The 139,124-nt window shown below is 60.5% G+C and overlaps 2 protein-coding genes and 1 long non-coding RNA gene across 5 annotated transcripts; 1 reads left to right on the top strand and 2 right to left on the bottom strand.

Annotated features, from left to right (window-relative positions):
- Nucleotides 1-49,748: 49,748 nt before the first annotated feature.
- LOC117976169 (atherin) lies at nt 49,749-63,746 on the bottom strand. The gene is made up of 4 exons (XR_008621304.2): nt 62,034-63,746; nt 61,060-61,302; nt 60,729-60,849; nt 49,749-52,604 (listed from the first exon to the last, which is right to left on the bottom strand). It is a non-coding gene; the product is annotated as an atherin (long non-coding RNA).
- On the top strand, nt 60,816-129,928 carry CBFA2T3 (CBFA2/RUNX1 partner transcriptional co-repressor 3). 3 transcript variants are annotated; one of them, XM_034940916.3, is made up of 12 exons: nt 60,816-60,834; nt 103,271-103,423; nt 106,781-106,855; nt 112,121-112,362; nt 112,634-112,723; nt 118,618-118,799; nt 119,458-119,681; nt 122,805-122,890; nt 124,110-124,308; nt 124,818-124,886; nt 126,113-126,303; nt 128,416-129,928. In XM_034940916.3, the coding sequence occupies exons 2-12, from the start codon at nt 103,303-103,305 to the stop codon at nt 128,713-128,715; spliced, it is 1,779 nt and encodes a 592-aa protein (XP_034796807.1). In that variant the 5' UTR covers nt 60,816-60,834; nt 103,271-103,302; the 3' UTR covers nt 128,716-129,928. The 3 variants fall into 3 exon arrangements, with proteins under 3 accessions (XP_034796807.1, XP_034796806.1, XP_034796808.1); XM_034940915.3 differs by lacking the exon at nt 60,816-60,834 and adding an exon at nt 61,241-61,585; XM_034940917.3 differs by lacking the exons at nt 60,816-60,834; nt 106,781-106,855 and adding an exon at nt 61,242-61,585.
- LOC134729369 (uncharacterized) lies at nt 72,186-72,809 on the bottom strand. The gene has a single exon (XM_063598047.1). It carries the CDS (start codon nt 72,807-72,809, stop codon nt 72,186-72,188), a length of 624 nt encoding a protein of 207 aa, XP_063454117.1.
- Nucleotides 129,929-139,124: the final 9,196 nt, after the last annotated feature.

The following is a 139,124-nucleotide window of genomic DNA, read 5'->3' as shown; positions in this document are numbered from 1 at the left end:
ACCCCCACTGAGCCTGGCTCCTCTGTCCCCCTGGCTCCTCTGTCCCCCCGGCTCCTCTGTCGCCCCAGCTCCGGCTCCTCTGTCCACCCGGCTCCTCTGTCCCCCCAGCTCCGGCTCCTGCGTCCCCCCGGCTCCTGCGTCCCCCCGGCTCCTCTGTCCCCCCGGCTCCTCTGTCCCCCCGGCTCTTCTGTCCCCCCGGCTCCTCTGTCCCCCCGGATCCTCTGTCCCCCCGGCTCTTCTGTCCCCCTGGTTCCTCTGTCCCCCCAGCTCTTCTGTCCCCCCGGCTCCGGCTCCTCTGTCCCCCCGGCTCCTCTGTCCCCCCGGCTCCTCTGTCCCTCCGGCTCCTGCGTCCCTCCGGTTCCTCTGTCCCCCCGGCTCCTCTGTCCCCCCGGCTCCTCTGTCCCTCTGGCTCCTGTGTCCCCCAGGCTCCTCTGTCCCCCCGGCTCCTCTGTCCCCCCAGTTCCTCTGTCCCCCCAGCTCTTCTGTCCCCCCGGCTCCAGCTCCTCTGTCCCCCCGGCTCCTCTGTCCCTCTGGCTCCTGTGTCCCCCAGGCTCCTCTGTCCCCCCGGCTCCTCTGTCCCCCCGGTTCCTCTGTCCCCCCAGCTCTTCTGTCCCCCCAGCTCCAGCTCCTCTGTCCCCCCGGCTCCTCTGTCCCCCCGGCTCCTCTGTCCCTCCGGCTCCTGCGTCCCTCCGGCTCCTCTGTCCCCCCGGTTCCTCTGTCCCCCCAGCTCTTCTGTCCCCCTGGCTCCAGCTCCTCTGTCCCCCCGGTTCCTCTGTCCCTCCGGCTCCTGGGTCCCCCCGGCTCCTCTGTCCCCCCGGCTCCTCTGTCCCCCCAGCTCCTCTGTCCCCCCAGTTCCTCTGTCTCCCCAGCTCCTCTGTCCCCCCAGCTCCCCAGTTTCATGTTGCCAGTGGACACATCCTAAAACCCAGAGCCTGGAAATGTAACCTTATTCAGAAAAAGGGTCTTTGCAGGAAAACTTAAGTGACGGATCTTGAGATGAGGTCGTCCTGGGTAGGGTGGGCCCTAAATCCAATGGCCAGTACCCTTAGAAGAGAAGGAGGATGGAGTCAGACGCGCAGGGAAGGCAGCTGCGTGCGGACAGAGGCAGAGATGGGAGTGAGGGCCACGAGCCAGGGAGCCAGGGAGCTGGATGAGGCAGGAAGTGCTCCTGGTGCCTTCAGAGGAAGCCAGCGCTGCCCGCACCTTGATGTCAGCTCACTGCTGCAGGCTTTGAGAGCCCCAACTTCCATTGTCACGGCCCCCAGAGTGTTGGTGCTTTGATACTCAGCCAGAGGACACACACGGACCTCCGCCTGGCTGTGGCCCCTCTTGGGCAGATGGCAGGACTCAATCCACTCCGAGTCTGCAGCCGGGAGCGTGGAGCCTCCACCCGCGTGAATTTCCCCCAGCGCAGGAATGAGGTAGAGTGCCAGCAGCTCAGGGGTGCCGGGAGCCGAGCACAGGAGGCTCCCAGGGTGCTGAGCCCAGGAAACTCGTGGCAGCCGGGCAGCATGGTGCTCCCCAAGCACACTTGGCCCCCACATCTCCTGGCCGTGCTGTCAGCACTCCTCCTCCTCCCTGGAGATGCAGAGGCTGTGGCTTCAGATCTCAGCAGCCTGCAGCCTGGATCCCTGAGTCACCATGTGGAGGACTTGCCCAACTCACACGGAAGCCGTGGCTGTGTCGAGTGGAGGGTCTTGCCCCCCAACAGCAATCCCAGCCCGCCTGACCCACGCATCCTCTCCCCAGTGATCCAGGCCAAATAGAGTATGGAGCCCACCCCTGGGGGATGGGCAGGCCCAGTTCTCCGTCTTCTTCATAGACAGTGAGTGCTGACCAGAGGCCACACCAGGGCAGAAGCTGGATGGAGGCGGCTAAGGTGGCTTTAAAAACTGGGACTCTGAGTATCCATGGGGGCTGCATGTTGGTCAGGAATTGTTATTTTCCAGAATTCTCTCTGAAGAACAGGAGGTGCTGGAAGCTGGCCGAGCACCCATGTGGCTCCTGTCGTTAGAAGGAGAAAGGTCAAGACTGGAAAGGGCCCCTCCCCACTCCCTGCAGGTGCGGAGGCTCCATTCCCCACAAGGAAGCAGTGGGCGTGGGGTCACCTCCGACATCGCGATGAGGCTGTGGCACCACTGGGCCACACAGGAGGCACAGCGTGGGTCACTCTAGCGGCCTTGAGCGATTCTGGTCTGGAGGAGGAGGGGGCACAGACAGAGGAGGGGGCAGCGGAGGAAGCCCTGGGCGTGGGAGAGGCCCCAGCCCAGGGACGGAGGTGCGTGTGGGTGCAGGGAACATCTGGGGACTGGTCCATCTGGAGGGATGGCGAACACGTGGCAGCAAGAGAGAAGACAGACGGCGCGGGCTGCCTGGAGTCCGCTTTCGTGGTTGGTGCTGCTCAGATCGCTCCTAGAAGCACAGGACACCCTGTCTGTTCCTTCAGGGTCACCTTTCCCACGGCCCTGTCCTTCCCGGAAAGATGGAGTCTAGTGACCGATGAAGGCTGTGCTGTGCAGGTCTCCCCACAGTGCCAGCTGGACGGGCCCCTTGCGCACCAGAGCTGCCCGCGGGGTCACCTGCCCCGTGGGGCCTGCACCACACATCAGCCCTGCCTGCTTCCCTTCACACGTGCTGGTCCTAAACATCTTCACACCCAAATCCAGTCTCAATTCGGTTTCCAGAGACATCTGAAGATGTGGCGCCGTTTGATGAGAAACCCAAGCCCCTTGCAGCAGTGTGATTCCTTCCCCACCCCCACGCCTCACGCTCCTGTCCTCACACGTTCTATGACTCAGACCCCACGAAGCTCATGATGCTGGACACACACGCATGCAGATTTGCCCTTTAAAAGAGATGACGAGGAGAGGACAGGCGCCTTGTTCACCTGCACGGTCGCATATGGGCTGTCGCCACCCTGCCCGTCAGCGAGTTCCTTATCTTGTGCAGATTACGCAGCTTTAGCATGTTTTTGTCATGCGGCTCTTAGGACGGCAAATGTTCTCAGTTTCATTTACTTCAGAGCGCTTTTATTTCACCTTCACCTTCACTGAGGATTTCCTGCTGTATTCAGAGCGGTGGGGGCGGCTCATTGTTTTCACTCCTCTGCCCTCCGCCCTCCGCCCCCCTCCCCCTCCCTCCACCCCCCCGCCCTCCGCCCCCCGCCCCCTCCCCCCTCCCTCCATCCCCCCGCCCTCCGCCCTCCACCCTCTGGTTTTTGATGAGCAGGCAGCAGCATTTGGCACTTCCGGCCACCCTCTTCTCTGGCTTCTTCCACATTTTCGTCAGTTTTCAGCAGTTTGACTGTGCTGTGCCTACAGGTGTGTTTCTATTTATCCTGTTTGAAGTTAGCTGAACTTCTTGGGTCTATAAATTGATGCTTTTCACTACGTCCAGGGAAGTTTGGGCCATTATTTCTCTAAATAATGTGTCTGAGCTCCAATCTCTCTCTCCTCCCGTTTGGAGACTCCAATTATACGTGGAGTTGGCAATTTCACATTGTTCTGTGACTTGGCTCTGTCTCTCTTTTTTAGTGTTTTTAAAATTTCTGTTCTTTAGATGATTACCACTGCTCTGTCTTCAAGTTCATTGATCTTTTCTTCTATCTTTGCAATATGCTGTTAAGCCTATCCAGTCTAATTAGCTTTGTTTTGTTTTGAGACAGGGTCTCACTGTGTCTCCCAGGCTGGAGTGCAGTGGATTACAGGTGTGATTCCAGGTGTGAGCCACCGCGCCCGGCCTCCCAAAGTGCTGGGATTACAGTTGTGAGCCACCTTGCCCGGCCTCCCAAAGTGCTGGGATTTCAGGTGTGACCCGCCACGCCCAACCTCCCAAAGTGCTGGGATTTCAGGTGTGAGCCACTTTGCCTGGCCTCCCAAAGTGCTGGGATTACAGGTGTGAGCCACCGCGCCTGGCCCAGTGAATTTTTTATTTCAGGTATTATACTTTTTAGTTCTAGGATTTCTATTTGTTTCATTGTTTTCTGTGAAGCCCTGTCTGTTCACCCATTGTGATCACATTTTTTTGTTAAGCAGTTGAGCACATTTCTTTTGGGGTGAGGACTGGGATTTATTTATTTATTTGTTTTGATATAGGATCTTGTTCTGCCACCTAGGTTGGAGTCACATGACCACAGCTCACTGTGGCCTCAACCTTTCAGGCTCAGCTGATCCTCCCACCTTGGTCTCCCAAGTAGCTGGGAACATAGGCACCACCATGCCTGGCAGTTGAGCACATTTCTTTTTGTTTGTTTGTTTGTTTGTTTTTGCAGACAGAGTCTCGCTCTATCACCCAGGCTGGAGTGCAGTGGCACAATCTCGGCTCACTGCAACCTCCACCTCCCAGGTTCAAGCCATTCTCCTGCCTCAGCCCCCCGAGTATCTGGGATTACAGGCACCCATCACCACGCCTGGCTAATTTTTGTATTTTTAGTAGAGACGGTATTTCACCATGTTGGCCAGACTGGTCTCGAACTCCTGCCCTCAAGTGACCCCCCCACCTTGGCCTCCCAAAGTGCCGGGATCACAGGCGTGAGCCACTGCGCCCGGCCAGTTGTGCCCATTTCTAATAGCTGCTTTAAAGTTCTTGTTTGCTAACTTTGGCATCTCCGTGTCTACTACTAGTAACTGTTTTTTCTGTTGACTATGGGCTCTGCATTCCTGTTTTTCTGTATACCCAGCAGTGTTGTATGTTGAGTACTGGGGATGATGCACTGTAGACATTTTGAATTCTGCTTCTTCCCTTGAAGAGTCTTGCTTTTTCCATCTTTTCCTGCCTTCTCTGGTGTTAACTATATAAAATGCTCAGTCCTCCTCCCGCATCAACTTCTTTTCATAATTTTCTCTTTGTCTTTGGTTCTCTGGAGTTTGAACATTATGTGCCTGGGTGTGGGTTTTCGTTGTTTGCCATACTGTTGCTGTGTTATCCTGTGTGGCATTCCCAAGCTTCCCATATCTGTGGTTTGGTGGCTGCCCCAGGCCCAGCCTCCCACCAGCCCCCGCAGCCCTGGCCGGGCTGGGATCCAATGCCCTGGAGGGTGATGTGTGTGGCAGCCCAGATGAGTCACCTGCAGGCACCAGTGCGGGCGGCTGAGAAGGGCTGCATTGACTCAGTCCCAAAACCCATATTATTGGCCCAATCCAGTGTGACTGGCTTCTCATCCAAGCCAGTTGATTGAGGCTCAAGGCCAGGAGTCCAGAAGATGGGTGAAGGGGTGCAGGAGGCTCACCCACCATGGCTGGACTCATTTAGGGGGGCTGCACCTGCCAAGATCTGGAGCCCTCTCTCGAGGGTCAAAACATGAATGGCTCAAGGCCAGGAGCCCAGAAGATGGGCGAAGGGGTGCAGGAGGCTCACCCACCATGGATGGACTCATTTAGGAGGGCTGCACCTGCCAAGATCTGGAACCCTGTCTCGAGGGTCAAACTCCTACTCCACCCTCAGTCCCCACAGGTGCTGGCTCTGGGAAGCCCAAGGGGATATGCCCCCGCCCAAGACTGTGAGGCCTAAGAGGTTTACCTTATGGGTTGGATGGAGCCCCCCACCAATTTATAAGTTGAAGTTCTGACCCCCCAACACCACAGATGATGGCCTTCCTGGGAAATAGGGTCTTTCAAGATGATCCAGGTGAGATCGCTAGGGTGGGCCCTCACCCCACAGAACTAGCTTCCTTCTAGAAAGGGCAGGTGTGGACACTGAGCTGTGCACACAGGGAGAACGCTGGGTGAAGAGGGAGGCGGAGATCGTGGTGATGCGTCTACAAGCCCGGGCGCGCCAGAGACTCCCCCATCCCCCAGAACCTGGAGAGAGGCCTGGAGCAGATGCCCGCCCCCACCCCTCCAGCACCGCAGAAGGAACCGGCCCTGCAGACAGCTTGGTCTCAGAGCCGTGGGAGAACAGATCCTTGCTGTGGAAGCTCCTGGTCTGTGGTGATTTATCACGGCAGCCCCGAAAGACTCCCACACCAGCCACCAGAGCAGACTCCAGCTGTCACCAGGGGATGGCACAGGGTCCCAGAGGCCCCCCACCTCCACGCCAGGGGCTGCCCCTTTCGTTGATGGCTAAAAGGGGTGAGAGGCTGGGTGACCAGGATGGGGCTGGGGTCCCAGGGACCTCCAAGGCTGCAGTGTCACCCTGTGCCCGAGGGCCATCCCTCAGCCCTCCCGGCACCTGTAGGCCAGCCTTTGTCAGGCTGCGGGAGGTGGCCAGTCCCTGCAGGGGACGCGAATCCATTTAGCGGACCGTGACGAGCCTTTTTTAGTGAGACAGAATAAAATGGAAAGTGTGGGCGCTGAGAGGCACAGGCCCCAGGACGAGGTGCCCCTGTACCCCAGAGAGACTGTGTGTGTCTGGATGCCGGGCACTGGGTCTGGGAAGAGGGAAACAAGCTCCCTTCTCAGACAGCCGCTCATTCCGGGGCCCTGGACGTGGGAGCTTTCCACACCGAGCCAGTCTCCAGCTCTCTGTGGATGACCGTGGGGAGCCCTACGATTTAGCCTGATTACAATGAGTCACCGCAGACCTGGGGAGCCCAGGGCTGTCCTGCAGCTGCCCCCACTTCAGCGCCAGTCTCTGGGTCAGGCCACCTGTGCTTCTCACTGACCAGCTATAAACCCAGACTCCTGTGAGCCCTGAGCCCCGGTCTGGTGTGTGCTAGGCCAGCTCACAGAAACACTTACACATGCTGGTTTATTATAGAGGATGTTACAAAGGACTCGCAGGAAGGGGTCCGTAGGGTGGGGTCCGGAAGCTTCCAGAGCGCAGGAGCCCTGTCCCCACTGAGTGGGGGTGGCCGCCCTCATGGCAGTGATGTGTTTCCACCCTGGATGCTCCCAAGTCCTGTCTTTTGTCTTTTAGGGATTTCTTTCGAGGCTTCATCACATAAGCATGACCCCTGATGACCTCAGCGTCCCAGCCCTCTTCTTCCCAGGGGCTAGGGCTGAGAGTTCCAGGCTTCTAATCCTAGGGGGGGCTCTCTGATGTGCAGCCCCCATCCAGGAGCCCCCATGGGTGCCTCAGTAGAACAAAGGATGCTCCTGGCATCCCGGAAAGGCTAAGGGTTAGGAGCTCCATGCCAGGAACTGGGGCAGAGGCCAAAGGTACATTTCCTATGACGCTGCAGTTTGTGACTGTGAACGTCCCACAGCGGCCTGGCGGGACAGACAAATGAAGCGAGGAGACGTCTCCTCCAGCAACGCTGTGCGGCAGGAACGTGGGAGCCTGAGACTCACCCCCCACACGAAACAGAACTCAGAGGCAAGGAGGTGAAAAAGACGTCGGGTCCCGGCCACAGGCAGGCGATGCTGTGCTGAGGAAGGGACACGCACAGAGGCCTAAAACGACGGAGAAAGCAGGGATGTGATCGCAGCTCGAGCCGGGGCTGAAGCCACCTCCTGGGGCAGCCGTGGAGGATGCAGGGGCTCAGGGCGTCCCACCTGCTCTGTTTCCTGCTGCCCCAAGGGTGTGTGCACTTCACAGTGCAAAGGTAAAAGAAATGCTACAGTAAATAAAATGGAAGACACGGCACTTCTCCAAGGGGAAGGGGAAGGGGAAGGGCTGCTGTCCGCCACGTGTGAGCATGAACAGATCCCACATTCACGGACACAGAAATCACATAGACTCGTGCATCTAAGTGGCATAGCTGTGTCATTTGCAGAACACACAAGAGCACGTGAATATTGTGAGGAGATAAAATGCCTTCCTCACTGTAGATTGTGCTCAGAAAGGCTCGCAAGCCACAGACCTGGGCAGATTTCAATGCAAACACTAGGAGAACTGGCTTCTCCTGATCCCCATTTGAGGGATGGGCAAACAGGCTTGTGAGGAGTGGGGGACAGCCAGGGATCCCCAGCCAGGCCCCAAACCTGGGTTGCTGTTGGGGGAGCCCTTGCCCCAAGCCCCTTGTGAAAGCCTGACTGTGGCCTTAGGGCCGCCCAGCTCAGGGCCCCGACTGCCTCCGGGAGGTCTCATCTGGGTCCCACAGCTCAGCCACTTGGGGACTGGGGTCATGGGTGCCTGACACAGAGGGGGCACTGGGTTCCAATTCTGGTGCTGCCTTTTCCTGCCTGGGAGACCCTGGCTCTCAGTGGCTTCATCCGTCCCATGGGAGAAGCAAACCCCCAGGACAGGAGCTGATGGAGGTGGGTGGTAGACAGGCCCCCTGGGCTTCGCCAGCCTGGAAGCAGGTTTCCCACCTGTCCAGCAAGGGCTGAACCTGCCTCAGCATCAGTGCTCTCAGACCCCAGGACTCTGGACAGGCCCAGTTCCTCCTGAGCCATCAAGACTCCTGGTCCTGGGGCTCCCTCGGCCGTCCCTGGAGCTGAACAGGTGCTGACCACAGAGAAGCCTCGTGCACAGGTGCCTAGGGGGCACCTTATGGGGCAGGGGCAGGGCCGACCGACTCCAGATAACCTCAGTTTTCTCATCCGCAGGATGGTCCTGTTGCTTCTTCCCCAGCTACAGTCAGATTCCAGCTCCTCCCAGCCGCCAGCCATACCTCCCCTGTCCAGCCCCAACCTCAGACTCCAAAACCACAGCCTCCTCACTGGTCCCCTGGTTCTGGCTCTCACAGAAGGGAAGGAGGAGAAAGAAAGGGAGGGAGGAGAAAGGGAGGGGAAGAAGGGAGGGGGAAGGAGGAGGGAAGAGAGAGGAGGGAGGAGGGGGAAGGAGGAGGGAAGAGAGAGGAGGGAGGAGGGGGAAGGAGGAGGGAAGAGAGAAGAGGGAGGGAGAGAAGAAGGGGGAGGGAAGAGGGAGGAGGGAGGAGGGGAGAGGGAGGGAGAGAGGAGGCGGGAGGGAGGAGGAAAGAGGAAGGAGGAGGAAAGGAGGGAGGAGGGGAGAGGGAGGAAGAGAAGAAGGGGGAAGGAGGAGGGAAGAGGGAGGGAGGAGGGAGGAGAGAGAGGAGGGGGGAGGAAGGAGGGAGGGAGGAAGGGAGGAGGCGGGAAGGAGGGAGGAGGAGGGAGGGAAGAGGGAGGGAGGAGGGAGGAAGGAGGGAGGAGGGAGGAAGGAGGGAGGGGCATCTGCTTTGTTTCCTCTCCACCCCCTCTGGACATAAGAGCAGTAAGGGCATCCGTTACATGAAGCAGATGGAACCCTCATGTGAACCCCCAAACAAGTTGCAAACATATTGTTTAGTCCAACCACGTGTTGGGATGGAGGGGAAGGAGTCTTGGGGCCCCTGGGGATGGTGCTCCCGGCAGGGGGAAGCAAGTGCTGAGGCTGTGAGGCAGCCGCAGTGCAGCCAGTGTCTCCACCCAGAGCGGACCCACCTCCTGCCCAGCTGCAGCCCAGGGCTGGGCTCTGAGCAGAGGCTCACAGCAAAGGGTCCCAGCTGGTGGGCCTGGCTCTTGTGGGGGCCCAGGACACTCCTCCCACTTGGTGGAGCAGGAGCCAGCCCCTCCAGAGGATCTTGGGGCTGGGAGGGGCTGAGGAACGAGATGGGGACAGGGAAGATGGGCAGCAGGTGCCGCTCCTAACAGCCCTGACCGGCTGCTGGCCTCCTCTGAAATCCGGAGCTCATCTGCGCTCATCAGTTGGCCAACAGATGGGCCCCGTCTTCATATTTTTGGATTCGGTTAGATTCGAGGGCTGATGTGAACCGACTCAGAGACTCAGAGCGCAGGTGTGAGAGCAAAACAGCCCTGGGCGGTGGGGGTGGGGGAAGCCGCAGGCAGCCAAGGGAACAGGGCTCTCGCGCTTGGGGCTGGGAGCCCACCCAGGCAGCTGATGGGAGACACTCCGGGTGCCCCTGGGGAAGGAGCACCTCGGGGTGGCTGGGGATTTGGGTAGAAGCCTCTTGAAGGGGCGCCTGACGCTGTGACCCCTGCCCCCAGTTCACCGTGGCCGTGATAAGGAGGCAGCCTGGCTGGGCTATGGGAGATAAACTCAGAGGAAGGCCAAGCAGGCCGGGTAACTGCCTCTGTCACAGCAGGAACGCTCCCAGCCCCCTGCCCAGTATCTCTCGGGCCACCTTGGGCAGCCTGTGGGAAGTTCCCAGGCACAGAGATGGGCTGCCGGATGTGGAGTTGTCTGCAGACTCAGAGCCCCAGCCCCACCCTGTAGAGGCGATGACCCCGGGGGTGGGATGCGGAGGTGGCCCAGGAAGGCGTCCCCACAGCCGCCCAGCCGTCAGCAGCAGAGTCCCAGCCCGCCCCCAGCACTCCCGGCCCGGGGTGCTTTCTGCAGAGAACAACTGACTTTCTCTCACTATACCCCGTTATCCCTGTAGGATGGTGGGGAAACTGAGGCCCAGGCGGTCAGGGAGCCCCACATCACAGACACAGCAGGCCCAGAGAGAAGCCATGCACCTCACCAGGATGCAGAGGCCTCAGCCTCCAGAATCCACGAGGCCGCCACGTTCCAGGGGACCCAGTTGTTTGGGCAGCCTGGGGGATCCCAGTCACCAGGCAGCTCCGGGCCCGTGGGTCGCCAGCTGTGTGTTTGGCTTTTGTCATGGGCTGGAGTCTGGAGTCTTGGAAAAACAAATTCCCACCTTTGGGCTCCAGTCTGTCTGGAAAGAAAAGACTCACATTTACAAACAAGCAAACACATAACACGCCCCCCAGCGCCCACGTGTGATCAGGCATGTGCTGTGTGGGTCACGTTGGGCTTCCTGGGCCCATCACAGGGGTACTGTTCATTCGTTCCTTCTACAAACACGTACAAAGCACCTACTGTGTGCCTGGTACCAGTCTAGGCACTGGGGACACAAAAACACAGCCCCCAGCCCTGTGTTCAGATAAACAGCGGTATTTGTGGAGGAAGGGGTGGCTAAAGGGACCAGGGCCGCTGCATTTTATTTATTTATTTTTTGAGACAGAGTCTTACTCTGTCGCCCAGGCTGGAGTGCAGTGACACGATCTCAGCTCACCGCAACCTCCGCTTCCCAGGTTCAAGTGATTCTCTTGCCTCAGCCTCCCGAGGAGCTGGGATTACAGACATGTGCCACCACGCCCAGCTAATTTTTGTATCTTTAGTAGCAATAGGGTTTCACCATGTTAGCCAGGCTGGTCTCAAACACCTGACCTCAGATGATCCGTCCACCTCGGCCTCCCAAAGTGCTGGGATTACAAGCGTGAGCCACCTTGCCCAGTCGCTGCTGCATTTTAAAGCAAAAATTGAGATTTTCAGGGCAAATGTAGAAGTGAGCCTCTTCTGGACTCCTCGGAAGAGCCAGGCAAGGGGCACCATGAATCGGCTGCAGCCCTCAGGCGGGTACAGCTGAGGGTCCCCATCATAGTGAGGGGACACAGGGCTCCCAGCCAGCCACCATCCCCATCCCTCGAAGGTAGGCAGGGGAGAGAGGCAGCCCCAGGTGGAGGGAAAGTGGGAAGGATCCACACAGCTCCCCAAGGAGCCTCCTCGAAGAAGAGGTACACGTGGGGTTCCACCCGGAAAGAGGAGGGCTCCTCCGCTCTGCAGGCGTGAATTTGCTCCAGGCCTCCGTTGCAAGAAGCTCTCCTACTTTGCGTGTCTGGGTCTAACGGCGCTGCCTGAGGCCCTCCCCAGGACAAGCCCCCTCATCACCAGTCTAAGCCTGCTGTCTACACCTGGGGGGATGCTGTCCTGTCACCCCATCCTGAGCCCCAGAGCACAGGTACTGTCACTGAGGCACACACTCAGGCGCCCAATCCGCTCCCCAACACAGCACACAGCCTCCCGCCGACTGGAGCTGGGGCAGCAGTGTTCCGGCCCCACTCAGCCTGGAGGAATCTCTGCTCTTCCTTCCATGGCCACGGCTAACTCTGTTCCCTCTGAGCCCTCGCCTTTATCCCCCCGAAAGGCAGGGACCCCACAGAACCTTCCCAGCTCCCTGGCAGCCAGGCACGGCTGTGAGACCCGGCTTAGCCAGTCAGCTGAAAGGGGAGAACTGCATGGGGTTTCTGGAAGAGATTTTCCTCCCTGGCTCTTTCTCTTCCTTCCCTGAACGCAGTGGTCAGAAGCTGTGACTCTTGGAGCTGCAGCACCCATCTGGGAACCATGAGGCAACAGGCCGGACAACAGCAGGCCGGGCAGAGGCCACGACAAGCCGGATGACAGCAGGCCGGGCAGAGGCCACGACAGGGCATGAGAGGGAACGGGCCAGGGTCCCTGATGACGTCACTGACTGACACACCCAGTCCAGAACCTCAGGATAGGCCCCACGCAGGCCTGTGTTTTTCCATTTGAAGCAGGAGAGGGCCCAGCAGCGCCCCCGTGGAGCCCCCCACAGTGCCCCGTCTGCCGCTGCTGCACTGGGCCACCCCCCAGGGCCTCACAGCCCAAATCACCCACTACCATGACTGAGGACGGGTGACTGGAGCTGGGGGTGGTGGGTTGTGAGGGAGGGGCTTCCGTACGGAACCACCGGGAAGCCCCAGCTGTGGAAAGGGCACAGGAGGGCAGCTCGCTCAGGGTTGTGAGGGCTGAACCTGCCTTAGCCTTCAGCTGATGGGACATGGGGAGCCAGTGCTTGTTCTAGAGGGGAGGCATCCCTTGCGTCCAGGACAGATCCCAGCTCTGCTCCCATCTCCCAGGGCCCCAGGGGTCTCTCAGGGTCTCTGGAAGGAGCCGCCGTGGGCTGGGAGAGAAGAGCCAGGAATTCCGAGTCTTCTGTGTGGCCAGAGGGTCCCCTGCCAAGATGACCCTGTGAGCCGCCGTCTGGTTTACCATGCAGGGCCGCAGGTGAGTACCTGGCTCTTCCCCAACCAGGGATAGGGCCAAGAGTGGGAAGAGGGAAGTTACCAGATGCTGCCAAGGCTGCAGATGCACACACCCATCGGGCTGGCGCCAGGCCCAAGCCCCTCAGATGCCCTCAAGGCCTCCTCAGGGCCAGGGCAGCTGGCACGGTCTCGCCCCACCTGACAGATGGCAGGGCGGGCAGCAGCCAGCGAGGGGCCGGCAGGACTCAAGTCCGACCCCCGCAGACACCCCTGGGGGCCCCACCAGGCAGTGCCCCCGCTTGAAGGCAGTACAGGCAGGAGAGGGGCCATATGGCCCCGGCTCCCAGCTCCCACGGAGGCCGCATCTCCCAGCTGCTCTGTGCTGAAAACATTTACATCCAAATACGTCCCAGCGCGCCATGTTTTTGCCTCAAGCCAGCCTGGGAGTCTGTCGTCGCCACCTGGGAGGCCCCGGTGCCCAGATTAGGGAAGGCCTTGCCTTCCAGGGACCCCACGACTGAATCCGCAGTGGCTGCGAGACGCTGGCCGGGGCTGGGGGCCAGGAGGAGCTTTGCACGTGCTGCTGGTCCTGCGGGGAGCATGCCTCCCAGAACTTGACCCACGCTTGGGCCATGCGGGCTGCCCCGAATTGCCTCTCCCCTTGAGGCCCTCCCCGCCTTGCAGTCATGCCGCATGCCTCACCCCTCCCACCGCACAGCTTTGCTCCCCTGTCTCATGTTCTGTTTTGCTGTCTGTCCCTGGTGGTGAGGTCAGATCCCCAGCCTCGTACAGGGACCAGCAGCCAGCTCCCAGCGGGCCCGCAGGACACGCGTGTGCCATGCACGAGACACTGAGTGGGTGGGAAGGGGATTGCTGGGAGCCAGGAGCTCCCTTTGCCCTGCGTGGAGCCAAGTGGGTGGGAAGGGGACTGCTGGGAGCTCCCATCGTGGAGTGGGACCATCACCCAGTGCTGACCCCTGGCTTCCCATCTGCAATATGGGACCGGAGGATAAGAGCGGGTTTGCGCCCCTGTGGCCCTGCACGCAAAGGCCCAGGGCTTGAAACCACAGAAACACGTTCTCGCATCTCTGGGGTCCACAGTCTGAATCAAGGTGTCGGCAGGGCCACCCCCTCTGAAGGCTCCAGGAGGAACTTTGTGATGGGGTCAATTCTGCCCCACAGATTCCCATGTGGAAGTCCCGATGGGACCTCAGAACGGGACTGTATTTGGAATTAGGGCCTTTAAATAGATAATTAACTTAAACAGAGGCCATCAGAGTGGGGCCCTAGCCCAGTCCAACAGGTGTCCTTATAAGAGGAGGAAGCTTGGACTTACAGCCGGGTGCGGTGGTTCAAGCCTGTGATCCCAGCACTGTGGGAGGCAGAGGCGGGCGGATCACCTGAGGTCAGGAGTTTGAGACCAGCCTGGCCAACATAGTGAAACCCCATCTCTACTTAAAATACAAAAATTAGCCAGGCGTGGTGGTGTGTGCCTATAATTCCAGCTACTCGGGAGGCTAAGGCACAAGAATCACTTGAACCCGGGAGGCAGAGGTTGCAGTGAGCCGAGATCGCGCCATCACACTCCACCCTGAGTGACAGAGCAAGACTCCATCAAAGAAAAAGAAAGAAAGAAAGAAAGAGAGAGAGAGAGGAAGGAAGGAAGGAAGAAAGAAAGAGACAGAGAAAAAGAAGGAAGGAAGGAAGGAAAGAAAGAAAGAGAGAAAGAAAGAAAGGAAGGGAAGGAAGGAAAAGAAAAGAGGAAACAAAAGTTGGACTTACAGAGCTGCCAAGGGTGCGTGCACGTGGACAAGGCCACGCACGGAGGCGGCTGTCAGCAAAGACAAGGACACAGGCCTGGAAGAAGCCAAGCTCATCAACACCTTGGTCTCGACCTCCAGCCTCCAGAACTGTGCGAAAGCTGGTTTCTGCCACCGAAGCCCCTGTGCGTGGTGTGTTGTTCTGGCCGCCCTGCCTCTTTCTTCATGTATTAATTCAGGATTTGCTGAGTGTCCATTTGCCGTGTGCTGTTTGGACTCTGGGGCTGCAGCCAGAAACGCAGCTGACAGCATCTTACACGATGCACCCCTTGGTATTTACCCACACGAGTTGGAAACTTGTGTTCACACAAAAACCTGCACAACGGTGTTAAAGCAGCTTATTCACAATTGCCGATGCTGAGACATGGAAGCTACCAAGATGCCCTTCAGTGAGTGAAAGGAAATGAGCTCCCAGGCCCTGAAAAGACACGAAGGGGCCGGGCGCTGCGGCTCACGCCTATAATCCCTGCACTTTGGGAGGCTGAGGTGGGTGGATCACTTGAGGTCAGGAGTTCAAGACCAGCCTGGCCAACATGGAGAAACCCCCGTCTCTACTAAAAATACAAAAATTAGCTGGGCGTGGTGGCACGCTCCTGTAATCCCAGCTACTAGGGAAGCTGAGGCAGGAGAATTGCTTGAACCCAGGAGGCAGAGGTTGCACTGAACCGAGATCACGCCATTGCTCCCCAGGCTGGGTGATAGCGCGAGACACCGTCTCAAAAAGAAAAGAAAAGAAAGGAAAAAGACACGGAGGGACCATAAATGCATGCCGCTGAGTGAAAGCAGCCCGTCTGCAAAGACCACACACTGTAGGGTTCCGACTCTGACATCCAGGAAAGGGCAAAACTGTGCAGACAGTACAAAGATCAGCGAATGCCAGGGGCTGGGGAGAGGGAGGGACGGAGGGATGTGCAGCAGGAACACGGGGGACCTGGGGCAGTGAAACTACTCTGTATGATACCACAACGGTGGGTCCACATCAGGATACGTTCGTCCAACCATAGACTGCACAGCACCCGGTGGACCCTGAGGTCGTGTGGCCTGTGGGTGATGACGCTGTGTCCAGGGGGGTCTCAGCTGTAACAAACGGCCACTCTCGTGGGGATGCTGAGCCCGGGGGTGCAGGGGAACCCTCTGTACTTCATGCTCAATTTTGCTGTGAACCTAAAGCTGCTTTAAAAAATAAAATATGTTTAAACAAAAAAAGAAAAAGAAAAAGCTCATCTCCCTGGAGCTGACCTAGCGGGAGAGACAGGCAGTAAACAACATTCAGCACATCAGAGAGTGCCACCTGCTATTCAAGACAAGCAAAGCAGGGAGGGGGTTGCAAAGCAGGATGGGGGCTGCGGGGCTGTAGGGGGGCAGGCGGATCTCCACAAGGGGGTCCCAGAGGCGAGGGTCTGAGAGGCCCGAGGTGAGCCGTGGGCAGAGGTGGGAGTGGAGTGGGCTGTTTCGGGCTGTGGCTGGGACAGGGGGACAAGGAGCAGACAAGGGCCGAGACCCTCACTCAGAGCAGACCCCACATCATACCCCCCCTGCAGCACATGCCTGAGAGACCCCCCGGCTTGTGGGTTTGCTGAGTCACCCACAGCCTTCCTGGGGTTTCTGGGTGTCCCAGGACCCTCAGATGCCCTGCTACAGACCCCAAGGCCCCTTCCCCAGGGTCCAGCATCCAAACCCCCTGGGGGCTAGCGAGAAGGAACTTCCAGGAGGAGCCGAGTGAGCAGAGGGAAGAAAGGAAGCAGGACTGGAGGGCTGAAGCAGGTCCCTGGACATGGTGGGGCAGCCGGAAGGCGGTTGGAGGCCGGACCCCTGCCTGCAGGGCCAGCTTCCCTGGGTGCTGAATGATAAACCTCATGCTGTGACAGCAGGAGGAGGCTCAGGGGCCCAGCATGGAGCCCCCTCCCCTGAGCTGCCTGATGGGGGAACTCAGCTTGGTGGTCTTCCCTGCCCCCACCTCTGTGCTGCCCGATGTGGGGTTTCAGCCTGACGGTCTTCCCTGCCCCCATTTCTCCTCCATGACCTTCAGCTTTCTCCCAAGAAGCCCTACCCTCTTGGGCCGGCCAGGTTGGACCCCCTTAGACAGGTCAGGCCAGGTTGGACCCCCTTAGCCGGGTCAGGCCTGCAGGCGACAGCCAGGAAGGGGCTGGACCCTGGACCCACCCCCACGCCAAGCACCACAGACATGTGCTTCGAGCTCAGGTGGCTGGAACTGCCAGGGAGGTCCCAGAGCCTCAGGGAAGTCCCTCCACCCACCCATGGGGAGAGACAACAGTTGCAATGACAGAGTCACAGTGCCGCCTCACCCTGTCTCCAAGCAGACCCCGGGGCAACCTCGTCCCTCCAGATCCCCTCGGGGACAATCGGAGCAGACCCAGGACAGCCCCAGGTGCCCCACGCACAGATCCTGGGTGGGTGAGGATTTCTGACAAGCTCCCAGGGTCAGGGACCGCGCTCTGAGAACCCCTGGACTCCCCTCCCCGACCCCTCTCACTTTCCTCAGTGTCTGGAGTCGGGACTGAACACGGGCCCAGGGTCAGGGACCGTGCTCTGAGAACCCCTGGACTCCCCTGCCCGACCCCTCTCACTTTCCTCGGTGTCTGGAGTCGGGACTGAACACGGGCAGAGTGGGAAGGGTGTTTTAGGCCAGGGCACCCAAAGGCGCCTTAAAAGAATCTGATGTTTAAAATGTTTCAAGTTCAGTGAAGCAGAGTGCTTGATCCACAAGCCTGTGTTATATCCTCTAAGCTTGTGTGTGTCTGAAAACAAGGTCAATAGAAACCTAACTATTAAAAAGCCATGAGGCCGGGTGCAGTGGCTCATGCCTGTCATCCCAGCACTTTGGGAGGCTGAGACAGGAGAATCGCTTCAGCCATGAGTTTGAGACCAGCCTGGGCAACATAGTGAGGCCCCATCTCTACAAAACATAAAAAATTAACCAGGCATGGTGGCGGGCGCCTCTGGTCCCAGCTATTCAAGAGGCTGATGCAGGAGATTCGCTTGAGCCCAGGGGGTGGAGGCTGCGGTGAGCCAAGATCGCACTGCTGCACTCCAGCCTGGGTGAAAGAGCAAGACCCTGCCTCAGAAAAAATAAATAATGGAAGCAAAACACAAAGTTTTTTTCGTATTGGATACAGGCCAGTTTGTCTTCCAGTTCAGCTCTAAGGTACAATAACAGTGCTGTGATCGTCCATCACACTCACAATCGCCCAGGACGCGAATGGTTAGGGTCCTGCAGCCTCTTCAGGGACGAAGTCCACGTTTGGAGCAGGTCAGGCTGCATGGTTCTTAACCCAAGACTCCCAGATCCTTCCGGGTCCTTCCAGGTGCCTGGAATATCCTTGGGCCTCTTGGCCAGACCTAGCTGGGTCTTCCATGGCCCCAGGCCCCACTGCAGCCCGAAGTAGCCACTGGTGGGAGGCAGGAGCTTGGCACTGCTTGGGGGAGGTGTCTATGACGCAGGAGGTGGCACCCTGGCTCTGGAGGGCGGGAGGCTGCCTCTCCCCACGCACCACGCGCCACACACACAGAACCACACACCAGCCTCTTGGTATTTTCCTCATGTTGGATGCCGCTCGACGGCCCAGGTTTACCCAGTTCCCAGGCTCCGGGCTGAGAACAGAATGTTCCAGAATATTCTAGAACATTGGTGGGTAGGCCAGGGCCACGTTCTTCCCTCTTAAGCTGCTGTGTACACCCAGGCAGGACGGAGGGGAGGAGAGGAAGGGCATAGGGCAGGGGTTCCCTCGTTCATTCCTTCTGCTGCACACACACCACCCCCCGTCGGCAGAGCCGTGGACTCTCGGACTCACAGGAGATGAGATGAGGGCAGGTCACCGGTGTGGGGCCTGCGGACTAGACATGGCACCAGCACAGGGGCAGCCGCCTCAGCCTGAGTCAGAGGGAAACCGGGGCGGCACCGGCACATCGCAGCCCTCACCCCGCCTGGGCTCCTTACAGGGAAAGTGGCCTCCGGACGGGGCTTCCCCCTTTGCAGCTGAGGTGCAGCAGCCCAGGACCCTGGGACCCCCAGGGAGGTTGGGACTTTCCCCTCTGGGAGCCTCGGTTTCCTGTTCTGCAGAACGGGCAGCCTTGCCGGGTCTTGATGCCTCCCGGGCGCTGGGGAGGAGCAGAGACCACGGTGGGCAGAGGGCTCCGTGTCCTGGAAGCTGGGTGGGTGTAGTCACAGCAGGCTGTCTGCCTCAGGGAGAGGACTGGCTTAGACCCAGCCTGAGTCCCAAATCCCACCTCAGGGCACCGCTGGTGACCTGGGAAATTGCTTAACCTCTCCAGTCCTGTCAGACACTGAATAGATGCCACCAGGTCACCAGCGGCCCCCGCAAGTCCAGGGTGCTCAGGAAGCGGGGGCGAGGCTGTCGCTGCCCTGATGCTCAAATTCCTGTCTCTGTTCAGACTCCACCCTGCTGGGCTCAGCCCCATGCGCTTCAGGAGGGGAGGAGGATGCCAGCCAAGGGAACAGCGGGTCCTGTGGGGCTGTGGCCTCTGACTGCCGTCAGCTCTCTGTCCCACACCCACTACCCGCCTGGGGTGGCTGACGAGCTGGGGAAGGCCCTCCTGTCCGGGCAAAGGCCACTGAGCCCCCTAGGCCTTGGGGGCTGCCCCAGGGTCCCAAGGCTGCGCTGGGCGGCCGGGCCTGGAGACTCAGCCCATCCTGCTCTTCGGAAGCAGCTGGGGAGACCGGCCATTTCCTCTGTGTTCCCTGGGATGTGTGTGGGGCAGAGCCCCAGGGGAGTCCTGAGGGCGAGAGAGGTGGAATTCAGCCTAGAGAAGTTCCAGGTGTCGTGTGGGGGACCCAGAGGTGGGTGTGCCAAACTCCGCCAGCCAGTCATCACCCATGGAGCCCTGCGCCTTGTGCCGGGAACACAGCACAAGCAGACAGGCAAGGTTCCCGCCCAGGGCTGCTTTCCTGTGGGTCCAAGGAAACCAGCCCACAGCAACTGCAACCCAAAGTGCTAATGCTGTGATGGAGGCGTGCAGGGGGCATGGAGCCCAGGAAGGTGTACAGGGGGTGTGGAACCCAGGAAGGTGTGCAGGGGGTGTGGAGCCCAGGACAGGACAGGGCACTTCCTATGGGCTCTGAGGGCTGGGTAGGAGCCCGCCAGGTGAGGCAAATTTCGATGGGAGGGCTGGGGGAGGCCCAGAGATGAGGAAACACCCTCAGGAGAAGCGGCTCTGATGTAGGGTTGGGGCAGAGTGTGGAGGGGCCCCCAGCCACCTTCAGGGTCTGGCCTTGATCTTGAGGGAGGTGGGCAGCCACTGAAGGTTTAAGAGGAGGGGCGGGGCAGCCACATCACAATTGAAGCAGGTCTCTTGCCATGGGGGCGGGAGGGCTGTGGGGGAGGAGGCTGTGGCTGACTCCAAGGGGCGGCGGTGGGGCTGGGAGAGCCCTTTCTCCCTTCCAAAGCACTCTTCCGGAGAGGGGCCGCATCTGCAGGGATGCCAACCTGAGCTCAATTTAGGAAGAGCTTTCTAGCAGCAACGCGCCTGCCCCGGAGGCGGGCATGGCCAGAAGGCGGTGTGGGGATTCCACTGTCCCCCTGGGCTGGCCCCTTCACGGCTCAGGGATCTCGCAGGGGTCACAGCTGCCCGTCCGTGCTTGCCCACCTTCACGGGCACCATAGGAGAGTCCAAACGTGGACCGTTTTATTAAATCCTCACCACACCCCCATTCAGCTGACTCTGTTACCTTCTTACTTTACAGTTGGGGAAACGGGTCAAGACATTTGCCCAAGCGTACCCAGCACAGACAGGAAATGCTGAGTGTGAACCAGGGGCCTGTGACTTCGAGACCCTCAGTGGGGTTCCGGCTGTCCCACCGGAGACTCCTGGAAGCTGAGGTGGTGAGCGGGACCGGGGGACACCTTCGAGGGAAGCTGGAACCGCGGTTCTTTCCTTGGAATTCAGGGGATCCGTGGACTTGGATGAGTTTCATCTGGCATTGTGTCGTGTCTCTGACCAAAATTTAGCCTTTCCTTTAACCATGAACGTGGGCACCTCCCCAGGGCGTCAGCCGCGCCTGTGCCGTTGACACCGATAGAGCTGCCCCAGGGCCACTTTGGTGGGCCCCAAGCAGCCACGCCTTGGGAGGGTCCAGGTCTCCACAAAAGACCCCCCTCGCCTTCCACTCACCACCATGTCTCCTAATGCGGTTCCCACGCCTCACCACTTTAAATCATGGCTTAATGAAAAGCACAGTGCTCACTACACCAGAATGTTCTAACGGGGTGGTAGCTGTATTTTGGTAAAATGGGTTTCCTTCGTAATTCTGTGAACTTATTTGCTTACTAGATGCCCAAGGAGTCCACACACCGGGAAGGTGAAGACCCCGATTCCAGTTCCGTGCTCTCGTTGGGGTGTCTCCGGCCTGCGCCTCGGCTCAGACTCCCCAGGTAGACCTGCTCTTTCTGGGGGTGGCAGGTGTGCCCAGTAACTGCAGTCTCAGAGCCCTGGAATCCTACACCACTTTGTACCAGGTTTCCCCAAATCACCCCAGCCCTCCGGCCATGGCACCTTCTCCGTGGTTCTGGGTTTGCTCAGCCACGCCCTGAGCTGGGGAGTGGCTGAGCATCCAGCTATGAGCCGCTTCACCTGCACTGCCTTGAACACCCGGGGCAGGTTTTTTCCTGCCTCCCCACTCCCCCGGCCCCCACTCCCTCTGTGGCTCACCCCAACTGTCCACACCTTATTCAGGACCAGAAAGCCGGGGCAAGGCTCCTCCGTACATGACACTGTTCAGCATCCTCTGGGGCGGCCTTGCGACTTACATTCCTCTCTCCAGGCTTTGTGACTGGGGATGGCACCCTTGTGGGCCTCCTCCCTCCTCTGTAAAGTGGGCTGGCATGAGACTTACAGAAAACCATATTACCACTTATTCATTGATCCACCTATCCACCCACCCACCCATCCACCCATCCACCCACCCACCCATCCACCCATCCACCCACCCACCCCTCCACCCATCCATCCACACATTGACCCACCCACCCATCTATCCACCTACCCACCCATTCACCCATGCACCCATCTATTCACCCATCCATCCATCCATCCATTCACCCATCCACCCATCTATCCACCCATCCATCCACCCATCCACCCATTCACCCATCCACCCACCCATCCACCCATCCATCCACCTATCCACCCATCCACCCATGTATCCATCCATCCACTCATTCACCCGTCTATCCACCCATCCATCCCTACCCACCCATTCACTGATCCACTCATCCATCCACCCATCCACGCACCCATTCATCCACCCATCCATCCACACATTCACCCACCCACCGATCCATTCGCCTACTCACCCATTCACCCATCTCTCCATCCATCCACCCATCCACCCATCTATCCATCCACCTACCCATTCACCCATTTATCCATCCATCCTTCCACCCATTCACCCATCTATCCACCCATTCACCCATCTACCCACCCATCCACCCATCTATCCATCCACCACCCATTCACCCATTTATCCATCCATCCATCCATCCACCCATTTATCCATCCACCACCCATTCACCCATTTATCCATCCATCCATCCATCCACCCATTCACTCATCTATCCACTCATCCACCCATTCACCCGTCTATCCACCCATCCACACATTCACCCATCTATCCACCCACCCACCCACACACCCATCCACCATTCATTCACCCACACACCCATTCATCCACCTACCCACCCATTCACCCATCTCTCCATCCACCCATCCATCCACACATTCACCCACCCACCTATCCATTCGCCTACTCACCCATTCACCCATCTCTCCATCCATCCACCCATCCACCCATCTATCCATCCACCTACCCATTCACCCATTTATCCATCCATCCTTCCACCAATTCACCCATCTATCCACCCATCCACCCATTCACCCATCTACCCACCCATCCACCCATCTATCCATCCACCACCCATTCACCCATTTATCCATCCATCCATCCATCCACCCATTCACTCATCTATCCACTCATCCACCCATTCACCCGTCTATCCACCCATCCACACATTCACCCATCTATCCACCCACCCACCCACACACCCATCCACCATTCATTCACCCACACAACCATCCATCCACCTACCCACCCATTCACCCATCTCTCCATCCACCCACCCATTTACCCATTTATCCATTCATCCATCCACCCATTCACCCATCTATCCGCCCATTCACCCATCTATCCATCCACCCACCCATCCACACATCTATCCATCCACCCACCCATCCACCCACTCACTCACCCATCTATCCACCCACTCACCCATCTATCCACCCATCCATCCACCCATTCACTCATCCACCCACCCATCATCTACCCACCCATCCACTCATCCACCCACCCATTCATTCATCAATCTATTCATTCATCTATTCATCCAGCAGTGAAGGGTGTGTGTGTTGGGGGTGGGGGGGTTCCTACATGCTAGAAGAGAAGGCAAACATAAGACACTCTGCCTGAAGGAAGGCCTCCTCACCCACCCCCACATGGCGTCATCTCCCCCACTGCCCCTCACCCTCCTCCAGTTCTCTGGCCATCCTACAGATTCACCAAAGCCTGCCTTAGGGCCCCTCTGCCCACCCAGGGACAGTTTCCCCAACTGCCCTATGGGCCCCACATGCTGGGCCATGTTGATGGAACGTGTCTCCTATAGATCCCAGACAGCAGGACCAGGGGCTGTCTTGGACACTGAAAGAACCCCAGTAGGCCCTAATAGGTCTTTTAGGAAGGAAGGAAAGGCCCCTCCTGCCCCGCGAGGCTGGGTGCTGGCTGCAGACGGCAGGGGTCTCTGGGAGAAGCCGTGGCCCCTCCTGCCCCACGAGGCTGGGGGCCGGCTGCAGACAGCAGGGGTCCCTGGGAGAAGCCATGGCCCCTCCTGCGCTGCGAGGCTGGGTGCTGGCTGCAGACAGCAGGGGTCTCTGGGAGAAGCCGTGGCCCCTCCTGCTGCCCCCACCTCTGCAGCCACTTCCTCCCCAGCCCCTTATCTCCCGGCCGCCCAGCTCTGAAAGCCACAGCCAACGTCTGCTTCCCCACAAGCACCAACTGCCCGGCCTGGGGAAGAGGAGGCCGGTAGTGGGGAGGTGGGGAGTGGTGCCCACACCCCCAGGTGGCCGCCAAAGTTGGGGGGCAGCTCCTGCCCCCAACTTGTGGGCAACTTTCTTCTCTTCTCTTTCCAACCCCACCTCCGTCAGACCCCCTGATTAGACACCAGGCAAGACGGGGCCAGGCGGGGAGCTCAGAGCCTCATTGCGAAAGTGGAAGTGTCCCATCTGCGGGGGGCACAGGTGCAGGCCTCGAACATCTGCCTCAGGGCTGGGGGCAGGGCTGCCTGTCTCCTACCCCGGGTTGGGGGAGCCACCACCCTCACCCAGGGTGCTGTCCTGCTGCCTCACGGAGTGGGGGCTGTGCCCCCTGAGACCCTCAGTTCCCCGACTCTGAGACTCTCACTGCACACAGCTGGGGAACAGGCACTGACACAGACCAACCCCAGCCACATGCTCACGGTGGCCCCGGCCCATGTGGCGGCTCAGAGCCTCTGCTGTCTCCACTCCCGGAAACGCTCCAGGAGCTGAGGCCGTTAGGATCGTGCACCCTGCACAAATGAGGAAACCAGGAGGGTCAGGGCCCCCAGGACCCTGACTGTGAATCCCACCCTGAGCCAGAGCACAGGGAGCAGCAGGGGACGTGGGGACCAAATGATGGCACCAGGGGATGGGCCCCGGGCTGGCAGGAATGTCTTCTCCAGCCTGAGTCCTGGGGGCAGAACGGCCGACCACCCAGGGCAGGGGAGGCCCCGGGCGGGCCTGGCGTCTGGGAAGTTCCCCAGCAGGAACAAACACATCCCCACTGTAAGCTGGACACACACGCTGGCATGCAGCTTGTTGTCACCAACTCGAGAAGGACACTCGATTATTGGGACACGGAGACCCGGGACACCCGGAGACCCTGCGGGGAAGGAGTCGGCTTTTACTCCTGCACGGCTTGAATTATTAACTGTGTGCAAACGTGACCTAAAACTCAAATCAAATCAAATCAAAATAGCACAGATGCCCGTGAGCCGGCCCTGGGTCTGCGGGCTCCACACCTCTGGCCTGTCTGAGGCCGGGAAACCTCCAGCCATGGCATCAGAAAAGCCACCGAACCAGGGCTGCAGGGCCGAAGGGTCACTGTCCCCTCCCGGGAAGCTCCTGCCCTCTGACAGTTGTCAGGGAGCTTTAGAAAGTGGCTTTTTTTCCCAGCATCTGGGATGTGCCTCACTCTCTCAGCCCAACAGCCGCTAGAAAGGGGTCCTAGGACTCTCCCTAGGGTCTAAGTAGTCCCAAGAGTGCTCTGAGGTGGCTTCTGGAATTTCCCAGACTGGAGAAGCCACCTACCCCCGACCCCCGCAAACTCCAGGCTGCTCACCGGAGGCGGCCGGTGGGGCGTGGGGTGAGGGTCTTTCTGAGGCACCCCCAGAGAGTCGGGGAGCCCTGCTGTCTCCACAGAGGGCCAGGAGCCCTGTGCACGAGGCCAAGCAGAGAGAGAAGGTTTCCTTCCCAGCAGGCAGGAGGTACTTTGAGGACAGGTCAGGAGCCCAAGAACCCCGGAGCAGGGGCTGAGGGGAGGCTGGTCAGAGGCCCCGCCTGGCTCAAGGGCACAGTCAGCACACACAGGAACACGGGCAGGGTGGCCCCTGGAGCGGGGGCAAACTAAAAGGGGTGCTGGGGAAAGTCCGGCTGACTGAGGGCAAGCGGAGAGGGAGGACACCCCCAGATACCCGAGGCTGAAGGAAGGGCCAAGCCCTGGGGGGAAGATGGGTGGGCGGGGCAGGCCAAGGGCTCTGGGCCAGGATGGAGCTGCCCTCAGGCCTGCACACCTGCCCTGGAGCCGAGGAAACACATGGCCAGTGGCCACGCTGTAGGGCTCAGGGTGGGTGGGACGTCACCAGAGCTGCCTGGGAGGGGGAAGTTGTTGGAAGGTCAAACCGGAATGGCCCGAGGGAAGGCCGCGCAGGGCAGGGCCCCAGATGGTTCCTGTCAGGGAAGTGGCGGGCGCAGCTGCAGGCCTCCGGCCCCGGCATTATCACGGGGACACAGCTGGCTGCCTCACCCGCAGGCTGCAGGGAGACCTTCCCCAGCCTGCAGCCCCAGGCCCGCCCCGCATCACATGAGCCCCAGGGCTCCCACCCCCTCCCCAGGGCAGAGGACACCCAGTAGGTGGCCGGGAGGGCCTCGGCTTTCCAGGGACAGAGGCCCAACTCCAGGACGCCCCAGCTGGCCCAGCCCCTCCTCTTTCCCTCAAGGCTGCAGGAGGTCGGGAAAGGCAGTCCCGGAAGAGGCCTGTCCTGGGCCCCAGGTTGGCCCCTGAGGGTGGCCCTCCTCATGCCGGCTTCAAGACTGAGGGACAGGGCAGCTGGTTCAGCCTCGGGATCCACCTGTGGCTCCATGTCCCAGACGCACCCTGTGCTGGAGAGCGGCCTCCTGGCATCTGCCGGCTGCTCCGCACCCCGGGGTCCCAGGAAGGGCGGCCCAGGTAAGAGGCTCGGGGGGAAGGTGGTGGGGTGGGGGCAGAGAGCGGCAGCCGGTGCCGGGGCCGTGACTCCTTCGAGCTTCGCGGGGCCTGCCCAGCTTAGTTGACAGCGCCGGCACGGACAGCCGTGTTGACTCACCTCAGATATCAACAGGGCCACCCCACAGGCAGGTCCTGCACAGCTGGGGCAGGTGGGCTGGTGAGGGCTTGGCAGGTGCCAGCCGGGTGCCCCAGCCCCACCCAGAGGCAGATGCTGGAGGCCGGGCTGCTCAGCCCCGTCTAGGAGGGTGGGCTGTGTTCTCCTGGGGGTGGGAGGGCTGCAGCCGGGAAGTGATGGGGGGGGGTCCTACAAAGAGAGCCCTCCTGCTCCTGGGATGCCCTCCGGGTGTGACGTCTCACAGCAGGTTGGATGAGGAAACTGAGGCCAGAGGGGAGGGCACTGGCCCAAGATCCCCGTGAGGAGGAAATGGACCCGACCCTGGGCCCCTGTCCGAGGAACGATTCCAGCCAGGGCAGTGGGGGTTTACGGGGAAACTGGGCCTGCCCTTCTGGGGGCTTCGGGCTCTGGGGAGGGGTCCAGTCCAGCAGGACGCCAGCTATTGCTGATACCCCCCACCCGAGCCTGCAAAGTCCCAGGACAAGGATCCCCGGACGCTGGGGGCTGCAGCTGCAGGCTGGTGGCCCCGATTCCCAGGGGCACTCGTGGCCACACTCCCAGCAGCCGTCGGAACCTTCCGGAGCTCGCAGTCTCCCGTCTCACGGGTCGCTTACTGCAGCCGTCAGGTCCAAGGTCTGACTGCACCCCTGACACTCACACACAGAACCCGGGACCGAGGGGTGTCCCCATCTCTGGAGACCACATTCCCTGAGCAGGTCCTGGCAGCGGCTGCCTGAGGCTGTTCCCACCTGCAGCTGCCCGTGGGGCCCCAGGGCCATCCCCCACAAGGGCCCCAGACGTGAGCAGGAACTTCCCAACCCCAGATGCCCGGAATGCAAAGGCCGGACCTCACCACAGCCAGTGCTACTGTTGGTTTCTCCCTAATGGGTGACTCAGAGCCACCTTCAAGGCAGCACCAGCTCACTGGCCCTGGCATCTGCCATCCCGTCCTCTCTGGAGCGGCCCTGTCTGTCCCCTGGCGCTGAGTGGCCTTGGGCCAGGTGCTTCCTCCCTGGGCCTCAGTTTCCTCATGGGTCAGACCCTTCCCACCTGCTCCCCGCGTGAGAGCAGGTTCTCACCGGCGCGGAGAGAGACGGGCTCTGAGGTGCATGGAGAGCCACCACTTTGTTAGGATGGGGGCGTCTACTGTGGAAGGACAGGGGCGTCTACCGTGGAAGGAGGTTAGGGCCAAGAGGTGGCCCCGTGCCTGAGTCATGCGAGGGGCTGCTGGCTAGAGGCATGAAACAGAGGGTCAGGGCGGGCCTCTGACATGGCTGCAGGTGAGGAGCAGAGGATCAGGGTGGACCTCTGACATGGCTAAAGATGTGGAGCAGAGAGGGTCAGGGTGGGCCTTTGATATGGCTGGAGGTCAGGAGCAGAGGGCCAGGGTGGCCTCTAACACAGAGTACCCAGCCACTGTGCCCACCCCCAGGGAGCCCCTGCTTAGGGGCTGCAATGTGAGGAGGGAGCAGGGTCTCACTTGGGTGCGGGGTCCTGCCCCTGGCTTCTAGGGGCTTCTGTCCGTGCAACCACCCGGCCCTATTCCAGGGTACCCACGGGACAGCCTTAGCCACCTCAGGCAGCAGAGCTACATGTGAATACCAGCGCTTGGGGCTTCTCTTCCTGCACCCCAGGGGCCCCCCAAGGCCCCCAGGGGACAGATGTGGGGGCCTTGTGATGCCAGAAAGCCTCGGCATCAAGCCTCACCCGGCTGGAGGAGCGGGGGCCATGGGGGGCATGGGAACTGTGGGGGGTCCTGGACACACCTGAGGGCACCTCAGCCCCACTGTGTGGATCTCAGGCACACAGGCCTCCCAAGAGTTCCTAAAACCTTTGAGGCCTGAAAACAGGCCGATTGGCTTTAAACTCTGGGGAGAACAGTAATATTTCTAAAAGCTGAAGTAGAAGAACCTTCCTGTCTTTAGACCAAAGGCGTACCGAGCAGGGCTGTGTTGCTGCGCGTTTGGTGGCGGGCAGGAGAGACGTCTGTGTGCTGTGCAGGTGGTGGGAGGACCTCAGCCCCTCGTCTCCTCTGACAGCGTCCTGGGGGCTGAGGTGTAAGCAATCAGAAGATGGCCACAGAGCACAGGCCGCCGTCTGGGGGCCGGGACCCCTTCCCTGGGCTCCTTCGCCAGCCCCCTCACGCGGAGGGTCTGGATCCTCACTGACCCCTGGGCCCAGTGGTGCAGAAGGAACTCCTGAAGATGGTGCTTGCGGTGCTGGGTTTATGAGGCGCCCGCTGTGTGTGCTCGGAGCTGTGCAGGCTCTCACCGCCTTGTCCCCCCAAGCCCACTTTGCAGAAGAAGAGGCTGAGGTCAGAATGGTGACCTGACTGCCCCAGGAGAGAGGGATGGGAACCAGGTCACCCGAGGAGGGTGCCGGGGACAGAGACTTTGAAATCCACCTGGGAAGTGTAGGCTGAGGCAGAGAAGGTTCAGTGCCATGTGCTGGGACCTCCATAGGGGAGAAACTGAGTCAGGCCTGCCTGGTGTCACCTTAGAGGGACGACGTGGGATCTCGGGGCGGTGGTGAGCACTATCAGTGGAGGAGTGCAGGCAAAGGCGGGCGGGTGTTACGGGGACCAGGCAAGGCGGGCAGATGTTATGGGGACCGGGCAAGGCGGGCAGATGTTATGGGGACCGGGCAAGGCGGGCAGATGTTATGGGGACTGGGCAGATTCTGTGAAGGCACCATCCATGCAGGAAGCTTGAGCCCTGGCTGGAGCCCACCTGGCAAAGGGGTCACGTCCAGAGCCTGCGGTCAGCCTGGGCTCCCTCCACCCGACCTTGCCCTTGGGGCTGGGCTTTGCCGCCACTCACTCTCCATCTTCCATCCCCTCAAGTGGCCATCCAGGCCCAGCTGTCCTCTGGAATGTTGTGGGTCTGGAACGTCCTGGGTCCGGAATGTTCTGGGTCCGGAATGTTCTGGGTTTAGAATGTTCTGGGTCCGGAATATTCTGCATTGGAATGTTCTGGGTCTGGAATGTTCTGGGCCTGGAATGCCCTCCCCGGGTGTTTCTATCTCCTGGGACTGCAGTAAGGATAGGCTGCAAGCTGGCTGGGGGCTCAGAACAACAGAGGCTTCTGCTGTCACAGTGCCGCAGGCTGGAAGTCCGAAACTAAGGCGTCAGATGGCCGTGCTCCTCCAGGTCCTGCTGGTCCCAGGTGTTCCTGGGCTGTGGCCGCCGTGCCGCAGCCACTACCTCTGTCTTTGCAAGGCCTTCTCCTCCCTCCCAAATCTTCCTCTGCCTCCTTCTTCTAAGGCCCAGCCCACCCTAGGCCAGAGCTCCAGCCACTCACTCTGCACTCCAGGCGGTGGGACACAGGGAGGCACTGGAGAGGCTGCAGGCAGCCCCGGTTACGGGAGGTGCCCCATCAAGGGGGCGTGGTGGGAGGGGGAGTGGACATGAGCAGCCGGGCGGTCTCAGCCCGACTCCTCCTTCAGCCGCAGGCCCTGTGTCTGCTGGGCTATGGAGGTGGTGGATCATGCAGAGCTCGGCCAGGGTGTCTGTGGGCTCCAGCCAGAGGCAGGGAGGTCAGTGTGTGCATGACAAGACGTCTGAGGCCACAGACAGACAGACAGGCAGCCCCAAGGGTGCCTGCAAAGGGGCCGGATGGTAGCTGTCAGAGCTGTGTCTGTGAGCAAAGTGCCATCACAGCCGTCATCCCAAGGTCCCCAGCACCCTCAGACCTCACCTCCCGCCTCCTGTCCCCACTTTTGTTGACCACATGGTGTTGGGGGGCTCCATGTCGGGGAGCCAGCCTGGGAATGCTGCTGTTACTGCTATCACAGAAGAAGAGACTGAGGTTCTGAGAGGCACACAGCAGGCTCTGCTGACCCTGTGGGGCAGAGGCAGATGGGCTGGAGATGTGAGGATCTTGCTGCTGTGAAATCAGACTGACCGTGGAGTCCAGCCCCAGGCTCGGAGGGAAGCTTGCCCTGGAATCCCTCCTGGGTCAGTCATGGCAGAAAGCCAGCAGCATTGCAAGGGGACAGGGCTGCCAGTGCATGGACAGCTCCATGAGGGAGGATTTACGAAGGTCAGACAGAGGCGGCAGAGTGCAGAGCTCTGGGGCCAGAGGGTGAAGAGGAATGGATGAGCTAGTAATAGAGAGAGGGGCATCCACAGAGGCAGGAAGTCCTCAGGAGAGTGGACGGTGGGACAAAGCCTGACTCCCCCCACCAACTATCTCCCCACCGGAGGCTCCACTGGCGCAGAGCAGGGAGCAGGGGCTCTGGGCATGTCCTCACTGCCAGGTGCAGCCAGCTTTCCAGGCCCCATAAGTGCACCTCCCTCCCTCCCTCCCTCCCCAGTAAGTGTGGCACTGCTTCCCTGAGGCCTCAGTGGCTGCTGGAACGCTCCGCTCCTTCCCCATACCAGCCCATGGCCACACACAAGGACAGCAACCAGCCATGTCCTCCTGTCCAGCAGAAAGACCTTGAATCAGCACCTAGGAAGACAGGGGCGGTGCCTAGGGTCAGGGTGCAATCCGGGCCAGCTTCCTGGAGGAAGTGGCCCCATGGGGGCGGCTCTAGGAGGCCACTCTTTAGGCGAAGACAACTTTCACTTCTCACCACATGTGGACCGAGAAGCAGCGCGTCCCGTTAACCTGCCTGGGCGCTGGGCAGGGGTTTTCCGGCACTTTCACTTCCGTGACTGCAGTTGACCAGGGAGGCGCAGGCAGGAAGAGCAGCCTCAGGGAGAGGCTGATTGGTCGCAGCTGAGCCAGGACTCGCCGGCCAGTGCTCCTCCGAGGAGACGTCAGCCAGGGGCAGCTGGGGAGAAGCAGGGAAAAGAGAGGCCTGTCTGAGGGCCGCCCACCCACCCTTTGAAGGAACTCCAGCCGGGAGCTGTGGACTGGGTCACTCAGGTCGACTGTTACAAAGCCAGAGGCCGGCCTGCAGCAGGCGCCAATGAAGTTCTCAGCACTAAACCCCCAAGTCCACCCCCAGGATGGCCGCTCCCAGGCCTGTCGGGCAGTTGCCCAGGACACAGGTCCACAGATGGGACCCCACCGAGGGGCTTCCTCTCCCAGCTCTGCCCACCCCAGGCCCCAGGCAGCTCTCTTAGGTGGGCAGAGAGTGGCTGGGTCACCATGTCATTTGAAAAATCAAGGCCAGGTGCCGTGACTCATGCCTGTAATCCCAGCACTTTGGGAGGCCGAGGCAGGTGGATCACTTGAGGCCAGGATTCTGAGACCAGTCTGGCCAACATGGCAAAACCCTGCCTCTAGTAAATATACAAAAATTAGCTGAGTGTGGTGGTGGGTGCTTGTAATCCCAGCTACTCGGGAGGCTGAGGCAGGAGAATCGCGTGAACCCGGGAGGCAGAGGTTGCAGTGAGCCAAGATTGCGCCCCTGCGCTCCAGCCTGGATGACAGAGGGGGACCGTGTCTTTAAAAAAAAAAGGAAAATTGAGTTGATGAAAACACGTCAGCCACATCACACCTGCGCGCGCCCACGGCCCAGCCCTCCCGGCCCGACCCCACCGCGTCCGCCTCCGGCACTCACAGCCTCGGCTGCCTGGCGGCTCCGCAAGCCTCCCGAGCCCGTGCCTGTGCTGTGCCCTCTCCGAGGAGCCCCCTCCCCACCGACCTCCTTCCCTCGGTGTTCGTCTCCTTCAATCTCTCACCCCATGAGAAAAACCAGCTGCCCCCTTACGTACTACTCATCCCCCGGCCCCCAGCGTCGGCTGCACGAGACAGGGGCTCTGGTGCCTGCTTGCAGCAGGGCCCTCAGCAGACGGTGCTGGCCCAGGAGGGTGCTGAGCCCTGGAAGGCGTGAGTCTATTCCATCTCCAGGCGAGGCGAGGCCTCCGCGCTACTGGTCCTTCAGTTGTTACTTGGCTGTGTGCATCCTGCTGGTGCTGAGGCAGGGACTGGCTCCACAGTTTTCCCAGGAACTCAGGCCCTGTGGCCCCGGAGGGAAGGGGCAGACGGCAATCCTTTCCCGGCTTTCACCCGGCAACACTTCAAGAGCATCGCTGACCTCAGATGAGGACACAAATCAGAAAGGTCAGGAAACCAGCCGAGCTCGCACAGCGGGGCTGGGGTGGGCCACGTCCTCCCAGGCTGTGCATCTCTGCCAAGGACCCTCCCAGAGGCAAGGCAGCTGAGGTCGCATCTCAGGAGAGGGACCCCACTGCACGCCCTGCTCTGAGACAAGAGCCGCGCCCTCAGCTGAGCCCCTCCGAACCCACCTCTCTGTCTCCTTGCTTCACTTGAGGAAGCCCCACGCAGGTGCTGCCTGACACCCGCGTCGCTGACCCCTGGATCAAGCACATCCTGACACCCAGCTGATCACACAGCAAGGCTGCCGGCTTGGGGCCGCCGCCACCGCCTCCTGGAGTGAAATCCTCTCTCGGCCCAGGACAGCTGCAGAGCAGCCGTTTCACTGGCAGCTTTTGGAGAGTGGGCCAACCCCTCGCCCAGGCCTGCCCCCCACTGACGTGAATTTCCATCAGCTTTTCCAGGCGCCCCCTTTGTGGAGACGAGGACTCCTGGGGTGAGGGCCCCAAGTGTGGCTTTCTGCCTGGGAGGAGTGGGGCCAGAAGGCATGCCCTCCTGAGAAGACATGGCAGAAGCCGCCAACAGCCGCAGCCTCTGGGGCTCATATCGGGAGGCCCCTGTGGAGGGGGATGGGGTGAACCCACAGCCTTGCAGAAGGTCGGGGGCTCTGCCAAATCGCAACCCCCCAGGCCATGCTCACCCTAACTGGACCGGGTCCACGGTGCCCTCTAGCAGGGCCCACCGGGAGCCCCAGCACCTGCCCCCCGGCACCTGCCCCTCGCACCCTGGCAGCCAAGCCTGGTCTGCTGCCCTGAGCCTGCAAGATGCAGCCCCACGGGCGGTGCTGAGGTCTGTGCGACGTCAGGCCGGCCCCGCCCCCCCCCCTCGGCTCCCTGGTCTGTGAGGGGCAGTGGCTGGACCCGACCATGGCGGGAATGGAAACCGCTGTCCACCGGCCACGCCGACCCCAGCCTGTCTCCTGTTTGTAAAACGGGGTGGCGGCGAGCCCCTCCTGGAGGCTGGGGTGGGATTTGGTGAGGAAAGACCCTCTTCCTGGCACTCCCTCCCAAGGGGCCCCGCTCTTGCGACCCCCGAAGCTGGCCCTGCAGACACCAGGCCTCCCACCCCTGCCAAGGCCAGGAGGCACCGGCCGGGAGGGAGCCCAGTAGAGAAGGAACTGGAGAATTCACCCCACCCTGTGGGCTCCCGGAGCTTCCTCCTGAGCTCCCAAGTCCAGGTGCGTTTTGAGTGTCTAGAAAGTCCCGACTTCACAGACCTGAGGGGGACAGAGTGGGGGAGGGGACCTTGCAACCATCCCTCCAGCCGTGTCCGCTGCAGCCCCTCACTCCAGACAGCGGTGACCCCGGCTGCATCCGGGCCAGGCTGCAGCCGAATCCCAGAGCCGGCGGAGCCAGCCCGACCCAGCCGACTGCTCGCGAGAGGATGGGGGATTCCTCAAAACGGGGGCACCAGGCCGCACACTGGGGCTGGGTCTGCTGAGGGCTTGCTCGGGCTGGGCTCCCAGATTTAGAGAGCAGATCTTAGGCTCCCGGCCCCCAATTTGTGTGAGGCCTGCAGCGCTGCAGACCCTGGAGCTCAGAGGGGTTATGGTCCATGGGGGTCACATGGCACTCAGGTCCAGGGCCTCGCCACCCTGTCACTGCAAGTCACCCAGTCAGCCCCACCCGCTGTCCGCACACCCCTCCGTGCCAGGCGCAGGGTGCAGAAATGAAAGAGGCGTCCCCGCTGGAGGGGCTCGGTGCAAACTGGACCCCGAAACTTCTTGCCGCTTATTTCCAAGGGGGCCTGTAGTGGTGGGTGTTGTCCTGACACCCCCAGCCCCAGACAGACGGACTGACAGGCGGGGGACGGACAGCCGTCTCAGCTGCTTCTGCCCCTCCAACACGGCAGCATATTCTAGACCAAGGGTTGGGACCACGTGTTCTAAAAGGTCACCAGCAGGTGACAGAAGATGCCAGTCAGATCTGCCCTCGTCTGCTCTCGGCCCCCAGGAGCTTCTCCCACCCCAGGTCCTCCTGAGACGCAGCTGAGGCTGGGCCTGGCTCTGTCCCCGCTGCCAGGAGCCGTGAGGCTTGTCCTGCGGCCCCTCAGCTGGGGCTTCCTCGTCTGCAGTGCAAGGGGCCGTCCCCACCTGGGGGGCTCTCCGGGCGGCGGGTGGGAAGGGAGACAGCAGGCGGCCGCTTCCTGGCGAAACTGAAACTGCCAGGTGCTTCCCGCCCCTCCCTGCTGAGCCCCTCCCCAGGGCCAGAGACAGCTGGGACGGGCAGGCCTGCGGCCAGGGCCCCTGGCAGGCCCCTGTGGTCCACCCTGACTTGGCCTCTCACCAGGGCGTGCCTCTCTGGGCCTATTTCCTCCAGGTGGGCCCCAGCATGGGCGGTATGGGGGGTTCCTCATCAAAGCCCTGTGGTCACATGGTCCCAACTCAGCCCCATGACCCGTCGAACCCACAGAATTTCAGTCACTTCAGTCATGGTGCGAAAAGAAGGATGCAGAAAGCTTAAAAGTTTATAAACTGAACATGTGTGAAAATGGTGACATTCCGGAGGCCACAGAGCGACCTCTCCTCTTGCCCTTCCACTTCCTACCTCTGACTGCAAGGGAGGGTGGGCGCCTCCACACAGCTCACGCCGACCCCCGCTGGACGCGCTGCTCCGGGGCAGGGGGCGCCCTGAGTTCCCCGGGACCCTGGACAGGAAGGGGCAGTGTGAGGGCTGAGCCGCGACGAGCCCCCAGGCAGTGTGCGCCTGACCCTCACCCCTGTGCTCTGTGGCTGATCTTTAACCCCTCCGGAGAAGCCAGGTCGCGGGAGCCATGCAGGGCAGCACGCCGTCCCCGTCCCGCTCCTTCCTTCCCTCTTCTTTATAGAAAGGAATTCCTGTAGGTTCAGTGTCCCCAGCCCGGAAGGCCACCCCACCTGGGGGCGGCGAGATGGGATCAAGGGGTTGGGGGGACCTAGCTCAGATGCTTAGCCACCCCACACCCCGCCACGGCTTCCTTATCGGTAAATGGGGCAATAGCAGTCCCCGTCTCCGGCACATCCGTGAAAACTGAACAGGTGGACGCATGGCAGCACTTAGGGTGTGGAAAGCCGTCCCCAGGCATCCTGCCCCGTCCGCGTCCCCGTCGCTCCCAGGCAGTGTGTCTCGCACAGTTACAGAAAAGGCATCGAATTCTCATTTTCCTTTGCAATTTCCTCTCTCGACACCTGCGAGGCTGACTGCATTGAGCATGGTGCTGCCTCGTGCTGGGGCCGAGCGGCGCCTCGGGGGCTGGGGGGGTGGCATGGCGCTGCCTCGTGTTGGGGCCGAGCGGCGCCTCGGGGGTTGGGGGGGTGGCATCGCGCTGCCTCGTGCTGGGGCCGAGCAGCGCCTCGGGGGTTGGGGGGGTGGCATGCGCTGCCTCGTGTTGGGGCCGAGCGGCGCCTCGGGGGTTGGGGGGGTGGCATGGCGCTGCCTCGTGTTGGGGCCGAGTGGCGCCTCGGGGGTTGGGGGGGTGGCATGGCGCTGCCTCGTGTTGGGGCCGAGTGGCGCCTCGGGGGTTGGGGGTGGCGCACACCAGCGCACTGTTCTCGGCTTCCCTATGGAGAGAGGTTGAATGCGTCAATTTCCCGTGCTACAAACAATGCTTCATTCAAGGATGCTTTCCCTGGTCCCCTGGGGCCCACATGGTTTCTCCAAGGCAAACACAAGACACTGGCCACAGGGACGAGAGTGTGATACGAAGTTCTCATCCTGGGCTTCCAGAGTCCAGGGTGGGTGTGGGCCCTATCCCGGCTTCCTGGGGGAAATGAGCACCTGGTCTCTGAGGGGCAGCAGTGGGCGTGCTGCATCCGACTTTCATCTGGGTGGCTCTGCAAGCCAGGCAGGGCCAGGGCACGGGAGTCACTGGAGACGCCCCCCACCCCAACCCACCCAGCTCGTGTTCAGAAAGGCCTCTGTCTGGCGCAGGTGTTGGTGATGGCAGGCAGTGGTTCTGGAGGTCAAGAGTGTCCATTGCTCCTGGAGGAATTCCTTGTTTGTGGAAACCAGGGCCGGCCTCCAAGGGAGGCTGGGAAGCTGGGCGCTGGGTAGGGCCTGGCACCGGGTGCTTCTACTGCTTCCACTACTGAGTTCATGGGAGGCCGGAGGTTGATCGGGCCTGGTCCTCGTCTGGACATGGGTTTGGTGGTCACCCCAGGTGGGATGAGGGTGTGGCAGGGGAGGTAGCCCAGCCATGCTGCTCAGGTGGGAGAGGGGCCGGGAGGTCTGTGGACTCGCGATCCCCTGCTCTGCTCTCCTCTGTGGGCACTCACAGGGGCTGCCACCCCCCACCCTGGCACAGGCCTCACTCCTGCCAAGGACCAGGGTAAAATGGCAGCCCTGTTAGCTGGCTGCTCTGGAGTCTGTCCCTGGAGACGGCCTAATGTGGCCAAGATGTGTTTCAGGGAGCCGTGCTGTGACTCAGGTCGGGGAAGTCCTGGGACTGTGCAGGCCAGTGAGCAGAGTGACCCTCAAAGCAGAGCGACCCACACAAACCGGGAAAGCCCGCTCCGTCCAGAGGGGCCCCACCTTGCAGGTACAAGAGGAGGCGAGGTCTGCTTTCCCTGGCCAAGGAGTGGCCCAGGGGGAACTCTGTATCCACCCATGCTCTGTGGGGTCTCTCTGTTCCTGCTGCCGAATGGGCCCCCGTCCCCTCCCCTGACATCAGCCCACAGAGGAGGGACCGGTCATAGTGGAGAGGACCTGTCGGGTGCCAAGCACCAGGCCCGATTCTCAAAGCCGGTGGTTCTGTGGGCTTTTAACGCTTTTGTTTGCGAGCTCCCTAAAACTTTTTTTTGACAGGCCAAGTTCCCCTATAAGATGAAATTGCTTACAAAGCAGCCTCACCCAGCCTGGCCACACACAGACCTTATGCTGCTTCGTTTTTGGCAGATAATGGTGGCCCAGGAGCCACTAGAGAGGTTTTCAAACATGACAGGTATCTGTGGACAAGACGTTGTTAAAATAAATAAGGTGACAGCTGCACCCCGCAACCTCACCACTGGGTCACAGAAGAACAGCTGCATAAAGTGTGTGAGGCATGTGTTGGCGTGGCACACACCTGTCCTGCAAACTCTCTGCCCCGCAGGGACCTAGCCCCCTGGGTTGTAGAAGCAGGATTCAGGGCCTGTGGCTGGCACTGCGCACCAAGTATCCTTCTAAACCAAAGGCTGGACACAGGACCCTTGGCAATGGTGCCACATGGGCCAATTTGCAGCCTCTAAACGTTGATTAAACAGTCTCAAAAACTGTATTTTCTAGCATACCTAATATGTTACCAGTCTTATGAAAATCTGCAGATTTAGCTCACTTGATTTATAGAAATGCTGCCTTAAAAACAAAGGGCAGAACTGGTCCTCACTGAAAAACAATCTGCCCAGACTGATGTTTGTCAGATATTAATTCAAATAAGCATGTTATTAAATGATCCAAATGCCTCACTTTGAATTCTAATTGTGATATAGATGGATGGATGTGTGGGTGGGTGGGTGGGTGGATGGATGGATGGATGGATGGATGGATGGATGGATGGATGGATAGATGGGTGGGTGGATAGATGGATGGATGGGTGGATGGATGGATGTATGGATAAGTGCATAGGTGGTGGGTGGATGGATGGATGGATGGATAAATAGATGGTGGGTGGGGTAGGTGGATGGATGGATGGATGGATGGAGGGATGGATGGGTGGATAAGTGGATAGATGGTGGATGGTGGATGGATGGATGGATGGACAGTTGGATAGATGGTGGGTGAGTGGATGGATAAATGGATGAATAGATGGGTGAGTAGATGGATAGATGGTGGATGGATGGGTGGATGGATGGATGAGTGGGTGGATGGATAGATGGGTTGGTGGGTGGATAGATGGATGGGAAGATAAAAAGGTAAGGAAGCAGGAAGGAAAGGTCAACGTATATTTTTCAAAACTTAAAAACATAGTTCTTATACACACATACAGTAAGCATGTGTGAAAGGTGTATTACTCCGCAATGAGGGAGCCAGTCGGGCAGCCCAGGTGATTCAGAGGGGACGAGGGACATTAAAGACCCCATGAAGAAGGAAAGCCACACGGAACCTGACGAGTGGGAATTAGTGAAGTGCAATCTTTCTTCAGAACAACAAGTAGCTTGCAACTTGTCAGTTTTCTGCACCCTAACCCTAACTGAAGCCTCACCAGCAGTAAATTAAAAGTCAAAAGAGGCCACTGGGCCCTTGGCAGCCTGGCTGACACCAGGAGGGCCAGAAGTCAACGTGACTTTTTACACCTTTGGGTCTGTGGTTTCCGAACAGGAGGCAGGCAGGGCATGGGGCCTGCCCCAGGTTTTCACTGGTGGGTCGAAGCCCTGTCATCAGACTCATGCTAGAGAGAGGCAACCCATGAATTGGGGGAAGAGCAGGCAGGAGCAGCATACAGCTGACCCCAAGCCGTGTTTGCAGAACAATCTGGAAGGTGAAGACCCACATATGGATTCCTTTAAGACGATCGGCCCAGGTAGGCAGATGGTCTTGTGTGCGTGGCCCTTTAAAGACCCCCATAGAGCTGTGCCACCTGCCTCACAGGTGCAGGGCTGGGAGCTCTGGGCAGCTCTCTGTCCTCTCCTCACTGCAGACAGAGCTCTTCTCTTTCTCAAGATGCACTGCAAGCGAGATGCAGAGTCCCCTAAGTCACCACGAAGAGACAGAGGCTCAGAGGGATGAGGAACCCACGCCCGTGTGGCCAGGCCGGGCCTCCTGCCTCAGACGTGCACGGACCCGAGCCTCCCTGCATTCCAGGATCCCGCAGGACCCTGAGTCACAGAACGCGGCTCTCCTCGGGCCGCTGTGTGCCTGGCTCACGAAGTGTCAGCTGAGCAGGGAAATCCAGGCATGACGCCGCTAAAATCTATTCCTGATGCGCACTGCAGCGTGGTGCTTCAGCTCTGAGACCATCACACTAAGTGAAAGAGCCAAGAGGCCGCATACGGTCTGGTCCCATTTTATGGAATGTCCACGATAACAAATCCACAGAGACAGAGTGGATTTGGGGTCGCTGTGGGGAGGGTGTGGAGAAGACAGTGACAGCTCCTGGGGCCGGGATTCACTGCGAGGTTGATGACGTGTTCTGGAGTTAGGTGGAGGCGCTGGTTGCAGAACGTTGTCAGTATACTAAATACCACTGAATTGTGCACGTTAAAATGGTGAAAATAGTAAATTTTATGTTCTGTTTATCACAAATTTTTAAAAGATCTTAACATTCTTAAAAAAAAAAAAAAAAAGCCTGGCAGAAGATGAGTGCCTGCCCCTGGCAGAAGACGAGCGCCCACCCCTGGCAGAAGACGAGCACCCACCCCTGGCAGAAGACGAGCGCCCACCCCTGGCAGAAGATGAGCGCCCACCCCTGGCCTTCCCCCACTGCCCCTGGACTTTGGTAGAAACTCCTTACAGCCTCTGTCCAAGCCCCCACCTTCTCTCCCTCCAGCCCTGGGCCTGTGTCTGCTTCTTCCAGCTCCCACTCCAGATTTGAAGAAGCACCCCCAGCATCCTGCCGGGCCCAGCTACACATCTGCCCAGGGCCCCTGGCACTGACTGTGTCCCTGCAGCTCAGGTGCTGGGGATGTGGCTCTGGACCCAACCTCCGTTATCTCCCCTCTGCAAACCACAGAGTGGGGTGGCGTGCCCTGTGCCCTCCTGGAGGCCCTGTAGAAATCAAGCAAGTGGAAGTTTTCAGACACGCAGGGTGGGGTTGCCCAGCTCCCTTCCAAGTGGACCTGGGAATTCACGTCGGTGCTCAGAAGCCGTGCAGGGTCAGCGCCCCTCATCTCCAGGGTTCGGGGCACAGACGAGAAAGCAGCAGCAGGCTTTGCTCCTCCTGTTTTCCCACCAGCTGACATCTAAAGACACCCATGTTCGTGGCTGGGCCGAGCACCGTGAGGACCACACGAGGTGCTGGGTGGGAGGGCACTGGCTCCGGCTGCGTGGCTGTCTCCCCCGGAAACGTGGTCCAGGGGACTCGGCATCTGTGTTCAGTCCTCCCAAATGTGCGCTTTGGTGATCCAGCCCCACCATGTGCCCTCAGGGTGCAGAGTGGCCTGGGCCCTGGGCCTCTCCTTCGGGACTCACGACAGGCATGGGTAATGGATCACAATGCTTTTCCTGCTGAGCACAGAGGAAGCCTCAGTGTCCCCCACAGGACAGTGACCCCAGCAGACACAGCAGACACAGTGGACACAGCAGCCTGGGAAGTGCATTCACCTTCGAGGCTGGTTCATGGCGTCTCATGTTATTTGTGGAAAATAAATATCCATTGGCAATTGATGCTTTTGTAAAAGTAAAAAAGTACAAGTATGCAGTGGAAATCTCCAGTGCTGAGTATCAGTTACTATGGAGTGGGAAAGCCGAGTGCTGAGTGTCAGTTACTATGGAGTGGGAATGTCCAGTGCTGAGGGTCAGTTACTATGGAGTGGGAATGCCCAGTGCTGAGGGTCGGTTACTATGGAATGGGAATGCCCAGTGCTGAGTGTCGGTTACTATGCGGTGGGAATGTCCAGTGCTGAGTGTCGGTTACTATGGGGTGGGAATGTCCAGCGCTGAGGGTCGGTTACTATGCAGTGGGAATGTCCAGCGCTGAGTGTCAGTTACTATGGAGTGGGAATGCCCAGCGCTGAGTGTCGGTTACTATGGAGTGGGAATGTCCAGCGCTGAGTGTCAGTTACTACGGAATGGGAATGCGCAGCGCTGAGTGTCAGTTACTATGCAGTGGGAATGTCCAGCGCTGAGTGTCGGTTACTATGCAGTGGGAATGCCCAGCGCTGAGCGTCGGTTACTATGGAGTGGGAATGTCCAGCGCTGAGCGTTGGTTACTATGGAGTGGGAATGTCCAGCGATGAGCGTCGGTTACTATGGAGTGGGAATATCCAGCGCTGAGGGTCGGTTACTATGGAGTGGGAAAGCCCAGTGCTGAGGGTCGGTTACTATGGAGTGGGAATGCCCAGCGCTGAGGGTCGGTTACTATGGAGTGGGAATGCCCAGCGCTGAGGGTCGGTTACTATGGAGTGGGAATGTCCAGCGCTGAGGGTCGGTTACTATGGAGTGGGAATGCCCAGCGCTGGGGGTCGGTTACTATGGAGTGGGAATGCCCAGCGCTGAGTGTCGGTTACTATGGAGTGGGAATGCCCAGCGCTGAGGGTCGGTTACTATGGAGTGGGAATGTCCAGCGCTGAGTGTCGGTTACTATGGAGTGGGAATGCCCAGCGATGAGGGTCGGTTACTATGGAGTGGGAATGCCCAGCGCTCAGTGTCGGTTACTATGGAGTGGGAATGTCCAGTGCTGACTGTCGGTTACTATGGAGTGGGAATGCGCAGCGCTGACTGTCGGTTACTATGGAGTGGGAATGCGCAGCGCTGAGTGTCGGTTACTATGCAGTGGGAATGCCCAGTGCTGAGTGTCGGTTACTACGGAATGCGAATGCCCAGCGCTGAGTGTCGGTTACTATGGAGTGGGAATGCCCAGCGCTGAGGGTCAGTTACTATGCAGTGGGAATGTCCAGCGCTGAGTGTCGGTTACTATGGAATGGGAATGCCCAGCGCTGAGTGTCGGTTACTATGGAGTGGGAATGCCCAGCGCTGAGTGTCGGTTACTATGGAGTGGGAATGTCCAGTGCTGAGTGTCGGTTACTACGGAATGGGAATGCGCAGCGCTGAGTGTTGGTTACTATGCAGTGGGAATGTCCAGCGCTGAGCGTCGGTTACTATGCAGTGGGAATGCCCAGCGCTGAGCGTCGGTTACTATGGAGTGGGAATGTCCAGCGCTGAGCGTCGGTTACTATGGAGTGGGAATGTCCAGCGATGAGCGTCGGTTACTATGGAGTGGGAATGTCCAGCGCTGAGGGTCGGTTACTATGGAGTGGGAATGCCCAGCGCTGAGGGTCGGTTACTATGGAGTGGGAATGCCCAGCGCTGAGGGTCGGTTACTATGGAGTGGGAATGCCCAGCGCTGAGGGTCGGTTACTACGGAGTGGGAATGTCCAGTGCTGAGTGTCGGTTACTATGGAGTGGGAATGTCTAGCGCTGAATGTCGGTTACTATGGAGTGGGAATGCCCAGCGCTGAGTGTCGGTTACTATGGAGTGGGAATGCCCAGCGCTGAGGGTCGGTTACTATGGAGTGGGAATGTCCAGCGATGAGGGTCGGTTACTATGGAGTGGGAATGCCCAGCGCTGAGTGTCGGTTACTATGGAGTGGGAATGTCCAGCGCTGAGGGTCGGTTACTATGGAGTGGAAATGCCCAGCGCTGAATGTCGGTTACTATGGAGTGGGAATGTCCGGCGATGAGGGTCGGTTACTATGGAGTGGGAATGCCCAGCGATGAGAGTCGGTTACTATGGAGTGGGAATGCCCAGCGCTGAGGGTCGGTTAGTATGGAGTGGGAATGCCCAGCGCTGAGGGTCGGTTACTATGGAGTGGGAATGCCCAGCGCTGAGTGTCGGTTACTATGGAGTGGGAATGCCCAGCGCTGAGTGTCGGTTACTATGGAGTGGGAATGCCCAGCGCTGAGTGTCGGTTACTATGGAGTGGGAATGCCCAGCGCTGAGGGTCGGTTACTATGCAGTGGGAATGTCCAGCGCTGAGGGTCGGTTACTATGGAATGGGAATGCCCAGCGCTGAGTGTCGGTTACTATGGAGTGGGAATGTCCAGCGCTGAGTGTCGGTTACTATGGAGTGGGAATGCCCAGTGCTGAGTGTCGGTTACTATGGAGTGGGAATGCCCAGTGCTGAGGGTCAGTCACTATGTGGTGGGAATGCCTAGGGGTGAGTGTCTGTTACCATGGAGTGGGAATGCCCAGTGCTGAGTGTCGGTTACTAAGGAGTGGGAATGCCAAGTCCTGAGTGTCGGTTACTATGGAGTGGGAATGCCAAGCGCTGAGTGTCGGTTACTTTGGAGTGGGAATGTCCAGTGCTGAGGGTCAGTCACTATGCGGTGGGAATGCCCAGGGGTGAGTGTCGGTTACTATGCAGTGGAAATCTCCAGTGCTGTGTGTCAGTTCCTATAGAAGGTTCCGTCACTCCCCGTGCGCCCCGTCTGGGAGCCACCTCTCACGGGCTCTGGCGGCATCCACAGGCCCCCTTCTTTACAGATCTGTTACAGCAGGTTTCAGAAAGCTCTAGAGACACCAGATCAGGATCAAAGCAAGGAGAGGCCGTGGAAGACAGAAGGCAGAGCCCCATCCACCACCTGCCCACAGCGAGACCTCAGACAGGTCTCACAGCCTCTCTGGATTCTGTGATTTCATCAGTGAATAGCATTGCAGTTAAAGTCAAATTTCAGATAAACAAATTTTTAAATTGTAAGCGTATCTCAAATATTGCCTGGGACATGCACTAAAAATCAGTTATTGTTTATCTGACATTCAAATTTAACCAGGCATTCTGCATCTGTAATCTCCAAAATCTGGCAGACCTCCCTGTGATGGATTTGATCCCTGTAGCCAATAGGATTATGTCAGCTGCAAATCACAGAAAACCTAACAGGAGTGTAAACAAGGTTTGTTTCTACATGACCAAACCCAGAGGCGGGTGGCCCAGGCTAGTGCCACAATGACACTGTCTGGTACCTGGCATTTCTGCTCTTTTGCTTCACTATCCTCTTGCTTATGGTTTCCTGGCTGCAAAGTGGCTGCCCCTGCTCCAGGCATCATGTCTGCATTCCAGGCAGGAAGGAGGAAGAAGGGGCAGAGGACAAAGACTAGGCCAGCCTCTTCATAAGGAAAATTGAGATTCTTGTGGAGGCCTCACTCAGCCGACTTCTGTTTATGCCCCATGACAAATGGATTCGTTCCGGTAGGTTCCAGTCCACAAATCAATAGTGTTCAAATGTGACACTCCCGAGGCCCTTCTCACACCAGGATTTTCAAGCTTCTTTCTTCACATCTTCTCTGCTATCTTCAAACAGCCTCTGCACCCATAACCCCGTCGACCTGGCACCTGGCCCCGTGAGTTCAGCAGAGCAGGTGACGCAGTCCCATTTCACAGATGCCGTCCACATTGAACTTAGAGCTTGAGGCAGAAGAGTGCCCTGCCCTCCCAGCCCAGTAGGTGTAGGCCTGAGTCATTCAATACCACTCACATCTCGTGGGCTGTCCTGGGAGGGCAGACAAACCTGGGAATCAAGGACTTTGTCTTATCTCTGCCTGTTTTCTACTGAAAATCATCTGAGGGAAACAGACTCATCTTTCCTTGGAACCTTAATGATTTATTTATTTATTTTAATTTATTATTATTAATTTTTGGAAAATCTGGCTCTGTCGCCCAGGCTGGAGTGCAGTGGTGCAATCTCGGCTCACTGCAGCCTCTATCTCCTGCGTTCAAGTGATTCTCGTGCCTCAGCCTCCTGCCAAGTAGCTGGGATTACAGACGCCCGTCACTGCACCCTGCTAATTTTTGTATTTTTAGTAGAGATGGAGTTTCATCATGTTGGCTAGGCTGGTCTCGAACTCCTGACCTCGGGTGATCTGCCTGCCTTGGCCTCCCAAAGTGCTGGGATGACAGGCTTAATGATCTTCTTAAACAATGAGCCACCTTTCCTCCAGTAATCCCAGACACCGTCTCTGCCCTGCTCCTGTTTTCTCTCCATCGCCTTTCCCAGCTGCTGGGAGGAAGGAGGAGGAAAAGGAGGGTTTCCCCGGGACCTTCCCTCTCCTGCACCTGGGTTCCCTCTCAGGCAATCGCAGCATCACATTTATTTCTAGAACATTCTCTACTGCACCTGGCTTTTACAGGTGGTATGACCCATGCCACCTCCTGCCTCTGCCTGCACCTCTGTCCAAGACCTGCAGGCTCTGTAAGCGCTGGGTGCTGCCTCGGTGCCTGGGCATCCTCACAGGCCCTGAACACCCACGTGCCTCCAGCCCTGGGCGTGCATGTGTGTTCCCTCCACCTCTCCTGGGAGCCCCCCATCATCGCCAGGACTACTTCAACTCTCTCCCGCAAGGAGACCCCTCTGCTCCCCCAACAGGGTCATGCCCTGTCCCCACCACCCGTCCGTGGCCACAGCAGCTGCTCATGTGACTGTCCATGTAGCATGTATGAGACCAGGACACAGCAGGCCCAGGCCAGGCCTGAACACCTGGCACACAGCACATGCGGCGTGCCTGCCAGTAAGGACGGGGGCACACGATTCAGCGCGTCAATCAGCAGGGTGCTGCCCCTCCAGCTGCTGGGACCTTGGCATCGCGAGGATGGGGCTTCCTCTCTGTTCCCCTCTGAATCCTGGCCCTGGGTTGGTGCGGCACAGCCCGGGCACACAGCACTTGTCTATTAGGTGAATGAGCAGCTGACAGGGTTGCCAGGGGTCGGGGCAGAGAGAGGAATCGGCCCTCTGGGAACTCAGGCCCGCTCCATGGAGGCAAAGGGAAAAGGGCGGCAGAGGCGGTAGAGGGTCCTGCTCTGACCATACCCTTAGGGAGCCAGGCCTGTGGTGTGAGAGCTGCCCACGGGGGACCCACACCTGCAGCGGGAAGAGCGCAGAGCCAGCGCAGACCTGGGCTACGCTGAGGCCCCAAGGCCCCAGCCCTGGGAGAGCAAGTTCATCTCCTTCCAAAGGCCACACCGAGGCCCCCAGCCCCTGGCCCTGGGGGAGCGAGTTTGTCTCCCTCCAAAGGTAGTGCTGGGCTGCTGGGCGGCGACTGTGCTTCTCCACCTGCCCCCACCCAGGCCTCAGTCTCCCCATCTGAGAAATAGGAAGGACGCCTCTCCACCAGCTTCTGCTCCAGATGACACGCGTGTGATGCCCAGGGACGTGGGGCACTCACGAGCGCTGCACCAGGACATGGCATCACTCTAACGCCCTGCCCCAGAACCTTCCTCCCCCACCACCCCGCCTGGCGTCACTCTAACTCCCCCACCCCAGAACCTTCCTCCCCCGCCGCTCCGCCTGGCATTACTCTAACACCCCCGCCCCAAATAAAACTTCTCCTTTCCTTCCTGGAGGAGTTCCCCATTCGAGGTGACCACAACAACCTCAACTTCTCCCTGGGAGCTTTGGGCTCTTGAAGCTATTTTAGGCTCAAAATAGCTTTTTGAGGAAGCTCAAAGCTTCCCTGGGAGCTTTGGGCTCTTGAAGCTCTTCTGCCATAGCCTCTGCCCAGGGCCCTTTCCTCTCGGGATAGGTTTGTGCCATCTGAGTCCCCGACAGCCTGACCAGGCTTCCTACGGCCTCGTGGATGTGCACAGCCTTGACACCCATCCCGCTACTGCCTCGGTGCGCTGACAAAGTTCCATGGCCTCTCTGTGAGCGAGGGATTGTGAGCAGCTCACAGGTACTTTCGTTCCGGGTCTACTGTGGTTTTCCAGCAGCCTTGTTGAGGTATAACCCACACATCTTACAACTCACCCATCTCAAGTACACAAGTCAGTGGCACTTAGCAAAGTCCCAGAGGTGTGCAACCATCACTGCTAACAAGTTTTAGAACATTTTCCCCCAAAAGAAACCCCATGCCCACGGGCAGTAAGGCCCATTCCCTCCCTCAGCCCTGCCCACCACTGATCTGCTTCCTGCCTCTGTGGATTTGTCTTTTCCGGTGTTGTGTGTAAGCGGGATCCTGTGTCCAGCTCTTCCACTCGCCCGTGTTTTCTGGGTCCATCCCCACTGGAGCGTGTGTCGGACCTGCCTTCCTTCTTATGTCTGAATAAGTGTGCACTGCATCTGCATTTGAGTTTATCTGTGCTCGGCTGACAGTCTGTTGAGAACCTTGTCTCAACACAGCTGTGTGTCTCAGGTGAGCCACCGACCCTCTCTGGGCTTCCCAGATGTACACTGAGGACAGGTGTGGGGGTCAGCAAGGGGATGTGCCTGGGGGTGGAGGGACTAGCTATCACCTTCGTGTCATCCTCCCTGGGCTGAGGGGGCATCGTGGTCTCTGTGCAAGCTCCGACCCCGTTTGTGCTGTGTGAGTAGCACTGTTATCCAGAGTCAGGTGGCAGCCCCACGGAGAGTGCTCTGCCACGTCTGCTACTGACCCTGAAAGGCAGTGGCATCTGCCATGGGGGCGGGGGTGTCCCAAGGGCAGGGAAAGGCAGCACTTCTGACCAGGAACCTCTGGGGCCATCAGCTGGCTGTCCAGACTGTGAGGTTAGAACCACCGGCAGCATTTGGTGAGAGGGAAGATTCCGGGGAGCAGGTCGATGGGGGAGGAGTGAGCAACCAATCTTGTGTGATGATGGGTCTGCTGGGCAGCTGCCCGTGGGCATAACCTCTGGGGCCTGAAGCCCAAGGGCGGTTTTGTTCCAGGAGAGAGCGTGACAAAGACGTAGAGGGCCCCGACTTCAGGCTGCCGCAGTCTCCGGATGAGCCACTCATTCTGTGGTTCAGCCGACTTCAGGCTGCCGCAGTCTCCGGGTGAGCCACTTCTTCTGTGGTTCAGCCTCTGCATTTCAGAGGCCCTGGCAAAGTACAGTGTGGGCTGGAGGGTGCCAGGCAGCCGAGAACCCCAGGGGCCGGGCTTGGTGCAGCTGCTGCAGGCCCCCGTGACGCCACCTGGAGAAGGCACAGAGGGAGGGCAGGGGCCATGCGGTCCAGTTCAAAACTCGGTCAGGAAAGCAGCCAAGGAGCAGATGCCAGCCCCCGCCGCCCACGCCTGGAGCGCCTCTTTCTCCCAGGGCGCCGCCAGCAGGGTCCACCAGTAACAGACACCAGGCCAGGTGGGGCAGCTGCAGGTTGGGGTGATGGAGACAGAGCCTGTGGGTCCCAGCCTCGCCTCCCTCTGCCACGGTATTGTGTGACTCCAGACAAATGCTTTCTGGGCCTCCATGTCCCCTGCTGGGAAGCCCCGACCTGTGGAACTAAATGAATGGGGCCATGCCTGTGAGGCCCTTAGAAGCTCTGCGTTCCTCTACCCTCCACCCTCCGGGAGCTGCTGGGCTCTGAGCCTGGGGGAGCAGGGTCATCCTGGGCTCAAAGAGCAGAGAGCCCTGAGACCCCTGGGAAGAGCAGGCAGACACGCTGCGTCCCGGGGACCCGGCGGGTGGGTGAAGGTCTCCCGCCCACCCTGGCACAGGCCATGAGCTCCGTGTGCGTAGGGTTCTCCCGTGATGCAGGTCTTCGCCCTCCGTCACACGTGTGATAAATGGGCTCTGACTCAGTTTCCTGGCCATTCTGTCTGGAGGCTCTACATGGCCTCGGGCTGGGGCCAGGCGGCTGCCCTCCAGGGCTCTCCTGGCAGACAACTGACATCCAGGGTGTCTTTCCCAAAGCCTCAGGGAGCAGGAACTCGGCAGGCCTGGGGGTTGGCAGCCCTGGGCAGGGTCGGGAGCCCTGGGTGGGGTCAGGATCCTTGGCTGGGGTCAGAAGCCTTGGCTGGGGTCAGGAGCCTTGGGCGGGGTCAGGAGCCTTGGCTGGGGTCAGGAGCCTTGGGCGGGGTCAGGAGCCTTGGCTGGGGTCAGGAGCTTTGGGTGGGGTCAGGAGTCTTGGGTAGGATCAGGAGCCTTGTCTGAGGTCAGGAGCCTTGGGTGGGGTCAGGAGCCTTGGGTGGGTCAGGACCCTTGGGTGGGTCAGGAGCCTTGGCTGGGGTCAGAAGCCTTGGGTGGGGTCAGAAGCCTTGGGTGGGGTCAGGAGCCTTGGCTGGGGTCAGGAGCCTTGGGTGGGGTCAGGAGTCTTGGGTAGGGTCAGGAGCTTTGGCTGAGGTCAGGAGCCTTGGGTGGGGTCAGGAGCCTTGGCTGAGGTCAGGAACCTTGGGTGGGGTCAGGAGCCTTGGCTGAGGTCAGGAGCCTTGGGTAGGGTCAGGAGCGTTGGCTGAGGTCAGGAGCCTTGGCTGGGGTCAGGAGCCTTGGCTGGGGTCAGGAGCCTTGGGCAGGGTCAGGAGCCTTGGGCGGGGTCAGGATCCTTGGCTGGGGTCAGGAGCCTTGGCTGGGGTCAGGAGCCTTGGGTGGGGTCAGGACTCTTGGGTAGGGTCAGGAGTCTTGGGTAGGGTCAGGAGCCTTGGCTGAGGTCAGGAGCCTTAGCTGGGGTCAGGAGCCTTGGGTGGGGTCAGGACCCTTGGGTGGGTCAGGAGACTTGGGCAGGGCTGTCGGGGAAGGGGGCTGTCAGAGTAGATGGGTGGCTGGCCTATCATGGTGGACAGGGTGCCTGTTGTGGTCAGGGGACCTTTCATAGCAGTTGGGGTACCATCGTGGTGGCTGGGGGAGCCCACTGTGGTCAGGGGACTATCTTGGTCAGTGGTGAGATTTGGGGTCTTCAGAGGAGGAGTGGGAGCTCCTGGGCAGTTCTCTGACTGGCAGCTGTAGAGGGGCCATGACCACACCCAGGCATGAAGGACCAGGACTCTAGATGAAAGAGCCTCCTGCTAGGTAGCCACTGTCCTGACATGGTGTCAGCTGTTAGAGGCCACCTGCCCTCAATTGCCCAGGGCAGGAGCACAGCCCACCTGCTCTGTGGGCATCTCTGTCCCTGTCCTCACCAGCCCAACACAGGTGACAAGGCCCATGGCAGCCTCAAAGTCATCTTAAGGGGAGCTATCCCCCTTAAGGGAAACCCAGAGACACATATGATTAAGATTCAGGGGGTGCAGTCACAGCGAAATAAACCCAAATGTTTATTTTCCCAGAAGTAAACTGTGCCTTCAATAGGCAGACATAAGGGTCTCAGGGTGCCGAATACAGCAAAAGGCGCTTTGGCATCCAAGCCACACACAGCCCGGGAGCAGACACCTCACCTCGCCATTGTCCCGGCCACTCCTGCTGGCGCTGTCCCCAGCCGGGAGCCCCCAGGCCCCTACATTCCGATCCTGCCAGATCCTGATCCCCACTGCTCAACCCCAGCCTCCCCACACTCAGGGTCCCAAGAGTGGGCGGCAGCTGTGGGGACCATTTTGAGGGCTCCGCTGGGAGCTGTGGGGACCATTTTGAGGGCTCCGCCGGGAGCTGTGGGAACCGTTTTGAGAGCTCTGCTGGCCTCTGGACACAGTGTCTCCAGGGCAGGGCCAGCTCACCATCTGGGTGGACATGGGGAGCCTGGCTGGCTCTCCCCACGCTCACTCCTTCCTTCGTTCTTCCGTGAACCCTCACCACTGGCTGTGTGCCTGTCAGCCCCGCAGGCCCTGGAAGAAAGGGATGCAAAGGCAGAAATGAGGGTCACTCGGCCTCTCCACCAGGAGCGGGTCTGGCTGAGCATGACAAACCCAGCTGAGGGAGAGAAGCGATGGCCCAGCCGAGGCACGGCACTGCTCTTTCCTCCTCCTCTGTCATTGCTGGGGCCAGCAGGACTGGGGGCCGATCTAACCAGCAGATGGAGACCAGGTTGTGTTTTTTCTCGTGGGTGAGGACGGTCACTCATTAGATCATCTGCTCATTCAGCAGCAAACCCGATGGCGGGACATGCCGTCTCGACACACGCCCTGCGTGGGGGTCCTGGACCTGCCGTCTCGACGCAGGCCCTGCGTGGGGGTCCTGGACATGCCGTCTCGACGCAGGCCCTGCGTGGGGGTCCTGGACATGCCGTCTCGACGCAGGCCCTGCGTGGGGGTCCTGGACATGCCGTCCCCAGCGTGCGGGGGTGGGGGGGAAGGAAGCCTTGAGCTGTGGCTCCAGGGTGTCCACCAAGTATTTGTTGAGGGAGAACACAGAGATCCGTGAACAATTGTGATGGGCTGTCGTGGGGGTACGGGAGGCGTCTCTCCCAGACTCAGGAAGGGTAGATCAGGGAATTCCTGCCTCCCAGCAGGAATGGCCACTCAGCAGGGACCTGAGGCTAAGAGGAGTCTGTGGGCAGAATGTTCTGGGCAGGGGAGCGGTGTGTGCCTGTGAGGCTGGAGCTCAGAGAGGCGGTGGGGGTGAGCAGCACGCACCCCAGGCTCAGGAGCTGAGACTTTATCTCGGTCAGGGAGTGGCAGGGCCGCATTTGTCTTGCTGAAAGCCGTCTCGGTGCCCCGTGGGAGAAGGATTGGAGGGCGGCAGCTCCCTCACCCCATGGCCTGGGCATTTGTCCTGCTGAAAGCCATCTCAGTGCCCCGCAGGAGAAGGATTGGAGGGCTGCAGCTCCCTCACCCTGTGGCCTGGGCATTTGTCTTGCTGAAAGTCGTCTCGGTGCCCCACGGGAGAAGGACTGGAGGGCGGCAGCTCCCTCACCCCGTGGCCTAGCAGAGCCTCACCGGATGTCCTGGCTCCAGCGATGATAGACGGCTTTGTCAGTGCCGGGATGCATGCGGTTTGGAGATTGTCCACCCTGGGGCCTGGCCAGGTATCTGGCTGATAAAAATTAGTCTCTCTGTCTCTGCATAGCAGCGGGCTTGTTCCCATCACTCGGGCTGTCAGCACTCAGGTGCCCAGAGCAGCTTCCGGCTTAGATCTCACAGGCTCCTGGGGCTGCTGGGGCCAGGGAGACCCAAACCCACCTCTGCACAGGGGTCCTGGGCCAAGGGTCTGTGCCAGAATGCTGCAGCTGCAAGTGACAGAAACCCAGCTCGGAGGCGTCAGGGAGACCTGGGACTGTGCTGGCTCAAGCACCAAACTATAGGATGGGCAGGGGCACCGGTTTCAGGCCCCACAGACCCAACCATTAGCACACCCTCGGCAGCTCTGCCCACCTTCTCTTCCCAGCAGCTGTACAGGCCACACTGGGCTTGCCTCCCACGCAGATCAAAGAAGAGGTCCTTCCTCTCTTGTTCCAGTTCAAAAACTCCCAGGGAAGGATTGTGATTGGCCGCGTGTGGTCACCTGCCCTCCTCCTGGACCAATCGCTGGGGCCGTGGCTGCCTGCATGACTGTCCTGCTAGCCCTGTGCCCACCCTGGGGCCGTGGCAGCAGGTCTGTGACCCGAGCTGGAGCTGAGAAGCCACAGACCCGAGGGGACGGAATGGCAGCAACCTGGTCGCCACCCTGATTTTGTACCACAGGTGCAATTTTAAAACTGATTTTTTTAATTTAAAAAAGCAAAGATGAAACAAAAATACTTACAGGAAAATTCAAACATACAGGTAACAGAAAAGAAGGTGAAAATAAAATAAGATGGGGATAATGATACCTCTCGTAGAACTGTATGATAAGGAAATGAGAACATGCAGTCACTCAACAAACAAAGGGAGGGATGGAGACCCGGAAGACAGGTGCCAACACTCGACCCTCTGTGCCGGTGCCAGTCCAGGGGAGGGGTGAACAGACCCGGAAGACAGGTGCCAACACTCTGACCCTCTGTGCCGGTGCCGGTCCAGGGGACGGGTGAACAGACCCGGAAGACAGGTGCCAACACTCTGACCCTCTGTGCCGGTGCCGGTCCAGGGGACGGGTGAACAGACCGATGTGGTTCCTGCCCTGGAGAACAGGGAAACGCATAACAAGCACAGACAGATCCAGATAAAGAGAGGTGAAGAGAGACAGGAGAGGAGGGGAGGGGGCCAGGCATGAGGAAGAGAAGCAGGGAAGCCGTGTGACTTCGAGAGTGGCGGGGGTTATCGTTCCTTCGTTTTCTTTTCTTTTTTTTTCAGACAGAATCTCACTCTGTCACCCACGCTGGAGTGCAGTGGCACCATTTTGGCTCATTGCAACCTCTGCCTCCCGGGTTGAAGTGATTCTCCTGCCTCAGCCTCCCCAATAGCTGGGATTACAGGCACCCACCACCACGCCCAGCTAATTTTTGTGTTTTAGTAGAGACGGGGTTTCGCCATGTCGGCCAGGCGGGTCTTGAACTCCTGACCCTAAGTGGTCCGCCTGCCTCGGCCTCCCAAAGTGCTGGGACTACAGGCGTGAGCTACTGTGTCTGGCCCCTTTTGTTTTCTTCTTGTGGGATTTGCCTACTCATGAAGTTTGTTGAGCGTTATTTTGAGTGCTTGTATTGTTCTTCTCTGCAGCAATGTTTGTGTGCTGGGGCCACTGTCGTTTGTCCCCACACCCACTCCCAGCCCATCTTCTTTCTTTTTTTCTTTTTTTTTTGAGACAGAGTCTCGCTCTGTCACCCGGGCTGGAGTGCAGGTGACTCGATCTCAGCTCACTGTAACCTCCGCCTCCTGGGTTCAAGTGATTCTGCTGCTTCAGCCTCCCGAATAGCTGGGACTACAGGCACACACCATCACACCTGGCTAATTTTTGTATTTTTGGTAGAGATAGGGTTTCGTCATGATGGCCAGGCTGGTTTTGAACTGCTGACCTCAAGTGATCTGCCCTCCTCGGCCTCCCAAAGTGCTGGGATTACACCCGTGAGGCGCCGCGCCCAGCCTCCCAGCCCATCTCTTATCAGGGTCCCCTGTCTCTTTCAGGACATGGAAGTTGCTCGTGCCTACACGGCCAAACCCCTCCAGCTTCTTAAAATTTTTTCAGAGTTTCTCGGCTGCCTTAATTTTAAAGTGGTATTATATAAATGCTCTGCTTTTTTCTCCTAATCCTTTCACTGTTCCAGTTTTTCACATTTTATTCTTTAACCCAAGTGGAGTTTATTTTTCCAAGTGAAGTAAGGAGTATATAATTCATTTTCCCCACATGGGGCAGTTGTCCTGACACCATCTACCGGCGAGTTTGTGCTTCTCCAGGGATTTTAAATACCACCTCAATCCCATCCACACTCCCTTTTACACACGTGCACTGGCTGGTTTTCCTACGGGACACTTCCGATCTCCAACTGTTTGTGCTTGGCCTGGTTCTCGTGTGAAGTTCAACAAAGACAAGAGAGAACTCTGAACTTGTCTTTGGGCCACATTGCAAATGTGTAGGCCAGCCAGCTCTTAGCCCCGTTTTACTGGAAAAACTGAGGTTTGGCAAGCTTCAGTAACTTACCTTCTATTGGATATGGAGAGTGAAGGAAGAAAGAAATGAATACGTGAATGAAGCCACTTCACAATTAGGAAACCTCATTCTGCAAAAGCAGCGATGCCGATGTGAGCCAGGGGAGAAAGCCAAGAGACACTCCTGAGGCAGGGAAGCCTCCTGTCCGGAGCCCGGACTCCCTCTGCTTTAGGGTTCCTCCCTGCCTCTGGGAGGGCCTCCTTGACCTTGTGGGCAACTTGAAGCTGCGTCATCTGGTTCCCACACCAGATGGCCAAGGCTGATGGCCAAGGCAGAACCTGCTTGGGCCAGTGTGGGTCCTTTTCCCAGCTACCCCTGCACAGTCACCCTCTCCCAGTTCCCCAAGAAAGACCAATGTCTCTCTGCCTGGGGCCAGCCTGGTGCCTTGCCCCCAGCTCCCCACTCACCACGAATGTGTCTCTGCTGCAACCTGCTGATTTCTTGTGTTTGCATGAAACAGAATTGAGGGGCGACAGAACCGATTTGTCAGCTGATAGTTATTAAAAATGACTTTGATGACCAATCACCACGTGGCTTGCGGCATCTGACTCTCAGAAGGAGGTCACAGTGAGATGGTTAGGACACAGCTCCCGTTCTGATCGAGTTATTTATGGGACTGAAGATTCTCTGGCTTTCACATTAAACACCCACCACGGGAATGGAATTAATGTCAAATCCTGTCTTTTTCTGGCAGTATTATTCATGCATGAATACACAAACTACTACCAAAAAGTGCCCCTCCCTCCTTTCACGAGATGTCTTCCAACAAAAATTTACTTTGTATCTTTATTTTTATTTTTGAGACAGGGTCTCGTTCCATCACCCAGGCTGGAGTGCAGTAGCGTGATCATAGCTCCCTGCAGCCTCAACCTCTTGGGCTCAAGCAATCCCACTGCCTCAGCCCCCTGAGTAGCTGGGACTACAGGCACGCACCGCCACACCCGGCTAACTTTTTTATTATTTGTAGAGATGAGGTCTTGCTATGTTGCCCAGGCTGGTCTTGAACTCCTGGGCTCAAGCGATCCTACTTCCTTGGCCTCCCAAAGCATTGGGATTACAGGTGTGAGCCACCAAGCCCAGCCTACTTTGTATCCTTATTAGTTCTCAAAATGTGTAATACATTCACATTGTTTGTATCGGTTGTATACTACCAATAATTATAACGATAATCCAGCCCAGGAAATAAATTTTAACATAGGAAAATGTTTAAATCTTGACATTCCCACTATGTACCTAGTTTTGTACGATAGGGGAATCAAAAGACTTTCAAACATGAAAACATATTAGGATAAAAATCAGCTGGGTAGAATGGAAGGAGGCATTAAGGGAGAGAAGGGCCATGTAGAGATTCAGGCGCTGCAGAAGAGTCTGTTTGTATCTGTCTTTTAAACGGCAAATAAAATGTCATTGATATCCTCATTTTTGTCTACTGAATTTTTTAAGTTAATAGATTTTATTCTTTAGCGTGGTTCTGGGTTTACAGGACAACTGGGCGGAAAGCGCCGAGTTCTCATTACTCTTTCCGGCTTGTTCCCTAGTGGGGGGTCCCTACATTGCACCTGGCACTGGTGTGATACATTCGTTACAACCGATGAACCAACACTGACACCTTTTCATTAACTGAAATCCATAGTTTACATTGGGCTTCTCTCTTGGTGTTACATTCTATGTGTCTAGACAAGCATATGACTTGTGTCTACCATTAGACTGTCATACAGAATAGTGTCACTGCCCTAAAAATCCTCTGTGCAGTCTGGGCAACACAGCAAAACCCTGTCTCTATAAAAAATATATAAAATTAGCTGGGGCTGAGATGGGAGGATCAGTTGAGCCTGGGAGGTCAAAGGATGCAGTGAGCTGTGATCACGCTACTGCACTCCAGCCTGGGAGACAGAGTGAGACCCTGTCTAAAAATAAACAAACAAACAAACTCGGCCAGAAGCAGTGGCTCGTGTCTGTAATCCCAGCACTGTGGGAGGCCGAGGTGGGCAGATCATAAGGTCAGGAGTTCGAGACCAGCCTGGCCAACATGGTGAAACCCTGTCTCTACTAAAAATACAAAAATTAGCTGGGCGTGGTGGTGGGCGCCTGTAATCCCAGCTACTCGGGAGGCTGAGGCAGGAGAATTGCTTGAACCCGGGAGGCAGAGGTTGCAGTGAGCCAAGATCATGCCACTGCACTCCAGTCTGGGAGACAAGAGCAAGACTCTGCCTCCAAAAACAAACAAACCTCTCTGCTCTCCCTACTCAACCTTCCCTATTCTATAACCCCCTGAAAACCACTGACCTTTTTACTACTTCCATCATTTTACATTTTCCTGAATGCTATTGAGTTGGAATTAGACAGTATATAGCCTTTTCAGATTGACTTCTTAGCAATATTCACTTTTTTTTTTCTTTTTGAGATGGAGTCTTGCTCTGTTGCCCAGGGTGGAGTGCAGTGGCATGATCTTGGCTCACTGCCACTACAACCTCTGCCTCCTGGGTTCAAGCAATTCTCCTGTCTCAGCCTCCCAAGTAGCTGGGATTACAGGCACTGCCACCACGCCCAGCTAATTTTTGTATTTTTAGTAGAGACGAGGTTTTGCCATGTTGGCCAGGCTGGTCTCGAACTCCTGACCTCAGGTGATCCGCCCCCTTTGGCCTCCCAAAGTGCTGGGATTACAGGTGTGAGCCACCGCACCCGGCCATCAATGTTCACTTTCCATGGCTTGATAGCTCACTACTTTTGTCATGGATAATACTCTATCGTCTACATATGCCACAGTATTTTATCTATTCACCTATTGAAGGCTGTCTCAGTCGCTTCTAAGTTTTGGTAAAAACGAGTGAAACTTCTATCAACATTTATGTGCAGGGTTTTGTGTGGACATTAGTTTTTAACTCATTTGGGTAAATACCAAGAAACGTGAATGCTGGGTCGCGTGGTAAGAGTGTGTAGTTTCATAAGAAACAGTCAAACTGTCTTCCAAAGGGCTGTACCATCTTGCATTCTCGTCGGCAGTGAATGACAGCTCCTGTTGCCTCACATCCTCACCGGCATCTGGGGTTGTCGGTGTGTTGAGTTTTAGTTATTCTAACAGGCATGTCGTGGCCTCTCGTGGCTTTGCTGGCCCACTCCCTGGTGGCAAGGCTGCTGGGCATCGTTTCCTATGCTTATTTGCCAGATCATCTTCTAGATCTCTTCTCTGATGAGGTGTCTATTCAGATCTTTTGCTCATTTTTAATGGGGCTGTTTGTTTTCTTATGGTTTGGTTTTAAGAGTTCTTTGTATATTTTAGATAACAGTTGTTTATCAGATATGTGTTTCCCAAATATTTTCTCCCAGTCTATGGCCTGTCTTTTCATTCTCTTCATAGTGTCTTTTGCAGAGCCGAAGTATGAAATTTTAATGAAATCCAACCTGCCAAATTTTTATTGTATGCATCATGCTTTTGGTGTTATATTTAAAAACTCACTGTTCTAGGTAGGGAGCTGAGTGAAAATGCAGGTGTTTAAGAAGAGTTTATTCAGATATTTTTAATGAACGACAGTGGCTATCAAATTGCTATTCTATCTAGAATCCATTAGCTACCCGCTTATTTTAAAATATCTATACCTAGAGTGTATCAGACTTTCTATTCTTGGCAGCTATCTAAACTTTTGTTGCAGAGTTTTAGTTATAACAGAAAATGTGTGAGAGTCTATAGTGCTCAGAACTATTTTCTGAAGGTCAGCAACGGTGATGGCCTGGCCTCCCGCTGGACCACGCTGGCCTGGCAGGACCCCAGCTCTGCCAAAGACCAGCCGGTGTTCTGAGATTACTCAAGCTTTCTGGGTCCCGGTGTTCTCCTCTGGCAAACAAGGCTGGTGGCAAGACCTACCTCCTAGGGTCACAGAGGGCACATGAGAGGGCCTAGCGCCTGCCCTTTGACCAGGGCCCCACAGACAGCGAGTCTCACCTGGTATCAGAAGAAGGGGCCATGACTGCGGGGAGGTGACAGTGCAGGGACGCCTGTGGCAAGTGTTTATAAACTGCATCTTTATCCAAACCTTGAGCTGGGCACTGTTGGGTGGTTGAGAGGGAAATCAGATGTGGGTGCCGCCCTTTGGGGAGGGGGATCAGGATGGCCAGAAGTGCAGTTGGCAGGACAGAAGGCTGCAGTTGTTTTCCTGAGGGCAGCAGGGTGGGGCCTCAGAGGCACACCCAGCACAGGTCAGCAAACCTGGGGCTGCCCCGCTGTGCGCCGCGGGCCCTAGAGCCAGGCATGGTCTCCCAGGGCTTCCATGGGTGTGTGATCGGGGCACCAGATGCTGATGGGGAGTCAACTTTACTTGGAAACGCTGCCATGCCATGAGGAGGGGAGGTGGTTTCCTTTTTTTTTTTTTTTTTTTTTTTTTGAGATGGAGTCTCGCTCTGTCACCCAGGCTGGAGTGCAGTGGCGTGATCTCGGCTCACTACAAGCTCCGCCTCCCGGGTTCAGGCCATTCTCCTGCCTCAGCCTCCCGAGTAGCTGGGACTACAGGCACCTGCAACCACGCCCGGCTAATTTTTTGTATTTTTAGTAGAGACAGGGTTTCACTGTGTTAGCCAGGACGGTCTCAATCTCCTGACCTCGTGATCCGCCCGCCTTGGCCTCCCAAAGTGCTAGGACTACAGGCGTGAGCCACCGCACCCGGCCGTGGTGGTTTCTTTTAAGTGAATTGAGCTCCTGCCTCTACAGACAGCGACACACTGGGAGCTCCATGGGCGCACCCTCGAGCTCCCTCCTCCACGGCTCTGCCCCCTCCCGAGCCCTGAGTGTGGCCCTCCGAGGTCTTGCTCGCCCGTGGTCTGTCTCCCGCACAGGTGACGCTGGCCTTGTCGGACAGACTGCAGACATCTTTCACATAGGGCTGGGAGTCTCCTCCTTAAATGTCCCCTCGAAATGCCCAGGAGCTGTGACTTGGCCGCATCCAGGGCAAGAAACCAGTTCTTAGAAAAGGCTGCAGGAAGTCCGTGTGGCTGAGAGGCTCAGCCTCTCCACCTGTAAAATGGGCGTTCCGGGAGCATCCGCACAGCACGGGGGGAAATGCAGAGACGGTGCCCAGCTCTGTGCCAGCTACTGCCAGGACCATCTGACCACCCTGTGACCGCTGGGCTAGGTGTCAGGCTGACCCACTCACAGCACTAAAGGAAGCCCTCCTGCCTGCGATATCCCTTTCTTCTCTACCATGCCACCGCGGCTCTCCTGAGTAGGGAGGAGGGGCTGTGGTGGGGCAGGTGCAGCGCCTGGGTTGTGGTGTCTGATGGCTGCAGTGGTATCTTCAGTGCCTTCAGGTCTGTCACTCCTCAAATGGTTGTGAGCACCCTGTGTAAGTCAGAGATGTTGCAACTGGTCACTTAACACCCGAAGCCTGCGGTCCAGAGAACCGAGACCACGGACGTGCCGCTGGTGCTGGGCGAGGGCTTCCGGCCCAGGTCCAGGCCAGCTTCTGCTCCCGGGCCCTGTGGGAAGCCACAGCTGCCGCAGGCATTGTTGAGCTCACAACCCGACTGACTTCAGGGTGGTTCGCTGCTGAATTCTCCCACCTGCCCCCACTCCCACGTTTATGTTGCTTTGTAAAATCTCTGAAACCTGGGGGCGTTTTAGGATTATCACCGGCAGAATGTTTTCCTTTCTTAGTGGCACATAAAATAATGGTGCATCTTAAAATCCACTGTGCCTCAGAGTCCATGAAGCCAGGGAGCCAGGATGGATAAATTTCGAGCATAAAATCGGTAACCTTAGGCAACACACCCAACGCATGGGGACTCACACTGTTCTGTGGGGTGGGCTCAGAACCCCCCCTCCATTCCACAAGGACTGGGCTGAGCCACATGGGCGAGCACCATGTTAAGCACAGTCTGAAAACCAGGAGAATGAAGGTGCTTGGCGTTTGTGTCACAATTTTCACGGAGTCTGGCGGGCTTCAGACAGCACTTCCCACAGCCAGGAGCTGGAGGAACTGGCTGGGCCACACTGCGGTTAGTGACCCAGCTGACCAGACCGCTGCCCAGGGGCTGCAGGAGGACATGGTGCTGTCCTCCCCCTCACGGAGCCCCCGTTCTGGGTTTCTGTCCCCTTCCTCTGCCAGCTCAGGTGGGTAGAGCCAAGTCCATGAGAGGGACGAGGGGTGGGGGGAAAAGGCCCGCGGCACAAAGCTGGAATGGGCCATGTTTCGCACGTTGCTATATTTTTATATTGGGGATTGGGGACCTCGGACCTTCACATGCAAAATTTATGCGAAATGAGGGCAAACCAAGGCCCTGCTGCTCTGAAGGTCTGGCCTCTTGTGTCTCCTAATGGTGACGCCTGGGCCCCCCAGCCGCTTGTGTCTAAAATAAGAGCACGTGTGAGTTGGGGCAGGAAACAGGGAAAAGGCGCCAATTTTACTAAAATGTACTAAGCAGGCAAACGCGCCAGACACGCCACAAAGTACTTTAGGGAAAGGCAAAGCGGGCGGGGGAGGGGGCCTGCCGGCAGAGAAAGTGCGGAGAGGCCAGAGCAGCGGCTCGGGGCGTTTCTGCAGGTGGACATGAAACGCACGATATGCAAATGAATGCAAAGTGTATGCAAATGACCTGGCCCCGGGACCAGCGGGAAGCGAGGGCTTCGCATCGGACCCGCCCGGAAGGCTGAGCGGGGGGAGCGCGACCCCTGCCGGCCACGCACGGAGGTGGCCCCGGGCCGGGCCGGGCCGGGCGCCGCGCTGGGGGCGAGCGTGGGGCGGGGGACGGGGGCGGCGGCCGAAGGAGCGACTTCCCCCCCAACTCCCCACCTCCCCACCCCCCCACACACCCCCCAACTCCCGTTTAGCCTCCCGCGCGGCCGCCAGAAGCCGCGGCTCTAAAGCTGCGAGGCCCGCGGCCGCCGACTGCTGCGAGGTGGGTGTGCGCGGCCTGCGGAGGCGGAGAGGGTGGGCGCAGGCGGGGGCCGCCCCCCAGAGCCGCGCCCCCTACACGGCGCCCGCGCCCCTCAACCTCTTCGCGCGCCCTCGCCTGCGCCTCCCCGCGCCGTCCCCCGCAGGAGGCGGCGCGCCCCTCGCCCCCCTCCCCGCGCCCCTCTCCCCTCTCCCCGCTCCCGCCACTCCGCACAGCCCCGGCCCCCACGGCCAGTTCTTAGGGCGCGCCCCGGTGGCGGAGGCGTTGGGGGCGGCTCTCGGCGGCGGGGAGCCCCTCTCCAGGCCGGCGCCCCGGGGCGGAGCTGAGCGCCATGGGCGCCGGGCGGGAGGCAGGTGGCGCAGCGGCGGCGGCGGGGGGCAGGAGGCGGAGGCGGAGCGCGCGGGGCGGGGGCCGCGGGGCCCCGTGAGACTCTCGGGCGAGCGCGCGGCGTTGGAGCCACAGGCGCGGCGGCTGGACCCGGCGCGGGCCGCGGAGGCCGGAGACCGCCCCGGGCGGGGTGCGCGCTTTGTTCCCGCGCGGGGTGGCCGGAGCCGAGTCCCCGGCATGGCCCAGGCGGCCGCCCCGCGCGCCCCAGCCCCGCCGCGCGCCTGAGCCCGGTGCGGCGCCAGAAGACAGCGCGCAGCCGCCCCTGAGTCGTGGAGGCGGGGACCAAGCTGGAAGGAGCAGCGACTCCCGGACCGAGTCGCGAGTGTGCGCCGTCCGCCGCCCGCCGGATCCCCCGGACCCCCCGACCGTAAGTGCCGTGTCCGCCCCGCGCGCCGCCGCCGCTCTACCCCGACTCCGCCCGCGGCTGCCGTTCCCGGATCTGCACCGCAGCCGCGCCGAGCGCACGGGCCGTTTTCAAAGTTGGTGCCCACGGCAGGGTGGAGCTAGCCGGCCCAGCGCCCACCCATCCGGGCTGAGCGCAGCCCCCCGTGAGCAGAGCCTGACCTGCGGGGGCTGCGGCGAAACTTCGGGGGGAACGACGCGCCCGGGCGCTGGGAGTCTCGCGGGCTCCCCTGGGGCCGCCCGGTTTTCCTAACAAAGGCCCCGCGGCCCGCGTGACGGAGACCCGGGAGTGGGGAGGCCGAGGGCGGCCCTGGGAGAGGCAGAGGTGGCGGCGGCCGGTCTGGGGAGGAGGGTCCAGAGCTCCCTCCTGCTCCTCTCTCTCCTGCCCGGGTCCCCGGCGCTGCCCCGCAGGCTAAAGGTGGTCCGCGCTGGGGGTCCTGGACCCTGCCTGGCGTGCGGTCCCTGGGGTCCTGACAGCCGCGGGCCTCGGCACAGCCGGGTGGCAGCGATGGCGCGCACAGCCTTTGGGAAGCGTCCATCTGTGTTGGGCAGGCCCCGAGCCAGGCTGTGGGAACAGCGGGGAGGGAGGTGTGAGCCTCTGTGGAGGGACAGATGGCTGGAAACGCAGCCCTAGACGGCTGACTTCACTTACGTGGAGCAGAAGGCGGCCAGGCTGGTGGCGGCGACTCAGAGCCGCTGGGCTCCGAACACACTGCGGGGCTGGCGCTCCCCCGCCCCTGCGTCCGCCCGTGTGTGCTGGGGCCGCGGCCGGGCTGTGCCCACCCCTCATTCACCCTGTGGGCTGAGGCTGGCTGACTTCAGGCCCATTCCAGGGCCCAGGAAGAAAAACCTTTCCCTTGAAAAGAGAGCACGTCGCGTGCTCCTGTGGGTGGGGGCTTGTCGGTAGCTGTCAGGCTTGTGGCCCCAGCCAGGGTGCGGCTTCTGTGCGTCCGGCCCGGGTGTGCGTTTCCTCTCCTGGACGAGGAACAGGAGGTTCCCAGGGCAGCCACCTCGGCGGACGGGTCGGCCGGGGATAAGGGGCAGGGGCCGGTTTTTCGGTACCTGGCATTGCTCTTCAAGTTGCTGAGAGGTTGGGGAAACTTCTTGAGGCTGGGACTCCACTGTGTCCCCCAGACCTGAAGGGGCGAGGGCTGGGCCTGAGCGCTTCCGACCCTCACCTGCCCCTGGCATCGCTTTCCCGGCAGGGGAGGAGGCAGGAAGGCCCAGCCCACGGTTCCTGGGCACGTTCGTCCGTGGAGGGCTGGCTCTGTGTGCCTCTGGGGTCGGGCTGTGTCCTTTGCCCCCGCTCCAGTCTGGGCTTTGGGAGTCAGAAACTTCCACAGGGGCCAGACAGGCGGATGCTGTGCAAGCCGGAGCTGCCGGGAGGGTCCTGTTCTGTGCGGCCGACAGCACCGTGCCTGGAAAAGCCATGCTATTTGGGACCGTCCTGCTGGGCAAGTGGCCACTCTTCCACACTGAAAGGGAAACAGAAAGGAAGAAGCGCCCAGAGCAGGAGGAACAGATGTGGCCTCCACCCGAGATTGGGGCTCAGGGAGGGAAGAGAGTATCGCATCAGGATCAGTCTTCCGGCAGGCTCCATCTCTCCTGGGATGTGCTCGGATCCTCTAGTGACAGGGGAGAAGGGAAGTTCACATGAGTGGTTCGTGGTGCTGGGGCCGTGCTTTCGCCACCTGTGAAGCCAGGGCTGGTGAGTGGGAGGGCTTTCCCCAGACATCTCCTTCCAGAATCCTCTGGGGCTACGAAGCCACACGCCAGCCGCCCGAGCCCCCCCGAGCTCTTCCCCTGCCGCCCGCTATCCGCGTAATTCAGTTACCACCTCCAGGAAATCTCTCTGGTTTGGCTCCACGTATTTTCATTTCTGCATGACTGGAAGAAATTAATTTTTCTCCCTACGCGAGGATCTGGAGATGCTGCCGGCAGGCTGGGTCACTAATCCCCAACATCCCAGCCCTCAGGGCTGCACTGGGGAGGGCCGGGCCTCGCCGCTGCCGCCTCTGGGGTGGCAGGGAGGGTGTGAGGTGGGTGAGGCATTTCCCTGCCAGCTTCTGGAACCATCTTGGGGCTCTCCGCTGGCCTCCCCCTTCCCTGCTGCACCGTTAGCAGGTTGACTTTGGGGTTTTCTGATTCATCCTCAGCCTCCCACAGTGCCAGGGTGGAAGGATGGTGCTTGAATTAAGTGGCTCTGAATTTCCTTCCCTGGCAGGGAGGAACCAGAAGCAACTTCAGCGTGCCCCAGTGCCGTGTGTGCCACGCGGGTGTTCAGACCCAGCATGGGGGGAGCAGCAGTGTGCCCCAGTGCTGTGTGTGCCACGCGGGTGTTCAGACCCAGCATGGAGGGACTAGCAGGGCTTTGTTAGTGGTGCCACAGGTGAAGGCGGTGGCATCTCTATGGGGCTGCTCTCCCGGCCCGCACTTGCTGCACTGCCTGCCTGTGGCCTGTGTCTCCTGCTCACAGGGTGGTGGAGCCTTCCTGGGTGGGTCTTAGAGCCTACAACAGCGCTGGGGCTTACACGCACTGTCGCGTCCCTGTAACACCCACGAGGGCCGTGGAGCGTTCCCCGTCTCCGACGCCGGGAGGGGTACAGTCACTCCACAGGTCATGCAGGGAGCCAGTCTGATGGCGGGCTGCAGCGAGTGTCTCCAGGCCCCTGTCCAGCCCCGCCCAGTCCCTGTCCAGCCCTGCCCGGGCGTTCCTTTGCCCGTGCCGTCGGTCCCCATCCCCAGCCTGCCGGGCCACATTCTTAGAGCACCTGAGCACCCCCAAGGGGCTGGGGGATCTGGTGGCTGAGGGCTCGGTCATGACTCGGGGTTGGCACTGTAGGTGCAAAAGCCCTCACCTGGACACAGGCCCTGGGGCCCATCTGGGGTCAGGGCACGGGTGGGAGAACTTGACCTCTGCCCTGCCTGGGTCATGGAGCCCCAAGGCCAGCCTCGTCCCAGCTGCTCTAGTCCTGCACCTCTGGCCAGCCCCACCTCTGCTTCCTGCCCTGCTGTGCAAGGGAGGGAGGTCGTTGTTGCTGAAGACCCTCCAGAAGCCACTGGAACATTGCCCGGCTATTATCACAGACATAGCATCCGCTGTTCATAGAAATCCACATCCAGGCAACCAATGTCACCTCCCAGCCTGGCCCCAGGCCCCTGGGGACGGAAAGGACCCAAACTCTACAATTTGTCAATGCCGGAGGGTGGCTTTGCCACCATTTCACTTACAGGACAAAAAGTGCCTGTCCCCAGTGCTCATTCCCTGGGCAAGTATTGATCGAACACCTACTCCATACCAGGCGGGGGCAGAGTCACATGCAGTGAGAGGCACCCAGGCCCTGCACTGGATCCTCAGGGCAGCCAGCCCTGAGGGCACTGCTGCTGCCCCACTTTCCAGACTGGGAAGCCGAGGCCCACAGAGGTTCCTAGCTCACAGTGCAGGAGCCCGACGCGGGTGGGTACCACGGGGCTCTGCCTGCGACACATCCGGGGTGGTCAGGCCCCTGGAACTTCCCAGTGAGTTCTGACGCGGGAGGGCCAGCGTGGGCATGGCAGGGAGTGGGCCGGGAGTGTGCAGAGTCCAGTGCACACTGTGGGCTGGGACCCGCTGCCTCGCAGGGGCAGGAGGGGGTGGAAACACAACTGCTGGGGTACTGGCTAGGGAGGTGCAGGCCGCTTGAAGGCAGCTCAGAGGGAGGCTCACGACAGCGTCACCATCCGTGGTGTCAGGGCCAGGTTGGGTAGACACCACGCTGTTCGTCCACCTCGTGGCTCAGTCTCTCTGGGAATGCCTGCGTCAGTGAACCACACCCCAGATCCTTTCCTGGGGGTTTTATTCTCCACCCCCTGACTTTCCTGGGCAGAGTGAGAAGGCCTGGTTCTGCTTCTGCGGTTCCGCAGGCCGGGACCCTCCTTTCAGCGGAGCCCAGGCTGTGCTGCGGGAAACAGCCCATCGGGCAGGCCTGGGAGGGCCGCCTTAGCCAAGAGCAAATGCAGGCAAGGGCTTTGCTTGTCTGGAAAAAAAATTGCTGGAGTGGAAACCGCCCTTGTAGCATCAGTGGAAAAGACTCAGGCGGAGACCTGGCAGTTGGGCTGGAAACTGACGATGAGGAGAGTGAGAGATAACTGCTCCCCAGTCCCCACTTCTGAGCTCGCAGCTTGCCCCGAGGGTGGGAGCTGGGGACTCAGGACCCGCCGGGATCCGGCTTTCCGCCTGTGCTGTGGCAATGAGTTTCCTGTGGCAATAAAACAGAAGTTCAGACTTCTGCTTTTTGTAATTCGTGGGACCTCACTGAGAGCCAGATGTCACTGGGAAGGAAAACAAAGATGAATTTGGCCGTAATAAGGAAGATGTCTCCTGGAGCCAAGGCACCAGCAGCCCAGCCGGCAGCTCACCCCGCACTGCTCTCGGCCGCCTGCCTCTGTGTTTCCCGCCCGCTTAGCCACCCAGGGCCGGTTCTGCCCCCTGTCGGGTCTGGGCAGCTCAGAGCCTCCTCGGCTGCCCCTGAGGCTGGGGTCGTGGTGGATACTCGGCTGCCGCTGAGGCTGGGGTTGTGGTGGATACTCGGCTGCCCCTGAGGCTGGGGTCATGGTGGACGTGGCAGGAGGAGGTTTGGGGAGGAAGTCCGGGCACCGGGGCAGTCTTGTTTACTCAGCAGAGGAAAGTCCACACCGGGGAGGCAGCAGGTGGGACCTGCCGGAGACCAGGATGGGAGATACCTGGGAGACGCCCAGGAAACGCCCGGGGCAGTCAGGAGGGCTCCTGTGCACGCTGGTGGCCCCAGGTCACAGATGGAACTCATGAGGAAGTCCCCGCCCAGTGTACCCGACCTCCCTGAGTACCCGGGAAAGCCAGGGTGCCGTCAAGCCAGCAGGGGAAGCAGCTCCAGCTGCAGTGAGACCCTCTTACACGTGGGGAGGGGCTCCCCACGAGGGCCAGGGGTGACTGCAGCCCCCTGCCCTGTTCCCGGAGGCAGCGGGGAGGGGGATGGGCAGCCCCTCGGCTTCTTGGAGCCCCCACCTGGATTCGACTCCCCTCCCAGCAGCTGCGTGACCTACAGCACATATTCCCATCTGTCCCTCGGGTCTCAAACGCAAAATGCAGTCACAAAGGCATCTACCCCTTTGGGCTGTGATGAGCTGGGAAAGGTCTGTGTGTGTCTGGGCTAGGACCATCAGCCTCGTCCCCTTTCTTGGGGGGACACCCGGTGGTGTCCTGAGGCTCAGTGGTGGATGCGGCATGATGCAGCTCTGCACCCAGGCCCCCTTCTCTGCAGGCCCCAGAACAGAAGTTCATTGTCTGCACCTTTGCAAAATGGGGTGGTGCAGAGAGACCACCTCAATGGTCAGACTCTGGCACAGCCCAGACCCCAGGCCCTGTGCCTGCTCCACCCACGCGAGGACAGCCTGCAAGCTTGGAGCCAAGCCCTGGGCCCCCGGGTGCACCACGCCACCTGCAGACCCATTTACAGAGGGGAAACTGAGGGTAAGATCAGTTGTACTCTAGTTACTCCCTGTCAGAGGCAGAATTCCCACTTGGGAGCCGAGGCCACCTGACTCGGGCCCTCCAGAGCCTAGGTATTTCTGCACCACCAGGGTCCCCACGCAGGTGGGGGGGACTCTCACCAGGCCTGGGGATTGCCGGGCTCCTCCCCTTGCCTTGGCCACCACACCAGGGCTCCACAGCCTAATCCAGCCCAGCCTGTACTCAGAGCGCAGTGGACATGGGGCCCTTCCATGCAGCCTCTCCTGCGCCAGAGACATCAGAACCCAGGACTGCCCCTGACCGGGGGCAGTGTTGGGTCTCTGGGCCGTGGCTGTGCCCAAGTGGACAGAACAGGGGCCTTGGGTGCTGGACTCCACGTATCCCTGTGCCTGATGGAGGCTTGCAGCTCCACCACGTGGCCTTCAGCTCCCTTAAAGAATGCGTCCTTCTGGCCGGGCACGGGGGCTCACGCCTGTAATCCCAGCACTTTGGGAGGCCGAGGCGGGTGGTTCACGAGGTCAGGAATTCAAGACCAGCCTGACCAACGTGGTATAACCCTGTCTCTACTAACAATACAAAAAAGCCGGGCGCAGTGGCTCACACCTGTAATCCCAGCACTTTGGGAGGCTGAGGCGGGTGGATCACGAGGTCAGCAGATGGAGACCATCCTGGCTAACACGGTGAAACCCCGTCTCTACTAAAAAATACAAAAAATTAGCCGGGCGCGGTGGCGGGCGCCTGTAGTCCCAGCTACTGGGGAGGCTGAGGCAGGAGAATGGTGTGAACCCGGGAGGCAGAGCTTGCAGTGAGCCAAGATCCCGCCACTGCACTCCAGCCTGGGCGACAGAGCGAGACTCCGTCTCTGAAAAAAACAGAATGCGTCCTTCTGAACTTCGGGGGTGGAAGAGGGCAGGGCACGACCCTTCATGCCTCTTTCGCGGCATCTCTGCCTCCCTTACCAGGCCCTGCCAACAGCAAGAACAGGCAGGCAGCAAGGCCAGACTCCTCTCCGCTCCTCTGGGCCTCCGTGTCCCCATCTGTCCCTTGCGGGGGTTGGTCAGCACCGCACACTGTGCACAGGGAAGTTGGAGCCTCGCCTGTCGCCCCCCGATGGTGCCGGCTGTGCCGGCCAGGTGTGTGGCTGAGACCCTCTCTGTGTGGCCCTGCTGGCTGCCGTGTCCCCACCGTGCCTCTGCCGCCGAGCTGCTCCTTCAGGGTCCAGCACTGTTCATGCCCAGAAGCCCAAACCATCCAACAGGGGACCTGGGAGCAGAGTGTTCGGGAACGTGCACGGAGCCTCCCCTTTGGGCCCAAGTCGGCCCCTCCTGTGACCTGAGCAGCCACGGTGGGGCAGCCCTTCTCGCCGGTGCCTCCATGTGCCAAGGGGCGTGGGGCAGCCCTTCTCGCCCAGGCCTCCGTGTGCCAAGGGGCGTGGGGCAGCCCTTCTCGCCTGTGCCTCCGTGTGCTGAGGGGCGTGGGGCAGCCTTTCTCGCCCAGGCCTCCGTGTGCCGAGGGGCATGGGGCAGCCCTTCTCGCCCGGGCCTCCGTGTGCCGAGGGGCGTGGGGCAGCCCTTCTCGCCCGGGCCTCCGTGTGCCGAGGGGCGTGGGGCAGCCCTTCTCGCCTGTGCCTCCGTGTGCCGAGGGGCGTGGGGCAGCCCTTCTCGCCCGGGCCTCCGTGTGCCGAGGGGCGTGGGGCAGCCCTTCTCGCCCGTGCCTCCGTGTGCCGAGGGGCATGGGGCAGCCCTTCTCGCCTGGGCCTCCGTGTGCCGAGGGGCTTGGGGCAGCCTTTCTCGCCCGTGCCTCCATGTGCCAAGGGGCGTGGGGCAGCCCTTCTCGCCCGTGCCTCCGTGTGCCGAGGGGCGTGGGGCAGCCCTTCTCGCCCGTGCCTCCGTGTGCCGAGGGGCGTGGGGCAGCCCTTCTCGCCCGTGCCTCCGTGTGCCAAGGGGCGTGGGGCAGCCCTTCTCGCCTGGGCCTCCGTGTGCCGAGGGGCGGCCTCTCCCAAGGGAGCTTCGGCATGCCAGGGAAGGGGCGTGGATCATTTCAGACTGTCTTGTGGCCACGTTGAAAAAGGGAAGAAGAGACCGGGCAAAATTAATGTTTATAATATATAATCTTACTTAACCCAGTGTGTCCAAAACTCATTATTTTCGACATGCACTGGTTTTTAAGCGACTGAGGTATTTTATTTCAGCTCTCGCGGGGGCAGCGTGCAGCTTGGCTCACTGGGGTCTCGCCTCTGTCCTCGTGCCGGTCTTGTGCTTGCGGTTGCTGTACTGCACAGAGCAGAGGGACAGGGATTTCACCAAGTCACACACGCATGGCATGAAGTGGCCGCTATGGCTGTGGGGATGCAGATGTGTGGCACTGTGAGGCGTGCAGTCTGGGACCCCGCCCTGGGGGAGCGCAAAGCAGCCCCTAGGAGTTGACCAGCGAGACAAACGGGAGGTGCACCAGGCAGGGCCGGGGCCACAGGGCAAAGCCTGTCTGGAAAGGAGAGAAGGCTGGTGGCTTGCACACTGAGGGCCTGGCCTGTCTCTGGGCGTGCAGACTTCCATCAGAAGTGAGGTCTCCGGGTCCTGGCTCCATGCCATCACCTCCCTCGAGCTCCCAGGACCTGGTCCAAGAGGCCATTTTTCTTTTCTTTCTTTCTTTTTCTCCCCCAGACACAATCTCACTCTGTCACCCAGGCTGGAGTGCAGTGGCGCAATCTCAGCTCACAGCAACCTCTGCTTCCCGGGTTCAAGTGATTCTCCTGCGTCAGCCTCCCGAGTAGCTGGGATTACAGCCACACACCACTGCACCCGGCTTTTTTTTTTTTTTTTTTAGTAGAGACAGGGTTTTGCCATGTTGGCCAGGCTGGTCTCGAACTCCTGACCTCAGGTGATCCACCTGCCTCAGCCTCCCAAAGTGCTGGGATGACAGGCGTGAACCACCGCGCCCTGCCTCTTTTTTCCCTTTACTTATAGTCGGGGTCTCCCTCTATCGCTCAGGCTGGAATGCAGTGGTGCGATCATGGCTCACTACTGCCTTAACCTCCTAGGCTCAAGCGATCCTCCCCCTTCAGCCTACAGAGTAGCTGGGACTATGGGGGTTCACCACTATGCCCAGCTAATTGTTTTTTTAATTTTTAATTTTTTTGGTAGAGATGGGGTCTTGCTACATCGCCCAGGCTGTCTCAAGCTCCTGGGCTCAAACGATCCGCCCGCCTCAGCCTCCCAAAGTGCTGGGATTTTAGGCGTGAGCCGCTGCGCCCAGCTTAAGAGGCTGTTTTATGGTCATTGAGTCCAGCGCCAGGGCGGCCTCTTTCCTGGAAGTGTGTGCTCTGCCTGTTTTCCGGGATGGGGAAGCGGGGGCCATGTGAGGGGCCACCTGGCAGGCTGTCTCCGCGACGACAGCAGCCCCAAGGTCACTGTGTCGGGTGCCGTTGCCAGGGGCGCACGTGCAGGTGCATGTGTGTAAAGTCTGAGTGTGTGATGGTGTGCACACGTGTGCATGTGTGTGGGGTACCACAGTGTGAAAACCGGGCCAGGAGGAAGCATGACCTATGACCTGGCTGTCCAGACTCACAGGAGATCCCCACAGCCAGCCTCAGAGAATGTTCCACAAATGATAAGTGCCTCGGGGAAGTGCTTACCCTCCCCAAACCCTCCTCCCCATCCCCTCTGCACTGTGACCCCTTGAGAGCTTTTATAAAGCGTGAGCCGTGACACCAGGGCTCACCGGGGACCACAGCACCTACATCCAACCAAACCTGCCCAGACCCAGGGACCATGCTGCCCCAGGACTGGGGTGACCAGAGGGACAAGCAGAGGCCTGAGCTGCAGGCCAGTGCCCCCAGCACCTGGTCACTCTGCACCACGGGGCCAGCCCACGGCCCTTCTCCACCTCTGGCTCGTCCACAGGGCCGGCCCACGGCCCTTCTCCACCTCTGGCTCGTCCACGGGGCCGGCCCACGGCCCTTCTCCACCTCTGGCTCGTCCTTGGCACGTGAAGGGGCTTCTGCCGAGGAGACCTTCGGGTTGAAGGTCACTTGTCACTTGCCACAGACCGGTCCTTGTGAGCGCTTCCCACCCTTAAGGGTGTGCTTGTGTCTCTGGAAGGGGGTTGTTTGCAGCAAGAAGGTCGCTCAGCTCCCACTCACTCCAGCCAGCAGCCTTCTGGGCCTGGCCTCCACCCTCCTGGTTTCCAGCACAGCCAGGCTCACAGAGCCAGGGCTGGGGTCACAGCAGTGCCTCCCGCTACCTGCCTGCAAGTTGGCCCCAGTTGACAGGAGCAGGGCCCCTGGGAGGGAGGCTGAGCCCCTCTCACATTTGAGGTGCCCAAACTCAGGGAAGAGGCGGCCTGGCTCCACTCATCACTCCTGGGCTGTTAGCAACGTGGATGGGTCCCTGGCAGGGGCAGGTTAATAGGTCATGAGCTGCCTGTCTCAGTCTCCCTGCTGTTTTTTTAATTGTGGGAAAATACACATAACGTTTATCATTTTAAGCATCGTGGAGTTATAGTGTCACTTCAGTAGCACTTAGTGCACTCATAATGCAACGCCCCGCCCCCCACCAGCTCGCTCCCACACGTGCTCATCACCCCGAAAGGAAACCCCACTCCCACTGCCACTCACTCCTCCACCCCCAGCCCCCAGTCTGCCCCTCCCCATCTCCTCACTCCTCCACCCCCAACCCCCAGTCTGCCCCCTCCCCATCTCTTCACTCCTCCACCCCCAGCCCCCAGTCTGCCCTTCCCCATCTCCTCACTCCTCCACCCCCAGCCCCCAGTCTGCCCCTCCCCATCTCCTCACTCCTCCACCCCCAGCCCCCAGTCTGCCCCTCCCCATCTCCTCACTTCTCCACCCCCAGCCCCCAGTCTGCTCCTCCCCCATCTCCTCACTCCTCCACCCCCAGCCCCCAGTCTGCCCCTCCCCCATCTCCTCGCTCCTCCACCCCCAGCCCCCAGTCTGCCCCTCCTCCTGCATCTCTGTGAACTTGCCTGTTCCGGACACCGTGGATGAAGTTGACAGGGCCACGTGTGGCCCTCGCGTCTGGCTTTGTCAGCTCGGGGCCTTCGTGGCTCCCCGCACTGGAGCCTAGTGGGGAGCCTCCGTCCCCATGGCTGAGCTGCACTGCACCGTGCAGAAAGACCACGTTTTGTGTGTCCGTTGATGGACGCGTGGGTTGTTGCCCCCATTGTTGTTATGGTGGACCATGCAGCTGTGGGCATGGGTAGCTTTTGCGTGGACGATGCAGCTGTGGGTACTGGTGACTTTTGCGTGGATGATGCAGCTGTGGGTATTGGTAGCTTTTGCGTGGACCATGCAGCTGTGGGTATTGGTAGGTTTTGCGTGGACCATGCAGCTCTGGGTATTGGTAGCTTTTGCGTGGACCATGCAGCTCTGGGTATTGGTAGCTTTTGCGTGGACCATGCAGCTGTGGGTATTGGTAGTTTTTGCGTGGACCACGCAGCTGTGGGTATTGGTAGTTTTTGCGTGGATGATGCAGATGTGGGTATTGGTGACTTTTGCATGGATGATGCAGATGTGGGTATTGGTAGTTTTTGCGTGGACCATGCAGATGTGGGTACCGGTAGCTTTTGCGTGGACCATGCAGCTGTGGGTATTGGTAGCTTTTGCGTGGACCATGCAGCTGTGGGTATTGGTAGCTTTTGCGTGGACCATGCAGCTCTGGGTATTGGTAGCTTTTGCGTGGACCATGCAGCTCTGGGTATTGGTAGTTTTTGCGTGGACCACGCAGCTGTGGGTATTGGTAGTTTTTGCGTGGATGATACAGATGTGGGTATTGGTGACTTTTGCTTGGATGATGCAGATGTGGGTATTGGTAGCTTTTGCGTGGACCATGCAGCTGTGGGTATTGGTAGCTTTTGCGTGGACCATGCAGCTGTGGGTATTGGTAGCTTTTGCGTGGACCATGCAGCTCTGGGTATTGGTAGTTTTTGCGTGGACCACGCAGCTGTGGGTATTGGTAGTTTTTGCGTGGATGATGCAGATGTGGGTATTGGTGACTTTTGCTTGGATGATGCAGATGTGGGTATTGGTAGCTTTTGCGTGGACCATGCAGCTGTGGGTATTGGTAGCTTTTGCGTGGACCATGCAGCTGTGGGTATTGGTAGCTTTTGCGTGGACCATGCAGCTGTGGGTATTGGTAGCTTTTGCGTGGACCATGCAGCTCTGGGTATTGGTAGTTTTTGCGTGGACCACGCAGCTGTGGGTATTGGTAGTTTTTGCATGGATGATGCAGATGTGGGTATTGGTGACTTTTGCTTGGATGATGCAGATGTGGGTATTGGTAGCTTTTGCGTGGACCATGCAGCTATGGGTATTGGTAGCTTTTGCGTGGACGAATGTCTTCATTTCTCTTGGTTGGATTCCTAGGAGTAGAATCCCTGGCTCACCTGGTAACTCTGGGTTTAATTGTCCACGGGGTTTCAAGGGATAAATTATCAAGAAAAGCCACCGTCCTGGTGGGCAGGGGGCTTGGCCTTGCTGTCACCGGGTCCTCCCGCAGGCCCGTGGGAGCAGCCCTCGCCATGCCTCTCACAGGCGATGGTGTGCTGGCCCCGGTGATGGATGCCATTGCCTGAGGTCACAGGCTGGTTCAGGGACGCCCTGGGTTGTTTGCACAGCGGCAGCCAGACTGCCTGCAAGCTGCTGTCCTGTTTGATTCCACAAACAGTTATGGGATCTCTCCAGCACCTGCTCTCTGACCTCGTGACTTGTGCCAGATTCTGTACCTGGTTTCTTTGCTTCTACCCCTGCCCCCCATCCTAGGTCTATTTTGCACTTGGCAGCCAGATGGAACCCATTAAAGGCCAGTCACAGCTCTCCAGGAACGGAGCCGAGGTCCTCGTGGGGCCTCCAAGACCACACAAACTCCCCTCCCTTCCACCACCCACTCTGCTCCACCTTGCTGCTGGCCCACTGTGCCTGGCTGCAGTTCAGGGCCTTTGCGCTGCTGGCCCCAGTGCCTGGAATGCTCCCCCCGACGCCTGCGTGGCTCCCAGCTGCCCTCCTTCAGGCCTTGCTCAGATGGCACCTTTTCAGTGGCCGTCCAGTCACCCACCCGTGCCTCTCCCAACCACCACACCTCCCAGCCTCGGTCTTGTACGTTTGCTGGGTCTTGTATGTTTGCTGGGTCTTGTATGTTTGCTGGGTCTTGTATGTTTGCTGGGTCTCGTACGTTTGCCCCCCCCCGGCCTCGGCCGTGGGTCTCGTACGTTTGCACAGTATTTCTGGGCTCCCGTCCGAGGTCAACTCCGTGGGGCAGGACTTTTGCCTGTCTGCACCTGCACCTGACACACGAGGCACTTAGTACACAGGCACCCTGTCTTGCCTGAGGGACGGTCCCCATACCCCACCTGGCGGGTGACAGCGCCCGGGGTCGCCGGCTACTTCAGGGACGCCCTCGCTGGGTGCTGGAAGAGGGTTGTTTGCACAGCGGCTGGGCTGCCTGCAAGCTGCCGTCGTATTTGATTCCACAAACAAATACATCCCCTGTGTCTGCTTTCCAACCCTGGGGCTTGATCATGGGTCTCGCCTGTGTGGGGGCAGCTGGACGTGTGGCCACAGAGGCAGCTTGGAGTGACCTGGCGTTGTGACTCCCTCACAGACCGGGCCCGCTCCACCTGGTCATCGGCCCCCAAGGCCAGGTAGTAGGGGAGCGTCCTCTAAACCACAGGATCCCAGAAACGCCCCCAACAAGGACAGCTGTGCCACACGCCGGGCAAGAAGCTGTCCCGGGCCCCAGTGCTGCTGAACAAACCACCCCAAACTCAGAGGCGTGAGGCAACCCTGGCGGTGCTCAGAGACCCTCGGGCCAGGAGTCGGAACAGAGCCCCGTGGGACAGTGATGGCCCCGTGGTGGCCAGGGTGTCGGCCAGGTGGCCTTCCCTGCTGGGGTTCAAAGGCTCGGCTTGGGGGTGCCAGGGGCTCGGTCAGCAGCGGTGGGTGCCGGGAGCTGCTGCCTGTGGACGGAGGCCTCCATGAGGCCCTCCCTGCGGCTCCCACTTCAGAGGACGCCCCACACTGGGCAGGGTTGCCCGTGTCAGCATCTGCGGCTTTTCAGAGCTGACCGCAGCGTGTCACGAGGCGCCTTTCCATCGTGGGCCGTGCAGCCCAGCAGGAGGGGACCGGATCCCACCTCCTGAGGGAGCAGGTGGGAAGTCTGGCTGACCTGTCTTCGGGTCAGTGTTGGCTCCCAGGTGTCCGCATGGGCGGACGGCCAGCTGGGCCTCCGGGGCCTGGGGAGGAGGAGGCGGAAGGGGGATCATCCCAGGCAGTGCTGGCTTCCCCGGCCCCCTCTGTGACAGCTGAACCCCCCTACAGCTGCCGCCTAGCCCCAGAGCAGCCCGGAGATTATCACCTGCAGGCTGCATGCCAGGCTGGTACCTGGCTGGTGTGGCCCCCGTGGCCAGGGTCGCTGTCTCCCTGGATGCCCAGCTCTGACCTCATGAGGGGTTGCAGGGAGGTCCCTGGAGGAGAACAGGTGGACCCACCTCTTCCCCAGCCCCTCTTCCACCCCGGCAGGATTCAGACACCCAGAAAACAGGCTGGGTGTGGGGTCAGGATCTGGCTCGAGGAGGATCTGGTGCCCCCAGTTTCCAGCTGCCTCTCCCCACAGATGGGGCTCAGCGGCCTCACCTCAGCGGGGGCATCAGTGCTGCCTGGGGAAGTCCATGCACCCGAGGGCAGGGCGGGACCCGGCTTGTCACGTCGACCTGGCCTTCACGCTGACATCTCTGAGCCACGCCTCCATCTGACCCAACTCGTTAGGCGGTGCCTGTTCATTCCCTCGACAAATAGTGATTGGTGCCTGCTGTATGCCCGGGGCTGCTGCTCCGTCTGGGAGAGACAGAGTGAAGGAAGGGAGCAGCGATGGTGTTTGGTGCCTGCTGTACGCCCGGGGCTGCTGCTCTGTCTGGGAGAGACAGAGTGAAGGAAGGGAGCAGCGATGATGTTGCCCCACCAAGGGCCGTGGGGGTTGACACTGGCTTCTCTGGTAAAGGGACGTGGAACTTAGCTGCGGGAGGAGGGAAGGACCACGCGTGCCAGGCCCGAGGCAGGAGTGTGCCGCCACCTCCAGGACCAGTGAGGAGCCTTGTCTCAGAGAAAGGAAACCAGGGCAGGGAGGCAGCGGGGGCCGGACGGGGCTGCCCTGCTGCTGCAAGGACCTCGCTGTGAGGTGGGGCACAAGGGACAGGCACGGAAGGCGTTGTGAGCTCCTGGGAGCCCACGGTGCACCGAGGCCCCAGCCCAATCCAGAGGAGGAATTCCCAGCAACCCCCACTGTGAACACCTCCGTCCCGTCTTACAGTCGAGGAAACTGAGGCTCAGCAGGCCCCACCCTGGCATGCACGGGACCATGGCCAGCTTGTCCCTTGGGAAGATCCTGCCCTCGGGCCTCCCTGCAGCTATGCAGTGGGGGCAGCGCTCACCCACGCTGTCCTGACACAAAGCTCGTTGGCTGACCCAGGGCCACCTGGTGTGACGCACGACAAACCTCTGTGTCACAGCCCTGAGACTCCGGCCTGGTGACCGGCCCCGAGCAGGAGAGATAGAAAGAGAGATCGCTCAGCCTTGACCCCTGAAAACCGCAGCACAGCGCTGAGCAGACACCGACATTTCGGAGACGAGGCTGGGACAGACGCCCCCCAGCCCATAGCACGCCAGGTCCCTCGGAGCGCTTGGGGGGCCTTCAGTGGTGGATTGAGGAGGTTTGTCCAGCTGGACATTGGAGGAGGAATTTGTCACACCTTTTAGGTGCTGGAACTCCCTGCACGGAACCCAGATTCACTCCTCGCCTCTGGGAACAAGGTTAGGCTCTTGGAGACGGCAGCCCGGCCCCAGAAGCCAGTTGTACCCCCGGCTGCGGCTCTGCTCTGCCCTCCTGGGAATTCGCTCACTGGCCCCGTCACAGTGGGATTCACCCCCTTTCACAGGTGGGGAACGTGAGACCGCCCAGCGCCCACCAAGTGCTCCCTGCACAATTCACGGGGGCCTCCCCCGTCTCACGGAGCTGACCTTCCAGGGGGCAGAAGAGATGGTGCCAGTTCGAGGCTGCGGCCTGTGGGATACAGGACAGCCGTGTCTTTCTAGTCCTGGTCCTTCTCAGCCTCTCTTTTAAAAATCATCGTAAAAACGTTCACATGGTGTCTGGCGTAGAGAGGATGGCACCGACTCCGCAGTGCCACCCATGTCCTTGGTGACTGGGGTTCCCTATGCCGCAGCCTGGAAAAGCCCGTCGCCAGGGAGCAGGGGCAGCTCTGAGCCCCTGGGAAAGCACATTGCCATCTCCACACACGCAGGGGCTCCCATCGGGCAGTCAGGCAGACAGTGAAGGCTGAGGGACGGCCCCTGAAGAAACTAGAAGCCTCCGGTTACCCTGGTGCCCTGGAGGGAGAAGCAGCATTCAGAGCCATCCAGGTGGCCTCAGGCAGGCCTGGAGCCTCTCTGAGCCTGTGTCTGCCACTGCAAAGTGACCGCTTGTCCCGCCTGCCACCCTCAGAGTCATCCTCCTGCTGGGATGAGAGCAGTGCGGGGCACTCGGAGCAGGTCCCTGGCTGCCTGGCACAGGAAGGGCCTCCCTCCCCTGCAGAATATTCCCTGGGGGCTGTTTTGACTCAGCAGCACCACCCCCTGGCCCCCTGCAGATCTCCTGGAAGCTGCATGAGAGCGCCTGGTGGATGAGTCAGGGTACTCGGAAGGCACCGCTCAGGAGGGAGCAGCAGAGCAGGCCCCTCGTGGGTCTCCCCCGAGCAGCTGCCACCACGGCTGCGGCTGCACTGTGCCCGAGCCCGGCCCATCTGCCTGCCTGGCACCTTCCCAAGGCCGGGGGCTGGGAGAGGACCAATCGGGGCAGGGCTGGAACCCGGCCTTCTGCCCGCTGCGGACATGGCCTGCTGCCCCAGGGTCAGGGAGCTCGGTGTCCAGGACGAGGCCGTTGCTGTGTGACTCCGGGCGGGTCCCTGTCTCTCCGTTGCTTCCCCCTTGGGCTGGTGCAGAGCTGAGACCCCTCGCAGACACAGCAAGCCCTGGGCTTGGCCACGGTGACCGGTGGCTTGTAATTTCTTCAGGGCCGTCCCTCAGTTTTCACTGTCTGCACCCACACATGGTGGCGGGGAGTGTGGCTCTGTGACCTTGGTGGAGAGAGCACTCAGTGAGGTGGGAGGCAGTGGCAGCGGCCTCCATCAGCCCGAAGCTGTGGGCAGGACTCGCCTTCACAGCCCCTGATTGGGTCTAAATTCAACAGGTGGTTTCCTGCACCTGCTTGGCCCCCAGTGCCTGGCTGTCCCCGCCGCGTCCGGCCAGCTGGGGCAATGGGTGAGACCATCCGCATCTGGGCAGCAGAGGCTGTCTGACGAGAGTGACCTCGTGCTCCCGGCCATGGGGCTCTGCCTCTGGGAGCCACAAGGCTTGTCCTGTGCTGCCTTGCAGGGGCCACTCCCTGCTTCCAGCTGCTTCGAGGCCCCACGACACAGCACCGAGAGCTGCCCTGGTGGCCCCCGCAGCCACCACTGGGCCCTCCGCCCGCTCTTCTCCCCCTGGCCTGTGTCTGCCCGTTGCTGGACCCGTCTCCAAGGCCATCCCAGCCATCGCCCCCGAGAGCCTCGTTCACCACCTTCCCGGACCCCGGGTCCCTCTCCTTTTGTCTCAGGAGAGTCTAGCCTCCCTGTGGTCGGCGGCCCCAGGGAGGCAGGGCCAGGGCAGAGCTTGTGCAGGGCGACTGGGGCGGTCCTGAAGGCACGCAGTGTGCCCCACGTCAGCACAGCCATTGCAGCTCCCAGGGAATAGCAAGGAAGGCGGGGCCCAGAGAGGGCAGATCTTCACTAAGGCTTACTGGGACTCAGCCCAGCAGGTGTAGCCCCTCCAGGGTAGACATGACCACCACCTGCCCCGCCCCCACCGCAGGGGTCCTTGCTTTAGCCCAGCAGGCGCGGCCCTCCCACCCTGGCTCCTTGCTTTAGCCCTGGCTGGGTTGCTGTGACCTTGCCTGACCATGCCCCCACCTCTACCCGGGGTCTTTGCTGTAACCATGGCTGGGTCGCTGTGCACCCTTGCGGGGCTGTGCACCCTCAGCATGAGATCCCAGGGTCTTCGTGGTCCTTGCACTGTGGTGATCTATGCTCCAAAGTCTTGGCCAGTGAGCCTGGCCTCTCACCTTTGACTGGGCTCCTCCCCCGGCCCCACCTTTGAGAGAGGACGGTCCTCGGGGGTGGGTTCGGCATTCTGGTCTTTCCCAGAGCCTCCCCAACCTAGACGGTGCCGGCGTCCAGCCCAGGAGCCCAGAGCCCGAGTTCCAAAGCCGACCTCCATGTCGGAGCCTTCCCACCCTGACAGCAGGAGCGACATGTGTGAGCCGGGTTGCGGAGGATGCGCAGCTTGGCCTCCCTCCCCGAGCTGTGCTGCGCGCCAGGACTGGGCTGTGCAGAGCCTGCAGCCCCTTCACAACGCAGCTGCTCCCCAGCTGCCCCCTCACGGCTCAGTTGCTCCCCAGCTCACACAGCAGGAAGTGCATTTGTTGCTGAAATTGTCTCAAAGGCCCCAAACAAACAGCCCTTCTGGTGGCAGTGGATGTGGCGGGTAACATGGGCGGCCAAAGGTCTGAGAGGCCCCCACTCAGCTTGAGGTCTCTGTGCAAGTCCCTGGCAGCTCAGGAAACCTCAAGGCAACTAGCAGGAGCTCAGCCTGGTGGCCTGCCTGGAAAAGGAGGCAGGCAGGGGGCAGTGGGCGGAAGCGCCGAATCCTCACCTCCTCTGTGCGATGAGGAGGGGGTGCAGGTCCCCCCCGTTTCACAGGGAGAACGCTGCAGCCCAGCAAGGCCAGGGGACTCGCCCACACCAGTGGACGCTGACTTCAAACCCCAAAGCTGTGCTCCCAGCTTGCCAATCTGCTGTGCCATCTCAGCACATCACAAACTCCCCCGCGTCTCTCCCTCCACATTTGGCAAATTGGGGAGATGTGGGGTATTTGGAGGGACCTGGTGGGAGCAGGCAGCTGGGGTGCGCTAGGTGAGGGCGCTGGGGGCCTGTAAAGAGCCGTGTAGAGCTGGTCGGGTCCCAGCTCTGTCCGTCCGCTGTGCACCTTGAGCAGTTCCTTCCACTCTGGGCCTTTGCTGCCCCATCTGTACGGTGGGAAGAGTGAGAGGTTTATGTTTTCATCGTGATTATATAACAGAACAGCCTCCTGGGTGGGGGTGCTGCCAAGGTTAAATGAGTTAGTATTTTGTTGGCCATGTGAAACCACGCAGGGGCAAAGCCTGTGCCACGGGAACAGTGGTGTCACTGTCTGCGAGGTCGGGATGGGATTCCAGGAAGGGGCCGTCTGCCACCCTCTGACGGCTGCAAGCTGGGACCCGGCCTGTAGGAGGGATTTGCCCAGGAACAGGCGTGGGTTGGCCGCTGTCCCGGGCATTGGTGCATTCTTGACCCCACCCTCGGGAAGGCCTCAAGCATAGCCCTGGCGTGGGGTAGGAGAGGCAGACTGCTTGCAGAATGTCTGCCCTGGGCATCAGCATGGCCAGGCCCTGGGACTCAGGTCCTGCCTCCTCTGTGCTGCAAAGGGCAGACAGGATCTAATGCTCCAGGCCCATACAGCCCCTTCCCACTGCGCCCACGCTGGTGCCCGGGGCAGACATGGTGAGTGCACCGAAGCACTTGGCCCCCTCAATCCTGCTAAGGCAGCAGCAGCCTTCCCGGGGAGGACCCTAGGCCCTGCTGCTGGACAGGACTTTTACTCTGGCTAGACCGGCTCTGAGAGCCCAGCCAGGTCTGGCCAACTCCGCATCCTTAGACTGCAGAAACCTAGGGTGAGAACAGGGTCAGTTTCTGTGGGGGCTGCTTTCCAGGGAGGCATGGGGTACCCTCTTGGGTGAAGACCCTCAGATGCCCTTAGACCGGAAGCACCCCCACCCAAAGTGTGGCGCAGGCCAGCCTCAGCCGTTGAACCCAGCTCCCGGGATGTCCTGGCCACGACACGTTTGGTGGCATCGACACCAGCCCTGAAATCAGAGTCCTGGGCTCACGGCTCACCCTGGCCTGTCCCAGTGATTTAACCCTGGACAGGCAGTTGCTTGTGTGGGCCTCAGCTTTGACATGTGTGAACTGGGAGTCAAAATGCGCCGCACAGAGAGGTCTGGGTGAGACGGGGTGAGGCGTCCCCATTCCCCAGGTAGACATTTAATGAAGCAAGCGAACGAGAAACTGTGTCATTACCACGAAGGCTATGGCGCATATGGGGGGCGTCCCAGGTGCCCCCGAGGAAGCAACTTCAAATGAGGGAGCTGCAGCCACAAGTCCCCCGGCACCGCGGATGTACGGCTCAGGAAATGGCAGCTGACAGGATCCTAATTCCCAGGGGCCCTGTTTAGGGTGACTCTTATCCTCCTACCACCCCAGCCTTAAGGCAGAGCTTCCTGGACAAAATCCAGGCTTCCCCCCAACCGCCCCTCCCTCCCTCCCTCCCCCAGCAAAATGTGTCCCAAGAAGTGAGCAGGGGGCTGCAGACAGAGAGGGAGGGCAGGAGAGGGGCAGGGGCTGGACCCCACCCAGGGAGATCCCGGGAAGAGGGGCCCACTCGCCGCCCTGGATCGGGAAATCCCGGCTGGCCGCGTGCCACCACCTCCCTGCCACCCCATCCGTCACCAGCCAGACACATTTCCGATCCTGCCAAGCTGGGGTGGGGCGGCGTGGCACGGAGGATCGGCTCGGCTTCCCTGCTCCCCCCCGCCCATCCTTTCTGCTGCCTGCGTGTAATTAACAGAGTAATTAAAAACAGGATGAGTTAATTGGTATTCATTTATGTGGCAGATGTTTTTAATTGAGGCAGGAAACAATTTACCTGTTTACATCAACAATGGCAGAGGCAGGCTTGTAAAACACATTTTTAAAAATATTTTCCTCCCCCTTCCTAGAAAGAATTGAAATCACTTGGTCTCCCTTGCCCCAGGCCTCCGCCCTGTGAGAGCCGGGCAGGCCTTGCCTGGGGGAAGGCCCAGGGTGGGGGCGGAGCAGGGAGGTTCCGCCAAGAGGAAACATCTGTTTAAAAGGTTTGCCTCCAGAGCAGCCTGTTTTCTTTAAATTCAGAGAAAGGATGTGTTGTTCCAGGTTGTGGAGACACCCGTCCCGCTGCTCTCCAAGATGCCTCCCCAGTGAGTCTGGCCATGCTGTTTAATGTAGCCCCCTGGCGAGGGGCTTGGCCTCCAGGAGGGCGGGAGGCAGCCTCAGGTGGGCCTGGCTGGAGGAAGACCACCCAGCTGGGGCTGGCAAGCAGGCAGGGCAGGGAGGGGCTGGGGACCCAGTCCTCCTGGCAGAATCCAGGAGCAGGCACAGGTGTGGCTGCCCCATGGGGAGGCAGAGGCCGCCCTTGTCCACCTGCACTTTTGGTGCCTTTGGCATTGCGTGGTGGGGCCTCCTGCCACTCCGTCACCATGCACCACCTGTGGCCGTTGGAGTTTAAATTAATTAAGATGAAATATTCCTGGCCAGGGGTGGTGGCTTCCGCCTGTAATCCCAGCACTTTGAGAAGCCGAGGTGGGCGGATCACTTGAGGTCAGGAGTTCGAGACCAGCCTGGCCAACATGGTGAAACCCAGTCTCTATTTAAAAAAAAAAAAAAAAAAAAAATTGGCCGGGTATGGTGGTGGGCACCTGTAACCTCAGCTACTCTGGAGGCTGAGGCACAAGAATCACTTGAACCTGAGAGGCAGAGGTTGCAGTGAGGCGAGATCATGCCTCTGCACTTCAGCCTGGGTGACGGAGCGAGACTCCATCTCAAAAAAAGAAGATAAAATGTAAAATTCAGTTCTCCCCTCATAGGGCTTCCTTTCAAGTACTTGGCAGCCAGGTGGGGCTCCGGCGACTGTCAGTGCATGGGCCTAGAACATTCCACTGTTGCACAAGCTTCACTGGTCAGCTGACTTGCGCATCCCTGGTGTGGGAGGACGGCAGGCCTGGGGCGCACACCGCCTGACCCTTTCACTATCTGGGGAAGGAGGGAGGCAGGAACGCCCACCCCAGGGAGCGGGTTGAATCCTTGAGCAGAGTGCTCAGGAAGCTGCTGGTTTACAGACTGGCACTAATTGAGCACTTGCTGTATGCCTGCACTTGTAAATCGCTTTATTTCTCATCAATTCTCATGCTGCTTCCCAAGGTAACTCTCCAGGGAAACATTATCATTGGCCCCTTTGTGCAGATGAGGGAACCGAGGCCCAGGAATTGCAGTGTGGGGCGGGGTCTGACGTGGCCTCCAGACCTGCATTGAAACAGTGTCCACGGATTACATGGAGCAACGCTGACTTTCCAACAGTTCCTCTTGTAGGCACCATCCTTGTCTTTCTTTTTAGAGTAAACATGCACCAGACTGCACGTGCTCAGAAGTAACTGGGGTCCCGCCCGGGGACTCCGCGGAGAGGCTGCTCTGGGTGGGAGGGAACACCCGCGCTTGCCCTGCACCATGCGTGTAGTTTGGAGAATTCGAGGAGTGGGTTTTGCCCTTGTGATCATGGCCATGGGCACTGAGCTTCTTACCCGTAAGGCTGAGTGAATACCGGGCGGTGGGGACAGCGCCTGAGGCCACGCTGATGTTAGGAATGTTTATTTAGAAATAGAATGCTTGTTCCCTGGTGCTGCAAAGAAATAGCACTTGAATGTAAATTTAATTCTCTCAGCAAGGCCATATTTACTTTCTGCAGAAAGGGTACACTCGCCAGCAGTTTTGCCACGAGAGTACACCGAATGAAGGAGACCAGGGTCATTTATAACCTGACGCTGTGTCCGGTTTTTTTATACCTACTGCTGTGTCCGGTTTCCATTGGCTGGAACGGGACCTCACATTCTGTATTTGTCCCGACTGGCTGACAACTTAGAACTTTTTAAAAGAGGCAAAGGCAGAGGAGAACAAGGGAAGGAGGAAGAAATGTGTGGAGTGCTGAGAAAGGTCAAAACACCTTCAAATAAGGAAGAGGAGCAGGCCGTGACCTAATGCTTGCTTCGACCAGTATAAGCCAGGGCAGTTATTTAGGCTAAACTGTGGGAGCTGAGAACATAAAGTACATTGATTTCTTTATTAAGGCTAGCAGATATTGAAGAATGTTAGTACAGGTCTTTGAATAAATGTTGCTTTTAAGAGAAGTTACTGTTTATTCGTAATTAGACGGGGAGGAAAGTGTCTTTGAAGGGGAACCTCTACTTTTTTATACTGATAACCCGGCGAGCCTGCAGCTCCGACCTCTCTCAGCACCAACCCTGGAGGCCGTGTGGCCGCAAGGTTCTCGGCACCCCCTGCTGTGGGAGGCCGGGCTGGGCCATGTGGGTGACCTGCCATGGAACTTCTGGGACATTTCAAAAGTTCTTAGGGCAAGAAGACAGAATGTTCTGGGCTGGGGGCTCTGGCCTGGGCATAGCTCTGCTCAGCCCTGCCTCCTGGAGGCATTGGAGGCCACCCAGCCTCCTGTGTGGGGCTCACAACATAAAACCAGCAACAACCACAAATTTTGAGGAGGTTGGTGGGCCGCACGCTTGGAGCTCAAGGCCTGTGCCAGTAGCCGTGTGGGCTCTGGAGGGGTGGGAGCCCCACCCTGTCCAGGAGGTGAGAGTGGCGAAGGCATCCCCACGGCTGTGGGCTGGGACCTCGTCGTGATGCAGCTGGTCCCAGGGGCAGCCACAGCCCACACTGCGAAGGCAGGGGGATCAGGGCCCCTTCTGATGCCAGGGCAAGAGGACAGGGCCCAGGCCATGGTGGGGTCTTCTCCCAGGCCTCCCTTCACCCCCGGCCTGCAGGGATCAGGGAGGGCCCAGGTTGGTGCCTCAATGTCAAAAAACTGAGAAGCAAAAGGCCATTTGTGCACGTGTTTGCATTTGGGTGGGGGTGAGAGAGAAAAGCCACAGGCATCCCCGGCCCAGGGTCCTGGGGTCCCAGGGGCTTCCTGCAGTCAGCACCAGGGAGGCCACGCTGTCTCTCCTCCGCACCCACTCTCTCCTCCGCACCCGCGCTCTCCTCCACACCCACTCTCTCCTTCGCACCCACACTTTCCTCCGCACCCACACTCTGGTCCGCACCCACCCTGTCGTCCACACCCACCCTCTCCTCCGCACCCACACTCTCCTCCGTACCCACTCTGTCCTCCACACCCACACTCTCGTCCGCACCCACTCTGTCGTCCGCACCCACCCTGTTGTCCACACCCACCCTCTCCTCCGCACCCACGCTCTCCTCCGCACCCGCGCTCTCCTCCGCACCCGCGCTCTCCTCCGCACCCGCAGTCTCCTCCGCACCCGCGCTCTTCTCCGCACCCGCGCTCTCCTTCGCACCCACACTCTGGTCCGCACCCACCCTGTCGTCCACACCCACCCTCTCCTCTGCACCCACCCTCTCCTCCGTACCCACTCTCTCCTCCACACCCACTCTCTCGTCCCCACCCACTCTGTCATCCGCACCCACCCTGTCGTCCACACCCACCCTCTCCTCCGCACCCGCGCTCTCCTCCGCACCCACGCTCTCCTGCGCACCCGCAGTCTCCTCCGCACCCGTGCTCTCCTCCGCACCCGCTCTCTCCTCCGCACCCACACTCTCCTCCGCACCCACACTCTGGTCCGCACCCACCCTGTCGTCCACACCCACCCTGTCCTCCGCACCCACACTCTCCTCCGTACCCACTCTCTCCTCCACACCCACACTCTCATCCGCACCCACGCTCTCCTCCGCACCCGCGCTCTCCTCCGCACCCGCGCTCTCCTCCGCACCCACACTCTCCTCCGCACCCACACTCTGGTCCGCACCCACCGTGTCATCCACACCCACCCTGTCCTCCGCACCCACACTCTCCTCCGCACCCGCACTCTCCTCCGCACCCGCAGTCTCCTCCACACCCGCACTCTCCTCCGCACCCGCAGTCTCCTCCGCACCCGCAGTCTCCTCCGCACCCGCGCTCTCCTCCGCACCCACTCTCTCCTCCACACCCACACTCTCCTCCGCACCCACACTCTGGTCCGCACCCACCCTGTCGTCCACACCCACCCTGTCCTCCGCACCCACACTCTCCTCTGTACCCACTCTCCTCCACACCCACACTCTCATCCGCACCCACACTCTGGTCCGCACCCACCCTGTCGTCCACACCCACCCTCTCGTCTGCACCCACACTCTCCTCCGCACCCACAGTCTCCTCCGCACCCGCGCTCTCCTCCGCACCCACGCTCTCCTCCGCACCCACTCTGTCGTCCGCACCCACGCTCTCCTCCGCACCCACTCTGTCGTCCGCACCCACGCTCTCCTCCGCACCCACTCTGTCGTCCGCACCCACGCTCTCCTCTGCACCCACGCTCTCCTCCGCACCCGCGCTCTCCTCCGCACCCGCGCTCTCCTCCGCACCTGCGCTCTCCTCCGCACCCGAGCTCTCCTCCGCACCCGGTCTCCTCCACACTCGCACTCTCGTCTGCACCCACTCTCTCCTCCGCACCCACTCTGTCGTCCGCACCCAGGCTCTCCTCTGCACCCGCGCTCTCCTCCGCACCCACTCTGTCGTCCACACCCACACTCTCGTCTTCATGCACACTCTCGTCTGCATGTGTGTGTCATACGTGCGCACATCACATGTCACACTTATGACGCTGCTGGGGGTTGCTGGGTGAACATTCTGGCACTTCAGGGAAAACATTCTTGACTTGACGCAGGGGCACCATGAGCCGCCAGACCCTAATTATTCCTTAGCGTCCACACCGGCAGTGGCATGACTTTAAACTTGGCAGCCGCCCTCTGCAGAGTTCAAGGTGATTTGCAGCCAATTCGCACATTTTTTTAAACTTTGGGAACCGGTTTAGCCTCCCCTGGCGCCTCATTGGTGGAAAATCCTAACAGAGGCCTCAGGTTTCCAGGGGTTTCCAGACCCTCCGCAGACAGCTGAGCCTTCCCCGCAGGCCCTGCACGTGGGAGGGTCCTGTTCCCAGGGCTGTGTGACCTGCCTGTCCCCAGCATCCCAGCCTCTGTGCCCTCCCCGGGGCAGGCCCTCCCCTCCCACGGTGGCACCTTTCTCCCATGGTGCCAGTTCCGCAGCCTTCACAACCAGGTGCAGCCTCTTCCTGGAAGGTTCTCTGCTCCGCTTGTGTCTGGGGTTGTCTGTGGGACTTTCTGCTCCACACCTAAGTCCAGGCATGTGGCTGTGCAGAGGGCAGGGCCAGCTAACTCCTGCAGCCCGGGGCTGGGGTCAGCCGACAGCCGATGATCTCAGATTCCACCAGTTCTCCTCCTTTTTCCTTTTTCTTTTTTTCCTTTTTTTTTTTTTTTTGAGGCAGAGTCACGGTGTCACCTAGGCTGGAGTGCAGTGGTGGGATCTCAGCCCACTACAACCCCCACCTCCCTGGTTCAAGCGAATCTCCTGCCTCAGCCTCCTGAGCAGCCCTCTTTTTCTAAAAGAATCCATGCTTCTGCGCCTGTCTAGTAACTGATACAACATTCGAGACCCTGCCCTCCCCTCTGTTGGCCCCTCCACGCCTGTCTAGTAACCAATATGACAGCGAGCCTGACCTCGTCTCTGTTGGTCACTCCACCTAGCAGTCACGCCTTCACCCCCAGGGGCTGCAGCAAGGAGGGACCTGTGCCAGTGGCCAAGAGGCATTTTTAAAAATAAAACGATGTGGCATGCAATAAAGGGCTGGGAGGCAAGGAGGGAAGGCAAAGGAGCCCCCCCATCCCCCTTCCCCACCCAGCCCACCCACCTCTCCCCAGGGGCCGCCCTTCTTCCTTCCAGAGAAGCTCTGTCTGCAGATCAGACCACCTCTCACTCAGGCCGGAGTGTTCTGCAGCCATCCCTGAGGTCACACAGCCCTTACTAGACAACATGCACACGCAACACCCACCCCACGAATACGCACAGGAATACACACGCACACATACACCCACATGTACACGTGAGTGCACACACACACGGACACACACCCATGCACACGCATGAATACACATATGAATACACACATACACCCACATGTATATGTAAGTGTATATACACGGACACACACCCATGCACACACATGAATACACGCATGAATACACACGCACACATAAACCCACATGTACACGTGAGTGCACACACATACACGGACACACACCCATGCACACACACGAATACACACATGCATGAATACACATGCACACATACACCCACATGTATATGTAAGTGCATATACACGGACACACCCATGCACACACATGAATACACGCATGAATACACACGCACACATACACCCACATGTATATGTAAGTGCATATACACACACAGCCATGCACACGCATGAATACACACATGAATACACGCATACACCCACATGTATATGTAAGTGCATGTACACGGACACACACCCATGCACACATGAATACACACATGAATACACATGCACACATACACCCACATGTACACGTGAGTGCACACATACACGGACACACACCCATGCACACACATGAATACACACATGCATGAATACACATGCAGACATACACCCATGAATACACATGCACACATACACCCACATGTACACGTGAGTGCACACATACACGGACACAAACCCATGCACACACATGAATACACACATGCATGAATACACATGCACACATACACCCATGTGTACACGAGTGCACACATATACACACGGATACACACCCATGCACACAGGCACCCATGGACACACATGAATACAGACCCATGCACCCACGTACACTCACGCATGCACACTCACACGCACACACGCCTAATGGATAGAGGGCACCGTGACGTTCCTGAGAGGGGAAGGTGGCAGGGAGTGGCCCAGAGAGGACGAGATTCTGACTGAGGTGACCAGCCACACAGCCCACCAGGGCGCCCGCCCCCCCTGTGTCCAGCCCACGTGTCTGCTTGTTCTCTGCGCTTCCCCCTTAGCGCTCCCCCTCCACGCTCCCCCTCCACGCTCCCCCCTCCACGCTCCCCCTCCACGCTCCCCCCGTCCACGCTCCCCCGTCCACGCTCCCCCCGTCCACGCTCCCCCTCCACGCTCCCCCTCCACGCTCCCCCCTCCACGCTGCCCCCGTCCACGCTCCCCCGTCCACGCTCCCCCGTCCACGCTCCCCCCTCCACGCTCCCCCGTCCACGCTCCCCCGTCCACGCTCCCCCCTCCACGCTCCCCCCTCCACGCTGCCGCCGTCCACGCTGCCCCCGTCCACGCTCCCCCGTCCACGCTCCCCCCTCCACGCTCCCCCCTCCACGCTCCCCCTCCACGTTCCCCCGTCCACGCTCCCCCGTCCACGCTCCCCATCCACGCTCCCCCCTCCACGCTCCCCCTCCACGCTCCCCCCGTCCACGCTGCCCCCGTCCACGCTGCCCCCGTCCACGCTGCCCTCTCCACGCTCCCCTCCTCCACGCTCCACTCCTCCACGCTGCCCCCGTCCACACTCCCCCCTCCACGCTCTCCTCTCCACACTCCCCGCTCCATGCTGCTTGTGGAGCTCCTGAAGGAGCTGTCCCTCCTCTGAGTTGAGATCAGACTGGAGAATTCACTCAGATAGGCAGACCCAGAGCAGGAGGCCACCACCCACCAGTTTCCCCACCCCCCGACCCACCCATAGGCCCCCCAGCCCCATCTCCCCACCCCACACCCACGCCTCCTCCCCACCCCACACCCACGCCTCCTCCTGGTGGCACCCCCAGCACACGGATCTTCAACGGAAGCTTGCTTGTCTGCAATTCGGCTGCCTCCCTTGGTGGCTTGGGGGCAGGGAGACAAGAGAAGGGACCCGCTACCCCCAGGACTCCCAGGGTGCCAGGGCCAGTGCTGGGTAAGGACAGCACCCCTTCCTCCCTCCACCCCTGCCCCCGGCTGGCAGCCACACCCCCACCCCCACCCCGCCCAGGCAGCGGGAGGCCCAGATGCCGGGGCCGCCTCCCCCAGGGCGCTCAGGGAGTTGCTGTTGGCAGGGCAGCTCTAGCAGCTGGGCGAGGAATGTGCTTCCTTTGTGTGCGGCCGTGGGGCGAGCAGGCCCCGGACATCTGGGTCCCATTTGCGGTCCTTTGGGGAGCAGGGAAGATTTTTCACTCCAGCCTCTGAGCTCACCACTCTCCCCCAGCCTTTCCAGGCTTTGTTCTACTAGCAGGGTGCTGTACAAGACCAGGCCCTGGGCACCATCCGCAGGGTGCAGGGCAGAGGGTCAGGGCCCCTTTGATGGCACCTTTGATGGCTTGGGGCTCTGGGCTTAAGCCAGAGGACAGACCCAGACTCACCCTGGTCGCTTTAAAAACATGGCAAGAGTGTGATGGCTGTGACAGCGTCCTGCCCAGCGACCACGATCACATTTTTGGTCTAGTCGTCTTTCTGTGCATCTTTTTATTTCCAAAATAGAACCTCATGCTTTGTCGCCTTGTTGATGTTCACTCATAAGGGATGTCAATAGAGAGCATCCCATGACATCATTTTTGCAATTAAATGTATGCTTGTGGCACTGCACACAGAAGTGTGCTCCACAAAGCATCATGTGCACACAGCTACGGGCCTGACAAACGTTTTCCGACCTGCCCCCAAGGCCTCCGATCCCCCTCTGGTCACTGCGCTGTCAGGGTGGCCACCATTCCTGATCTCTAGCATCACAGAGTGTTGCTGCCTGATTCTGATTTTTCTAGAAACGGACTCTCGCATCCCATGCTCTGCGGGGCCTGGCCACCGTGTTTGTGAGAGACTGTGTGCAGTGCTGTACGTTTGTGACACCGTGTGCAGTGTTGTACTTGGTGGGCCTGTCCTTTTTCCTTGCTGTATTGTATTCCATTGTGTGGCCGTACTGCAGCCTCGTGTCCCTCTACCTCGGTGCACGCTTGCTGAGGAAGTGGCCGGTGCAGCTGTGGCTCGTTGCTCTGGAGGCACCTGTGTCTGTGGGTTGGCTCTTCTGCAGGTTCTGTGCCCAGGAGTGAGCCGGCTATTCCAGCAGCTGTGACTGTTCCAGTCAGCAGATACCAACAAACAGCTTTCCAAAATGAAGGTGGCCATGGTGTGATTTTCAGGTTCCTTAGTTTTGTGTCGAGTAGATAATTTATCTACCCAGCCCTCTCTGAGGAGTCATCGTATTTATTCCGTTTGTCATTCTCATAAACGATGCTGTGACGAACATCCTTGTAGATCACTGTTTGTGCACATGTCCCGAGAATGCATTCCTGAAGGTGGAATTGCTGGTCCCAGCTGAGACCCCCCCCACAGAGGAATGAGGTGTGGAGTAGTGGAGGGCAAGTGCAGCATTGGCATCTGAGGCCTGGTTCAGCTAGAGACAAGATGGGTCACTTGTCTTCTCCAGCTTCCCAGCCTCCCTCTCACCAGCTGTGAAATTTGATTGTCTCTCAGGTCCCTTGCAGCTCTGATATGTTGAGATTCTAAGTACCAAAGTGTATCAGTCAGCTATCGCCATGTAACAAGCTACCCTCAAACAGTGTCTCAAAGCAACCACCCTTCTTTGGCTCACAGTTCTTTAGGTTGGCAGTTTTGGCAAGCTCAGGGGGGTGGTTCTTCTGGGCGTGGCTGGGTTTGCTGGCTGATCCGTGGTCAGCCACGGTCAGTCCAGCTCCACCAAGTGGCCGGGCCAACCCTGTCCTGCGTGTGTCTCATCTTGGGCGTGTTCACGTGGGGGCTCCACAGAGGGCTAGTGGGGCTGCCCGCCGCTGACCTCCAGGCTCAGGGTCATCTGACATCCCTTGTGCCACATCCTGCCCCCAACCAAAGCAAGTCCCCCGGCCAGCCCAGATCCAGGGGGCAGGGAAGTGGACCCCGCCTCTGCACCGGAAGAGCTGCAATCCCGTCCAAAGGGCAGGGGCTTTGGCAGGGTGGGAAATCGAGGCCATTAGCAGGAAACGCACCTTGGGGGAGAGGGCCCTGAATAGCCATGACCGGCATTCCCTGGCCTCCTGCTGCAGAGCAGACTCAATTAGCTCCTTATTCCTCAGACGCACCCCCGGGAGGGGTGTTCCTCCCACTTAATGGATGAGGGGAGCTGCCCGCTGGGCTCACACGGCAGAGGGGGCAGGCCTCGATTCAAGCCCAGCCCAGGCTCTGTCCTGCAGCAGCGAGCCGCCCCGTTGAACCTGCAGAGGACAGGGCTGCCATGGGAGGCAGATAGGGGGCTTTGTCCTTATGCGCCAGTCAGCAAACCTTTACGGGGCCCTGCCGTGTGCCAGGTGCTGTTCAGGGCCCTGCCCTGGGGGAGACGGGCGTAAACACGAGGACCAACACAGACGGAGGCTTCAGACATTGACGAGTGGCTGGAGAAGAAAAATGGGTGATGTGGCAGAGAGCGTGGGGGCAGGGACATGGGCGGTCAGGGAAGGCTTCTCTGAAGAGGGACATTTGCGCCAAGACCTGAATGATGAGGAGAAGGCTATGCAGAGATCGAGGAAAGTATTCCAGCCAGAGCCAAGGCCCTGAGGCCAACGGGAGGGACAGAAGCACAGCTGGCGTGGCTGGCCAAGACTGACGGAGAGACCCCCAGCCCATCTGTCCCCATCTGGTCCCAGGACGCACGGCACACTTTGTCCCATCTTCCGCATTTCTTTGGCGAGCCCTGGGTTCACTTGCAGGGTGCGGCTATCCAGAGAGCCTTCTTGGTCCTCAAAAACCCATGAGGGAGGCTTTCTTCTCTCCTTGGGAAAGGAAGAGGCAAGGCCAGGTCCGCCTGGAGCCACGTAGTGGGTTGGGGAGGCGCGGGTGGGCCCAGCCTGCAGGCAGAGGCCGGCCTGTGCACCTTCCAACGGGAAGCCCTGGGCCGGGGCCCGGAGGGAGTTTGTGAGATTTTTGTCTGCTACGGTTCAGCAGCACTTCTGTGACAGACGGGACCTCTGCACCCAGGCCGGCTGAAGGCATGCCCTGGGTACCTGTTCGTGGTGGTGATGGCAGCCGGTGGGCAGTCTGGGCCCTGCCAGCCAACTCTGGGCAACAGAGCTTCCCCCACACAGCTGCGAGGCAGGGGGGGGGGTCTTCACTGTGCCCCAGAGACTCTCCGATTGGTCCCCTTCCCCAACACTGATGCTCAGTGTCACCTATGGGCCAGCTCTGGGCACAGTGCCAAAGACAAGCCCCACCTGCACCAGCTCCACGCGGCCGTTGTGGCTGGACAGATGGCCCGAAGCATGACAGCTGGGTGGCCAGGGCGAGCGGCCAGGCGCTCTGTTCTAGACGCTTTTCGTGAGCTCATGTACTTCGTCCCTCTGTGATTCTGCGGGAATTCCATCCCCATTCCCATTTTACAGATGAGAAAACTGAGGCTAGATTAGGAGACGGAAAAGCCAACTCCGTTCCTGCAGGGAGAGGGCGCCTGAGATTCCCGTTCCCTCCCTGCCCCTGTCCTTCAGATCGCCAGAGATGACGTCCCCGTGGCAGGGCCACAGAGGGCTTTTGAGTTTACGAAAGCCTTTTTGTTTGCTGTGACCCCACCCAAAGAGGCACTGCATCTTACCCAAGGGGAGCCAGAGACTCATACACATTTGGGGACGGCCCCCACCCCGAGTTCACACAGTCGGTTCACACAGCGGCGCGGGAGGCGAACTGGGTTTCCTGCCACCCGGCCCCGCTCTGTTGCCATGGCAACCCCGTGACCTCCATCGTCATCACCCACAGGCCTTGGGGTCAAGGTCCCTTGTTCCTGTCCACGGCGGGAAGGGCAGCAGGAATCAGTCAGTGGGGCCAGAGGAAGGGCCCGCCCTGGGTCAGGCACATGAGGACCTGGAAGGGCCTGGGAGAGAAATAGGACTTGGCTCCTTGTCCCTGTGGGGGTGGGAGGGTCTGCCTAGACCGATGGCAGAGAAGGCACTGCTCCCCGTGTTTATATGGCTGCTTATTCGCCAGGCAGGAAGGCTGGATACAAGCCAGATGTGGAGGCGGCTGCAGGGCAGTGCCTGAGGCTCTCAGGCCGCCTCTGCCCACCCCAGATCCCCACACTTGGCACAGCCCTGGAGGCTGGAGCAGGGGAGGGAGCTGCCTCCTGGTCATCTGGATACGAGGGGATTTGGGGGGACACCCACTGTCCTAGAGCCTGCCTAGAAGGGGCCCCACGTCCCTTCACTTTGCCTCTGTCTTGGCCTGGGAGCCCCGGGTCTGATGCTGGTCAAAGACCTTCTCAGGGCCCTTCCCGGAGTCAGCACCAGGTTCTCCTCTGTTTCACATGCCCCTCAGGGGCACCAGAGAGTGGCACAGAGACCCCGCTGCAAGGGCCGCCCTGCACTGCTCACGCCATCCGCAGCTCACCCCACAGCTCTTCCTGAGGTGGGAGGGCACTGCCTGTCCCCAGGCCTTCAGATGACAGTGGCTCCAGAGGACACTGAGGCTGGGACTGTCCGGTCCTCAGTGGGCTGTGCCTTTCCAGGTTTTCTCAGTCACCACGCAGCAAGTGTTTGCTGAATGCCTGCAGTGTGGCCGGCACTGTTGTAGGCTGTAGAGGAAGCCCAGCCCTCCTGGAGCTCACGGGGAGCATCCACAAGAGAAGAGGAGGAGCAGGACAGGCGGGTGGGCTCACCAGCAGAGCTACAGGGAGAGCCGGTGACAGGAGGGGAGCCAGGGCGAAGGGCGGCGCGGGCTGCAGCATCACCGGGAAGCAGGCAGCCTGCAGCAAAGGTGTGAGGATGAGAGGCAGACTTGCGGGGACCTGGTGGAAGTGCATTCCCTGCAGAAACAACGCCATGCAAAGGGCCTGGGGCAGGTGCGGCGAGTGACCGAGGCACAACACAGGCGGGTGTGGGGTAGTGCGTGTGGTTAGGCCAGAGGGGACAGCTGGTGAGGCCGAAGGGGACAGCCAGGCACCAAGCGAGGAACAGCCGGGCCACTGTGGCACTGGCCAAGCAGCTGGGGAGCCGCTGTGGGAGCCGCCGTGGACTGCTCTTGGGAAATGTGTGCTGGAGGGTGGCTCGCCCCTCTGGTTCCCCAGAAAGCCAAGTGTACAGGTTTACCTTGGCCTGGGTTCACTGCACTGGACGGCTGCCCGGCCAAGTAGAGGCTGGAGTTCAGAGGCTGGGGCTCCATTTCTGGCTCTGCCCGTCACTCACTGCATGGCCGTGGCCAGTGACCTCAAATGACCTCACCTCTCAGGGGCAGCGTGGGTGCGGGGTCGTCCATCTCCGGGGCTGTGAGGAGGCGGGAGGGCGGCCGTGGACGGATGACTCTCGGGGTCTCCTCTTTGCACATCTGTGCCTTTCCCAGAGGAAGCTGTGGGACCGTGTGATTCTGAAGGAAAATAAACAGCTGTTTAAAGCAGTGGTGTCCTCCGTCCCAGCCACTGTTATGGTCACCCGGGTTGCAGTGCTGTCCTCCGTCCCAGCCGCCGTGATGGTCACCCGGGTTGCAGTGGCGTCCTCCGTCCCAGCTGCCGTCATGGTCACCCGGGTTGCAGTGGTGTCCTCCGTCCCAGCCGCCGCCGGGGTTGCCTGGGATTTGCCAGTGACTGCCACGCGTGCATTCATGTCAACCCTCACCCCCATTGCACAGATGTGGATACTGAGGCTGCCCACCCAGGTTGCAGGGCCTGGAGCCTGAGCTCAGCCCCTTAATTCTGCACTTTTATGGAGGAGCCAACTGAGGCACAGCACTGTTCTGGGTCCAGAGCCCGTCCTGGACCTGTCCTGAGCATCTCCGAGCCTTGCCTGCGCCACAGCCCCAGAAAAGGCTTTGCAAGAGGCCTTGCTGGGCCTCTGAGGCTGGACTTTGGGGCATCCTGGGATGAGGGTTCGGCTGGACTAACAGGAGGAGAGGCCTGGAGCCCTTGGGTTGGTTGCAGGCCATGCCCTCCTCCTCCCCTGCCTGGGGCCTGTGGTCAGCTCCAGCAAGGGCAGAGCCAGGGCCCCCCGCTCCCTGGGAGCATATTCCAAACCCACGGAGAGGATCGGATCCAGAGCCAGGTGCCCAGGGCCCGTGCCTCAGTTTCCCCACCTGACAGCCTCTAGACCTTCGGGGGCACGAAACGAGGTGTTCTGCACAAAATGCTCGGGTCAGGCCTGGCACGCAGTAGGACGTCATCACCATGGCTATGTTGCCTGTGCAAAGGCCTCAACAGTCACCTGCGTTACCTGCCCAGCGTCCTATGCCCCAAGGCTTTTGTGAGGGGTCAAAGGAGGTTACAGCGGAAGCAGGGCTTGTTACTCCAGAGCTGGCGAGGGTACGAGGCGGGGAAGGCCGGAAAGATGAGCTCTTGCACTGGTGTCCATGGGTCCTCCTTCCATGGAGAGTTCTGGAACTCCCGGGCTGGGAGCCCTGGGCTGTGGCTGTTTCCCAGCTGGGCAGGGCGGGCTGGGTGCCCCCGCGGACGGGGAGGTGATGGATGAGCGGCCCCGGCACAGTGCAGGCTCTTTCCCACTCGCTCTGCCCAGCCTGCAAAGCGGCTTCCTCTCCCGGCCCGTTAGTGACATTTCGCTGGGAACTGGATGTGCCGTCTGGGAAAGACACGGCCTCTCCCATGGGCCCCGGGGAGCGGCCTCCAGGGTCTGAGAATTTTCTTTTTCTTTCTTTTTTTTTTTGAAACAGAGTCTCGCTCCGTTGTCCAGGCTGGAGTGCGGTGGCACGAATTCGGCTCATAGCAACCTCTGCCTTCCAGGCTAAAGTAATTCTCCGGCCTCAGCCTCCTAAGTAGCTGGGATTATAGGCACGCACCACTATGCTCGGCTAATTTTTGCATTTTTAGTAGAGACGGGGTTTCACCATGTTGGCCAGGCTGATCCTGAACTCCTGACCTCAAGTGGTTCGCCTACCTCGGCCTCCCAAAGTGCTGGGATGACAGGTGTGAGTCACCACGTCTGGCAGGTCTGGGAACTTTCTTGATGAGTGGGAGCTTGGGAGGCAGATAAGGCTGCAGCCAGGGCTGGGGGAGGAACTGGCACCCTCCCCCTGTCCTCTTCCTTTAGACGTCTGACCAGCTCCTGCACGCCCAGACCCTTTGGGGAAAACCGCATAGAGGGAAACCCAACATCAGGGCAGACTCAGGCATGCCCAGAGAGGGGCGCACTGTGCCCAGAGCCAGTGCCTGAGCCATCGAGGGTGGGAAGGACAGGCAAAGCCCCTGCTCTGGGGTGAGGGGACAATTAGAAGATGCCACCGTCAGTCATGGGCAGGGGGAGTGAGAAGGACACTTGGCAGAGGCCCAAGCCACAGAGGGAGGCCAGGAGGGCAGGTGCCTCCCCTCGGGGTTCCCAGGCTGCAGGTGCCCTCTGTGGCCAGTGGGGAAGGGGTAGCTGGGCCAGGTCACCTGGATCCACACCTGGCTCTCCCCCTCCTCAGCCTCTCTGTGCCTCTGTTTCCCCACTAGTAAGATAGAGAAGCGCAGGCTCTCCCTCAGGGCCGCGGAAGAATCCGTGAGGACAGGGTTGGTCCTCTGTATGAGATTCCTCTCCTCCGGGCGTCAGCGCCCTTCTCGTCAGATTCCGCACCCGCTGCCCACCTGCCTCTGAGCCAGGGCCATAGGGAAGGGACTGGGACCCAGACTGACCCCACCCACCCCAGCAGGAGGACCTCAGTGCTGTTCTGAGCCAGGGAGGGGTTAGGATACTTGTGTAGGCCACAGGAGGATAGCCAGGGTGGGGACAGCAGGTGCCCCAGGGACCCCCTTGTGCTGGGCGGCCAGGCCTCAGGAGCCCTCCCCAAATTCCATGCTTTCTTCTGCACAGGCAGCGCTGGGCCTCAGGAGCTGTTTGAAAATACATGTGGGTGTCCTCGGGGACCGGGGTCCCCTTGCAGCTGATGTAGAGTTCAGGGATGCTGGAGGCCTCGTTTCTCTTTCATGGGCACTTCGAGCTCTGGAAAGAAAACCCCTTGGGGTTTGAAAGATGGTCCTTCCACTCATGCCTCAGAGCCGGCCACCCCAGGTGCTACCCCAGACCCTGTATGGTGACGGGCCACCCACCCCAGCCTCCAGTACGAGTCAGCGTCCCTTCGGCCTATGTGACACCCACAGGGCTGCGCGTCCCAGCGTGGGGCTGGATGCCTGGGCTGTCCCAGCAAGGCTGAGTCAGGGTCCAGGCTGGCTGGCATCGGGATCGTTTAATCTCCTGGGGGTTCCAGGCACATGCCCTGGTGCTTCTGGGCTCTGAGACCCAGAACAAGTTGCTCACCCTCTCTGGGCCTCAGTTTCCCTGTCTAGAAAGTGGGTGTAGTGACAGGGCCCGCCTCATGGGGCAGCGGGTAGACGGTGCTGAGAATAGGCCTGGGGCGCCAGGTTCCTCCGTGACATTAGCCCTTCCTGCCACTTCTCTATTCTGCCTTGAGACAGAGACGGTCCCCTTTCTGGCGCTGCTGAGCCCCCGGGGTTGCCTGAGGGCCATTGCACCAGGGCACTGGTGTCTACTGTGAAGCTCCGTGTGTCTGGGCGGGGCCGTCTTGCGGATGGAGCAGGGTCAGCAAGTGGTCTTGGGGACGAGGGGATGCGACCAGGCCTCTTCCTGTGTGGTTCGCAGCCGTGGGCTGGTAGCCCACGGGGCCTCCGAGCCTCGAAGTGGGTCTGGGGAGTAGAAATGGCCCGTGGCCAAGGTGCAGGGCCTCAAAGGGGAATGGGGTGGGAAGCCAGGCACCTAGGAAGGACGAGGCTGCCCCTGTCTAGCGGTGTCTTAGCCTGGAGAGGAGCCTGCAGTTGGCCTTGGTGGAGCTGTGGGCCGGTGGGAGCTCCAGAGACTCCCCACACTGCTTGGGGGTGCAGGAATAGAGGAGGATAATAATAGCCACCATTTCGAGTGATGGCAGAGAGTGCTGGACCCCCCTGCTGCGCATGGCCTCATCTCCATCCCCTTTGAAGAGGCAAGGAAATGGACAGAGAGGCTGTGGCTTGCCCGAGGAAGCCAGGCCGGCAGGACTCAGCCTCCCGCTGTGGCGGTGGGGTGGACCCACTGTGCCTCCCTGCCCAGCCAGCGCCAAGGAGATGGGTGTCCAGGGCAGCCATGGGTCTCCTGCCCTGAGCAACCAGCCCCCCATGTCTGCAGAAAGCACCTGTCCTGCAGCTGGGCAGCCCAGCCCCTCCCACCTGCCGCAGACTAGCTCTCAGCCCCGCCCCCTCATCCCCACCTTCCTTCAGCCCCGCCCCCTTCAGCCCCGCCCCTCCTCCAGCCCCGCCCCTCCTCCAGCCCCACCTCCCCTCAGGCCCGCCCTGATCATGGCGCTCCACTCACCCCACTTCCATCTTTGCTCTCCTCCAGCCCCTAAGCGGGGGCGGGGGGAACCCAAAGAGGCATTTCCCCTGGGGGCCTTCCTTTGAAGGCTACCCTGGGCGAGCTGCATCCTGGGGGGCCCAGTCAAGCACAGAGACCCTGCAAACAGGTCAAACAAGAGGCAGGACCGCCCAGTGTGCGGTGACATCCTGAGGACTGAACAGGGAAGGATGGAAGAGCTTCACGGGGGCGGGGCAGCCTCTCCTGGGGAAGTGAGGTTGAAGCTGAATCCCAGAGGGAACGAGGGGCGGTTGGGGGGTCGTGCATGGCCCTGAGCCCCGCACTGGGGGAGAGCAGGGAGATGGGTGTCATGGAGTGGGTGTGGGCTGGTGAAGCCCCATGTACAGTAGAAGCTGCTGAAGGGTATTAAGCAGGAGAGAGACGATGTGCCCGCCCCAGAGACGGCCCCAGCTGCTGCTGTGCAGAGCTCCCGACTCCCTGCTGCCCACACCCCCACCCCCCTCCTTCCCAGGTCCCTCCACAGGTCCTGGCCAACTCCCAGGCTGTTCTCTTGGCCACAAATGCTGTTCCTCTACCTTTCCACACTCACCCCTCATCTTCTCTGAGGGTCCTGGTCACTTCCTGCTTTCTCGGGTGGAGTCTGTGCCAGGGGCAGCGCCAGGAGCAGGTCCCGGCCACACATTGCTCCATGAGCCTTGGCCTGGTTTCCTTGCGTGCCAGGCAGGGCATGGGGAACTCCGCATCATCTTCCTGTCACCTGGCTTCCTCCACATGTACAGAGGAAGGAAAGTGAGGCTCAGAGAGGGGAAGAGGCTCTCCCTAGGCCACACAGCCAGGAGCACTCAAACAGGATTCAACAGACACCCGTGAGGTCCCATCACCTGCACAGCTGCCCCCACACAACCCGGGGTGGGGCCCGGAGAACGGAGGGGAGGACACCACCAGCTCCCAGGGTGTTCCTCAGGCACGGGGCCTCCTGCCCCTGCAGCCTCCGTTCGGCCTCAGGTTTGAATCCCAGACCTGCTGCCTCTTTGCAAGTACCTTGAGGCCTAAAAGGAGGCAAGCGTGTTGATGACAAGCGGGGACTTTGGAGTCCTGCCGAGCCCTGGCCCTGTGGGGGCAACACCAGGTCGTGGTTCCGATCCCGGCCCGCAGCACACTCGCGGTGTGACCTTGGGTAGATGACTTCATCTCTCCGAGCCTGGTCCCTCCTAGTAAAATGGGCTGATGGCAGTATCAGCCGCAGAGGGTCTCGGTGAGGATGCAATGAGTCGTCGATATCTGCAGAGCACCGAGAAGGGTCTTCCTGCAATGAGCCTCTGTCCAGGCCTCTGAAGTAAAGGGACAGCCTCCTGTTCTGCCCAAAGGGAACCACACGAAGTCCCCGACTGCTCCGGACGCCGGCAGAGCACTGTCTGCTCTAGCTTCGGGATCCAGAGTGTCACGAGCACGCAGGTGGTGGCCACGAGCACGCAGGTGGTGGCCATGAGCACGCAGGTGGTGGCCATGAGCCCTTGTTGGGTGACGGCTGTGGTGACTCCTTGCGCCATGGCATGACGGCCCAGCGGTCTCCTGGCCACCCTCTCCACCTTAGGAAATGTGGCGTGTCCTTCCATCCTACGAGCGCCCGTCCAGCGCCCGGCACCAGCTCCCCAGTGGGGCTCTCTGCATCCACTTCTGTTTTATTCGAGTCTCGTGGCTCAAATGTAGCCGCCTCCATGGGAGGGCTTTGGAAAGTCCAAACAGGGGGCATCCGCAGTGTCCTGGACCTGTGTCCCCCGAGCCAGCCTGGCGTTTGAAGCTCTCGGCCGCATCCCTGCCTGCTCCCTTCTGGGCATGCCCAACCCACGCTGGCCCAAGGGCAGCCTGGTCTGGAAGGGCTGCCCCCACCAGGAACGCCCCTCTCCAGGAATGCCCCCCCAGGAACGCCCCCCCCCCCGCCAGGAACACCCCCACCACAGGAACGCCCTGCCACATTCACCTTCTTTGGTTGTCACCAGGGACTGGCCACCAGCCTTGCAGCCAGGCAGTGTTGACGGCCCCCACAGCTGTGGCCACACGTGTGCCGAGCCATCAGCCTCCGGACAGGCGGGTGGCCAGGAGGAGCAAGGCGCCCCGTGGGAGGGAGGCCAGCGGCTGTGCGGAGGGGACAGCAGGTGCCGCGAGGCCTGTGGCTGTTTACTGGCTGCTTTCTCCCCCCACCACTCCCCACAGGCCCAGCAGAGGGGGACTGCTCCACTCCTGCCTGGAGCACTAGGGGCCGGTTAGAGCCCAGGCGCCACTGCCCTGAGATGTTGGGCAGGACCTCAGCACCTCTGAACCCCTCTGCCCCTCTGTAAAAGGAGCCGGCGGCAAGAGGATCAGGAGAGGTTTGCGCCGTATTTGGCATGTGATCGCTGTAGAAGTCATTTATCCGTCACCTTCCACAGAGTCCGCGTGGCCGTGGCCCTGGGTGGATCTCTCCGTCTGACGATGGTGCTGGGGCCCCGGGAATGGGGAACGGGCAGAAGCAGGGGCAGCGCCCACAGTTGACTAATAACACGACAGATACCAGCCCCCAACTGTGGCCTCACCTGTTTCATGCCCCGGGCTGTGGGTGAGACCCACAGGTGTTAGCAGGAGGAGGGTGCGGGGCAGTCGTGGGTGAGACCCACAGGTGTTAGCAGGAGGAGGGTGCGGGGCAGTCGTGGGTGAGACCCACAGGTGTTAGCAGGAGCAGGGTGCAGGGCAGTCCAGTATTCAGCAGATTGAGGATGCCTACCTACCTTGCTGCTCTAAACCGCTGAGGCCCCCGAAGTCTCAGCCACGGATAGCAGGTCTTTCTGCCTTGCTTTGGCACTGGCTGACCTTGCCTTACGATAAATGGGGAGGCCCTGGGGCTTACACCCGCACCCCCTGCAGAAAATGCCACAGACAGGGTGCTGGCTTGGCCTCCTGGTGTCTCGGGCAGGTCTGTGCTGCAGGCCCTTCGGTTAACCTTGTCTGCAGGTCCTGCTCTCTGGGTGGCACAAGGGGGCTCAGTGCCCCCCCAGTCCCGGCCCACCAGCGCCTTGAGCGTTTTTCTGCCCCCCTGCTCTCTGGGTGGCACAAGGGGCTCAGCGCCCCCCAGTCCCGGCCCACCAGCGCCTTGAGCGTTTTCCTGCCATCTCCGCACACAGCTGGCCCTGGGTAGAGCTTCTCAGACTTCAGGGAGCCTCAGACCACGAGGGAATCTTGTTCAGCTGCAGGTTCTCATTAATCACGTGTCCTGGCGTTACCACCTGCCGGGGGCTGCGCCCAGCGTGGCCAGGCCTCGGCCATCCTGAAATCAACGCCTCATCCGCCTGCTGGTGGCCGCACTCGGTGTGGCCAGGCCTTGGCCATCCTGAAGTCAACGCCGCCTCTGTCTTGGCTGCCCTATGAATCACCGGGGTAGAAGACCGTTAAAATAGAGGTTTTGTCGCCCTAAATGGCCTGCCTGCCGGCCTCTCCCTGGGCAGACACCGTCCCCCGCCCCCCAGCCCAGGGGAGCCTTCTAGCACCTGAAAGTGGAAGGGACTCTTAGAACCATGGCTTCCAGGGCCGGACCAGCAGCAGCGCCACCTGGGAACATGCCGGAAAGCAAATTCTGGGTCTCAGCCTGACCTGCTGAATCAGGACTTGGGGAAGAGGCTGAGGTGTCTGAACACCCCCCCGGGGGATGCTCATGGAGGTGGGAGCAAGGCACCGCTGCCTCGGGGCACTGCCCACTCCCTGGTCTGTAGACGCCTCAAGCCTGGAGTGGGGCACGGCTCTCCCAGGGCCGCCACACACCGAGGGCCCCAGCTCCAGCCTGGCCGGCCACCTGAGATGAGCTGGCCCAAGCCCGTCCTCTGGCCTGGTTCTGCCCCCGTGATCCTGCACGTGGGACGTCAGCCACCTGTCAGGACACCTGGGGCAGACTGCCCCAGCGCTGGGCAGACACTCAGTGGGGACTTGGCTGGGAACCGTGGGGCTGCGGGCCCTGGCCTTTGCACTTAGCCTGCTTCACCGACTCTTTCTTTCTCCTTTGGTCGCAGCCCCAGTGGACAGGAAGGCTAAGGCCTCAGCGATGCCGGACTCCCCAGCGGAGGTGAAGACGCAGCCCCGGTCCACACCCCCCAGCATGCCGCCCCCACCGCCTGCCGCATCCCAGGGGGCCACACGCCCCCCCTCCTTCACGCCACACACACGTAAGTAGCCCCCACCTGGCAGCCGAGGGCCAGGTGTTTCAGGGGAGCCCCTTGTGTTGTTTGAAATTCTGAGCTTCCTGCCCGGAGCCAGCGGGCACCTGCTGTGAGCCCTGAGTGTGAGGCGCTCGTGTGGCCCAGAGCCCAGACTTGGCCGGTTCAAATCCCAGCTTTCCTGCTTCCTACTGTGTAGCTCCAGGCCATGTCCTTGCCCTCCGGGGGGCCTGGGCTTCCTCTTCTGCAATGCAGGTTCTCCCAGGGCTGTGGTGGGGCTAGGTGAGTCCACACAGGCCTTTCACCAGGGCTGGCCGTGGGTCAAAGCCGGCCGCTGTGCCTCAGGCTTCCTGCCTCGTCCGGCAGGCCTAGGAATGCCAGGCTCATCCAGAGAGAACGTGGAACTCGGATGGGGTCAGGGGCTTCCGCAGGGTCACACAGCAGGTCACCTGCGTACAGGCCCCGTGGACGGACCACAGAGACGGCTCTGGCCTTGGAGGGGCTCAGATCCCAGGAGCTCCACAGCCCAGCTGAGCACGGGGGCCAGGGTGGGGGCCTCGAGAAGCTGTCAGGCCTTGTCTTGCTGGCCCTCGCAAGGGGTTGGCGGTGCTTGGCGCACAGAGCCGCCGATGGTGGGCCCTGGGAGGCTGTGGGGCAGGGAACAGCCAGTTCTCATCACAGTCACCCGCAGAGCCTTGGCTTTGAGGACAGACATTGGTGCTCTGTGGCCCAGTTGCTGGGCCGGCGGGGTGGCAGCGTCCCTGTCCCTCAAGGCCGGGAGCTCAGGAGTGCATCTCAGTGTCTGCAGTGGGGGAGACGCCATGTACCACCTCCACATGCAGCGGCCAGAAAGCCCTGTACCTGGGGGACCCTCCCCAGGCTCTGAAACTCAAATGAAGCCCCTCTCTGGGCGGGGAGCCTGAGACTTCCATCCTGCTTTCCCCGGGTCCCCCACAGGCCAGGAAGAGCTGCTTCCTCAGTCCCTTTATGTCACGACTGTCCCCAGAGCACCAGGTGGCTATAGGCCAGGCCTGGCTCCCTCCCTGGCTCTGCCGCTGAGGCTGGGGGCCTGCTCCGCCGAGGGCTTTGGCCATCATCTCCCTTCCATCTGGAGAGAGCACTGGCTGTGCGGTCAGGCAGCAGATTTGCGGCCCTGTTTGTAGGATGTTGGCTCCGAGTCAGCCTCCCGACTTGGTTGGGGAATGGGGTGGCCCAGCAATGGGGTGCCCCCACGTGTGCCGCCCAGAGGCAGGTACAGCTGGAAATGTGCCCAGCACTCAGTAGGAGCCAAACAGCCTAACGCCTACTCCCTGCACCCGCGGGGGCGTCCACGTGTCATGGAGCCCTTACTGGGGGTCGGCCCTGCCTCAGAGAGTCGGGACGCCACACTCACGATTTTGCAGATCCTGAGGGACAGCGGGCCCAGCGTGCAGGTCCTGGCTCTGCAGAGCTGGCCACGGTTTCTAGTGAGAGGCTGGCTGAGCTTTTTCTCACATGTCCTTGTCACACGGCGATGTGGCCGGGCTGGGATCACCCTTCCCTCTCTTCGGAAGAGCCCTCCGGTCTGGTACAAACCACGGGCCGTCTCTCTACCAGGCAGCTTGCGACCACACTGAGCCCACATAGGTAGAGGGAGACCGCTGGTGTGTTAAGTTTGCAGCATACCCCAGCCCCGGGGGAGGAAACGCTCAGGACGGACCACGGGAGACCCGGCCATGGGCGCAGTGCCTAAAACACCCGCTCTACAGACAACCTCAGGCCCCACTGTCAGGGACAAACACCGTGGGCTGAGCCTGGTTCCCCAGACCCTCAAGGGTGCGTCTCCCCCACCTGCTCTTCCCTGGGGACCAGCAGCCTCTGCTTCGAAGGTGCTGGTCTGATGCTCCTGGCTGGAGGTGGGTTGGGATCAGCGGAGCCTCGGGCTCTGCTTCTGGAGACCTGTGAACGGATGTGAGGGCAGCCGGCATGCCTGGGGCTGGGGTCCTTCCTGCTCCCTCCACTCCCAGCCCGCCTTGGGGTCATGTTTTTGGGGTGAGGTCCCAGCTGGTTTAAGGAGCATGAAGGTTATGAAAGAGATAAGCAGGTGCTTTTTCTTTTCTAAGCCGATGCTTTAGTCCCACTGGGCTGTCAGCAGCAGCAGTCTGAGGCTCTGGCCACCCCTGAGGTGGCCTCAGATTTATCCCCTAATCCACACAATTCCGTGAAAGCCAGGTGGTTGGCCGCACCCCTGCCCCTGGCTGGTGGGTGGTGGGTGCCCTTCAGGGGCCACAGCTCAGTTGCAGAGCCCTGCCGGGAGGCTCCTCGCCGGGGACTGGCCTCTGAGCCAAGCTGATGGGAGACTGAGTCGGAACGGAGACTTGAGGGCCGAAGTTTCTCTTGCCCAGTGACAGCCCTGGGCGCAAATTCATCTTGGAGTTGAAGCTGCGGTGCTGCTGTGGGGTGGGAGGTGGGGAGGGGGGAAGGCATATAAGGAGCAGGGACCCAGACCAAGCTCCTCTAAAGCTGGGAGGACGCTTAAAGGGCTAAGGCTTTATCCTGCCCTTGATTACCCCCATGACAGAGAACTCACTACCCGTGTTTACTAGAGCCTGTCTTCCTGTGGCCTGCGCCACTAACTTCAGCTCGAACAAATTCAATCTTTCTTTGTTTTTTTATATAGTAGAGTTTGGGTCTCCCTACGTCGCCCAGGCTGGTCTTGAACTCCTGGGCTCAAGCAATCCTCCCGCCTCAGCCTCCCAAAGTGCTGGGATTACAGGCGTGAGCCACCGCGCCCAGCCGAATCTTTCTTCCTGTTTGGTGCTTCCTCCTCCAGTGCTGACCCAGGGCTTTGTTTTTAGAGACTCCAAGCCGAGTCTCAGGTCACTTTTAGGACACGCGGCTTCGGCCCAGGTCCCTGAGGATGGTGCTCATGGGGTCACAGGGGCCTTCTGGGAAGAGGACAATGAAAACAAGGGGCCCCGCCCCTGCTCATAGAGAAGCCGCGGTTCTTGTAGACTGTGGAACAGTCCTGCCAAAACGGCCCTTAGGGATCACCCACTCTCAGAGAAGGAAACTGAGGCTCGGAGAGGGGAGTGGCCTGGCCCCAGGTGGTGACAGAGCCCCGTCAGAAAATCACTCTGAGAAGCAGGAAACGGCGGCCCGGGCGTCCCTGAGGGCAGAGTCTCCTGCCCAGGCCCCTCTGAAAATCAAAAATCACTCTGAGAAGCAAGAAAAGGCGGCCCGGGTGCCCCTGAGGGCAGTCTCCTGCCCATGCCCCCACCAAAAATCACTCTGAGAAGTAGGAAAAGGCGGCCGTGGGCGCCCCTGAGGGCAGAGTCTCCTGCCCACGCCCCTCCTGACAGCGTGTTCTTCTTATTTTGCTTACAGATCGAGAGGACGGGCCTGCGACGCTGCCCCACGGCCGTTTTCATGGCTGCTTAAAATGGTCTATGGTCTGTCTCTGTAAGTAAAATAACAAAAACCGCAGGCCTCCCCAGAGGTCTTCACCACAGCACCCTCAGCTGGCCCAACACTGCTGCCCTGGGGGCGCTCAGCTCTCCTCCCCGGCCTCCGCACCCTCAGCATTGCCTCTGCTGTGTTGGTCCTGCCTCCTTAGGGAGAAGAGGGCGCAGGAGGGCAGAGCCGCCGGGTCGCTGCATCCCACAGACCCTCCGCTCCAAGCTGCGGGGCCTTAGGCAGGAACAGAGCCTCTCTGAGCTCTCCTTCCCCAGCAGCAAAACATGGCCAATGGGGCTGACTGCGAGTGCCGAGGGGCGGGGCGAGACACCGTCCCTGGCCAGCCTGTAGCTCAGCCATTGCTAGGGCAGACCCCACCTACCTGGAGTCCCAGCTGCAACTCCTATTGCCAGGGTGACCTTGGCCAGGTACCACCCCCCGTGCCTCAGTTTCCCCACCTGTAAAATGGAAGTCATCATGGCCCCTAGTGCCAATGGTGATCTCCAGGAGCCGGGAGATGGTGGGGCCATGCACACACTGAGAGGTCAGCAGACTTGAGTCACCAGCAGACGTTTCTGTCAACCTGCGTGGCCCATGGCGGGCGTTCAGGGAGCACGGGCTCTTACCAGGTGGTGTTTATAGTTTTTGTCAACCACTGAGTGCAGCCATGCTTAAGCCCATCAGACAGACTCCGGTCCATCACTACCAGCCAGCCTGGCAGGACGGCCCAGGTGTGGCTGTCGCGGCACTCCCGGCTCTAAGAACGAGGGCGGCAGAACAACTGTGCGTTGTTTCTGTTGCACAGGGCTGTCCTTGTCACAGCCATTATTCTGTGATGGGCCTGGCCACGCACCCGCGCCTGGCGTGCAGCTCCTGGACAGTGGCTGTTGTCACCCACTCTGTGATCTTATGGATGGCAAAGTTGGTGAATCCCAGATCCCGGAGCCCCCACAGCAAGGAGCAGGGGTGACAGGAGGGGCTGCGTTAGGGTGCCTCTGTCGCATCTGACCCCCCCACCAAGGTTCTGAGGCTGGGGGAGCCGCGGGGGTGCTCGCGTGTGCCCCCAATCCTCAGCTGGGGACACGTGTGCGGTCTAACTTAGGAACACACCTGTTGTGGGAATGAAAGTGCTTGTGCCGGGGTTATTTTTGGCGTCTCTTTAGCTGCTGAGACTGCCCAGCAGCGCGGGAGGGAGTGCGCGGGTAGGCGAGGGTGAGCAGGCCGCCGGAAGGACCAGGCACCCAGGGCAAGGCTGGTAAGCACACCTAAGGGAGGGCCAGGCCCAGGCCGGCCGGGGCGGTGGGCAGGGGCCCCGGCGTGCACTGTGGCGCGTCTGAGAAGCTGCTGGAAGGTCCACAGTCCTGACGACAGTCCCTCGTGTCCTGGAGAAACCAGCCTCCCGCTGCAGTGAGGTCTCCCATGGTGACGGGCCGTCTCCTGGCCTGACTGGGTGACCGCAAGTGGCTATCCTCAGTCTTGACGGGGTGTGTGTGTGTCAGAGTCCACCGTGTGGCCACATGGAGCTCACCAGTGAGAGGGAAACTCAGCAGCGCGGTGGGGTCCTCCGGACAGAGCCTCAGAAGGCGAGAGACCAGGGGCTCAGTGCATCCTGCGTCAGCGTCCACTGTCCCCCCAGAAGAGGGAAAGCCCCAGAATACGACGCCGTTATCGGTGCCACGCGCTCCAGAGGGCCGGTGCGTCCATCCTGAGCCCAGGAAGGCGCTGCTAAGATCGTTCAAGCCAGGGGCGCAGACAGGCTACCCCCTGTGCAGGTTGCCCCGGTTGAAGGGAGCAGCCGCTCAGAACAGCGTGTGGAGGTTCGCAGCCCCAGCAACAGAGATGTCTCAATCCTGCAGCCCCCCCATAGGAAAGTCTGAGGCCACGCATGCACTCAAGGTTTTGTGCCATATCTGGCCTGCGATTAGTGGTTTCCAGAATTCCACTAGGTATGGGGGCCGTTTATTGCCAACAGCCTCACACAACACCCAACCCATAAAACCAGTCAGGATGGAGCAACCCTGGGGGGCTGACTTGGGCAGCGCAGGAGAGGCTGGGGAAGCCCAGGTCAGGCCTGAGCGACTCTGGCTGGGGACACACAGTACAAAGGAGGTCACTGCCATGCTGTCCTCTGGTCCCTGGAGCCCCACTTGGAACTCCAGGATGGGTTGGGAGCCATTTGCAAATGAAGAAACTGAGGCTAGGCGCCGAGTCTGACTCACAGGGCACGTCTGGGCCTGGCGGCCGGTCCTCACTCCTAACCAGGGCAGCTTCCCCCAGCCCTCAAGGGCAGGGCTGTGTCTGTCTGGACTTCCTCACCACGCTGGTGTGTCTGAGGGCCTCTGTAGCATCCCCCGCCCTCCTGGCCTCCCACAGCCCCTGCAGCGGGTATCTGTGAGGCCCAGGCTGGAGTGAGAGCAGAGTGAGCGCTGGGCCCCAGGGGAGGCCGTCGTGGGCACACCTGTTCCCCCCGCTCCACCAAGAACATCCAGAGCACAGGGCCGGCCTCCCCCCTGTGCCACTGTGCCCAGCGCTGTTTGCTCGGTGTGTGGGGTCTGCCGGGGACGGGAGGCAATCTGGGGGAGCCGGGCTGCCCTGCTGTGTGTCTTCGGTTCCTCGGAGCCCATTTGCCGCATGGGATGTGTGTGATAACCGCGCAGCCTGTGTGCAGGTGCAGAGCCCAGCCTGGGCCACAGCACAGCTTCCTGACCCGGGAGCACCTCGCAGGTGCCACTAGACCACGGGTCGGGAAGGTGGGAGCCTCAGGCGGCTTCTGGGAAGGCGGAGTGGAGGAAGCTGATAGCGGCCACCTAAAGGTTACTGGAGGGACACTTAAGAGAGGGCCTGACCCCTCAGAAGGGCCTTGTTGGAGGTACGGGCTGGTCAGTGCCCTCTGGAGGGTGCGGCCCCTTCCGGTCCAGGCCTGCAGGAGCGGGTAGAAAGGGAGGCCTGGCCTAGCCGGAGCCCCAGCTGTGGGGACGCAGCCCAGGAAGAGGGGCCGGCACGTAGGCCCCCACGTCCCATGTCCCCTCCCGTCCAGGCAGAGGCCACAACACTCAGCAGGGGTCACCTCCCAGGGGCCAGGTCAGGATGGGCAGGGCTGGCCTGATCTGAGGGGTACGCCAAGACCCCCCACCATCCAGGGCACAGGAAGGAAACAGCTGGTGCCTGCCGGCTGCCCAGGGGGAGCCGCTGCACCAGCCCAGCCCAGGGGTGTCTCCATCCTGGAGAAAGGGTTTTCCCCTCCTCCTCGGCGCACACAGGCCAGGCCTCAGCCACAGGCGCGAACACACGGCTGGGGCCTCGGAGGAATTCCGCCCTGAGGGAGCAGGTGGCTCTGAGCTGCCACCGCCCCCCCCCCGCCTAGACCCACACTCTCAGCACGGGTGAGGGGTGGGTCCCCTGGAGAGGGGCACTTGGGGCCACAGTGGAGCAAGAGAGACGAGCGTGTACGTCATAGCCGTGCACGTGTGCGTGCATGTGTGTACATTGTGTGCATGTGTATATGCATGTGTATATGCATGTGTGCGTGCATGTGTGTAAGGGTGGTGGGGGGTGAGTGCAGGCAGGGAAATGGAGGGCTCGCTCTGGGGGCAGGGGAGTTGGTACCCTTTGTAGGGAGCGTGTCCTTCTGTAGGAGGCGGGAGCCAGCCGTGAGTGTGTGCGGGGCTTCAGTCCTCCTGACAGAAGGAGCTGGCCAGGACTTCAGGCCTCCCAGAGGCATCCAGTCCCCCTCCCCTGTCAGCAAGGGACTTGGGAGCCCTGTGACCTCTGACCTGCCTTCAGAGCCTGGAGGTCGCCCCTCAGGCTCCTGAGGCCAAGGGCACAGGGTGCGGGTGTCCCGGGCACAGGAGGGGTGTGCTGGCCGCCTTGCAAGAGGCTTGGCCTTAGCTCTGTCACCTGAGAAAAGGGGTGAGGCCCAGCCCTGGGACTTTCCATAGCAGCCCCATGTCTGCCAGGCCCCTGGAACGCTGACCCCAATAGCAGGGCCAGCCAGGCAGTCACGTCTCAGTGGTCAACAGGCGGCCCTGCAGCGCGCTCATCAGCTGTTCCTTATGTCACCTGCTTGTCCTCAACATGCACTGGCCTGTGTGCACGTGCATCTGCGTGTCCAGCCGCCAGGGGCAGGAACCCACCCAGTGTGTCCTTGGGTGTCCCAGCTCCTCTGCCCCCTGGAACCCCATTAGCAGGCGTTGGGGCTGTGTGCAAATGAAGGCATTGCTCATGGCTGGGAGTCACCTGTCTGGGACATTGCTCAGGGCTGGGAGACACTTGTAGGAGGGACATTGCTCTGCTGGAAAGCACCTGCAGCGCACATTGCTCAGGGCTGGGAGACACTTGTAGGAGGGACATTGCTCTGCTGGAAAGCACCTGCAGCGCACATTGCTCAGGGCTGGGAGGCACCTGTGTGTTGGGGGGGCACATTGCTCAGGGCTGGGAGGCACCTGTGTGTTGGGGGGCACATTGCTCAGGGCTGGGAGGCACCTGTGTGTGGGAAGGCACATTGCTCAGGGCTGGGAGGTGCCTGTGTGTGGGGAGGCACATTGCTCAGGGCTGGGAGGCACCTGTTGTGGGGACATTGCTCAGGGCTGGGAGATGCCTGATTGGGGGTGGGGGTATTGCTTGGGAACATCATGCCAGAGGTGATGGTAGCTGGCCTTTTGGGGGATGAGTGACTTCTCATTTTCCAAGTCTCCTGTGCCTCCAGAAAGTGGGAACTGAGCCATCAAGCCCCCGATGTGTGGAGAAGCCCCTTGCTCCCTGTTCACAGTGAAAACCTGAGCCAGCCTGGTAGGGTTGGTGTCTCCCAGGCCAGGCGTAGGGGCCACACCCCTGCTGGGTGTGAAGGGCCTGACTTCAGCCCTAGAGCAAGTCCCAAGAGTGGTGCCAGGCAGGAGAAGCCACACTCAGAACGCAGTCACTCCACGGCCACCACCATTGTGGGTGCCATCCCAGCCCTTACCCATTGGGGACCTGGGGCAAAGAGGCTTCACCTCCCTGGGAATCCATTTCCAGGTCTGGAAGGGGGTGTGTGTGACCTCTCAGAGCAGGGCCGGAAGGACAGATGGTCAGCATGCTAAGGGCCAGCTCAGCTGCCCTGGGCGGGCCCAGGGCTCCTGCTGTCATCCTCAGCACTACTGTCCTTGTGTCTCATCATTGTTGCCGTCACTATTGACATTGTCACCTTAGTCGCTGCTTCCCTCACTGTCGCCGCCATCTGGGTTGTGTTGTCACCATCACCTTTGTGTCCTCATGTCCGCTTCCCTCCTGCAGTGATGAACGGCAGCAGCCACTCGCCAACAGCCATCAATGGTGCACCGTCCACACCCAACGGCTTCAGCAATGGCCCGGCCACCTCGTCCACAGCCTCCTTGTCCACACAGCACCTGCCCCCGGCCTGCGGGGCCCGGCAGCTCAGCAAGCTCAAGCGCTTCCTCACCACACTGCAGCAGTTTGGCAGCGACATCTCCCCAGAGATTGGGGAGCGCGTGCGCACACTGGTGCTGGGCCTGGTGGTGAGTTGGGCAGGGGCAGCCGGGGCCTTGGGACGTGCATATTCCCTCCGTTTAATGAGGTTGCAGCCACGGCCACTCCTTACATGGGCTCCATGCTGACAACCGGGCGTGGACCCGCTCCCACGATGCCACCTGCACCCTCTCAGGCCGTGCCCAGCTCCTGGGCTGCCTGCCTGCCTCCAACACGGAGCCTCCTCCTCAGGCATGGGTGGGTCGGCGCTGGCTCATATGCCGAGCGGTGCTGATGTGAGGTGGGTTTTCTCCCCTGCAGAACTCAACACTGACGATCGAGGAGTTTCATTCCAAGCTTCAGGAGGCCACCAACTTCCCTCTGCGGCCGTTTGTCATTCCCTTCCTGAAGGTAATGCCAAACCCGTCCCCCGTGCTGCGGGGGCCTCCCTAGAAGGCCCCTAATCCCATTCCTTGCCAGCGTGGACAGCGGTGGACAGGCGGGAAGGGGCTTAAGTGGCCAGATAGGCAGGTGGATGAAGAGGTGTCAGGCATCGATCTTGGCCAACCTGGGACCCTGTGGTACCCTAGGGGAGCACTGCTGACTAGTCAGGGTTGACTCCTACTAGTTAAGGCCTGAAAATTAGTTGCCAGACCGGATGATTATCAGCCCTTAAATCCAGCACAGGACAGAGCTATCCGGTTCGCCTCTGGTTGATGTTGGCCGAATGTGCTCGCTCACTCCACGGGTGATTTTTGAGCACTGACGACGTGCCAGCGTGGGGCAAGGCTCGGGGATAGGGCCCAGGACATGCAGCAGGTCCCTCTTGGAGCCAGCACCCTGGGGTGGGAAGGCGTTCGGTCCACAGCCACTGTCAAATCTGCAGCTGTACGTGGTGGAGAAATATTCCGAAAGTCCTTTGCGTGGAGGCGTGTTGGTGAGGGCTGAGGATGAGGGCGGAGCTAGGTGCAGAGCCAGCGCAGGGTTTTCCAGACAGCAGTAACTGCACGTGCAAAGGCCCTGAGGTATGGGGCGCCCGCTGTGCTTGAGGAACAGCAGAGGGGTTAGTGTGACTGGAACAGAATACGTGGGGTGGAGAGAGCAGTGGTGAGGGTGGGAGGCGGTAGACAGGCGGGAAGGGGCTTCTGTGGCTGCGCAGGCCGATGGATGAAGAGGTGTCAGGTGAAAGCAGGTCAGATGGTCACACCCAGATCAACCGTGGACCAGGGTGGCAGCACGCGGGGCTTGTCAGCTCTGCAGGCTCTCGGCCCGGCCCAAACCTGCTGAATCAGAGCCTGCATTTTTAAAGATGCCAGTCTGAGGAACGGGGATTGCTTGAGGCCAGGAATTCAAGACCAGCCTGGGCAACACAGCTAGACCCCATCTCTACAAAAAATATAAAAATTAGCTGAGCATTGTATGCACCTATGATCCCAGCTACCCGGGAGGCTGAGGTGGGAGGATTGCTTGAATCCAGGAGGTCGAGACTGCAGTGAGCTGTGATCGCGCCACTGCACTCCAGCCTGGGTGACAGAGCAACACCCTGTCTCTGAACGAATGAATGAATGAATGAAGGAAGGAAGCCAGTGATTCCCATGGGAGACTTATTCCCACGCACACACAGACGGGACGGGCACAGGAGTGCCGTGGAGTCAGACTGCCATCTCTGCCGGTCTCCATTTCCCCAAGACGGCTGCACATCTCTAGCAGGAGCTGAGGAAAGGTTCCCCAAATGTGTCTGACCATGTGACCTTCTCTGCCGAGCACGTGTTGGGGTCAGGGTTCCGTGGAGCTTAATTGGGAGCTGCCAGCCTGGCCACACCTTCGGGCCCAGCCTGAGCACTGCCCGTACTGCTGTAGGCTCCATCTCTGCTGGGCCAGGCCTCCCCTCGGGGGTCCAGAGGACAGACCAGACCAGATGCTCCCTGGCTTGAGCCCGAGCCTGCCACTTAGCAGCTGTTGGCCCCTGGGCGAGGCCAGTTCCTCTGTGCTTCGGTTTCTGTATCTGCAAAATGGAATCATCCTCAGGCTGTTGAGGAGACAGCGTGGAGGGACACGCAGAAAGAACAGGGCCTCACTCCCGGGCTCAGGGGAATCTTCCACCTCAGCCTCCCAGGTAGTGGGGACTACAGGGAGGTGAGGCATGTTCTAGATTCACGCGGGGCATCGTCCAGGGATTTGAAATGTCCCCTGGAGGAGGAGGAATCGTGGGGCATCGTCCAGGGATTTGAAATGTTCCCTGGAGGAGGAGGAATCACAGGGCGTCGTCCCTGGAGGAGGAGGAATCGCGGGGCGTCGTCCCTGGAGGAGGAGGAATCGCGGGGCGTCGTCCCTGGAGGAGGAGGAGGAGGAGTCGCGGGGCGTCGTCCCTGGAGGAGGAGGAATCGCGGGGCGTCGTCCAGGGATTTGAAGTGTCCCTGGAGGAGGAGGAATCGCGGGGCGTCGTCCCTGGAGGAGGAGGAATCGCGGGGCGTCGTCCCTGGAGGAGGAGGAATCGCGGGGCGTCGTCCCTGGAGGAGGAGGAGTGCTTCAGGAAGGTCTCTCACAGACCTGCTGATCTGTGTCAAGGTGTAGCATAGGCACTGCCATGTTCCTGATTAACAGGTGGGGAAACTGAGGCTCTGGGTTCCCCCCCAGGTAGTGGAGAGAGGGCACCAGGGCTCAAACCTAGATCTGTCAAACTCCAAACGCCCTGGTCGTCCCAGGGCACGTCCAGGGTCAGACCCTCATTCCCCTCAGTCCCTCCCCAAGGGGACCCCACATCACACCCACCTCTGTTCCCACCCTCGCTCCCTCCCTCCCGCCCCTGCCTCCTCTGCTTTTTCCTGCCCTCCCTCCCTCCACTGCCCCAGTTCTCCCTCCCTCCCACCACCCCCTCCTTTCCTCCTGCCCTCCCTCCTCTATCGCTCCATCCCTCCTCCCGCCTTCCTCCGCCCCCTCCCACGCCCTGCTGTGCTCATGCTCCCAGATGGTGACAAAAGAGAAGCTTCTGGAGTGGCAGGAGCCTGGACCCATCTGGTGTTGTTTGCAGTTCGTTAGCGGCCCTTCCCTTCCCTTCTTTTAACTTGCTGCGGACTCCACCCCTCCCAGTCTTTGGGGACACAGTGCGCCTGCTTATTACCAACAGATGCCCCCAGCCTCAGCCACCCTTGCTTAACCGAGGATCAGGGTCAGGCAGAGAAAGGCCGCAGCATCCCCACCCCTGCCCCCACCAGGCCTACGGCCCCTGACCATGACGTCTGGTCAGGCCCTGGTGTCCCCCGGCCACACCCCAGCAGGCGCCGCCCGCAGCATGGCTCTCGTGAGGGCCGTGTCCACCTCAGTCTCCCGTCGGTACACAGGGGCTCCCACAGCCTGTGTGGGGTAGCTGGAGCTCAGGGCCAGCCCACCTCGTGCCCCCACCCGGGTCCCAGGGCCAGTGGGACATGAAGTCTGTTCACCTCTCTGACATGGAGCTTCTAGGGGGAGGCCAGGAGGATTCAAAAATAAAAAATAAAGATCCTGCGGCCAGTCCTGCTTCCAGGGCTTGTTGCTCAGATACAAGCCAGAACCCTGGCCCTACTGTCCCACCCAGGGAGTAGCCCCCACTCCACCCCACCCCTCCCCCACCCCACCCTTCTACCACCCCCACCCCCACCCCTCCCCCACCCGCACCCTTCCCCCAGCCCACCCCCACCCCTCCCCCACCCCACCTGCACCCTTCCCCCACCCCAGCCCCACCCACACCCTTCCCCACTCCACCCCACCCCTCCCCAACCCCATCCCACCCCTCCCCAGCCCCACCCACACCCTTCCCCCACTCCACCCCACCCCTCCCCAACCCCACCCGCACCCTTCCCCCACCCCACCCGGACCCTTCCCCCACCCTACCCCACCCCTCCCCAGCCCGACGCACACCCTTCCCCCACCCCACCCCACCCCTCCCCAACCCCACCCCTCCCCAACCCCACCCGCACCCTTCCCCCACCCCACCCGCACCCCCCAACCCCACCCACACCCCTGCAGGGCCACAGCCCCTTCAGACACAGAGTGCAGTGGGGGAGTCCGACCTTCCCAGGCCAGACAGGAGGTGCCGAGTGGGAGTGACCCCCAGCCAGCCCCCTTGGGCCTCGGTGTTCCTGACTGTGGCCTGGGCTGGGGGAGGGGTAGCACCTTCCCAAGACATCCACAGCCCGCCAGGCCCAGTCTGGGGTACCCTCACGCAATCCTTGAAGACATCATCCTAGAAACGGCAGGAATCGTGGCTGAGGGGCCGGAGAGGGTGGGGGCCTGCTTGGCTGGAACCCCAGCCCTGGCTTGGGCCCTCTCTCTCGTAGTTGGGGTGGTAAATCTCCCCCACGGGGTGGTGGGAAAGGACTGAGCTGATTTGCCCGGAGCTCCCCGGAGTCTGTCTCGGCCAGAGGCTCCACAGCGCTAGTTTGCAGATACAGCAAGGGTCAGAGAGGTTAAGTGACCAGCCCAAGGCCACAGCCCCTCTATGGCAGAGCCCGCCGTCAGGGAGGCTTTAGCTGGGTGCTTGGCAGAGCAGCGGAGTCCGCGAAAGCCCTTGTAGCTCAACTAGTGCCTCAGCCACTGCCGCCATCGTTGCAAACACCAGTTCCCCAGCCTGAGCTCCCATCTGTGCAGAGGGCAGCTTCAGAAGTTCTGCAGGCAGAACCTCCGTTCACTGGTGGAGTTGGGGCATTTTTGACCAGCTCAGTGTGTGTAGCATTTTAGTGGTGACACCTCCCCGGGTGCCCTGGGCTCTTGGGGACAGAGTGGGGACACTGCCTCGAAGGAGGCACTGCCGGAGGTTCCCACAGTCCCCACCCCATTCTGCAGGCCTTGGGGAGACGTTCCCTGCTTGCCGAGGGCTGCTGTGCATCCGGCCCCCACGCTGATGCTGCCCAGTCCTGGGTCCTCTGCACCCTTTCCTGAGCCTGCCCCACACGCAGCCCAAGGGTCAGGCCTTCCAGAAGCTGGGGGATGCAGCCCCACCCACCGCCCCGGCTCCCAGCTGGCCTCAGCTGGCCCCAGCCAGCCAGGGATCCAGATGTTCTCCCCGCCCTAACAGTGACCAGCTGGTTCCCGAACTGACCAAGAGGAGGCCCCTGGGGAGGGGCTGATGAGGGAGGGAGGATGTTTGGCTCCTCAGACCTCCCGGGACCTCGTTTCCCAGCTCATGCTCCTGATGTGCTCGACAGATGGCCAGTTGGCCCCTGTTCAGCCATCCAAAGAGAAAAACAGGCCGGCAGCCGGCACTGCTCGAGGGCCTGGTGGATGCACTCGTGGGGAAGGGGGAGGCGCTGGCAGGAGAAGGCGGCGTGGCAGCTTTGAAACGCATGAGAAAGTTGGGGAATTGGATTTATTTACAAATGCTTACAACTGCTGGCTCTCCCAAGTGGCCTGCTGCTGGGCCCTGGTCCAGCACGCTCAGAGTCCAGCCTGTCCGCCCTCCCCCGGCAGCTCTGGGAAGACTTTGGGGAAGGCACCCGAGGAGCCCGGCTTGCGGCCCAGCAGTGCCAGCCTGGAGCCAAGGACGAGGCGGCGGGCGCCGCGGGTACACACAGGCGTCAAAGGCAGGGTCTGCATACGAATCCCATACACCGGGCCGTCCTTCGGCCGCATGCTGCGGAGTCCTTACTCGCACACGTGGCTCTTGAGGCCGTCCTCACTGAGGCTGGAGGATCACTGAGCAGCCACAGAATGTGGGTGTCCACGTCCTAGGTCCATACTCCATCGAGGCCAAGGCTGGAAACCAGCAGGAAGGGAAGGGGAAGCTGAACCTCAGGGCTTCCCATCAGGGCTGGAGCAGACACACTGCAGGCAATCCCAGCCGGGTTTCACTCCCAGCTCCCTCGTGTGAGCCGCCTGTAGGCCCAGGGCTGCCTCCCCCTCTCTGAGCCTGCGTTTCCCCAGCTGTGTTGGGTCATGTGGTGCCGGCGGGTGCAGGCGGGAAGACCAACGATGATCTGCTGCCCCTTCGTCCCCTCGCCTTTTCCAGACCATGCCATGGGAGGGAGCTGGGTGCGGTGGGAAAGCCCCACCCTGGGAGTCCAGGATCTGGGCTCAAGTCCCACATGCCCCACATCGCCGTGTGGCCCAGGTGAGGCACTCCTGCGAACCTCTGTGCCCACCCTCCCACGCCACCCTCCCATGGCACTGCTAGGAAGGAACTTGAGGCCCAGAGAGGTCGAGCACCTTGACCTTTGAGGCCCGAGGTCAAGTTGAGCTTTCGGCCACCCAGCCCAGGCCCCCTCTGCTCGGACCTGAGCAGGGCTGTGCACCCCTGCATGCCACCCAGGCTCTCCTTCCCCACCCCACAGGCAAACCTGCCCTTGCTGCAGCGGGAGCTCTTGCACTGTGCACGCCTGGCCAAGCAGACGCCCGCCCAGTACCTGGCCCAGCATGAGCAGCTCCTGCTGGACGCCAGCGCCTCCTCCCCCATCGACTCCTCAGAACTACTACTGGAAGTCAACGAGAACGGCAAGAGGAGGACGCCCGACAGGTACCTGTGGGCTCCGGGCATCTGGGCTGGGGGTGCCGTGGACACGCGGCTCACCCTGCTCCCCTCTGGGTAAGAGAGGGAACTTCCTCTGAGGCTGCAGCCAGCCCGGCCGGCTCTCTCGGGCTGAGGGAGCGTGGCGAGGTGTACTAGGGCCAGCAGGCTTGGTGGCTGCACGGGCGGACACCCCAGTGGGCTGCAGACTCAGATGCTCCGGGGAGCCTAGGAGGACAGGGAGGAGGCGGTGGGAGGATGGCTCTCCCCTGTGTGCCTCCGAGCGTGCCTGGGCTGGGCCCCCTCTGTTGCCCCAGACGCTCTTGTGCTGCTGCTGCCCAAGGGGCAGGTGGTCTCCAGTTACGGAAGCCTGGTGTATCCCTCTCCTCGTTCCCAGAGCAGCGAGTCCGGCTCTTTGACCACCAGGCCCCAGGATCCCATGCAGCTGGAGCAGGGGTTGAGGCTGGCATGGGCCCTGGCAGAGGGGCAGAGAGTGGGGGTGCCGGGCTGGGCTCCCCGGGGCTGGTGTTTTGCTCCGTGTTTCTCTCTCGCCCTTACGTGTCCTCTTTCTCTCTGCCCATGCCTGTCTGCCTCTCACCCCACCTGCACCTCTGTCCCCGGTTCATCATGTGTCCACTGCCCTCGCCCCACCTGCTCTTGGGGCTAGGACCAAAGAGAACGGGTCAGACCGCGACCCGCTGCACCCCGAGCACCTCAGCAAACGGCCATGCACCCTGAACCCTGCCCAGCGCTACAGCCCCAGCAACGGGCCACCGCAGCCCACACCGCCGCCGCACTACCGCCTGGAGGACATAGCCATGGCCCACCACTTCCGAGATGCCTACCGCCACCCAGATCCCCGGGAGCTACGAGAGCGCCATCGGCCGCTTGGTGAGCAGCGTGGTGGGGCGGGAGCGTGGACGCGTGTTACAGGAGCACACATGCGCCCACATGTACACCTGAGCATGTGGGCACAGGGCACCACGGGCAGCTGTGTGCATCTGAGCTCGGGAGACCCCTTCCCCCTGCCTGGCATTCCCCCTGGAGCAGAGCGGTGGCTGCAGAGGGGCCTGTCCTGGGCCCTGAACCCACCTCCCCCCCCGGGGTGGGCAGCCTTGGGCCTGGAACTGCCCACGTGGTTCTCATCCGAACTTGGCAATTCCCACAGTCCACCCACAGGTGAGTCACGTGGCTCTCTGCTTCTCAGTTTCCTCCTCTGTCACCTGGGTCAGACGAGAGTCCCAACTCTCAGAGTCCAAGGCCTGGGGGAGTTAATGCAGGGCCCAGCAAGGGCTGCCGTGAGGCCTGGCTGGTATCTAGAGCAGGAGAGGGGCACAGAGTCTCAGCGTGAGGCCTGGCTGGCGTGGATAACAGAGAGGTGGGCACGGAGTCTCGGTGCATTTTACCCTTCACTCGTTTCTGAGCCCGTCAGCGGGGTGGCGTCAGCACCCCCATACCACAGATGAGGAGACTGAGGCCTGAGAGCACACATAATGCACCCACAGTCTCACAGCCCAGCCTGCCTGACGTTTTGACAGCCTCTGTGCTGAGGACCCAGAGATGGTCAGGCCCAGCCCCACCCCAGGAGCCCCCCAGGACAGGCTGCAGGGAGGCCTCCAGTCTGCCATGCTGAGACAGAGGCCCAGGGCACGGTGGGGACCCAGCGGCAGGGTCAGCAGAGGCCTTGCCCTACACAAGGCCATCTCCCAGCCCCCACCTTGCGGAGGGTTCCAGGGCCCAGGCAGCAGGTGACGGCGTCTGGCATGCTGCAGCCGGGTCAGGCAGGTGCTACTCCCACCCGCTTCTGCTAATACAGAAATAAACGCCAGCTGTCGGGCACGTCTCAGCCACTATTTTGGTTGGGGTGTTGGTGCCAGCTGCAGCTTCACAGGCGGCAGAGCAGGCTGGTGACTGAGCTGTGGCTGCCACTTCCCCACCTCCTCTGCAATTTGGGGGAGCCATTTCAGGTTCGGAGGCTAGGAGATCTTTAGGGGCTGAAAAGGGCCCAAAGAGGGAGACCTCAGCCCTGGAAGCGTGGGCCGTGGCCAAATGCAGAAAACAGTGGGGCCTGGAAGCCTCTGATGTCTCCAGAAGTCGTGGGCGCAGCTACCACGAAAGAGTTATAAGCCACTGCTGGGGTCACTAACGTCTCCTGTGGGCACAGCCACCGCGGAAGAGTCGGCCACTGCTGGGCGTCACTCACATCCCCCGTGGGCACAGCCACTGCAAGAGAGTCGGCCACTGCCGGGCATCACTCACATCTCCCGTGGGTGCAGCCGCTGCGAGAGTCGGCCACTGCTGGGCGTCACTCACATCCCCTGTGGGCACAGCCACTGCAAGAGAGTCGGCCACTGCCGGGCATCACTCACATCTCCGGTGGGCACAGCCACTGTGAGAGAGTCGGCCACTGCCGGGCATCACTCACATCTCCCGTGGGCACAGCCACTGCGAGAGAGTCAGCCACTGCCGGGCGTCACTCACATCCCCCGTGGGCACAGCCACTGTGAGAGAGTCGGCCACTGCCGGGCGTCACTCACGTCTCCCGTGGGCGCAGCCACCGCGGAAGAGTCGGCCACTGCCAGGCGTCACTCACATCTCCCGTGGGCGCAGCCACTGCGAGAGAGTCAGCCACTGCCAGGCGTCACTCACATCCCCCGTGGGCGCAGCCACCGCAGAAGAGTCGGCCACTGCCGGGCGTCACTCACATCTCCCGTGGGCGCAGCCACTGCGAGAGAGTCAGCCACTGCCAGGCGTCACTCACATCCCCCGTGGGCGCAGCCACCGCAGAAGAGTCGGCCACTGCCGGGCGTCACTCACATCTCCCGTGGGCGCAGCCACTGTGAGAGAGTCGGCCACTGCCGGGGTCACTCACATCCCCCGTGGGCACAGCCACCGCAGAAGAGTCGGCCACTGCCGGGCATCACTCACATCTCCCGTGGGCGCAGCCACTGTGAGAGAGTCGGCCACTGCTGGGGTCACTCACATCCCCCGTGGGCACAGCCACCGCAGAAGAGTCGGCCCCTGCCGGGCGTCACTCACATCCCCCGTGGGCACAGCCACCGCAGAAGAGTTGGCCACTGCCGGGCGTCACTCACATCTCCCGTGGGTGCAGCCACCGCAGAAGAGTCGGCCACTGCCGGGCGTCACTCACGTCTCCCGTGGGTGCAGCCACCGCAGAAGAGTCGGCCACTGCCGGGGGTCACTCACGTCTTAGTTTCTGGTGACCTGTGGGAGTGGCCTCTGCGGCTTCAGTCCTGGAGCCTGTCAAAAGGGAAAAACCTTAGACACGCTGTATTGAACAGAGTTTAACTGAGCAAAGAACAACCCCGAATAGGATGGGCCTCAGAGCCAGCGTGTTCCGAGAGCCCTGGCCTCGGCATGGCTGGCGGTGTTCACAGGCAGAGACAGGAGGCGGGTGCCGAGGCCACGTGGTTGGGTGGTGTTTGGCGTGGCTTCATCAGAGTCATGGGTGCCTGCAGGTGACCGCAGAGGGCTGCCGCGAATGACTGAGACCAGCTCCTCCCAGCGAGGTTACCCATTGATTCACGGACTAAGGCAGGTCCAGGTCGTGGTGTGACTCGGCACTGAGGCATCCTCAGGCCACGCTTAGTCTAACAAAGCCTTCCCGGGCAGTGGCTGAGGACACTGCTCCAGCTCCAGCCAGCCTCGGTCCACACCCCACCCCCACTGCTCCCTGCCTGGTGACCACGGGCAAACACATCCTCTTAACCAGCCTCAGTTTCCTCAGCTGCAGAATGGGACTGAGACTGAACCCTCCCTTGGAGGTGTGTGCCGTGTTGCAGGGGAAGAGCAGTCGGCCCAGAGCCCCAGGCGGCTCAGTAACCCAGGCATCCTCCATGGTCACCAAGTCAACCAGCCCTTCAGTTACCCTGTCCATCGTCCCCAGCGGGCACAGCCCATGGGTGGGGCCTGGGAGCAGAGGGCGGGGTCTGGGAGAATAGGGCAGAGACTGGCTGTGGGTGGGACCTAAGCGTGCACCTCCCCCATCCACAGTGGTGCCTGGGTCCCGGCAGGAAGAAGTGATCGACCACAAGCTCACAGAGCGTGAGTGGGCAGAAGAGTGGAAGCACCTCAACAACGTGAGTGTCCACACACAGCCACGCCCAGGCACACAGCCACGCACACACACAGCCATGCACACACAGCCACGCCCACAGCCATGCCCACACACAGCCACACCCATGCACACAGCCACGCCCAGACAAGCCACGCCCACACAGCCACAGCCACACCCACACACAGCCACACTCATGCACACCCCCCATGCACACAGTCACACCCACGCACACAGCCACACCCACACACAGCCATACACAGCCACACCAGTGCACACAGCCACACTGACACACAGCCACACCAGTGCACACAGCCACACCCACACACACAGCCATACCCATGCACACAACCCCCCCATGCAGACAGCCACACCCACGCACAGCTACGCCCACACACAGCTACACCCACACACACAGCCATGTCCCCACACAGCCACACCTGTATGCCTATGCATAAACACGGCCATGGCTCTGCCCCATGGGGCCTGGGGCTGCTGGAGACAGCAGGGCTGTGTGGGCGCCCCTGAGCTCAGTGCCCGCCTGTGTGGCCTGCCCCGTCCCTGCGCAGCGGCTGGGTCCTTCACCTGAGCCCCCCTCCTCCCAGCTGTCAGCGCAGCCCAGGCATCTCGAGAGGCCCAGGGAGGAGGATTTCTAAAACCCTCATGGCGGGCCTTGCTTCCCTCCGCTTACTTTCTGCTCACTGGCTCTTCCCAGAGTCTATCCTGAGTCTTGCAAGAAGTGTGGGCAAAAGCAGTGCCGAGGCCTCTTTGAGGCAGGACGTGTTCGGGGACGGCCCCGGAACTGGGCTCCTCAGAACCCACCCACCCCATCCTGCAGCACGTCCCAGGAGGGGTCGCCAGGCATGGGGCCAGCACGCCTCCCAGCACTGTTGTCAGCCTCACCCCTCGCCCTCGTGCTTTTTGGAAGGGGAGCCCAGGCGGAAAGCCAGGTCCCTGAGGCAGAGCCCCGCTGAGCGGGTTAAAAAGGAGAATCCCAAACTCCTGCTGCGTCTAGGCCTGTGTCCGTGTGAGTCTGGTACCCCCAGGCGCTCGGCAGTCCCAGGCTAGGGACCCATCTGTGCAAGCCATGGAGGTGAGGGAGCCCTCCCTCACCCCCTTACTCTCACGGGCGGTGGGCTGGTCGGGCACCCATCCTGTCCGGGGCTCTGGCCGAGTGGGCTGGGGGAGTGTCTGGTGCGTCCCGGTCCCTCTGAGGTGCCGAAGGCTGCGCCGCCCGCCCCCAGCTCCTGAACTGCATCATGGACATGGTGGAGAAGACGCGGCGCTCGCTCACGGTGCTGCGCAGGTGCCAGGAGGCCGACCGCGAGGAGCTCAACCACTGGGCGCGACGCTACAGCGACGCCGAGGACACAAAGAAGGGCCCCGCTCCCGCCGCGGCCCGGCCCCGCAGCAGCTCCGCCGGTCCTGAAGGGCCTCAGCTAGGTGCGTGTGGGGTGTGGGGGGAGGGAGCAGACACGGGGTGCTCTGGTGGGGCGGACACCTGGGAGCTGTCAGGCAGGCAGTGCGACGGAACACCAGGCAGAACAGTTTCGCTTGAGAAAGAGGTACCTTTTTCACTTTGTAGGAAAACACGGGCTGGTCTGCCAGGAAGCCTGGAGCTCAGAGCGTCTGGTGGGCCAGAGGCTCGGAGCTGGGAGGCCCTGAGGGTCTCTGCTCCTCTGCCTCAGTGACGGATACTGACACAGGAGAGGCCCAGGACACACACGGCTCCCAGCCGAGTCCAAGGTCCACAGCTCCAGTGCCCCCCGTGCCCGGGCACTGCCCTGGGTGCCTGGTGACTGAGCCAGACCTTGTCCGAGGGCACCTGGGCCTCCCCCCAGGGACGCACACACTCACGCCCTGCACTCAGGGCCCAGCCAGGGTGGGGAGGGCCCCAGCGTGGGAGGGGCAGCCACGTGGCCCATCCTGTGTGACGCCGGCCTCTGTTTCAGACGTGCCTCGCGAGTTCCTGCCGAGGACCCTCACCGGCTACATGCCCGAGGACATCTGGAGGAAGGCTGGTGAGTGGGGGTGCGGGGGCCTGGCGAGCAGAGCTGTGGGAGGCCAGGGCCCCAGATGCGCTTCTCACCAGCTCAGCTTTGAAGAGCTTCTGTCTCTCTCTGGGGGCTCAGGCTACAAAGCTTTATGCATTCCGCTGTGTGGCTCACGGAGAGGTCAGAGTAGATTCACACTCAGGGCAGGACAGCTGCTACCTGCGCCTACCAGGAAATGGATCGGTGGCCGCCCAGCAGAATAAAGTGGGTCCTGGACCTGCACACCCAGGAGGGCACGCAGAAGCGCACACACTCGGAGCCTGGGCACGTCAGGCACGCGTGGCCAGAGTCCGGGCAGAATGGGGTCAGAACAGGGGCAGACGTGGAGCTGGGCGCTGGGCAAGGCTGTGGGGACATTTGCTCATGCCGTGGGAATCAGCCTTGGGGGAGGGGCTGGGGCAGAGCCAGATATGTGGGCAGCAAGAGGGGTTAGGGTTGGGGTTGGGGTTAGGGTTAGGGTTAGGGTTAGGGTTAGGGTTAGGGTTGGGCAGCGGTACCGCGGTCTCCAGCTGGCCTCAGGGTCTCTTTCAGTGGTGGAGTTGAAACATGGCCTCCCCAGCTGTGCGGGCAGTGCTCCCTGGAGGCTGCTCTGAGCCTACCCCATCTTAGCACAGATCAGGATCTGTGTGTGGCTGTGTGTGGGTCGGGGAGCATGGTCTTCAGAGGCCAGCCAGGTTAAAGGATGGCAAGTGCGGTGAGGATAACAGCAGGGTCTGGGGTGACAGCACAGAGCCCTGGACGAGGGGGCTTCCTGGGCTGCGTCTGGGTGGGGCCAGAGGTGAAGGCGGAACGGCAGAGTTATCCAAGTGCTTCAGGTCAGCAGCAGCTCCCCCGGCTCGCGTTAGGAATGCAGATTCCGGGTGCGCCCCTGGCTGACCAGGCCCTGGGGTGGGCCTCGCCATTGCCCTGCAGGGGTGCAGTGCCTGGGGAGCCGCTGCGGTAGAGTGCAAGCTTTGACTTGTGACGCCATGTGACCCAGCTTTGCACACACATGCCTGGGATGCCTGCGTTTATTTGCATGCACTTGTCTGCACAGGCATGAGGGCCATCAACGTGTGTCTGTGTGTGCACAGATGCTACGTGTGTTCAGCTGCACACAGCCCTTGTCCCCAGGTTGTGGCCACGCGTAGGAAGTCCAGAGACCCATCTGGGATGGCCCATGTGACCGCCAGCCCTGCCCATGTTCTTTGCAGAAGAGGCCGTGAATGAGGTGAAGCGGCAGGCCATGTCGGAGCTGCAGAAAGCCGTGTCGGACGCGGAGCGCAAAGCGCACGAGCTCATCACCACGGAGCGTGCCAAGATGGAGCGGGCCCTGGCCGAGGCAAAGCGGCAGGCCTCCGAGGACGCCCTGACGGTCATCAACCAGCAGGAGGACTCCAGCGAGGTAGGGCCACCCGGCCACGCTGACACCCATCCCCTGCCTCGGCTCCCGTGCGGTCCCACGCCACCCCCATGAGGATTCTGAGCCTCCACGTGGCATCAGCACAGTTGTCACGGGCATCCTGCAGCAGGCACGCCATCCCTGCCTACACTGTGCTTTATCAGCCAGAGATCCCACATGGTTTAGTGAGGCGTCCTATGGATGTCCCCGTTCTGTAGTTCCAGAAACTGAGGGCTCGAGAGGGTTGGCAGCTTGTCTGAGGTCACGGCCTTGGGAAGTGGTGGGGCCAGGACTCGAGCCCAGGTTGGCTGATGCTGAGATGGAGTTTCACTCTTGTTGCCCAGACTGAAGTGATCTTGTTGCCGTGGCATGACCTTGGCTCGTTACAACCTCCGCCTCCCGGGTTCAAGCGGTTCTCCTGCCTCAGCCTCCCGAGTAGCTGGGATTACAGGCGCCCGCCACCACACCTGGCTAATTTTTGTATTTTTAGTAGAGATGGGGTTTTGCCACGTAGGCCAGGCTGGTCTCGAACTCCTGACCTCAGGTGATCCACCCGCCTCGGCATCCCAAAGTGCTGGGATGACAGAAGCGAGCCGCTGTGCCTGGCCTGAAACCCGTGTTCTCTAGCCTGTGAGAGCAGCAGCATCCAGGAGAGCTATGAGGGCCCCAGGTGGCGTCTGAGGCGCCCGGCTCCCTCCCGGTGCACACGGCAGGCCTGAGAATTACGATGCTTGTGCCCGTGCACCTGGGAGGCAGGCGGGGGCAGAGGACCCTCCGCGACCCTTTTCTGCCTTGTCCACGAAGAGGGGACAGGGAGAGACCCTTTCCAGGGGAGCCCCAGGAATGTCCCTTGAGATAGGGCGGATCTCTATCTGAAGCCCCTGTGTGCATCTGTGCCTGGGCCAGCCCCGGGGTGGGAGGAGATGGAGCCCCATCGATTCAGGGGTCTCTGCACCGGCCCTTTCCACGCCTGCTCTCAGCTAGGGAGAAGCTAGACCACCACAGGCACAACTCTCACAGAGCTGGCACTGAGAAGGAAACACCAAACGCAGAAGTGAGGCATGCAGTTTCGGGAGGTGGAAGTGTGTGGGGAGTGGGGCTGTGGAGGCCTCACGGCAGGTGACACCTGAGCAGATGCCGGGAGGAATGAAGCTGGCCACGCAGGCATCGGGGGAGCGGGCCCAGCGGAGGGACCGGCAGGGGCCAGGGCCTGGAGCGGGGACTGTGCCTGGCAGTGCCTAGTCCGCAGGGAGGCTGCTGCTGCAGTGGCAGTGAGGGCGAGGTGGGGTGGGAGGTGGCACCAGAGGCTTTGGAGGCCAAATAGGGACCTGGGCTTCTCCCCTGGGGCAGGTTTGGGCTTCCCACCCCACAGCCCAACCGTCTGTGAGAGATCCAGCCAGGCCCCAAGAAGAAATATGCTCAGGCTTTGTGTGGCATCTCCTACCTGCTCTGCCCACAGGCTTTTTGTGGCATCCCCCACCCCCTCTGCCCACGGGGATGCCTAGGGCACAACTCACCCTACAGGAAGGGAGCAGAGCCCACCACAGGGTGGGGGCAGAGGTGGAGGGGGTGCAGCGGAGGCAGGGGGTGGGGCAGGGGTGGGGCAGAGGTGGGGAGGGGGACGGGTGGGGGTGGATACAGCAGAGGTAGGGGTGGGGCAGAGGTGGGGAGGGGGACGTGTGGGGGTGGATGCAGCAGAGGCGGGTGGGGCAGAGGTGGGGACAGGGACAGGGGTGGGGTGGATGCAGCAGAGGCGGATGGTGAGATCTCAGCAGCCTCAATCCTGCCGGGGCCACGCCCTTCAGTTTTGCGGTTTTGGAGCCTGGTGAGCTCAGGAGGGCTTCCCGGAGAGGAGGCAGGGATCGTTGTCCAGTTAGCACAGCGCAGACCTATCTGGGTGGGCTGGAGCGTGAGACACGGTAGTGGGACGCCGTCCCGCACAATGGCCCAGTGAGTGGCTATATCTGGGGCATGGCCCGAGGGCTGTGGGGCTTTGGAGTTTCTCTCTTCTCACCTGGTGATGACGTGGCTGGGTCTGAATGGCTTGGTTGAGGCGTGTGTTGGGGATTCGGGTGGCCAGACCCAGCCCTGACTGGCCCCTCTGCCCCCACCCAGAGCTGCTGGAACTGCGGGCGGAAAGCCAGTGAGACGTGCAGCGGCTGCAACGCAGCACGCTACTGCGGGTCCTTCTGCCAGCATCGGGACTGGGAGAAGCATCACCACGTGTGTGGCCAGAGCCTGCAGGGCCCCGCGGCCGTGGGGGCCGACCCGGTGCCTGGACCGCCCGAAGCCGCCCACAGCCTGGGCCCCTCCCTGCCTGTGGGCGCTGCCAGCCCCAGCGAAGCCGGCTCTGCGGGGCCTTCTCGCCCCGGCTCCCCCAGCCCACCTGGCCCACTGGACACCGTGCCCCGCTGACCCCACTGGCCCCCGGCCTGCCGGACACAGCACCGTGCCAACCCCACCCAGCTCCAGGCCCACCGGATGCTGTGCCTGGTCTCCAATGCCCGGCCTGCCAGACACTGCGCCCCGCCTGACCTGGGGGAGCCGACCAATTAGTCGCTGCTGCTACTGCCCCTCTCCGAAAGAAGACACAGAACCAACAAAACCGCATTCAGTGCACCTGCCTCAGCTACCTAATGATTCCGCGCGGAGACCTCCTGACAACCTCTTTTCAAGCATCCTCAGAAGCCTCGACTGAGCTTTAGACAGCAGAGCAGATGCCGCAGGCGCGGCGGCTCTGCCCACCTCTCTTTCTTTTCCTCTCTGTCTGTCTCTCCCCCTCTGTCTTCTCTATCCTCTCTCTCTCTATGACTGTCACACACTTTCTCTTCAATGAAAAAATCGAATTGGTGGCTTATATTTTCAGCAAAGAATTTTGGGGGGTTTTGTTTGTTGGCAAAAGAGCTACTCAGAAATGGACAAAGAAAACGGGGGGTTCTCCCCCTCCTGATTAAAAAGGGAGAAAGAAAACTGCGATTTTATAGCTGGAGATCTGAACCCAGCTGTGCCCCTCCCCCAGGGGCGTGAGGCTGATCAGCGAAGACGGGAGGAAAGATTTCGATTTCTGACTCAAGATGCATTTTTGGTTTCAGATTTTTTTTCCTGTAATGTTAAACTCTTTGGCTTTAAGTAAAAAATCCAAAAAGTTTTTTTAAAAAAGCAAAGGAAGCATACTTGTGAACTACCTTGCTAGCTAGCCAGCCAAGGATACCGGACACACCTCTGCTCCAAAGGAAATCCAAAAAAGCAAACACAAGAAATCAAAATCCAAAATTTGTTTGTCACTGCCAAAGTATTTTTTTCACTGTTTCACTTGCTCTTGGGTTTGTTTGGATGTGGGTCTTTTTCTCTTCTGTTCTGATTTTGTTTGTGGGTGTCGGGATATTGGGGTGCAGAGGGTTTGTGCCCAGTGAGAAGCGACTTTTGTTCTCTTCTGCGTAGGCGTTGGTGTGTCCGCCGCGTGTGCGTGGTCCGTGTGCCGTTGCTCCGGCCTGCGTCTCTGTGTGTGTAGGAAAGGACACGCCGTCTGTCCTCACGCCCCCTGTGACTTTTCATATTTCCTTTTTCCACTTGTGGAAAAAAAGTGCTAAAGTTTTCTTCCCAGAGAGAGCATAATTCCGAAACAAAACTGTGACAATCTTTTGGGTTGATTCTCGACTGCTTTTCCAGCATGCGGAGCCAGCAGGCCTCCCTGGAACACTGCTTCCCGGCCAGCCCGTCCTCCTCTACCTCTCTCCTCTCCGCGCCCTCCGACCTCTCTCGTCCCCCTCACCCCAACTCCGACCTCTCTCAGCCCCATCGCCCCAACTCCGACCTCTCTCGGCCCCATCGCCCCACCGCAGCTACTCCCCTTTCTTCCAAACTTTTGCAGAAAAAACAAAAAAACTACAAACAAAAGCAGCCCTCTGCCTCCTCCCCAGGGAAGACCCTGACCGTGTACATAGCCCTGGTGCTCCTGCCCAGCCACCCCTCAGATGCATTCGCCTCTGGCCCTGGGGTGTGTCTCGGTGACGTTTTCTATCAGACGTGCTCCCTCCCATCCTCCAGCCCTGCCCACCCTCCCTCCACTCCTCTCAACTGCCTCAGCGATTTCAAGAAGGAAATAAAGGGATAAAGAAATTCATGCTTGCACCGAGTGCGAGGACAGACAGCAGGCACGGCCCGCAGCCTGGCATCTGTGCACGTGGTGCGGCCCGTAGCTTGGCATCTGTGCGTGTGGTGTGGCCCGTGGCCTGGCATCTGTGTGCATGGCGTGGCCCGTGGCCTGGCATCTGTGCGCGTGGCGTGGCCCGTGGCCTGGCATCTGTGTGCGTGGCTATCAGGAGTTCCAGGAACTCAGTGCAATACGGGAGTGACCCAGCTACTGAACCAGCCGCGAACAGCCTGCCAGAGGCCTGAAGCTGAGAGTGTACGTTAATGTGAATGTATATAGTCTTTGCAGAGGTCCAAATGATATTCATGATGGTAATAAACGAGATGTTTGCCAAATAAAAAACAGAAACCGCGGGAGTTGCGAAGTGTAGGAAACAGATTTTCAAAGAAATCTGAACAGTGGCCCCGAGGGGAGGAGCGGTTTGCCTGCTGGTGGTTCTTTCACGGTGGTAAAAATTCATTCTTTGAGCATCATAAGGATGGATCCTGTCGGGTCACCACCGGTCAGGTACCATCTGGAACCAAGTCTGACAACAGAAACCTCGTTCTGAAAGTCAAGATAGAGCGAGTCTGTCCTCCAGATAGTGCCCTGGCCCCGGCACCACCTCCATTCCTCAGTGACAGGCCCAGCAAGCTCCCCAAGGTTTGCTTTTGTGGGTTTCAGAGAAGCAAGGACCAGTCTGGGATTTGGGCTCTCGGTTAAGTGGCAGAAGCGCGCCTCTCCTCCTTCCAGGGCTGCGGTTCTCCAGCTCTGAACCCACACAGCGGCGGCAGCGGACACGCCCGTGCCCACGAAGGGGACTTGCCTCCCTTGGAGGTAGGCGTCCTGGGACTCTTCTCATCTCTCTCCCCCACTGGGGCTCCATCTTGTCCCCACCCACACTCCAGTGCCCTTCCAGGTGGGCAGGGTAGTTGGCTGTGGTGATCAAAGGCTCTAGGGGACAGGAAATGGGTACAGTGCTGTGGGGTAAATTGAGTCAGGCCCTCCAAGGCTGTGCAGGTGAACCAGTGGTCTCTCTAGAGCACCAAGCCCCAGGGCAAGTGGACCCATGGGCAGCTTCCCTGGTTACTCAGGTCCCTGGGGTCAGGACTGTGGGGAGCGTGGAGGAGACACGAGTTTACTTTGTGGGCAGAAGCCTCCTCTTTTTCCCTCCCCTCCCTGGATCCTTCTTTGGGGACACACAGGTGTACCAGGGACAGTGGCATGTGCACCAGCTGGCTGCATCGATATGGCCAGCAAGCAGCCTCCAGGGGCCAGACCACAAGGCTGAGGGTGAGACAGGCCCTCTCACCTCAGATCTTGGGAAGGGGTCAGCCCTCGAGCCAAAGATGAATGCCGTCTGCCCTGCGTAGCCCCCCACCATGCACCAAGCCACCCTCAGCACGAGTGCAAAACTGGCATGAGGACCTGGCCAGAGACCAGGCAGATGGAGCCCCGTGGCCGAGGGCCACATGGAATCAGGACAGCTGGGAAAACTGAGGCCTGGAGACAGAAAAAGGGGATGTCCTGGGTGCAATGTGTCAGGGAACCCTGGGCGGGTGTTGGCCAAGACACGTGAAGCAAGGCAGCTCCTGCCCAGGGAGGCTCTGGGGCCCCCTCCGATGCTTCAGAGGCCCGTCTTTCCGTAGCTCATATGCCCAGGCCCTGGTGGCCAAAGACCTGACAGCAAACCAGGTGGAACCCATAGCTCTGGGGAGGGGACGGGGACAGGTGGCATTCTTGTGTTAGGGGTGGTCCCCTTGGTGGCCATGAATCCCCATCCCCTTGGTGGCCATGAATACCCCATCCCCTTGGTGGCCATGAATCCCCATCCCCTTGGTGGCCATGAATCCCCATCCCCTTGGTGGCCATGAATCCCCATCCCCTTGGTGGCCATGAATACCCCATCCCCTTGGTGGCCATGAATCCCCATCCCCTTGGTGGCCATGAACCCCCATCCCCTTGGTGGCCATGAATACCCCATCCCCTTGGTGGCCATGAACCCCCATCCCCTTGGTGGCCATGAATCCCCATCCCCTTGGTGGCCATGAATCCCCATCCCCTTGGTGGCCATGAACCCCCATCCCCTTGGTGGCCATGAATACCCCATCCCCTTGGTGGCCATGAATACCCCATCCCCTTGGTGGCCATGAATCCCCATCCCCTTGGTGGCCATGAATACCCCATCCCCTTGGTGGCCATGAATACCCCATCCCCTTGGTGGCCATGAATACCCATCGCCATGGTTCCGACCTGCAGTCTGCACCTGCAGGCATCTGCCTCTCTTCCCCCAGGCAGAGGGGGGTCTGGACAGAGGATCTGGGCAAGGGCCACACCTGGACTGGGGAGAGTCACCCTGTCTCTACCCCTTCCCGGCTGCCACCTCCACAAGCTCACAGATCACTGGCCAGAGGCGCAGCCTGCCAAGCTGTCCTCCCGCCAGCCACTGTCAAGACAGGACCATGGCAAGCCAAACGCTCTTCAGAGCCTTTTCCTCAAACCCCAAACCAAACGGCAGCTGCATCTCCCATCCTGAGATCACAGCCAGGACAGGACAGCCGTGAGGGAGCCCAAGGCCCGGCCGGACGATGGCCTGATGGGTTAGCAAAACCAACGTGACCTCTTTGGAAAGAGGCTCGTGATGCAGGCCCCTCAGCCTTTGCCACCCCTCCTCTCACTGCTCCTTGTCCCGGCCAGCCTTGGACCCAGGAAGCCTTCCTCTGAGGGCCTCCCAGTCCCAGCAGAGCCCGGCTCTGTGCTATGGCTGTGCACCCGGACGGCTCCTTCCAGTCCAGTCCTCTGACCTGAACAAGGCAGAGACCAGCGTCTCCCACGGTGCTCAAGGAGTTGGTGTTGGGAGGGGCCAGCTGAACACCCCCAAGCCCCTCTGCCTGCCAGGGCCGCCCCAGGACCTGGTCAGGGCTGAGGCTGCAGGACTGGAGGGGCCAGCCTCCCAGGAGGGCCCACGAGGCCCAGCCAGGTGGGGACAGGCCACAGAGGCCCGAGAGGTTCAGTGATGGGGGGCTGGCGGGAGAGCCGGCGGGGGTGGGGGGTTCACCCAAACGACACAGTGACAGGGATCAAGATGGGCCTAAAGGGCTTCTGTTTGCCAGTTTTTCCAAATAGATCCTCAAGCTGACACCAAAGCCTGACTCCAGCATCGATCCCCATCCATCCCAGCCATGTGCATGGCGGCCCCTCCGTCCTCGTGCCGGCGCCACCCGGCCCCCAGTGACTGGTTCTTCTCTCTCATCACTTTTTCTTCTGCCCCATCTGTCCAGTATCCCAGAGATCACTTTTCCCCACCCCCAGCCCCCGCCCTTCCCCCCACCCACCCCTCCACCCCCACGCGCCCCACATGCGTGTCCTCTGTGTGTCCTCTGGCCACCCACACAGCCGTCCCTCCATCCCACCCCACCCTCTCCACCCACGGACCCCAGAGTGGCACCAGCTGCCCCCCGTCGTGTGCCAGTGACAAGGGTTGCTCCTGCCATGACCTCAGCTGTTGCCCTAAGGGAACCTGTTGGTGGGCGGCAGCCTCTTCCATACCCAGCGCAGTCCAGGACTGCTCCAGACACCTGCAGGGGCAGATAAAATTCTGCTGCAGGTGCTGTGAGCAGGTGGGACCAGTACCTTGCAACAGCTCTGGCCAGTTGGGGCCAAGGTGGGTGGCCGGGGCCAGGAGCACACACTGGGTGGCGCCCCACACACCTGCCCAGGGTCCCTGACCAGGGTGCCAGGGTGAGCACATTCCCTGGCAGGGCCGCGACGCTGCGGGGCCGCCCTCTCCCACTCCTTGTTTCCAGGGGTCAATGCCTGGAGGGGGTGTCCCCAGGAGAGGAGGGTGACCCCATGCAGCCTCCCCGAGACCCCAGCACTCTTGGAGCCCCACTCCTCGGGGTGTACTCACAGGTGCCAGGCTCTCATCCCCTTTCCTGGGATCCCAGATGGCTCAGAGTTGAGTCCTTACGGCCTGAGACTGGGGACTTCTGGGAACAGACCTGCCTGGATAAATTCTGCCAGGAGTGATGGGTGCTCCCCAGGGTCCTCTGCAGCCTCCCTGCCCTGCATCCCCGAGCCCCGGGGCCTATTTCCTCCCACACTGCCCTGCAAGCTCCCACACTGAGGGGGTGCTCTCTAAAATGGGGCTGGGGCCCTGGATGATGAGCGTGCTGGCCAGAGAGGAAGACAGTGAGGAGAGGGGGCAGTCCATGGGGCTGGCCTCCCAGAGGCCCGCCAGCTCCGTGCACACTTCAGAGATAAGGCCAGGGCGCTGCTGACAACCCCTGCTCCATTTTTCTCCATTTTCCCGAAGTTCTAGGAAACTCCATTTTGGACACTTTCTGTTCTTTATGTTTCAATCCATCCAAGCCCCAGAGTAGCTTCCCAAAGACCCAGAGGAACGGGAACTCAGCGTCAGTACTCAGAGTGAAACCTGCTTTTGAAATACGTCAGTGACGGCAACAGGCCTCCCTTGTCCCCACCTGGCTGGGGTGGGGAGCCCCGCCAGGCCAGCTGTCAGCTCCCCAACCCCATCTGCCAGGGCCGAGGGGGTCGGGCCGGTGAGGACCAGGCGGGGGCACAGCCATGTGCAGCCTGGTGGGGAGGGGACTTACTCTCTACTTTCTCCTCCTCTTTTTTTGACTCTCCCAGAGGAGTTGAGTTGTTTTCTGTAGTTGTGAGAAGCCCATGCCCTGGGTCTGCAGGCTGTGCAGGGCTGCGAGGTGGCCCCCGCCGCCCCGTCTGACGTACTATGGGTTTGGCCTGTAGATGCTGTGAGCTGCAATAGTCGGGTTAGCGCCGTGTCCGTGTAATAAAGCGAACGTTCGCTGTCGCCTGGCTGTTCCTCTCCTTGGGTCCCAGGAGGCTTCGGCTGAGCCTCGTCTCACCCGTGAATTCACTAATTACCTGCTGGGGCTCCTCCGTGCCTGGTAGGGAGGGGCCTCCCCATGCACCACGCACACTGCAGGGACAAACAGGCCAGTGTGTGACGTGGGGCTGGGGCGACCAGGAAGAGGCAGGGCGGGAGCACACAGGCAGGAAGGAGCAGCAGCCCCAGCCACGAGGGTCTCTGCAGGGCTGGCAACGGCTGAGCCTGCAAAGGGGACTTTGTGGGGGGGTCCCAACAACTTTACACCCGGGAGATGGTCCTGAGGATTCCAAGACTGGAGCCCCTGCCTGAGCAGCCCCACCTCAGACAGTGCTGGGGCTGGGGCCATGACACCTCCGACCCCGATGGGGGACACAGGGGACCTCAGGGGACACAGACAACACTGAGGGGAGGCCAGGCGCGGTGGCTCACGCCTGTCATCCTGGCACTTTGGGAGGCCGAGGCGGGTGGATTGCCTGAGATCAGGAGTTCAAGACCAGCCTGGCCAACATGGTGAAACCCCATCTCTTCTAAAAATAAAAAAAATTAGCTGGGCATGGTGGCGGGTGCCTGTAATCTCAGCTACTTGGGAGGCTGAGGCAGGAGAATCCCTTGAACTCAGGAGGTGGAGGTTGCAGTGAGCTGAGATCGTGCCACTGCACTCCAGTCTGGGCAATAGAGTGAGACTCCATGTCAAAAAAAAAAAGAAATGAAAACTGAGGGGACACAGGGGACCTGAGGGTGGACAGCGCAGGAAGGGATGGCTTGCCCCTCTCAGCCACCCCCATAGGGCCCTGGTGTTGGGTCACACACGGATCCTGTCTGGAATAGGAGTTGTCCTGGGCGCTGGGGCCCCCGGGGCCAGGCTGCCATGAATCCTCAAGCCTGGCTCTGGAACAGGGTGTATTTGAAGAGTGTCACTGGAAAGGCCAGGGTCGGAGCCATCTGTCCCCTGCCAGGCAGCTGGCAGGAGCCCTGGCCGGGCCTTGTGTGTCAGCAATCTCAGACAGGGTGAGGATGACAAGGTTTTCCATGGCCGGGGCCCGAGCTCAGAGGGGCATGCGTCAGGGCCTGGGCCAAGTCCAGCAGACTCTGGTCTTGGATGGAACTGGTTGCAGTCCTGCCTCTGACAGGGAGGTGGAGGCACGGGTGCTGGCAGACCCTCCGACACACGGGCACAGACACACAGGGCAGGGGGGCTCTGTCCCAACACCTGCCTCTGACAGGGAGGTGGAGGCACGGGTGCTGGCAGACCCTCCGACACACGGGCACAGACACACGGGGCAGGGGGCTCCATCCCAACAGGAGGAGCCCAGGCTGAGGCCGCACTCCACCCAGCGCACCTGTCCTCAGTGCAGATGTGGGCGCTGCCCCTGAGGAGCTTTGGTTTCTAAGGGGAGAGCTGGCCAAGTCATCAACACTGGACGGACAGCAGGAAAGGCGTGAGGACAGCGGCTCTCGAGGGAGGAGGAGCAGCCCGGCAGGCTTCCCGGAAACAGTGGCACCGTGCGCAGGGGGAACAGCGTCCAGGGACCACACACACGTAAGTGTGTGGCTGTGCGGAGCCAGGGAGAGGGGAAGGGGCGTCCAGGGCCATAGCCAGGTTCCAGACAAGGCCCATTCCTCCCCGACCTCATGAGCCTACCCCAGAAAATCCTCTGGGTGGTGAACAGATGGGGTGACAGCATGGTCTTCAGTCAGCCTCCTGGAGGTGTGAAAAGAAAACAGAATTTCGGGACCTAAAACTCACTAAGCCAAAGGGAAAAGTCAAGCTGGGAGCCGAGTCACACACACCTGCCTCCCATTTTCTTCCTAATTGGACAGCCACGAAGATGAAGAAGGCTGTGCCTCCTCGCAATGCGCTTACAGGGAAATTCCTTGTGGGTCCCAAGATCTTGGCTCTGAAACAGTTCTGCTGGATCCCACCCAGATAGTGTGATCTAGCAGCTTATCTTCCCAGGTACGGGACAAAGGACAGAGCTAACGTCACCCTCCACTCACCGGAGGCGAATGCGAACCTGCCAGCTTCCTATTCCCTGTGGCAGTTTTATCTTCTGTGGAAACGCAGAGTCGCTGAGCGTGGGGCTACATAATTCTCTTCTCTACCCCCACCTTCCACATTTCAAAATGTGCATTTGGTGACTGCGAATCAGAGATTCAAAGGAACGCTACCGCTTGCCTTTTATCCGCCCTCCCTTTTCTTTCCTTCCTGTGTTCCCCTGCTGCCCGCTCTTTCCCCTTAAATATAAAAGTCTCCAAACCCTCTTTGGGTTTGTTTTTGTTTTTTTGGGACAGTCTCACTCCGTCGCCCAGGCCGGAGTGCAGTGGCGCGATCTCGGCTCACTGCAACCTCTGCCTCCCGGGTTCAAGCGATTCTCCTGCCTCAGCCTCCCAAGTATCTGGGATTACAGGCGCCCGCCACCACGCCTGGCTAATTGTTTTTGTATTTTTAGTAGAGACAGGGTTTCACCATGTTGGCCAGGCTGGTTTTGAACTCCTGACCTTAAGTGATCCGCTCACCTCGGCCTCCCAGAGTGCTGGGATTATAGGCGTGAGCCACCACGCCCGGCCTCCAAACCCTCTTTGCAAAAAGCAGAGCACAGATGTTGCCTGTGGCTTCGTGTTCCTTTTTCCTGGGTGCACCCTTAACCTTGGCAAGATACACCTCTAAACTGATTGATTGAGACCCATCTCAGACATCTTCTGGCTTTTACAGAGGTGAGAACAGACTGGGTGCAGGAGCCTGGGTTCCCAGGCTGTGGCAGCCTCCATGTCCGCCTGCTCCCCCTGAGCCCCCAGCCCAAGGTGGAGGAAGGGCCGCCCTGCGTGGGTGGTGCATGGTGCAGCAGTGCAGCTCCAGCCGGGCAGCTCCAGCCTAGGCCACGCCCTGTCTCTCTCTCCTCCCCCAGTCCCAAATTCCCAGGAATCTCAGCCCCACTGGCTGAACACCGGGGTGCAGTCACAGAGAGGATGGCCTCGGCCTGGGAGTAGGAGCTGTGCAGGGGGCCCCGTCCCCCACCACCAATGGCAGGGGTAAGAGCCATGCATGACCCCCTGGCCCCGAGTCCTTCACAGAGTGGGTGGGAGACGGCAGCACTGGAGACGAAGGCCAGAGCAGACTCCAGCAGCCGCGGTGGCAGGTGCAGAGGGAGGCGCGAGGGCGGACGCGGGTCACCTCCTGCTGCAACCCTGCATGGGTGAAGCCAGGTGCAGACACCACCGGATGCCCACTGAATTCCGCCACAGTAACTCACGCTGTCACTCCCCACGGAGCCCCCGCCCCACAGTAACTCACATCGTCACTCCCCACGGAGCCCCCGCCCCACAGTACCTCACGCCGTCACTCCCCACGGAGCCCCTGCCCCACAGTAACTCACGCCGTCACTCCCCAGAGCCCTCACCCCACAGTACCTCACGCCGTCACTCCCCACGGAGCCCCTGCCCCACAGTAACTCACGCCGTCACTCCCCACGGAGCCCCCGCCCCATAGTAACTCACGCCGTCACTCCCCAGAGCCCCCGCCCCACAGTAACTCACGCCGTCACTCCCCACGGAGCCCCCGCCCCACAGTAACTCACGCCGTCACTCCCCATAGAGCCCCCACCCCACAGTAACTCACGCTGTCACTCCCCAGAGCCCCCACCCCACAGCAGAATAATTCTGGCCTCATGGAAGTGGCTCTCACCTAAAAGATGACCTGGACCAGGTGCGGTGCTCACGCCTGTAATCCCAGCACTTCGGGAGGCCGAGTCGGGCGGATCACCTGAGGTCAGGAGTTCGAGACCAGCCTGGGCAACATGGTGAAACCCCGTCTCTACTAAA

Source organism: Pan paniscus, chromosome 18, assembly GCF_029289425.2.
Source record: "Pan paniscus chromosome 18, NHGRI_mPanPan1-v2.0_pri, whole genome shotgun sequence".
NCBI lineage: Eukaryota > Metazoa > Chordata > Mammalia > Primates > Hominidae > Pan > Pan paniscus.
The sequence above is the reverse complement of the archived record's forward strand: the minus strand, read 5'-3'. Positions and strand labels throughout refer to the sequence as shown.

Excerpts from the sequence above, each read along its gene's own strand:
- LOC134729369 (XM_063598047.1), bottom strand. The coding sequence starts at position 72,809 with ATGGTCCACGCAAAAGCTACCAATACCCAGAGCTGCATGGTCCACGCA.
- CBFA2T3 (XM_034940916.3), top strand. The coding sequence starts at position 103,303 with ATGCCGGACTCCCCAGCGGAGGTGAAGACGCAGCCCCGGTCCACACCC. Across the intron at positions 112,724-118,617 it reads TTGTCATTCCCTTCCTGAAG|GCAAACCTGCCCTTGCTGCA; the intron begins GTAATGCCAAAC and ends CCCACCCCACAG. Across the intron at positions 124,309-124,817 it reads TCCTGAAGGGCCTCAGCTAG|ACGTGCCTCGCGAGTTCCTG; the intron begins GTGCGTGTGGGG and ends CCTCTGTTTCAG.